The 122,131-nt window shown below is 40.7% G+C and overlaps 2 protein-coding genes across 8 annotated transcripts; both read right to left on the bottom strand.

Moving 5' to 3' along the window:
- Positions 1-553: 553 nt before the first annotated feature.
- guf1 (GTP binding elongation factor GUF1) lies at positions 554-19,633 on the bottom strand. Of its 5 annotated transcripts, none has more exons than XM_047354611.1 (18): positions 19,212-19,633; positions 18,973-19,084; positions 17,231-17,379; positions 14,510-14,590; positions 14,358-14,435; positions 14,195-14,278; positions 14,050-14,114; positions 13,758-13,961; positions 12,575-12,703; positions 12,181-12,320; positions 11,824-11,947; positions 7,735-7,867; positions 4,797-4,940; positions 3,743-3,876; positions 3,510-3,611; positions 989-1,108; positions 840-876; positions 554-754 (listed from the first exon to the last, which is right to left on the bottom strand). In XM_047354611.1, exons 1-18 carry the CDS (start codon positions 19,395-19,397, stop codon positions 620-622), a joined length of 2,157 nt encoding a protein of 718 aa, XP_047210567.1. In that variant the 5' UTR covers positions 19,398-19,633; the 3' UTR covers positions 554-619. The 5 variants fall into 5 exon arrangements, with proteins under 5 accessions (XP_047210567.1, XP_047210568.1, XP_047210569.1 ...); XM_047354612.1 differs by having other exon boundaries at positions 14,228-14,278; XM_047354613.1 differs by lacking the exon at positions 12,575-12,703.
- An 8,151-nt stretch (positions 19,634-27,784) lies between these two features.
- Positions 27,785-107,181, bottom strand: LOC124860933 (gamma-aminobutyric acid receptor subunit alpha-2-like). 3 transcript variants are annotated; one of them, XM_047354542.1, is made up of 10 exons: positions 105,982-107,181; positions 105,428-105,518; positions 91,429-91,544; positions 76,541-76,608; positions 70,175-70,395; positions 65,265-65,347; positions 64,471-64,614; positions 33,269-33,421; positions 32,639-32,841; positions 27,785-30,294 (listed from the first exon to the last, which is right to left on the bottom strand). In XM_047354542.1, the coding sequence occupies exons 2-10, from the start codon at positions 105,493-105,495 to the stop codon at positions 29,986-29,988; spliced, it is 1,365 nt and encodes a 454-aa protein (XP_047210498.1). In that variant the 5' UTR covers positions 105,496-105,518; positions 105,982-107,181; the 3' UTR covers positions 27,785-29,985. The 3 variants fall into 3 exon arrangements, with proteins under 3 accessions (XP_047210498.1, XP_047210497.1, XP_047210499.1); XM_047354541.1 differs by lacking the exon at positions 105,982-107,181 and adding an exon at positions 105,599-105,968; XM_047354543.1 differs by lacking the exons at positions 91,429-91,544; positions 105,428-105,518; positions 105,982-107,181 and adding an exon at positions 80,849-81,007.
- Positions 107,182-122,131: the final 14,950 nt, after the last annotated feature.

Raw genomic sequence — 122,131 nt, 5'->3', positions numbered from 1 at the left:
ATAGTGTTCAACGTGATGTGCATTGTTGGACTTCCACCACATAGCATTTTCATGTTGGCTAAAAAGTTGTGTTGGTCTTATCTGAATAGAGCACCCTTTTCCACATTTGCTGTGTCCCCTGTGGCCTGTGGTAAATCTTAACCTTACTTCCTTACACTTTCTTCTTCCTACTCTTCCATTAAGGCCATAATTGTCGAGTGCAAGTCAACATTTTCTCACCCCCAAGCTTTGGATCTCTGCAGTTCCCCGAGTTACAAAGGTCATCTCTCTAAATGTTTTAACAAGTGTTGACTGACTTTGATATTTTATTTTTTAATAATTTGCAAGGATATTTCATCCTTGTTTATCCTCATATGTATTAAAATCCCACATGATCGACAAATTAACTTTTTTTGCATTTTACTTCAATGCAAAGTAAAGTGTGGCACAAGTCATCCGTGTCAATGTTTGATCAGTGAAACATAAATAAAACATAAGCAATATTAACCATTATTATCAGAAAGAAAACAAATAATAATAATAATAAAAATAGAAAAAAAATGATTGCCAAACATTCCATCGAAGCATTTTTAATTACAGACATGTAAGATCGCCGTAAATATTGTATAATAATGGCTTTCTATTTTTCTTTCCTCTTCAGAATACTAATAAAGGCGTCTTTTGGAACTTCAATGTTGCCGATGCGCCTCATCTTCTTTTTACCGTCAGCTTGTTTCTTCAATAGCTTCATCTTCCGCGTTATGTCACCACCATACTGCAAACCATGAATTAGGATTAAAAGGACTTCCATGTCTTTGCAGAAAGTTACAAAATAGGAGAGGAGAAACTCCTTTACTTACACATTTGGCAAGAACATTTTTCCTATATGCCTTTATTCTGAAAGAGCAACACACAGCACCACATTTATTCTAAAGTGTTTACTGTGAGTGTACATGATTATTGCTCTACATCCCACACTTCTCCAGCTCAGAGCAGATGGTCTACTTACGTTTCTCTTGCTATGACTTTACTTCCAATGGCTGCCTGGACAGCAATCTCAAACATCTGCCTTGGGATGGATTCTTTCAGTCGCTCACACATGGCTTTCCCTGTACTGTATGCACGGTCCCTGTCATGAAATCCCACTTATAAGAAGCAAAAATGAAAAAAAAGCAACTGCTGCCTGAGTAATGGTCATATACAGCACCGTGATAAAGTTTTAAGCCACCTTACAGATTTGTTCTGTTTTTGCCTTTTAGTCCGATGGACATGTTTAAAGTGCAAGAAATTTCAAATTTGCTCCCAAAAAACCTGAGCACGTTCCAAAAGCAGTTTTCAAACTAAGTTTTCATTTATTAGGAGAAAATACTAACCACACCAACCTGGATCTACAGGAGAAAGGAACCGCACACTTTGGTAAACTGTAACTGTTATTGACCACACAATGGTTCAATTTGACAAGCCACACATAGGCCTGATTACTGCCTGGCCTGTAGAATCTAGAAAACACTTATATGTAATCTGTCTGACAGGGTGAAGTAGGCTAAAAGAGACCAGACTCCAGCGCAGATGGGAAACTTCACTGAAATCTATTAGGCAGAAAGGGCTGCGTTGGGGTTTGCTTTGGGACTCCAGCCAAACACAGCGAGAGCTCCACATGATTAACCTTTTCAGGATGACCAGCCAACCAGAATCACTCAAAGAGGTCATCTATGAGTCATCCAGGATATCACGAAAGAATCCAGAAGAACATCTATAGCCAGATAAGGTCAGTGTTCATAGTTTCACAATAAGAGAGAGACTAAAACAAATGGGGTCCATGGGAGCGATCCAAGGCCAAACATCACAGCGGGCCAAAAGGAGCAGAAAGTTCCATCAAACATTTTGAGAAAAAACATCCTGATGATCTCCAAGGCTTTTGGGCAAATATTATGTGGACTGACGAGACAAAAGTGGAAAAGTAGTTCTAAAAACATATGCTAAGATAAAAAAGGTTCATTAATATAAAGACAAAAACAGTAGAATCTTTCCACTTGTTTGTCCAGTTAAATCTGCTGTTAAAATAACAGCATTTCAGAAAATGAACATCATACTGATGGTCACACTAGGTGGCAGTAAACACTGGTGTGATGGTCTGGGTCTGCTTTGTTTCCTCAGGACCTATAGACGGATTGTTGTATTTGACGGAACCATGAATTCTGCTATCCAATCAGAAATCTTGAAGGAGAACATCCAATTATGACTTTGTCACCTTAGGCTCAAGAGCATTTGAGTTCTGCATTGGGGCAGTTATCCAAAAAGCACACCACCAATCCACCTCTGAATAGCTCATAAAATATAAATGAAGGTTTTGGAATGGCTCAGTCCAGACTTCAACTCTACTGAGTTCCTGTAGCGTGACCTGAACAGACCCTTTGTGCTTAAAAACCCTCCAATGTTGCTCAATTAAATCCTCAAAGAAGAGCGGTGCAAAATTCCTAAATTCCTGCTTGATGGCAGTTGTTGCTACCAGGGGTGGCACAACAATGTTTGGGGTTAAGAAAATAACTGTTTTCACTGAGGGCCAGGTTGGGTTGGTTTCCCTAAATGAAAACCGCATTTGTATTTACTCAGGTTATTTTAGTCTGATATAAAATATTTTTGATGATCTGAAAAAAGCAAAACCAGAAGACATCTGTGAAGGTAGAAATACTTTGTTTTTTTCCAGGACCGTTTGTTTTGGGCAGATGGGAAAGAAATGAGACAATTTTACTGCAGCCACACCTTATTAATAAAACCATTTAGAGTGAATGACGTAGTCTTTTCCACAATAAATAAAACAATGTTTTTGACCAGCACGTCACAAGTTGCATACATCCTGTTTCACTGTGATTATTAGTGCTGAAATATTAGTACATATTTCTAACATTTTTTGTTGTCTTCAGTGATTTGAGGTACCAAATATACCAATAAGGACTAGTGAACTTATTTTGCTAATATTTTCAACCAATTCATTAACTGATCATGTTTAAAGCAGTAAAGAAAGAGTACCGTTTATTTTTGGGAAAACTTGCATGTCAAACTTAGTGTTTTCATGTTAAACTGAGCCTATAAATATCAGTTCCAGCACAGTCCTTACAATAATCTTCCTATATCCTTGTTGTTGTTCAGCTTTGTGTTACAGGACCCCTGATCTAGCCTAAGTGGTTTGGAGACAATGTTGGAAAGACAAGGCTGGGATAGTTTGGACGTGTAGTAAGAAAGGACAGTTCATTTATTGGACAAATATGGAGCTACTAGGAGAAACTACGTGTGAGGCATAAGATCTTCCAAATAGGGATCTCTGCTTTTGCTCATATTCAACACCGATCGCTCGTCGTCTGGTGCATATTTAATACTCAGTAGGCACTATACGCACTATAAAATAGCATCAGTTACTTCAGGAAAGACAACAGATTTCTGAACCACACCCAGAATATTTAAACATCAAACCCACTAAGCTGAACTCCACCTGGTTTCAGTGATCTTATTTGAGTGTCTCTAAACTGTACCTGTGTACAATTGTGGTGAGTTCTTCCACTGGCCGCCCGTTCAGCAGAATATCCATCTTTATCAAATCAGCAGTCTGGTAACCTGCATTCTCATAATCAAAGCTGTGGAGATAGAGATGAAAGTGCTGAGCGGCTGAACACATGCTTACTTCAGTGAAACAAATGATCCAATCCATCCACCTTACGTCATATACTGTGACTATGTACACTTTGTCTGACTTGATTTGTTTTACCTGGCATACCCGGATGACAGTGATTTCAGGAGATCGTAGAAATCCACAACAATCTCATTGAGGGGAAAGAGATATTTCATCATGACACGCTGGTCATCAACGTACACCATATTCTTCTGCACCGCCCTGCGACTCTGAAAGAAACGGGATGCCTTTCTTTTTCTGAGGGTTTTACTTTTATTTCTGGCACGGAGTCAAGCTTAAAAGCTCAACGCACCAGATGAACCTGTCAATCTCTATTTTCTGACAGGTTTAAGTGTATAAACGCTGCCTCAGCATTTCTGAAAATAAGATTACATTGTAAAGAAGAATTCTACACAGACGACAGACACATTTGGCCGGCACCCTTAGGTAAATACTTAGTTTTCTGGTTCTTATTAACTATGGCTGTTAAAATAGACAGAACTGTAGAACCCAACCGACTGGATCTCATGAGCAGATTTCTCTGGAGAGGCGGCCACACCACAACCCATCAGCTGGATCAGTAATTCAGGGATCTACAATTGTTTAAACCTCTTGGAAAACAATGTAGCGGCTTTGATTGACACAATGTTACATCTCTAGAAGTTTTCTATTAAAATCTAGACTGTTAAATAAAATTTGTTGTTCCTGCTGTAGCCTTTAACACTTTGTACAAGCCTCCTCTTCACAAGGTAGGAGGACAAATACAAATGGCACAAGGTTTATTTTGGTGCTTGTGAACCATTTCTGTATTAATCTGTATTGGATCATTATCCGGTGGAAAGACACATTTTCACTTTACTGGTTGAGGTCACTGGGTTTTTATTACATTTTTCCTGGTATTTCAAAGCGTTCTTGATGCTATGCATAACTGGAAGAGAAAATCGCCCACATCACCATAGATCCTCCACCGTACTTGACAGTAGCTGTGAGGGGCTTTAATTTCCACCCGTTCGTCCTCTCTTTTACAGCAGACCCACCTGGAGTTTTTGGGGCTGAAAAGCTCCTTCTCAATCTCATCTGACCGACACATAATCACACCCAGATTCTGTTTTAATTCATCTCATTGGCATGTTTCCCCCATTCCTCTTACCAAGCACAGACTCATAATCTTGCCGGTGTGTGTTTCTGGAGCCAGAATAGTCCCCAACACCATGGGCTCCAAATATTCAGACACGACGGATCTGTCGGGGAACTGAGCCGGGTTCACTATGGTTAGCTCCTCACTGCCGTGTTCCTGTGAGGAGAAGAGCATGAGAACATGGAAGGATTTTAAAGGTCTTCATCTCATAAGGAGTCTTTAAGGAGGAAGACAGGAGGAAATAAACAGATGCAGGAAAATGTGCCGATACCCCTCATTAGTAAACAAAACAACACAGCTATCTCTCAAACAACTTTAAACTGGTAAAAGTTTGATTGAATCCATTATTGTTTCTCTAATATTTAATAGAAATAATATGATGATTTTGATCAAAGGTTCAGGTGAATATTTCATTTAATTAAAATAAATGACATTGGCATACACTAAACAAAAAAAAGGAAAAACCCTAAATTTAATATTTTGTGGCAGCCCCATTCTGCAGCAGTCACTACCCACTAGTGATCTCTGTTCTTCACGAGGAGATGTCTCCGGCTGCCAACGGCTATTTTGGCCCACTCTGTCTGAGGAAACTACTCAAGCTGCCACAGGTTGAAAGGAAGCGTCTCAGTTTAACCCCCAGATCTTTCCATAGGTGTTCAGCAGGATTAAGATCAGACTCGTGGACGACCATTTAACAATCATTCAGCCCTTCCTGTGTGTTTTTAGCTCTATATTTTCAGTCATTATCCCGTTGAAGGCTGAGGCTATGTCTTCTGATGCACTCCAGGATGTCCAGGTTGTTTTCAGACTTCATTTTGTGTAGCACAGCTTTAAGCTTCCCTGGAACAGATGCGGCCAAAACATGCAGTCGTTTACTCCACCACTTACTGCATGCTGCACATTCTGGTATACGCAAGACTGCTTATTTTTTAGTGAATCACTTTTCCGGAGCAATGATGCATTGTTTCAATGTCTGCGTCAGCGTTCAGGGCTTCCGCAAGTTTCGTTGAGGTAAATTTCAAACCATTATAATTTAAATTTAAGACCTACATAAATATCAAAAGATAACTGATTTAATAATTTAAGCCATTTATTAATAACTCTCTCAACTTATATTAGTAATTTTCAGTTTTGCTGTGTCAATTAATCTCAGGTTACCAAACTTCAACCCCTTTGCAGAGTATATAAGTACACTTCATAGCAGTTATTGATGATAGGCATTTCATTACACGGCTAAAACCTCTTTTAAAGCCAAACCTCCTTCCCATAATGTAGGAGCAGATTGTAGATAACAAAACAAGAATGATTTGATTTTAATTGCATAAATGTACAATCAGAAGCCAGCGAGACAGTTTTAAGAGCATAAGTCTTTCAGAACCAGAATCAGCTTCATTGGCTGAGTTGATGCACACAAACAAAGAACGGGTCTTTGGTTTAAATATAAATAGGTACACTTCAGAGGAGCTAAAAATAATAAAACAAACACATATTTACATTGATGTAGATGTATGCACACCCAATAATAAAAAAGAGAGATTAGAATAGTACAAATGATGTCAGAGATATGTGAGGAAAGTTGAAATCCTGATTATTCCCATTTATGCATCAATGTACATGTTTTTATTTGGTGAATATATTCACCAAAATGATGGTTGTTCTTACTTTTGAAGCATTTAATGAATAGAAATAAAAAATCCTATTGCTCGGCATTCAACCCACTGATAGCTGATTGGAACAGACTGATTCCAATCTCTGGCCGATTGAGCTTTGCATCTGTAATGATAGGTTTGTTGTTTCACCACAAAGTATTAGCCTCTGAATTCCTCAGGCAGTACTACAAATCCCAGAATGAACAAATACATCCAGCTCATTTAGCCCCCTCACCCCACATTATGAAAAGACTAGGACGTTTTAAGCATTTTATTTAAAAAATATTAAAATGCTTACAGCTGGTTAATTTAAACAGAATACCTTTGACCGACCTGCTGTTTATGCATAGGAGCACTCTGACTAATGATTTCCTATCGTGTACCAACATATCACTTTAAGGAGGAAGCAAGCCAGTGACATAAATAACGCCTGATCTATAATTAACTGAAATTTTATCAGTATAAACCAAACCCAGCAGCCATTCCCTAATGATGTGACCTCAATGAGCTGAAGCATTGCCGTCCATGAAGATGAAATTAGGCCTGTGTTGTTCATGCAGCACTACGACTGGATTAGTGATGCTTTTCATGGGCTTGTCACTGCACCATTCACAAAGTGTAGGGCAATTCTGTATTGTCCAGACACACCTGCTCACACTCTAATACCACCACCACCAAAGGAGTTGTCTACAACATCGTTGGCGGCCATCACTTCTGACCGCAGACCACGCTAATTTAAACAGTGTCGTCTGGTCCGACCTGACTTTGGTGCCTCTCACCTCCCTTAAATGTGAATGGAGTTGAGTGGCATCCATCATCCGGCTCCGCAGGGCACAGTTCACAATAAAGTAGTCATCAATCTGGGATGTGGCCAAAGGACGTCTACTTCTATGCCTTTCTGTGACTCTTCCAGTCTTTCTGTATCTCGTTACATCCTGCTGATGACACTCTGTGACTCTCTAAGCTCAGTGCCCACTTCCGTCTGAGATCATCTTGTTTGAAGCCTTGCAATGTATAGGTACTGTTGATAAATTGTCAGCTGTCGTTTTGGTGTAATGATGTCAAAATTCTAAGAGAACCGGGGAAATTATTGGACGATTCATGGATCAAACACCTGTTGTGAGTTAGGCTCCTTGTTGGAGAACAGCAAGTTGTTCACAAAGTACTGAAACATTGAACAGTTGGACATATGCATCCAAACGTTTAGAGAAGGTCACATTACATTCATCATGAAATTTCACCTGAAAGCTGAATATCCCTCATTTTATGTGAGTAGTGTATGTGCTAGAAGCAGCTTTCACCTTGATGAGTTTTGCCGAGGAGAGGACTGCCTTGTAGGGCACGGTGGGGACAGTTACTATAACAGAAGCGTTGTACTCCTGCTCCAGCCTCTGATTGAACACCTCCATGTGGAGAAGACCCAGAAAACCAAGTCTGTGGGAGGACAAGGGGGTGAACACAAGTTTTAGAGTATTGAAACTAGTGTTTTTCACTTCATACAGTGGGGAGAACTTGACAGCTGTATGTGATACACTGATACACTGATTTTGCAGGTTTTCCCACTTGCACAGCATGTAGAAGTCTTTCATTTTTATCATAGTTACTCTTCAACTGTGAGTGACGGAATCTAAAACAAAAATCCAGAAAATCACATCGTGTGATTTTTAAGTAATTAATTTGCAATTTATTGCAAGACATAAGTATTTGATCACCTAACAACCAGTAAGAATCCCGACTCTCACAGGCCTGTTAGTTCTTCTCTAAGAAGCTCTCCTGTTCTCCACTCATTACCTGTATTAACGCCACCTGTCCACACACTCAATCAAACAAACTCCAACCTCTCCACGATGGCAAAGACCAGAGAGTTGTGTAAGGACATCAGGGATAAAATAGTAGACCTGCACAAGGCTGGGATGGGCTACAGATGGTGATGGCGAGATGAAGCCTCTTGAAGCACTGAAGCTTTCCATCTAATTGCTCGACTCATGAGCCGAGGCATCAACATGCTTCATTTGTTCTACTGCGCCATCAAGTTGACAATAAATGTAAAATAGGGAGAATGATTATGACGTGAATTTCTTGTGTAAAGCTTTAAATTGACTAAATAAATGAATGGTGTTTGTGATGCCAATAAATTCCGAATATGGTGTCAATATGATCTTAATCTGTCTTGTTGATACAATGGATGGATCAAATGGAAAAGTGGAAACAAATATAAGAGAGGGTTGTGATGTGAATTGCTTATGTTACTTATACATATAATGCTTATATGTGAAATTCTCATCTTTCTCGCTGATTCCAAAGGAAAAAAAGACACTCAAATAGATTGCCAACACACACGCAATACGATCCGCTTCACAAAAAGTCTGCCTGGATTACTCGACACACGCTCCGAAGCATACTGGACATATCACTAGCTAGAGGAAAAAAAGCCAAGCTGCTTGGTGAGAAGGCAACAACTGTTGGTGCACTTACAGGTCCTTCTCAAAATATTAGCATATTGTGATAAAGTTCATTATTTTCCATAATGTCATGATGAAAATTTAACATTCATATATTTTAGATTCATTGCACACTAACTGAAATATTTCAGGTCTTTTATTGTCTTAATATGGATGATTTTGGCATACAGCTCATGAAAACCCAAAATTCCTATCTCACAAAATTAGCATATTTCATCTGACCAATAAAAGAAAAGTGTTTTTAATACAAAAAACGTCAACCTTCAAATAATCATGTACAGTTATGCACTCAATACTTGGTCGGGAATCATTTTGCAGAAATGACTGCTTCAATGCGGCGTGGCATGGAGGCAATCAGCCTGTGGCACTGCTGAGGTCTTATGGAGGCCCAGGATGCTTCGATAGCGGCCTTTAGCTCATCCAGAGTGTTGGGTCTTGAGTCTCTCAACGTTCTCTTCACAATATCCCACAGATTCTCTATGGGGTTCAGGTCAGGAGAGTTGGCAGGCCAATTGAGCACAGTGATACCATGGTCAGTAAACCATTTACCAGTGGTTTTGGCACTGTGAGCAGGTGCCAGGTCGTGCTGAAAAATGAAATCTTCATCTCCATAAAGCTTTTCAGCAGATGGAAGCATGAAGTGCTCCAAAATCTCCTGATAGCTAGCTGCGTTGACCCTGCCCTTGATAAAACACAGTGGACCAACACCAGCAGCTGACACGGCACCCCAGACCATCACTGACTGTGGGTACTTGACACTGGACTTCTGGCATTTTGGCATTTCCTTCTCCACAGTCTTCCTCCAGACTGTGGCACCTTGATTTCCGAATGACATGCAGAATTTGCTTTCATCCGAAAAAAGTACTTTGGACCACTGCAGTGCTGCTTCTCTGTAGCCCAGGTCAGGCGCTTCTGCCGCTGTTTCTGGTTCAAAAGTGGCTTGACCTGGGGAATGCGGCACCTGTAGCCCATTTCCTGCACACGCCTGTGCACGGTGGCTCTGGATGTTTCTACTCCAGACTCAGTCCACTGCTTCCGCAGGTCCCCCAAGGTCTGGAATCGGCCCTTCTCCACAAACTTCCTCAGGGTCCGGTCACCTCTTCTCGTTGTGCAGCGTTTTCTGACACACTTTTTCCTTCCCACAGACTTCCCACTGAGGTGCCTTGATACAGCACCCTGGGAACAGCCTATTCATTCAGAAATTTCTTTCTGTGTCTTACCCTCTTGCTTGAGGGTGTCAATAGTGGCCTTCTGGACAGCAGTCAGGTCGGCAGTCTTACCCATGATTGGGGTTTTGAGTGATGAACCAGGTTGGGAGTCTTAAAGGCCTCAGGAATCTTTTGCAGGTGTTTAGAGTTAACTCGTTGATTCAGATGATTAGGTTCATAGCTCGTTTAGAGACCCTTTTAATAATATGCTAATTTTGTGAGATAGGAATTTTGGGTTTTCATGAGCTGTATGCCAAAATCATCCGTATTAAGACAATAAAAGACCTGAAATATTTCAGTTAGTGTGCAATGAATCTAAAATATATGAATGTTAAATTTTCATCATGAAAATAATGAACTTTATCACAATATGCTAATATTTTGAGAAGGACCTGTATAACAAAATGGATGAAGTTCAAGATGACGGTCAATCTTCCTCGGTCTGGGGCTCGTGGGGCATCAATGATGATGAGGAAGGTGAGGGATCACCCCAGAACTACACGGCAGAACCTAGTCAATGACCTGAAGAGAGCTGGGACCACAGTCTCAAAGAAGACCATCAGTAACACACTACGCCTCCATGGATTAAAATCCTGCAGCACACGCAAGGTCCCTCTGCTCACGCCAGCGCATGTCAAGGCCCGTCTGAAGTTTGCCAGTGACCATCTGGATGATCCAGAGGAAGAATGGGAAAAAGTCATGTGGTCTGATGAGACAAAAATAGAGCTTTTTGGTCTAAACTCCTCTCACCATGTTTGGAGGAAGACGAAGGATGAGTACAACCCCAAGAACACCGTCCCTACCATGAAGCATGGAGGTGGAAACATCATTCATTGGGGATGCTTTTCTGCAAAGGGGACAGGATGACTTCACTGTATCGAGTGGAGGATGGATGGGGCCATGTATCAGGAGATCTTAGCCAACAATCTCCTTCCCTCAGTAAGGACATTGAAGATGGATCGTGGCTGGGTCTTCCAGCATGATAACGACCCGAAGCACACAGCCAGGGCAACTAAAGAGTGGCTCCGTAAGAAGCACTTCAAGGTCCTGGACTGGCCTAGCCAGTCTCCAGACTTGAACTCAATCGATAATCTTTAAGTGAGCTTAAAGTCCGTATTGCCCACCGACAGACCCGAAACCTGAAGGATCAAGAGAAGGTCTGTATGGAGGAGTGGTCCAAAATCCCTGCTGCAGTGTGTACAAACCTTGTCCAGAACTACAGGAAACATCTGATATCCGGAAATGCAAACAAAGGTTTCTGTACCAAGTATTAAGTTTTGTTTCTCTGATTTATCAAAGACTTGCAATAAAATGCAAATGAATTACTTAGAAATAACACAATGTGATTTTCTAGATTTTTGTTTTAGATTCCGTCACTCACAGTTGAAGAGTACCTATGATAAAGATTAAAGACTTCTACATGCTGTGCAATTGGGAAAACCTGCAATATCGGAAGTATGTCAAATACTTTTTCTCCCAGCTGTAGAAAAGGTCTGGATCTGGTTGGATCAAGAGAATGAGTGTTCAGTGGGACTCATTGTGATTCTAGCAAAACTGATGAGGAATAAATAAGCACCATCTCGACTGACAGCATGACTTGTGTAGACAGATTAAGCTTGACTTTTTGTTTTACTTCATGACAGTAGTATAAATCATGACCCTCCTTTGCTCGGGGATCCCAAAGACATGTTTTATTCCAATTCAAAGCATTGGTTCTGACCTCCAGCCAGCTCCCAGGGCCAGACTGCTGTCTCTCTGTACTGTGACACTTGAGTCATTCAGGGTCAGCCTCTCAATGGCACTGCGCAGGGTGGGGTATTCTGACTGGTCCGTTGGGTACATGCCTCGGGAGCAGAAAACAAGAAAGGGGGCCCATTAGCAGCAAAACAAGACTCCTCACTGAAAGCACCGACTGCATCAAGCTGACTGGAGATAAACAAAATGCACTTTAGGGGCCAAGAGCTGTGCACTATACGAGTAAAACAACATTTAGATGGTTGCACAGCTCCAATTTGAACCTGATGTATTTTTTAAAAAACAGAAATAAAACAGCAGATGAGAACGAGAAAGGTCTTACCAGCAAAAACCATGGCTTTGGCAGGCTTAAACCCAGGAAGAGCTTCGACTGGCTGCTCTTGGTGGTAAAGAGTGTCACCAATCTGGGCCTCTTTTACATCCTTCATCCCTGCAACTATATACCCCACCTGGCCTGCAAAGCTACAAAACACCCACATCAGACAGAGATGCTAACATAGGATGAACTGTCTAGATAAGTAAGTCCATATAAAGAAACTAAAACCTGCCATTTCTTAGTAAACACCATTTCTTATTCACTGAAGGTTACTTTATACATTATTGGGTCCATATTTCCTTAGGGCACGAGTTGCATTAAAAACTAACAAATGTTCTACAAATGAACAGACATGATTTTAGGGGTAAATACCTAAAAATAATTTATCAAACATGCGTACGGTAGAAATATACTTGTGTGGTTAGTGTCGTGCTCCTTTTGGATGTATCGATCTGGACTTGGGCGTAGAATATGCTCAAACATCCCGCCAGGCCTCAGATCATGTTCAGAGGTTTGTGTCTGTGTGGATCTGTGCTGCAGCAGAGGAAACGGGTTGTGTTGGAGAGTTTAGTCCACAATGGAGCAGCACCATATACAGCAGCAGTGAAATGTTTCTGATTAATGATTTTTCTTTAATGATTTTACTTTGAAGATCAGACAACCTGATGGCATAAATCCCCCATATGCTGTGCTAACTTTTGTCATCCCAGTAACCTAAATATTACTTTACCTAAAATTACTTATTTGACAGAGGAGAATGTGTAAGAGACAAGACAAGACTGCTGTGACTGAGCTCAGAGTAGATCACCATGTTGATGGCTGTTGTATGTTAAACTACATTACTGCAAGAATCTAGACTGTGTGTCTGATTGATTGCTGACTGGACAGAATATTAAACACCACAACACCATAACCAGCACGTAAGGAGATTCGGTGTTTTGGATTTCTAAGCATTTTCCGGTTTAAACACAGGTATTTTAAGACAATTTTCTCTTTCAAGGCATGTCACCATGGAGTTGTGCCAAATAGATCAACATTTAAGGTGGGAACAGCAAAGGAAGTGGCTGCATTTGAACCAGGGCCACGGTGGATCAGTTCTGTACAATATTGCACTGGACAGTTGTGTTTAATTTGGTGCTCTGCAGCAAGATGAACCGATACGGGTCTGCCAGACGGAGACAGAACCTCATCCAGCACTTCCACTATGTAACCTAAATACTTATATTTGGCAATAAAGACTTGCAATAATCTGGGGATTATTTGTGTGACAGTTCTCTGTGTCTTTTCTCATTTCTCCTCTTTTGTTTTGTCTTTTTTGCTGTTTTTTGATGATCCATGTCTCCAACCTTATGGGAGAGGCCATCAGCAGTAAGGATATAAACAGAGGTATGGTGTGTAAACAATGATTGTTTCCAGTTGCCATAGTTATGAAAACCTGTTCGTGGACATGCTGGAATTGGCCAGTTAACACATTGTTGTAATCCACCTGTTTTTCCTTAGTTTTACTAGTAGTAAGACGTTTGAGCTGCAAAGACGAAATGTTTCTGTAAAATAAAGACCAGCTGAGGACAATTGCAACGTACAGCTTCTGTGTGGGGTGCTCTTCTGGCCGCAGCAAGCCCAGCTCATTGACCTCGTAGGTTTTGCAGAGATATGCAGACACAATCTTGTCCCCCTTTTTCACTCGACCTCCAAACACTGCGATGTTGGCCACCACTCCTCTGTAGTGGTCAAAATTGGAGTCAAACACCAGAGCTTTGAACGGGTCATCGATGCTCCCTGCAGGACTGGGTAAAAAAGGAAAAACGTGATCTTTCTTCGGTCTAAACAAACCAATATAAAACACCCGAGATGTAGAAAACTAGCTTATCTTACGGAGGAATCCTTTCAACAACCGCTTGAAGAACTGTTTCAACGTTTGTTCCCAGTTTGGCTGAAATCTGATGCACAGGAAGAGACATTTCAGAGGCATGTGCAAGAGACGTATGTGGAAACAGTTACCATGCACTCCATCTTTTACCCTGATGCACTCCTCACGTGGAATATCAAACACCTTTTCAATCTGTGACTCCACCCGCTCTGGATCAGCATTTTTTAAATCAATCTGAGGAGAAAAATCACAATCACCTTCCTCCTGCAGATAACTGGGACAATGACAGTAACAATGGGAGGTCTGAAAGTACCTTATTGATCACCGGTATGATAGTCAGCTGGGCTTCAAAGGCCAGGTAGAAGTTGGCGACGGTTTGCGCCTGAATACCCTTTAAATGACAACAACAGGTCAGCAGCTTCACAACATACAGCAAATAAGAGTCATAAAATATAGATTTAATACCTGGTTGGCATCAATAATCAACAGGACACCCTGGCAAGCGGAAAGTGAACGGGACACTTCATAACTGAAGTCAACGTGGCCCTGGAGAGAAAGTAAACTTATAAACAAAAATGATTCATGATACAAGAACCTTTTATGTTTAGTCAACATGTGGTTTTTTTACGAGGCTTATACAGGTCCTTCTCAAAATATTAGCATATTGTGATAAAGTTCATTATTTTCCATAATGTCATGATGAAAATTTAACATTCATATATTTTAGATTCATTGCACACTAACTGAAATATTTCAGGTCTTTTATGGTCTTAATACAGATGATTTTGGCATACAGCTCATAAAAACCCAAAATTCCTATCTCACAAAATTAGCATATTTCATCCGACCAATAAAAGAAAAGTGTTTTTAATACAAAAAACGACAACCTTCAAATAATCATGTACAGTTATGCACTCAATACTTGGTCGGGAATCCTTTTGCAGAAATGACTGCTTCAATGCGGCGTGGCATGGAGGCAATCAGCCTGTGGCACTGCTGAGGTCTTATGGAGGCCCAGGATGCTTCGATAGCGGCCTTTAGCTCATCCAGAGTGTTGGGTCTTGAGTCTCTCAACGTTCTCTTCACAATATCCCACAGATTCTCTATGGGGTTCAGGTCAGGAGAGTTGGCAGGCCAATTGAGCACAGTGATACCATGGTCAGTAAACCATTTACCAGTGGTTTTGGCACTGTGAGCAGGTGCCAGGTCGTGCTGAAAAATGAAATCTTCATCTCCATAAAGCTTTTCAGCAGATGGAAGCATGAAGTGCTCCAAAATCTCCTGATAGCTAGCTGCATTGACCCTGCCCTTGATAAAACACAGTGGACCAACACCAGCAGCTGACACGGCACCCCAGACCATCACTGACTGTGGGTACTTGACACTGGACTTCTGGCATTTTGGCATTTCCTTCTCCACAGTCTTCCTCCAGACTCTGGTGCCTTGATTTCTGAATGACATGCAGAATTTGCTTTCATCCGAAAAAAGTACTTTGGACCACTGAGAAACAGTCCAGTGCTGCTTCTCTGTAGCCCAGGTCTGGTGCTTCTGCCGCTGTTTCTGGTTCAAAAGTGGCTTGACCTGGGGAATGCGGCACCTGTAGCCCATTTCCTGCACACGCCTGTGCACGGTGGCTCTGGATGTTTCTACTTGTTACTAGCACATACAGTACGATCTGAAGAATCGTACGGGACTAGGAACACGTTACACTGTGAGCTCAGCATCATCAGACGTTAAAGGTATCTCCTGGCACACCTCACAGTGGAAGATAACAGACCGCACGGCTTGTTGCTGCGGCAGAATGGCTTCGGACAGATCTAAACGAGATGCTCGTCCAACAATAAACAGATGCCGATTATGCGCAAAAATATTAGAATCAGTCACTCAGAAGACAGAGAAGAGAGACAGACATAAATAGACAGTTGTCCCAGAAATTATCTGACATGGCTGGATGTTTTTCATATGTCGTAGAGAGCTGAATCCCGGGTGGGCGCATCCGCCACACTGAATGATCACAGACCACATATTTAAGCTCTCGGCAGAGATTTTCACAGGATTCTTTCCCTACAAAGATAGCCGGTAATCACAGTGTCAACCTGGCTTAACACAAAGAAGTATAAAAGTGGAGTGGAAGGAAAATGTGATCTGCATTAGATTTCAGCCTCTTTTACTCTGATACCCCATTTTAATCTTCAATCTCAAGAGACAGTTTGCTTTCTTGCCTACTTTAACTAACAAGCTGAACTCTATGATTTAGTCAAAACAAACAATTATTCAAGCCAACATAAAGCATCTTTCCAAACTGATGACTCGTCTCTCAATCCAGGCTTTCTGGCTGCTTTCATGAAAGCATTGCTGTGAGACTGCTTTTTTCAGCAGGTGCAGGGACCAAAACTGTCAAGTTGAAGGTACTCTGGGACCAGAAAAACTAAACAAGCAAAACTGACATTTCTTAGTGATTTTTGGCGGGGGGATCTTTGTAGAATAGAGAGGTGTAAATCTCTGTATGGATAAAATAAAAAGGGTCTGGCATGTTTGCCGTATTAAAAGAAGACAAAACGGATTTGACTCCCGGCCCATACAAACTTTGCTGCATGTCTTCACCCTGTTTTAAAACTGTCTATCTGCATCAACTGCCTGTGCTGCCGGGCCAGATTTGAATCATTCTTCAATTGCAGTTGAGGGCCGCACAAAATCATTCAAAGCAAGGGTTGCACTTTGGACAACCCTGGCTTAGATCAAAGCAAATTCATGTGTTAGAGTGGTCCAAAGTCCAGACCTAAATCCAGTTGAGAATCCTGCAGCTGCACTTGCAGTAAAACGTAGTTTCACAGAGCATTCCTTAGGGCGACTGAATACAAATGCATGCCACACTTTTCAGATTCTTATTTGTAACAAAACAATTCAACGCTATTGATCATCTTCCATCCACTTCACAATTAAGCACCTCTTTGTGTTGGTCTGTCACATAAAATCCTAATAAAATCCACTGAACTTTGTGGTGGTAGTGTGACAAAATGTGAAATAAGGTAAAGGCATTTTATATAATTACCCGGCGCTGTATTTGGCAGTGCAGTTGGCTAAAATGTGAAGAACTTAACATAAAAGATGCACAAATTCCATAAAGTTCTGAATGTTAAACAATAGATCCCTATTCATGCTGCACCAATGCAGCTGGGAATTTACCGGCGTGTCGATGAGGTTCAGGAGGTACTCCTGTCTGTCATGACTGTAAAACAACGAGGCTGTCTGGGCCTTCACAGTGATCCCTCTCTCCCGCTCCACTTGAAGCTTGTCCAGAACCTGCTTGTTCTTCTCAGTCTTTGCGATGGCACCTGTTTTGCAACCGTATCAGAAGCATACAAAAAAAAAACAAGATGCTTAGAGATGAAATCAATGAGGAATAAAACATCTCTTGAGTGGTAAACAGGCACAGTAAGATGGGTGGAACCTGAAGACCTAACAGTGCAGTTGGGTGTGGTGAATGAGAATCATGGCCTTAATAGCAAGATGGAGAATTTTGTAAATAATATGAAATGTAACCTCTATGAGGTTATGGTTTCAGATTCATGTGAAATAATTATGATACATTGAATAAATATTTAGTTATTTATTAAGGAATTTCCACAGATTTATGGCTAATGTTTTTTATTTATCTCTGGAAAAGAAAGCGTAAACACGAGATATTAATGTTGTTTCCTTATAGTTTCCATGGCTAAGGAAAATGTTAGGACACCCCACCCCTAATAGCTATTGTTGTTCCCTCATTTGGTTAAAGTAGCATCAGTGAGATCCTTCTTGTAGCCATCTACAAGTTTCTGACATCACTCTGAGGAAAGTTTGCTTCACTCCTCACTTTCAGCTGTGATTGAGGGCTGTCTTGCATGCACAGCCCATTTCAAGTCACCAAAGCATTTTTTGAGCATTTTAATGAGATCAATATCTAGGCTTTGACTAGGCCCTGGACTTTCCATTTCTTAATTCTCTGCTAATTTCAGGGGATTTGCTGGTATTTTTTGAGTTATTGTCAAGTTGCAGGGTACAGTTCTAATTCAGCTTTAATTTTTTTTAAAGATGATCTGACATACTCCTTAAGCACCCTTTGACACATGGTTGAATTCATGGTGGACTCTATAATGGTAAGATGGCCAGGTCCTGCTGTAGTAAAGTGTCCCCAAACCATGAGACTTCCACCTCCATGCTTTACTGTTGGTTTAAGGTTCTTTTCCTGAAGTGCTGTATTTAGATTACGCCAAACATGTCATCTGTTCCTATGTCCTGAAAAATGCAACTTGAAAAGTTAAGTGTGTAAGAATCTCTTTCTGAATGTACTGGCATGCACTTTTACACCAAAACTAGCAACTGACTGCAGTAGGAGATGTTGTATAAGGTGTTTTAGGGAGGCTTCTTTTAGCATCTTGCGGTGTGCTTTTAGGGTGAATTTACTTAAATAGCCAGACATAGGCATGTTGGCAGTGATTTTCTACACTTGTAGATTATTTCCTGTGCAGTGGAATGGCTGAAATTAAGGTCACCACAAATGCGTGGGAAAATATGTGATTTGGATTAACTGAGTGCAGCCATAGGGAAATCAAACCAGATCAAGCATGTATTGTAATACCAGTAGCAGCTAATACGTCACTTAGGATGATAGCTGAAATTTTAGTTCACAATCAGTTGCAATGAGAAGATCACTAGCCTTTTCAAACATTGAATGCCCAGGCAGACATTTTTTTATAACAATTATTACTAGCCACATGAGACTAAGCTTGACAAGTCACTGTTTTATTCAGATTTCTTCAACAGAAACGTAATATTGAGAACAGGAAGCAAACTATTAAACTTAAGATCCACGTCCCAAGTGTTTGATACTGTGATGTAGATGTGTGAGACTCCATGGAGCTTTCAACACAGCAGATGTGGTTTACCTGTCATTTCCAACATCCTGTCAGCTAAAGTGCTTTTTCCATGGTCGATATGGGCAATGATGCAGAAATTCCTGATTTTGTCCACAGGGAACTTGGACAAGTCGACACCATCCTAAGGAACAACAAAGACCAGTTAACTGATTTTGTTAGCTGTAACAACAATGTATTAACATGTAATATATTCACTGTTAGTAATCCATGCATGGCTGCCTTAACAGGCTCTTAGGTGGGGTTGTTACCTTGGCTGGTTGTGTGCTCAAGCTCCTGAAGCTGCTGGATAATACAGGGAAACATTTCATCCAGCGGGGTCTCAGCACCCTGTAGCTCATGTTATAGCCCGGCATTTTCCTTCTACACACTTTAAACGGTAAAACCCGTCCTAATAGAGCAGTGTCGCAGAGGGGTTTGACCAGAGAATACGACATGTTTTCTTAAAGCTGGAAGCCTCACAGCATTATTATTAGGACGGGAGAAATGCTAACAGGTCCCTCAAAAGCTACCTGCGCAGCGTTAGCAAGATTAGCAACATGCTAAAATAACAGACAGGTGACTGAGACTACAGGGGACAGTTAGCTCCGCAAAAAACACAAGAATAACAATACAGCTACACCATAAACAATAGTAGACCTTGCATGAGCTCTCAGGGTGCTGACATTTTGGGTTACAGGTCAGCAGCACAGAACTATGGGAAATGTAGTTATTTCGGGGAAAAAATTGAATATAGCTACTTGAAATGAATTACGTCGTTATTTTACACGTTGAAAATCAAAATAAGGAGGCACAATAGTAGCAGATATTTTATTATCTATAGACAAATTAGAAACGTTTTGGGGCAAATTGGAAAGGTGCTTGATGAAGCTTTATGTACTTTTGTTTTTACTGGTTTCAATGGCGGCCATCGTGGCTGGGGCGCTCTTCCGACACCGATGCCTTTTTATATTTGTATTTGAGATGTTGTATTTCATTTCTAGATGAAAAATCTAAATTTGATTTTCATTTATGTTTTTATGTTAAAAAGGAGCAAGCAAAGCATTTCATTGCATTGCCTTTTGTTATTTTGGTGGAAATGTCAACACATTTCTTTATTTTTAACTCTTACTGGATGCCCTATACAAGGAAGGCTATTTATTGTTTTACGACAGGCTATTTATTAGCTTTCGACACGACTGACAGTCGTTAGTCCCGCCCACTCAGCCTGCCAGATGAAAGATAAAAATGGATATCAGTTGCTATGACGACGATGCTGCCTTGCACATGAATAGATCATTGCTTCTCTTCTTTGTGCAAGGTAATAATCTATTAGCTCCAGTTCGTGCCTGTCATGTTTTTTATTTATTTATGAATTTTTTTAACAATTAGAATTTAGTATCATTGCACCACTGAATGCATAATATTCTAAAAACGTTCCCTTGTCTGATGATAGTGCAACCCTCTTGAAAATCTTTGTTTTCTCTTTGCACCACACACAAATTGATGTCTGGAAATGTCTGCTGCAGGTCTATTAAATGTTCAGACCACTAGAAAATGATAAACCAAAGCAGGGCAAGCAGGTACTGGAGGACTAACAATAGAAATAGTATATTTAAAAACCAAGAATAATAGGGCTTAGCTTTAACCATTACTTTAACAATTACTACCTTCTCTTCAAATTTTGTATAGCTGGGAACTGTTTTGTTTCAGAGCTTTTCTAGTCATTGCAAACACAGAGTACACCTGTTACACAAACATCTGAATCATCCTTTTCACAGCTTTTTTCTGATATGGAGCAGTAACCTGGAAACCCAGGGTCCTGTTTAGTAATACTTTTCTAAAGCCTTATTTAGAAAGAAAGGATCAACCTTTTTGTTTCACCTGCAGTACACTCAGAGTAGGTTTACTAAAACACATTTTCAAATTAAGTTTCCTGCATTATAACAACTCCACGAACTTTTAAAATATTGTGCTGTTGTTCCTATAGTATTGCAGCTGTAAGCAGATACAGTGCCTTGCCAAAGTATTCACGTCTTGAACTTTCCTGCGTTATGTCACATTATAACCGCAAACTTCAATGTATTTAATTCCGATTTTATGAGAGACAAACACAAAAGTATTTAATTACATAGTGGGAGGTTACCAAAATTACCAAAAGTGTTGCTAGATTTGTTCTCAGCTCTCCTGAGTCAATAACTTGGAGGATTACATTTCCCTGCAAGTACAGCTGTGAGTGTTTTATTATGTATAATTTTCCTTCAGCTTCACAATTATACACTATGTCGTGTTATCACATAAAGTCCCATTAAAAAAAATTAAGTGTCTTGTTGTAACATGACAAAATGTGGAAAAGTTCAAGGGGTATGGACATTTTAGCAAAGGGTCTCCTAATAACAGAATTAATCATGAAGTATTACAAATGAAGAAAGTTATGACCAAAATGCTCTTTAAATGTCTCCAGAATGCTTTTTAGTTTGAATCCTCCGATCTGACATTTCCTAAAATCTAAAGGATCGTCAATTATGTGGATTTTGAGAGATGTAAGTAAGAAACTATGCAGCGCAGTCTAAGTGGCGAGATACTTCCCGTCCATCAACAACGATTTCTGTAAGGCCACAATCTCTGAGCGGACAAGTGGGGTCAGCTGTGGACTGAGGAGGCATAGCTCAAAAAAGAGGTCAGAAAACGAGCTTTGCATCACAGCTCAGTGCCACCGGGATTTTCTGGCTAAATAATAATAGTTCTTGGCAGCATGGGAGCACTGGTTGGCAGGAATCCTCTCCTGCAGGAGAACAGATGAGCTGCTCAACTCATATTCCAGCAGGATAACTAGCCAGTTACCAGCAACAAGCAAGTCCTGGACAAAAAGCTGCTACAAAACCAGGTGGGTGTTTGAAGAATTAGATAAGTGAACCTCTGTTGAACTGTCAAAATAGCCCAATATCATATTGTTAAACCTGATATGTTGATTTGTTTTCTTTCTCATCAGTAAATCTTTATAAGAATACAAGATGTAGTGGCGTAAAATAAAAAGTGGAGTTTCCCTAAATAAACAATTTATTTGTTTCTTACAACGATGGGGATTTTATGTATAAAACACAAGAATATTTTCTAAACTATTTATCTTACAGCTACAAAAAGCTACAGTTTATTTGTATGAGATTGTTACAGTAAGAACTGCCAGCGTCCCAAAAACGTCACAAAAATGAAGACCTGAAAGAATGTGTTTTATTAAAAACTGTGCACTAAATCAGTCATCCATCTTCTGAACAATCATTTTATCTGGAATGTTTTAAGTTTCTGTTTAGATGGCGGTGAAAAGTGGAGCTATAGCCCATGACATACAAAAATTCTGCATGCAAAGTTTGTTTGAATAAATAAATAGGGTTAAATTAAACATGTTTAAATCTAAAGTAAAAACATAACACTTGTTGAGAAAGATATTATCATATATGATCCCTTATATGGGGCTGGACATGATCTTTCATATACAGACAACAATCATCAACAAAACGGTTTATATAGTACATTTCTGTAATTCAGGAAATCTCAAATCATCCTAAAAATCTTTTAAGACATTAGACTTACTAGGTGACATCCTGATGAAATTAACTGAATACTTAGATGTTTTTCTTGCCAGATGTCCGTGAAGCAGAACAACTGGTTGTCCCTGTTCTTTTGATGCTATTGTAAATAAAAAAACATGACAGCTGCAAGTACCTTTTGATATTCATCTAGCTCCAAAGCTCCACAATGTCCTTTCACTTTAGGTCACATGTACAAAAGATTATCTAGATGTGCCACATGTGGGCCAATAAGAAAAACAAACCAAACCAAATAAAAACATCTGAGCATTGTTTACTGGATCTTACAGGAGTTACAATCGGGTCTATGCTTGCATGCATATTCACTGTTTCGCTCTCGAATTTGTAAGCTTTTCTTGATTGGGCTTAGTTGACCTTGGAATATGGCGGAAACAGTCACAGATAATGAGGAAACATTTCAATGATAGACATCCTGATTGAAGCAAGAGAGTTCTCATCAATATCAAATCTAAGGATTTTGAACATTTCTCCCATTGCAATATGCAGGAGAAAACAATTGTTACATTTCAAAGGTTAATGTAAAAACAACACATACTTTTTCTATTCTACGTTTCTTCTGCCTTTAATTGCATCCAGTACATTTTTCTACCTCCCATTCCCCCTGTTGTTTATTCTTTTCATGCTAATTTGTTTATTCATTTTCTATGAGTAGTTAATGCTTGATGCAAAACCACCCTGTCATCTCAAATCCACATTATAACTTGAATTGACAGCTCAAAAAATGTTTTAGCCTCTTTCAGCTTTTTGAGTCACTGACCACAGACTGTATATAAAATATTACCCTGACATATATTATATGTAAAAGTTCTTGTAATGTTGGAGGTGACCAGTAGGAGGCAACTCATCTGACTATAAAAAACACATACTGTTATCTTTCAAACATTTTTACCAAGGGGTTCTTCATCCCCGTTTGCTTGTTTTAGCTTCTCTTCAGTGTAGCATGACCATATTTTTTAATGTTTTTAATATTTTTTATTTTCTGTGGAGATGAGATTTTTTCGAGACTTCTGATGATTAATAAATGGTTGAAAAAAAACATGTGCCACTACATCGGTGAACTTCATCGACAACTTCAATATTTCTTGGGAAAAAAGACAACTCTTCGGGCACGGCGCTGATGGTGTAGGGGTTAAGCGTGCGACCATATACAGGGGCTACAGTCCTCAAAGCAACTGTTTGAGTCCCGGACCCGGCGACATTTGCCGAATGTCTCCCCCTCTCTCTTTCTTGTCTGCCTACTGTCAAAAAATAATGGCCACCAGTACTGAAAAAAATATCTTTAAAAAGACAACTCTTCAAGCAAGATGGTTTCTGTCTGAACAAGCCAGGAGTCGGACGTCTCACATCTAATCTCTTCTATTCAGTAAATAATCCGCCAGCAGCTTCGACCTTCAGCAGAAAACGTGGAGTATCAACAACAATGATAACGCTGCCTCCAACAGCTGCAGAAGAAACAATCAGCCAGTTGGCTGAGAAAGAGAGGTCATCACAAAAGGTTTCCCCGTCGAAATCCACAGGAGAGGTGGACCCCCACGTTATACTGATCCCCCCGTTAAACCCCCCTCACCCCAGAACCCAACCCAGACCACACAGAACTGTCCCATCCCCCCACTGAGCCCGCTTTTTGCTTTAATGGATTCTGATAACATGAAAGGTTGGGACCCAAATGGCTCTGACATCTTCTCCATTCAACACCTCCCGTGGCCGAGGACCTGCTACTGAACCAACATCTTCCAAATGCCACAGACCTCCACCACCTCCTAATCTATCTCCTCCTAATCAGGACCTTCAAATCACTTCTCTGTGATACAGTCTGGGCCCCAGTGGTAACTCTATCAGAAATGAGCATGTCCAGGAAAAACCTGGACCCCTAATAGGAGATAGTTGTAAAATCTCTGTGCTTCTACGTGACAGAAAGAGGAAAGCCAAAAGGATAATAATAAACAATCAACAAAAGCCATGAACTGTCAGATACAACCAGACACAGAGTTAATATAAACAACTAAGTCATATAAACTGGCTTTATTAAACATTAGATCTCTGTCAGGAAAATCATTTTTAATCAATGACTTCATTACTGACCACAATCTTGATGTTATGTTTTTAACAGAAACATGGTTACATGAATTTAATGAAGCTCCCATTCTGATAGAGGCGACGCCTCCGAACTACAATTTTCTTTGTGAGAGCAGACAGCAAAGAAAAGGTGGAGGGGTGGCCACTTTGTTTAAAGATTTACTAAAGTGTAAAAAAGTATTTCTGGGCAAATTGGACTCTTTTGAATATTTGGCTCTCCAGGTAAAGAGCCCGATCCGAACCATGTTCTTGAATATTTACAGGCCTCCTAAGTCCAAAACAAACTTTTTCAGTGATTTTAATGAGATTTTATCTGCGACATGTGTTGATTATGTGGGAGACTTCAACATTCACATGGACAATCCTGAAGACAGAAGTCCAATAGATCTATGTGACACTTAGAAATTTTGGTTTGACTCAACATGTTAAACAGCAAACGCACAAACAGGGAGATATTTTGGACTTGATCATCACTAAGGGTCTAAACATTTACAAGGTGTCTGTAACTGATGTTGCTCTATCTGACCACTTTTCTGTTATTTTTGAAAGCATCATCTCTAATGACTCAATTAGCTGCATCTTTAAGGACGGTGCCACTGAAACCTTTAACCAGATTTACTCTTCTACCTCCACTTTGCCCTGTAACACTGTAGATGAGCTGGTAGAAAACTTTCATTCTAAAATCTCAGACATCATTGATTCAATTTCTCCAATTAAAGTGAAAGTCGTTTCTGGGAAGAAAATGTCTCCATGGAAAAGTGGTCCACCAGTCAGAAGTGAAAAAAAGGAGTGTTGAAAAGCTGAACGCAGGTAGCGAAAGACTGGACTCCAGGTTCACTATATTATCTATAAAGAGAGACTATACATATAACCTACAACTGAAAAATGCAAGAGAATCTTACTTTTGTGAGATCATCAGCAAAAACATTAAAAATGCTCGTACATTATTTGCCACGGTCGACAGGTTAACAAACCCTCCTGTAACTGTAGCATCTGAACTCCACTCTACCAGGGCCTGCAATGAATTTGATAAATTCTTTACTGAAAAAACCCAAAATATCAGAGGGGCAGTCAGCACATCCACATCAACTCCAGTACCAATGTTGTCTCCAACTAGAACTGATTTTGACAAAATATCCCAATTTCACCAAATAAACTACAAAAACTTAGAAGAAATCATACAGCAACTAAGCTCTTCTTCCTGCTGTCTCGATCTTTTACCTACAGCTTTCCTTAAGAAAGCTTTGCCTGTAATAACATCTGATTTAACACAAATAATAAACACATCCCTTTTGTCAGGTGTTTTCCCCCAGGCCCTAAAAACAGCAATTATCAAACCTCTATTGAAAAAGAGCAACTTGGACAAGCTGCTACTACAGAACTACAGGCCTATATCAAACCTCCCCTTCATCAGAAAGATTATTGAAAAAGCTGTGTTTCAGCAGTTAAACAACTTCCTAACAATGACCAACCGCTTCGATGTCTTCCAGTCAGGCTTCCTCCTCACCACAGTACACAGACTGCTCTTGTCAAGGTGTTCAATGACATCCGTATAAATGCAGACTGTGGAAGAACCACAGTGCTGGTATAATTGGACCTTAGTGCAGCATTCAACACTGCTGATCACTTCATTTTATTAGAGCGCCTGGAAAACTGGGTCGGCCTTTCTGGTACAGCACTCAACTAGTTTAAATCCTACTTGAAGGACAGGGACTTTTTTGTGTCAGTAGGTAACTTTACATCAGAGACCACAAAAATCACATGTGGCGTTCCCCAAGGGTCCATCCTAGGGCTCCTCCTATTCAATATCTACATGCTCCCCCTAACTCAGATTTTAATACACAACAACGTAAGTTATCATAACTATGCAGACGACACACAGCTATACGTTACGACGTCACCAGGTGACTATGAACCCATTCAAGCGCTGGGTAAATGCTTAGAAGAAATCAATGCATGGATGGGCCAAAATTGTCTTCTGCTGAATCAAAACAAACTGAAGTAACAATCTTTGGACCAAAGGAAGAGCGTTTAAAAGTTAGCACACAGCTTCAGTTAATACAGCTAGAAACCACCAATCAGGCTTGAAGCCTGGGTGTAGTGATGGACACAGACCTGAACCTTCAGAAGCACATAAAGACAGTAACAAGGTCAGTCTTCTACCACCTTAAGAACATCTCCAGGATTAAAGGACTAATGTCTCAGCAGGACCTTGAAAAACTAATTCATGCGTTCATCTTTAGTAGAATTGATTACTGCAACGGTGTCTTCACAGGTCTCCCTAAAAAGTCGATCAGACAGCTGCAGTTGATCCAGAACGCTGCTGCCCACGTCCTCACTAGAACTAAGAAAGTGGAGCACATCACCCTGGTTCTAAAGTCCCTACACTGGCTCCCTGTAGCTCAGAGAATAGACTTTAAATTACTTCTGTTAGTCTTTAAATCACTGAATGGCTTAGCACCAAAATACATTACAGACTTGTTGTCAGTGTATCAACCACCCAGACCTCTCAGGTCTTCTGGCTCAAATCTACTCTGCATACCCAGAACCAGAACCAAACATGGAGAAGCAGCTTTTAGTTCTTATGCTCCACTAATCTGGATTTGCTTTATTTATTTAATTGCTTTAAATCAAGGTTAAAAACGTATTTGTTTAGAGTGACCTTTCAATGTGTTATCTAAACATTATTAAAGTTTTCAGTCCAATTTTCCTTTCATTTTCTTATCCATCATTCTATTCTCTTTATTTTTTTAAGTACCTCTGTTGTTTGATTTTCTGTATCATTGTAATGTTCTTCCTTATGTCCAGCGCCTTGAGTGCCTTGTTGCTGAAAAGCGCTATTTAAATAAACTTGACTTGAACTTGACTTGTCTGCACCATTTATACTAAAAGAGATGATACAACAGGAGATTTTACCGTTTTGGTCAAATTGTGACCGAACTGGGTGTACACAATGTTCAAGTCATCCCTTATTTAACAAGTTCACTTTTAAAAAGGGTCAGTTCAAGTTACACATCCATACCGCCTTTAACGTACCCATCCGTTGCTATTCCGTCCCAACCTTCTTCTATTTCGAACCCAGCTCAACCATCAGTTTATTTCTCTCGGTTAAGATTTTCAGTAATGAATATTAATAATGACAAAAAAATCTCGGAGGTATATGTCAGTTAAGCTGTATATTTCTTTCTGAAGATGTGAAAACACAACCTCATTGCATTGGTTTTTGTTGGTTCTGTGTTTTTGCTAGCTGACTAATGAAACATAATTGACAGCCCCTGATGACAACAATATAACTCTAAGCAACCTCCTTACTGAAATTTTTAAATTGAGCCAGACTATGAGAAGAGACAGTTACTAAAAATTTATAAAAAAGAACATTTTCAGAAAAGTTTTGAATGAAACCAGGAAAGCTCCAAGTATACAAAATTGCAAAGAAGCAAAATGACCGGCACTCATTAAAAAAAAAACCAACAAAATAAAACAAAAAACGTGGCGGCAGAGAAATAATGCTGTCTGAATTTAAAACAGCAGTCCACAAGTTGACATTTTTAGGTACGAAGTGGAGCCATCTACCGTGGGACGTTTCATACCAACCATGTATTAATTGGTACCTGCCAGAAGAAATGCTGCTATTAGATTCCTGTAAATATCTGTCAGCAGGAGGTTGCTTTGGGTTATTTTGATTAGATCATGTGTCACAATTTGTCAAATTTATTTTTAGACTCGACTGGATCAAATCAGGACAACCACAATCAATGGAGATAGGGTGTGACACAAACTCTTGTGGAAAAACAGTGACAAACATGAGATTTGTGATTCGAGTACCTTTCTACTTCCACCTGTAAAGAAACCATTTCATAGCTGTGCAATAATCGTCTCATGACCAGAATCATAAATAGGCCACCAACATTTCTTTTGTTTTTATGGCAGCAGAAGGTGCAAAAAAAAGGTACAATGAGTTTGTGTTTCTGAAACTTTTTCAAAGACAACTTTCAGCATCCTGCAGTTATAAAGTATTGAGTGTTTTTCAATGTGCCATAAGAAATTTAAATTCCAAAAATAAAATAAATCTCATCTGTGGTAAAGGTGAAGTAATGGGAGGGTTAAACAACGGCATAATCTTTCATTGCAGTATTTTTATAAATTATGGAGATACATTGTCATTAGAATTCCTAAATCACATGTATAATTTAATTTCTGTATGATTAGCAGAACATTTAGTTATACACATGTACTCATTTATCTTTGTACTGATCCTAGTTTGGAGCAGTTCAGACTTGTAGAATATGTCCAGATGAAACCAAAATAACTTGGAGCGACCTGCTGATAGACATTATTCACCATATTTCCTTACCATTGACTTTGAGTAGAACATAGAACATTACTTTGAACTGTAGGTAGTGAAAGCGAAAATGAACGGTCCCCCTGTCAGGTAAGAATTATAGCATGGTTGGTACAAATAATCTCACAGCACATGGCATCATTTTGTTTTCAGAAAAGTCAGTCGTGAATCGACCAAAAGTACCAAGGTTGAAAATTGGAAATGAGCAGCAAATACATGGATAGGAAATGGTTTGTTTACGGGTTCAAAGTGGAAGTAGGAAGGGAAGTAATGGTAATACATCTGCACAAAATGAATTGGCACACTGACACAAAGCTATTGTCTTAATCATTGCTGCAGATAAATGATAACTTGATGCTAATGTTAAAAAGTCAGCTGAGAGAATCATGTCTGTAATTATGTCATATTGTTCTTCTGCATCCTGGTGTTGTTCATACTTTCATTTCATTTTAATTTACTTGATTTTCATTAAGTGCGCCCTTGATTTTGATGAGGCCCCAACCTGCTGCCTCATAAAATAAAACAAGTTTAAAACAGTAACAGCATTAACATTAACAAAATAAATAAATGAATCATGTCACTCTAATAGGGCCAAAAATCAAAAAGGTTACTTTTAGTCAAAAAAACATATACTGTGTTACTAAGAAGGTGGATTTTACCAGCATATGTGAACACACTTAATATAACAGTAAATAAAATGTATGTGTTAATGTTCAGGTTTCTTTCTCCATTTGGTTTGTATGTACAGTAGCCACGTGAAGTGTCTGGAAACATACTTTCACGGAAATATGGACTTGATTCAAAGTAACTGCACAATTTATCACAATGAAACCTTAAATATATAAATATACATACACATATACAAAAGCCAGGCTTTTCAAAAGTGCTGCAGATGGTGTAGAAAACGGGCGGAGAAAGAGGATCACACTGCAATCCAGGACTGCATAAGTATGTGTGCACAGTTGCTGGAGGTATTTGGTTCATCTCTTCCCCAGACCAGAACCCGTCTAAAGCAGGGTTCTAATTAGATGGGACCATATCCTTTATAACCGGTTCTCTGTTTAGGTAAGTGGCCCAGTAGACAAGGTTGAACGTGCCAAAGAGAACTGGAAACATAATCCGTGACAACCTGTCAATCTTGCTGACGCTGTTAAACGTCTTCTTGGCTTCTGGGACTTTGCCGTCTGCTTTGGGCTTGCTGGGCTCCACGGTGCCACCTTTGGCGATGGTCGGAAGAGTGCCAGAATCCTTGCCGACATTAGGCGCATAGTTGGCCACTGCTACAGCGTAGGCATTATTCTTCTTCACCAAAGATGCTCTTTCTTTCTTCTGTTGACAGACCAGAAGCGATTAGTTAATAGAAACCTCACTAGTCATCACCTGTCCATGAATTTGAAATGCAAATTAAACACATTGTTGGCTCAAACATATTTTGCAAGGCCAAACAGGACTAGATCAGTCAACAGTGTGCCAAGTATCCACACTCACTGCACAATCTGGAACTTAAGCCTTATCTCATATTTACAAGGGAGCTTCAGTTAAACTATAAACTGTAATAATACATTTTTCTTCTTGTACTACAGGGGAAAAATGGAGCACAGGTGTTTCTATATGTCATCCTGTGAGTATATCAGTGCATCACTTATGCTGCTGTGAAAAAAGTATTTGCCCCCCTGGAAATTGATTAGTTATTTTGGTCAAACCAAAATATTTCAGATCTTCAAACTAATTTTAATATAAGAAAAAGACAACCTGATTGAATACAAAATACAGGTTTTTAAATGATGATTTAATTTATTAAGGGAAAAGGCTTTCCTAACCAACTCAAAGTAATTGCCCCCTAAACCTAATAATTGCCATCAAATGTTAACTAGCTCTTTTCAGCAGAATTGCTTTATTTTAGTCCCAACAGAGGGTTATTCAGCATGAAAGGCCTGTTTAAAGTCAAATCCCAATATCTTAATTGCATTTCCTTCTGGGTTTTCTGGTAGAGAGCAGAGGTTTTGCCTCCATCAATTACGAGAAGCCATGCAGGTCCTGGATTAGAAAAGCACCCCGACTATAAATCTACAAATTTGATTGATGATCAGAAAAATTTAAGCATTACAAAAAGAAAAAAAACTGAAGAAATTTGCAAGGGGATAAAGTGGTTGCTTAACTCCCCCAAATAATATGAGGGGCACAAAAATTTACTTGATGAACTGAAGGTGTGAAATACTGAACGTGGTTAAATTTGGTGCTCTAAAAACCGACACATGATTAATATTGCCTCTGTGAAAATTAGAATCCGTGAATTTGGAGGTCATTAAAATGATAAAATGGTAAATATTAGTTTTATAAATGTTATGGTTATCAAATTTAACGTTGACTGTTTTCATTCACTGCCTTGATTTTAGTGCCTCCATTTTTAACACTTCAGATTAATCATTCATCGCGTTCACAGTGTAATTTTTACTTCCAGTAGAGCGAAATACAGCAGCAGCCCCGGCGCGACAGCGGAGTTCTGTAGTGCGTGATCCACAATTTCCCATGATTCATTGTGGGTTGAAGCGGATTGGTCGCATGATGGTGGCAAAAATTGTGAATAAAAATGTAAATAATATGCTTTTTGTGACCCCAAATAAACTTTTAAGATGTATTTAGGCAAGAATGTAGGTTTGTTGAACTCAAACATTTACTTAAAATATTCACAGTTTATTAGATTCCACTTAATTTAAGAAAGAGGTTCGGTGTTTCTCGGCGCCGGCTCGCTTGGGCAGCTGTCAGCCGACCGAGCTGTTTTCCCTCCCTTTTCCGGAGAAGTTGCCTGATTCCTGTTGAACCTACTGCTGGGTTTAACTACTGAGTGGAAAGGTGGAACCCACATTCGTCATTGTCCTTTTCCTTGAAATAAACCTTTGAAAATATATACTCTTGTTTGTATATTGGACTCTTTTGAATAACAGGCTACTGTCTAAACCACAAACCCATGGTGCGCATCAGTGATTATTTGAGTTAAGTCCTTAGTTTGGTTGATTTGTTTCCTTTGACAAATAGTCACCACACACAGCCTGAAAATAATCTTACAAAATCCCACATATAATGGTAATTTTTGAGACCGCTGTATGCCGAGTTCTGGACCCTAAAGAACTTCCAGCAAATCACTGCTGTACTATTGAAAATGCATGTGAATCGCTATAGACTACAAGTACTCCGCTGTCGCGCCGTTGAGCGCGAAGAATGATAAAACTGAAGTGGTAAAAATGGAGGTGCTAATATCAAGGCAGTGAATGAAAATGGGCAACGTTAAATTTGATTACCTTAAAATTTATAACATTATGATTTACCATGTTATCATTTTAATGACCTCCAAATACACGGATTCTAATTTTCACAGAGGCGATATTCATCACAAGTTGGTTTTTATGTCACTCAATTTTACCATATTCACACCTTCAATTTCACACCTTCAATTCATTTCAATTTAATTTTGTTACTTTGACCCCTCATAAAAAAAAGGACAGTGGATGAAGAGAAAATAGAAGGAGTCAGTTATATTGTCCCATTTCAATAAAGTGCAGTCAATGTGCCAATTTAAAAAATGCCTCTGGAACCACAATCTGCCGCAGTACAATGCTAATGAATTCTCTCTGAAAATGGAGGATGTCAGAACACATGATTTCTTCTTCATTACCTTCTCACTCACAACACTCTTTCCATCCCAGGCCCAGCCGCGCTTTGTGAAGTAATTGACGGTGGCAAACTCAATCAGAGCAGAGAACACAAAGGCATAGCAGACAGCGATGAACCAGTCCATGGCAGTAGCATAGGCAACCTTAGGCAGGGAGTTCCTTGCACTGATACTCAGAGTAGTCATCGTGAGAACAGTGGTCACTCCTGGAAAAAGACAATACAATGTTCTATGAACCACCTTTGATCATTTTATAGGACTGCAGCCATGAACCAAGACAAATAGAGCACTAACATTTATTGCATTTATGTTCCTTTTCTCTTTATGCTCTTTACTGTATAAATGTTCATCATTACTGTTCCCTGCATTAATTTCTCTTCTGAAGATGGATTTTCTGACCCATCTTAGCCCACTAAGATGAGTTTAAGCTGTCTGATCAGTCCATTAGCAGCTCACTGAATCTAAAAGCTACAAGCTCACTTATATCCCATTTTCCTTAACGTCTAATGGCTTTCAGATTGAATCTTCTTACCACTGGTGTTAAATTACATTCATCCAACTAGAGGTTAGAACGTTCCAGTAAGGCCTGGGAGGCCAGAGAAAAAAATTAAATGAAGAAGTACATTAACTTACCAAACACAGTCCTAGCAGGCACTGATTCTCTGTTTAGCCAGAAAGACACCTGAGAAAGGATGACTGTCATGATGCATGGGAGGTACGTTTGAATGACAAAGTAGCCAATCTTCCTCTTTAGGTGGAAATGAGCTGTCATCACTGTGTATTCGCCTGCAAAAAAAGAAGAAAATACTAAATAAAAATAAGAAAAGCATCAGATTTTGCAGGTTTTACTATTTGCAAAGCATATAGAAGTCTTTCATTTTTATCAGGTACTCTTCAGCTGTGAGTGATGGAATCTAAAACAAATATCAGTGGAAGTCGATAAAAAAAGAGATGAAAAGTGATCAGAGTCTCGTTTTAATCAAATGTACTTCCATTTCCGGGTGGAAACAGATTCCAACGCTGCTACAACATGGAAATACTTGGTGCCATCAGTTATTATCCCACGGAGATGAAACTGGGCCTCTACATGCTGGAACCATCATGCTGCCAGAACTTGGAGAACATGGAGGTGGAAACATCATAGGATGGATGGGGCCATGTATCAGGAGATCTTAGCCAACAACTTCCTTCCCTCGGTAGATTGAAGATGGGTCGTGGCTGGGTCTTCCAGCATGACAACGACCCAAAGCACACAGCTAGGGCAACTAAGGAGTGGCTCCGTAAGAAGTACCACAAGGTCATGGAGTCGCCTAGGGAGTCTCCAGACCGGAACCCAATTGAAAATCTTTTTTTTTTTTTTTTTAAGATATGTTTTTCGGCACTAGTGGCCTTTATTTTGTATTTTTCGACAGTAGGTAGACAGGAAAGGGGTAGAGAGAGAGGGAGACATTCAGTTAATGTCACCAGGTCCGGGACTCGAACCCAGGCCAGCCACTTCGAGGACTATAGCCTCGGCATATGGTCATGTGCTTCGCCCCTACACCATCAGCACCGTGCCAAATTTGAAAATCTTTGAAGGAAGCTGAAAGTCCGTATTGCTCAGCGACAGCCCCGAAACCTGAAGGTTTGGGAGAAGATCTGTATGGAGGAGTGGTCCAATATTGCTGCTGCAGTGTGTGCAAACCTCGTCAAGAACTACAGGAAACGTCTGATATTTGCAATTGCAAACAAAGGTTACCAAATATTAAGTTTTGTTTTTCTGATGTATCAAATACTGATGTCATGCGTTAAAATGCAAACTAATTACTTCAACATCACACAATGTAATTTTCTGAATTTTTGTTTTAGATTCCGTCACTCACAGTTGAAGAGTACCTATGATAAAAATTAAAGACTTCTATATGCTTCACAAGTGGGAAAACCTGCAAAATCTGCAGTCTATTAAATTCTTGTTCTCCCCACTGTATATAGTTTCTCTCAGTCGTTTTGGGGTTGAGTTGCCCAATGATTGCTTCAGATAGGCACCAAGCTACAACCCTGCAATACGGATGGATGGATGGATGGATGGATGGATGGATGGATGGAAATCTGAATAAAAAAATGGGTATCAGGAGGGCAAAGCTATAAAAAAGTTGATATCAGAAATTGGCCACAAATGTCTGATCTGTGCATCTCTACAGTTAATTTCTTTTTAACCAATCTGATTAGTAGAGTTAATGGAGAAATGGTCTAAAAGATCAGGCTACAATTTTTTAGCATTTAATAAAGTCAGTTTAATTTGTATAGCATATTTGAAACCCCAAGTGTAAACTTAAAAGATGAAAACTATTTAACAACAATTCAATTCTGTTTAAATGTCATCTGAAAAAAACTGGTTCAATTTGTATCAAGTTATAAGAATCTAATTTTGTCTAAATTCAGTTCATATTAATACAAACCAATCATATTGTCACTCCTATAGGAACCTTAGGGAAACATAAATGTTTAAATAAATGTACAAATAAATATAATAAATAAAGTGTACAAAATTAGACAATTTGTGAAGTATTCGATGAATCTTTGGAATTTAGTTATCACAGTATATTCAAAGCGCAAGATTTTAACTACATTTAAAATCAAGAGGAGACTTTGACTAAATTTGGAAACCACAACTCTCAGTTGTGTACCTATGTGATGAATCTATAGCTTTAAAGGCAGGCAGAGTATTTTCCTAGCACCAGAGCTGAATATCTGACAGGAGCATGAAACCATGTCAGAGCTGGACTAACAGGCAGGCTTTCCATACAAAAGATCTCAAAGACAAGCCAAGATTAGGCATCAGAGGAAAAAGATGTGTTACCCATGGCAACAGAACAGAGAAAGATAGCTCATTTGCTGCGATTTTGAAATGAGGGCCTTGATACAGCCATCCATTTGGCATGAAGAAAGTCATTTTCAGCAATAGGAAAAATGGGAGGGGGTTTCAACTTCATGGACTAACCCTAGAAGATTTCACACCTCATTTTAACTAAGAAACAGTTGCATTGCCTGTGTTCTTAGCAGGTATGTTTGAGCTAATTCTCTCTCTGTTACCATTTCATAGCCACGCACAGGCTCAGAAACTTGCAGGACCCAATGGAGCTCCACATCTTGTGTAATTTAATTTGCATGCCAGTCCTCATGCCTCGGTTGTGGATGGGGGGACGCGTATGAACTATATACTGGATGAGGCTAAATTTTCTTCATAGAAGCCCATGATGATTTCACCCAGAGGAAAAATAAAGATATAATATACAGATAATAGTCACATCGGCATTCCTACAGCTGAAGAAAGCATGGATCCCTGATCAGTCATTGGAAGTACCTACTTTACTAATCACGTATCATTTTGGAGGATTTTATTGTGCTTTATGATACAAAACAGCACTGATTTTATGCCTTATAAACAATTCTGCTATCTAGACAAAAAAATATGGTTTTAAAAACAATAAAACATTTCTATCATAACATTTACACAGTTTAAAAGGCTTTTAATGAGATGCCAGAGCAAGAGCTGGAGTGACCAGATATTTTTCAGCTATATGGAGCAGATTACAGTGCTGCCCCTCCCCACTTCTTGCTACAAACCCCTTCAGAGAAAGACCAATTTGGCTATTTAGAAATATTTCCAGCTAATATCAACATATTCGCTCAATACCTCTAGTGTTACTCTATAATTATCAGAAAAGCAAAGGATAATATTGAGCAAAAACAGCACCAGAAAATGACTAAATCTAAATTTATGTTATATTTTCCTTCAATAAATAAAAGATCCAAAATCTCCAAGGCATTCTCTTCTTAATTTTTAAGTACTTTATTAAAATGACATTGTCTAAAACAGCGAAGGCCAGCAACCCACTGAAAACATGTCCCGGACCTGTTTTCAGTTGATTGCTGGCCTTTATCTGGGCAACAAATGCCATGAATTTATTTAAACACCTTATAATAAGTGACGATAATGTCCTCTCATCTGAGTTGACACCCTTCATTTCCCCCCTTAAAAGAAGGCAGTTTTGTTTACATATGCTCATTCAGCATGGTGAAATGCAGGTACAAGTCAGACTGTATAAAAAACCCTTTTCCTGAGAGACCAAGGAATGACCACTGGATGTCTGACCCCTCTGAATCAATACAAATTGTGTTTGTCAAGCAATGAGGAGAGTCTGCTGGTTGGGACTGTCAAGTGACTGCATGCTGAAATTCAAGGTAAGCCTCTCTGTCCTGCTGCTGCACTGTGATGAGCTAATGACAAAGCATTGAAACAAGCTGGACACTGATCATGACCTCAGAGTTGGTTTGTCTTCTTAAACTCCAGATTATTTTTTAGCTTTCATCAGGAGCAACATAAAACATGCTCAGGTCTCCCATTAACTCCAGCAAAGTTAGGTTTATGTTAGTGTTAACTCCCAAGGTTAAAATAAGTGCTGCTCAAGACCTGAATGCTTTTGAATTGCAGTTTGTCAATATATTGTTTTTATTTTGCATTGTTGGTTATAGTTTCAGTGAAAGGATTCCCATCTGAAACTACACAATTAGAGTTTTTAGAAAATACTTCTCAGTAGTGGCACTTTTTTAGTTCTTGTGTTTTGGATAAAAACAACAACAGCATTTTTAAAAAATGGTTTGTTGGATGGGTGCAAAAACTTGTTATCACTCATGTAAAAACCTTGTGTTGCAAGGCACCTGCACTATGCCTTCCTCCCTGTGTGTGTGAGATCATTGTTATCTCTGTGTGAACCAGCCTCCTTTCCGTCACACACACACACACCCTGTCTGAACTGTCTGTTGAACTGTGCATATAAATAAAGAGATAGGGTGTCAAAAACTTTGTAGTTTCACTGCAAAGTGGGCTACCCTTGTCACAAGTAACTCTGACTGTATCGTTCTTACCTCTGAGTTGACTAAATAATACCTAACATTTATTGGTCCTTCGAGCCGGATTAATTCAATAACCTTATTTCTCTTTGCTTTAACAGTGACTCTGGGATCCGTGGGGGAAGCCTGACGTCGAGCGAAGCACCGCTGCACAGCCTCCATTAGCCGGAGTGGCTGAAAGTCCAGGTGTGTGTGAATTCACACCTGGCCAGTGGGTTATTGCCTTCCTCTGCGCGGGGTGACTCTCACAGGGTCCAAAGAGTCACCAAGAAGTCAACTCCGAGGTGAGACAGTTTTAAAATACAGTTCATAGGAAAAGTACTTAACAGTCGTTGGTAGTGCGTCGCCGGTAAGGACGCTGCATTAGGATGGTTTTATTCCACCGTGAAAGGGATAGTGACAAATTTGGTACAATCCCGCCGTGAAGGGGATTAAAGAAAACGACTGAGGATTATTCCCCTGCGAGGGAATAGAGTAAGCGCTATATAAATAAAAGAAGAAAAGTACTTAAAAGTCGTTGGTAGTGCGTCGCCGGTAAGGACGCTGCATTGGGATGGTTTTATTCCACCGTGAAAGGAATAGTGACAAATTAAGGTAGGGCCCCGCCAAGAAGGGGGCCAAATAAAACGACTAAGGGTTATTCCCCTGCGAGGGAATAGCATAAGCGCTATAAAAGTAAAAAGAACGGAGTAAATTGAGCTCATAAAATAACACCAAGTTAACTTAGAAAAAATTACAAGGTACCTGAAACTAACTGTGTGACTGTGTTGTGTGTGTATGGAGGACTAAGCATTTTAATAGAATCAGCAGGATTCTGCTAGTCCTGTGTTTTCTTTTGCCCAGATTAAAACTACGTACTGGTGACTTTGGAGATTCAGGTCGGATTTCATTCCAGAAAATTAACACCGCTGCGAATTAGTTGCAGTAGAAGGGCGTGTTAATGTCCTCTCCTTAAAGTCTCATGCCAGTGACCTTTTATCTGGGACATTTATACTATAATTAAACTAACATAAAACATAATGGGGAAGAAACAAAGTAAACTAATTGACTTAGAAGGGGAGGTAAAGTTTATGGAGAACTATGTAAAAGGAGCAGGTATGATCTGTCATAGATGGAATAAAAAATAAAAAACATGGGTTTTTGGGCAAATTAGATACAAAGGATGTCTTAAAATTACAAGGGGATCTAAAATTAGCAATAATGAAAACTAAAAAGAGAAAAATAACAAAGAACAATGGGGGAAGAACAGAGAAAAAGCTCTGATTTAACAGAAATATGTGCACGATGGCATAAAAATACGGATTTTCAGGTAACTTAATTATCACTGAAATCCTAAAACTACACGGGGATCTTAAACTGGAGATTATGCATTCAAAAGATTCAAGAGACAATAAAAAACCTTGCCAGATTATAATTTCAAAGGGGACTTTTCAGTCCCTGAGTGCTCACAGTTGATAAACAGATTAAAACAAAAAGATGAATTAAAAAAACAACAATAAGAGCAGCTTTTAACTGACATAGCCATAATACTGAGGCCTTAAGAAAAGCACAGGAAAAAACTTTCAGCTTAACTGAAAACAAATAAAGGGGGGGCGGACTGCCACCCATCCCAGTTTAGAATACCAAGGTAGCCCCAAATTATAAAGACTAAGAGGTGGTTTTAGAGGACGTGGTAAAAGAAGTTAAAAGAGGAGGTGACAATGTGGACAACATGGAAACTGTCCAACTGGACAACCCAGTGAACAATGACTAGAGAAGAGAGAACAGAATGTTGTTAAAGAAGTAATCTGAGAGTAAAAGATTTTGTAGGCAAGCATTAGTGAGAAACAGGTGCTTTAAAAATCATTCTATGGTGTTATACTACCAACAATATCATGATAAAATGCAAAAGATTCATTTTACAGGGAAATAATTCCATATTTGGCTCAGATTGTGTGCATTCTTCATTTTTCCTCTTTGAGAGAAGTTAAATTTCAGCTCTGTGAAACGACCTTGACAAAGAGATGCAGCTGCCTGAAAACAAAGATAAAACTTCTGCAAACAGCAGAAGCCTGTCTCTGCTGAAAGGTCTGAAAAAAAATTGTAACTCTACCCTGCATGTGTCAAACTCAAGGTCCGCGGGCCAAAACCGGACCTCAGAAGTTTAGTGATTCTCTAGAAGTAGAGCCTTTTAATATGGTGATTGTGTGCTTGAATGTTATTTTGTCAATCAATAAGCAGTTTTGTCTACATTCTGCCACAATCTGCCTTTTGAAAATGTTTTGAATCTTGCTCTTTATGTATAAAAAAAAAAAAAAAAGAAAGAAAAGAAAAATTGGCTAAAGTCTGCAGACACAAAATGAACCTGGATTGACGCTCTAACTAAGTTTATTTAATCTGAGATCCTCTCCAAATGCAACAGTATATGTCAGTCTACATGAGATACTAACAACTTCACCTACTGGTATAATATAAAGATCTGATTGAATATGTGAAACAAACAATGATGAAAGTTTTTCAACAGGTGATGCTCATCCAGGAGGAAGACAGTGTTCCTAGGAAATGCAGCTCATTCATTAACAATCAATTTTTCTCCTATAGGTGGAAGTTTTGCTGACTAATCATAGGCTGAATCTATGAAACATTATGTGCACAGAACAAATGACCAAGGTTCTGACTGACTTATGAACCTCACTGACCTGACAATGATAACATGACACCCAACAGATAACACCTTTAAGGTGGACCCACTAAGAACACCTTATTGATTCTTGGTGAATAAAAAAAAAAGAATTGAAGCGTTCAAAACAGACCTTGTGGAAACAAAAGGGGTTATGAGGAAACAATGTGCATTTAAAGAATAATAGAAGTCAAATTATGTTCAAATTTTTGCAAAGAAAATGACTCTGACAAAGAAATAAGTAAGTAGTGTGTGAATGTGTGTGAATGGGAATGACTGATTTTATTGTAATGCATCTTTGAGGGACCTTAAAAGCGCTAATAAAGGTCTGATGTTCTGATGATCTTTGCCAAATTTATATCTTAATAAGGTTTCCAGAATCTTTTTCGAAAAATCATATAAAGATGGCAAAGGTTCTACCTGTATTGAAAATACTGATAACCATAAGAAAGTTCATAGATCTGTCTTCAATTTTTCACAATTCTTGTACAAACAGGTTATTTAAACTTTCATGTGGCCAAATGTCTGTGTTTGACTTTCTGTTTTTGTGAAATAAATGTCTGTTTCATGTTATGTAAAAATTAGAGTCCTCAACATACCATAATAATATTAGGTCAGTTCTCTATGGTAAAACAAAAAGATTTTAACAGATATTTAGACTTTTTCCAGCCAGGTTCAAAATGATTGAATTACACTCAAACTTAACATAAGATTAAATTAACCTTAACAGAATTACTGAACTGGGCTGAAATAGATAAAACTTTAGTTAATTGAAACAAACTTTAGTTACTTGAATTAAATACAAAGCTGACTGAAAGTGTATGTTGTATCTATAAAACTGGGTAAGACAAACTAAGATTATAAGATATAATATGCCCTTCATTTTTTGTGTTCATCAGTGAGTGAGTTTTTATTTTTTATTTTTAATAAGAACTAAACCAAGCATTATTTATAATAATAGCAACTACCAAAAATATTGATCTCATTTTTAAATGTAATAAGGACTTACTTTATAAAATATGATAAAAAAGAATAATAAGAATTTGGAAAAACAGAGGCTTTAAACCTCTGCAGGAACAGCACTGACACTGTCAAAAGTGGATCCTAATACAGGAATCTGGAAGCTCATTCTGGCGTGGACAGTCAAAGTCCATCCAAGGATACATTTAGATGAGGCAGAGGGACAAATACAGGGCTTAGCTGAGAGCAACATGCATCCTGCCCTATCTGCTGTCCCACCTGAACTGTGGTCCCAATCATCAACTGATGTAGGGCTTATAAAGGGATTTCCCACCATACAAGGTTAAACTAATATCTGAAAAAAGGCAATCAGTCCGTCAATACCCCTTAAAGCCAGAAGCTGAAGAAGGTACTAAGCCAGTAATACAAGATATGTTGAAGTCAGGAATATTAAGAGAAGCACCTGACGCTACATGCAAGACATATCACACTGACATCGCTATTATTATCACAGCCAAACATAACTCTAAAAAGATGTGCCCTTTAAATCCAAGTACTCTAATACCTACTGCAGAAGATGGAAAACCACATTCTTATAAAGCAAAAGTTGAAGAAGACACCAAACCCAGACAAGACATTTCTCAAACCCTTATACGAGATTCATGTGTTGTGTTTGTAGATGGCTCAGCATCTAAAGATGAATATGGAAAGAATAGAGTTGGTTATGCAGTAACAACCATCGATAGGATAATAGAAGCTAAATCTCTACCCAATACATGCTCAGCCCAAACAGCAGAATTATATGCTGTAGTAAGAGCATGTGAATTACATGAGGGACAAATACTTACTATATACACAGACAGCCAATACGTTTTCGGATCAGTACATCACCATGCTAAGATTTGGCAAAATAGAGGTTTTAAAACATCATCAGGGACAGAACTAACTCATTTCAACCTATTAAAGAGAAAATGTCAGATCTGCTATTTATAGACACAGACGTGCTGAAAGACGCCCAACAGTCAGCACCCAAGACAGAAATAAAGGCCTGGCTAAAGAAAGGAGCACAGAAAAAAGATGACATCTATCAGATAGAAGATAAACCAATCCTCCCAAAAAAGTTATACAACACAGCGGCTACAGTGACACATTGGGAAGACCCACGTGTCAAGGGGGGAATATGTCACATCTGGTAAAGCATTAATGCTACACTATAAATATTTCTGACTATGCAAATCATTTTTGCAGATCATGCATAATTTGTTGCAAACACGGGGGAAGAAATATTGCCTAGTTGTAATAGATGAACCTAGTGACACATTTCTTCCCCACATATGGTATCCCACAGATTATAAGGTCAGATAATGGAACTCATTTTGTAAATAAATTAATAGAACTAAGTTCTAATGCATTAGGGTTTCAGTTAAAGATTAAGGAAAACAATGGAAGAAACAGGGAGGCCATGGCCCGAATGCCTATCCCTGGTTAATTATGGATGAGAATAACTCCAAATCAAACCGGTCTTACTCCATTTGCCACCTGCTGTGCATCATTGTATAACTCCACCCACTGTGTTCTGAGTCTGAGATCACGTGACACCAAGTTGCTGATGTGAATTTGTATTCTCAAAGAAATAGTACATGGCAGACCGTTTTCTCTGCCCTCTGACATGAATGAAATAGAGAAAGCACAACAGGAACCTTCATTAGCTGAGTGGATGAATAAAATGTTGCAGACAAAAGAAGAACAAATGTCCAGTGGTCTGCCGATAATCTCTGCTCCTATCCCACAGAATGAGGCCTGGAGACCTGGTCCTGATTAAGACACTCCACCGGAAGGATTGGAGCACTCCTTGGTGGAAAGGGCCGTTTCAAATACTCCTGACAACGCCCACAGCTCTGAAAATAGCAGAGAGGCCTTCCTGGATCCATAAAAGCCACTGTAAGCCAGTTTTGCCGTTACAGGAGCCAAACCAACCGACGGGGTAGCAGAGGAAGTCCGGGTTCAAAGATGGCCCAGCGTCTCAAACCGGTGAAGAAAACAGCTGATCTGCGCCCAATTATAAAATGGCTCTCTGTAACATGTGGACAGGACTGATAAGCCTGAGCTTAATTCTGGTAGCAGGACTCTTTCTCTATCTAAAGCAGGATCCACAGGAGGTGATACCGAACCAGAAGAGATGGACATCAGACGGGACCCATCTCAGAACACTGACGGAAGAACATGACGCACATCCATTCCTACAGAATTTCTGGTATTGTTCATGGTGGCATATGCAACACTGAACTAGGTAGAAATGCACGAAAATGAAGGGGACGATTATGATGACATGTTGTAAATAAATCACATCAAAAGCCTGAGTGTACTCATACATTGTATTTCATAAAATGACCTTACAGCAGAAAATCGAAAGAAGTTGTTGCTTAAGTGAAATGAGAAAAAGTACAATGATGACATAAACAGGGCAGATTTTGAAATTCCTTTATTATGTTTCACTGTTTTCATTAATTAAGTATTATTCTTTTATTTTTATGATTTCAAGTATTATTATTATTCTTTTATTTTTATGATTTGAAGTATTATTCTTTTATTTTTATGATTTCAAATATTATTCTTATTCTTTTATTTTTATGATTTCAAGTATTATTCTTTTATTTTTATGATTTCAAGTATTATTCTTTTATTTTTATGATTTCAAGTATTAATCAACATTTAACTTTTAATGGTCGCCGAGGGCGGCGGGGCCGTATGAGTATTTCCCACAAAATATAATCTGTTTACCGTCCGTGGGTTTTCGCTCATACAAAGTATTTTTCTTACTCGTTTTTATATTAAATGTTTTTACTTGTGATAAAAGGAGGGACTGTTGGATGGGTGCAAAAACTTGTTATCACTCATGTAAAAACCTTGTGTTGCAAGGCACCTGCACTATGCCTTCCTCCCTGTGTGTGTGAGATCATTGTTATCTCTGTGTGAACCAGCCTCCTTTCCGTCACACACACATACACCCTGTCTGAACTGTCTGTTGAACTGTGCATATAAATAAAGAGATAGGGTGTCAAAAACTTTGTAGTTTCACTGCAAAGTGGGCTACCCTTGTCACAAGTAACTCTGACTGTATCGTTCTTACCTCTGAGTTGACTAAATAATACCTAACATGGTTGTAAGTGATTGCTCTGATTGTTTTGTCAGCCCTATAATTAATGCTTGAATAGGCGACTGAATGTTGAAAATTGGCTAAAAAAATCCTTGACTTGGCATTTCAATAAGGAATGATGATGGGTTCTGAACCCCGAATAGCTCAGAACCATTGGTATAAAACACCAATCAAGTTCTGTTGCATAAGCCTTCTTCAGAGAGTCAAACAGATTTGAATGAATCATCAGTAATTTTAAAGAATAAATCATTGGTGCGAGTACTCTAAAAGCAGTCCATCAACAAGATTCCACTCCTAAACATGTAACACCCGAGTACCTTACCAAAAAACTGCAGGTTTCCCTCATAGTCTACAGCTGTAGACAAAGTGAACACTGCAGCCAACACAGTAGTAAGACAAGAAAACACATTTACAAAAAAACTTGCAAGATGTACAGCACATAAAATAAGTATTGAACACATCAAAGTTTTTCTCATTAAATATATTTCAAATATTTCTATTGACATAAAACTTAAAGCAGATGTTGCTAGAGCATAAAGTCCCATCTCATATTTACAAAAAAACATTGTGATGATCCCTAAGACTTTTGGGAAAACTTGGGGAACCATGACTTCTGCTTACTAGCAAAACAAATCCTGAAAGAGAATGCCCGACCAACTGTTTGTGACCTCAAGGTCAACCGCACTTATGTTGTGCATCAGGGCAGTTAACTGAAAAACACCGGCAATGAAGGTTTTGGAGTGGCCTAGTCAAACTTTGGACTCAAATCCAATCCAGATGCTGTGGCAACCCAAAAACCCTCCAATATGGCTGAATTTCAACAGACCAATGGGCCCAAATTCCTCCACAGAGATGTAAAACACTCATTGTTTTCCCTTGATGGTAGATGTTGCCACCATGGGCGGCACAGTCAGTTATTAGGTTTAGGGGGAAATACTTTTTGCCAGATTGGTTTGAATAGGTGTAGTACACCATTACTACAGTTATCTTTTTCCAGTCAAAAATTTTTTTATGTGTTCAATTACAGAAAAAAAGGTTTTTAAGCACAAGCAGAAACAAGTGAGTTTACTGTAACAAATAAATGTACAGCTCAATGGTGCGGCTACAGATACTGTATGTTCACAGACTTTAGCAGGATGTCCGACCCTGTCAGGTCTCAGAGCAGCTTCGTTTGTGCCCATTGACCTAGTTTGTAAGTATGCTACATCATCACTGACACAAGAGTAATGAATGATTAATTTGAAGCCAGCCAATCAGATAATGTGGAGAGGCTAGTTAGACAAGAGAAACAGAAACTGGCAGGCATTTTGCCTTCTACTGACGCACCAAACACCACTTAATCCAGATAAGAGCATTGAGTGCATGAAAGCAAATTGTTGCTCAGTGAATCTGCAGCAGGGATTCCCCTGATAATGGATTTCACTCACTGGCGGAAAAATACATACTGGTAATTGATACCTACAGGGAATACTGGTGGAGCCCTTGGTTCAGAGACACAGTTATATGGAGACATTCTGTGAATTCTGTAGGTGCAGTTTAAATGGGGAACCTGCAGTCATAGCATAATTAAGTACAGCATATTTTAATAGAATAGTTTTAAATTTCAGGACATAATAAAATGGTCGGATCTTTAAGACGTTCTGAGGTTATTTAAATTTACCCTCAAGTGGACTACGTAACAGATTCAACTCTGTTGTTTTCTAAGAAGCCAGTATGAGGCTGAAATGGAAAAGATTTAACGATTTGATTCAAATATTAAAAACCTTTTCAAATTCATGGCAAGCAACAAGAGCTTATCCCTTAAAGGGGATATTGCTGATGTCTTTCTACTTTGGCATCGTATTCAAACACACCTGTATGTTCCAGATCATCAAACTGCCAAAAGACCTGTCTTTATATACAGGTCCTTCTCAAAATATTAGCATATTGTGATAAAGTTCATTATTTTCCATAATGTCATGATGAAAATTTAACATTCATATATTTTAGATTCATTGCACACTAACTGAAATATTTCAGGTCTTTTATTGTCTTAATACGGATGATTGTGGCATACAGCTCATGAAAACCCAAAATTCCTATCTCACAAAATTAGCATATCATTAAAAGGGTCTCTAAACGAGCTATGAACCTAATCATCTGAATCAACGAGTTAACTCTAAACACCTGCAAAAGATTCCTGAGGCCTTTAAAACTCCCAGCCTGGTTCATCACTCAAAACCCCAATCATGGGTAAGACTGCCGACCTGACTGCTGTCCAGAAGGCCACTATTGACACCCTCAAGCAAGAGGGTAAGACACAGAAAGAAATTTCTGAACGAATAGGCTGTTCCCAGAGTGCTGTATCAAGGCACCTCAGTGGGAAGTCTGTGGGAAGGAAAAAGTGTGGCAGAAAACGCTGCACAACGAGAAGAGGTGACCGGACCCTGAGGAAGATTGTGGAGAAGGGCCGATTCCAGACCTTGGGGGACCTGCGGAAGCAGTGGACTGAGTCTGGAGTAGAAACATCCAGAGCCACCGTGCACAGGCGTGTGCAGGAAATGGGCTACAGGTGCCGCATTCCCCAGGTCAAGCCACTTTTGAACCAGAAACAGCGGCAGAAGCGCCTGTCCTGGGCTACAGAGAAGCAGCACTGGACTGTTGCTCAGTGGTCCAAAGTACTTTTTTTGGATGAAAGCAAATTCTGCATGTCATTCGGAAATCAAGGTGCCAGAGTCTGGAGGAAGACTGGGGAGAAGGAAATGCCAAATGCCAGACGTCCAGTGTCAAGTACCCACAGTCAGTGATGGTCTGGGGTGCCGTGTCAGCTGCTGGTGTTGGTCCACTGTGTTTTATCAAGGGCAGGGTCAATGCAGCTAGCTATCAGGAGATTTTGGAGCACTTCATGCTTCCATCTGCTGAAAAGCTTTATGGAGATGAAGATTTCATTTTTCAGCACGACCTGGCACCTGCTCACAGTGCCAAAACCACTGGTAAATGGTTTACTGACCATGGTATCACTGTGCTCAATTGGCCTGCCAACTCTCCTGACCTGAACCCCATAGAGAATCTGTGGGATATTGTGAAGAGAACGTTGAGAGACTCAAGACCCAACACTCTGGATGAGCTAAAGGCCGCTATCGAAGCATCCTGGGCCTCCATAAGACCTCAGCAGTGCCACAGGCTGATTGCCTCCATGCCACGCCGCATTGAAGTAGTCATTTCTGCAAAAGGATTCCCGACCAAGTATTGAGTGCATAACTGTACATGATTATTTGAAGGTTGACGTTTTTTGTATTTTTTGTAACACTTTTCTTTTATTAGTCGGATGAAATATGCTAATTTTGTGAGATAGGAATTTTGGGTTTTCATGAGCTGTATGCCACAATCATCCGTATTAAGACAATAAAAGACCTGAAATATTTCAGTTAGTGTGCAATGAATCTAAAATATATGAATGTTAAATTTTCACCATGACATTATGGAAAATAATGAACTTTATCACAATATGCTAATATTTTGAGAAGGACCTGTAGATGGACACACTTTGTGTTGGTGAATTACAAGTGTTTTAGTTTGCCCCACCAAGATGCTACTTTCCTTCTTTAGACCTACGGCATAATAATGGGATTATTTAGTCTTCCAAGCACAGCTAGTCCGTTTTGGCTTTGTATTTATTTAATAACTAACGACTGTGTGGAAACTCTTATATGTTCTTCTACACCCAAGCTACGGTTTAACCTGGTAAAGACCAGATATTTTTTTTTACTGACTGAATGTTTTGCGTCCTGATATGTAAAGGCTAGAATAAAAAAAAATATATATTTTGTTTATTGTACAAATGAGGACAGATTAAAATTCAGGGTTCCAATGTATTTTTACTCTGTTTTTTTTTATTTAAAATACTAAACATCACTGTGAATTTATGTCAGATATTTTAACAGTGAGTAGGACTTAACTTTTTCATTTTTTCCCCTGTCTCCTACAAGGATAGAAAGAAGGAAGGTCTCAAGGAAGGAAAGATCAAAGGACAGAAGGAACGATGCAAGAAAAGAAGGGAGAGGTAGGATACAAGAAATTAAAAACACAGAAAAGGAAAGAAGGAATAACACAAGGAAGGAGGGAAGGAAGGAAGGACCCAAGGGTGGAGTATGGCTCAAGGGTGGAAAGAAGCTATGGCACCAGGAAAGAAGAAAACAAGAAATGACCAAAATAGGAAAAGACAGACAGAAAGGACACTAAAAGCAAAGGACAGAAAGAAGGGGAGTAGTACATAAGAATGAAAGGACAGAAATAAGGAGGATAAAAAGTAAGACCACAAAAAATAAAGAAAGGATATAAGGGAGGGAGGAAGGAAGGTAGTGGACAAGACAGGAAGGGCACAAGGACAGCACAGGAAGCAAAAGAAAAAAGGAAGGAAGGAAGGAAGGAACGAACCAATGAACAAACAAACAAACAAATGAACGAACAAACAAACAAATGAACGAACAGTGGGACTTTTAGACATTAGGAGAGGGAATAAAATCCGGAAATACAAATACTCATCCAGGCTGCATAGGAGCCCTGTAAACCTTTTTAGAACCTTACAAAGATCTGAACAGTTCCTGATCCATAAATCTCTGGAAGCGAAAGAAGATGTAACTATCTTTTCTTCATAACATCACAGTAGGTTATTAGTTAAATAATTGCCATGGATTTAAAATTCAAAATGACAAATGAATAAAATAATCATCTGAGGAAAACATTGTTTCATTAACCAGAATATATATCTGTTCTTAGATTATGTAAGGAGAAACGTTTACACAAAACAGTATTTCAAGACTTTCACCCACACTATCCTGAAATACATCAAAGCTTCACGATAAAAAGTCCAAAAATGTCAACTGGAGCATGTTGTAAGAACTGAAGGACTCGCTGTTCATGCTCAAGCACATATACAAAACATTTACTTCACAGCCAAGCTCTGCAAACCACCCACTATTTCCTGAAGTCTACAGCTTAAGTTTGGAGGCTATAAGTATTTCATGATAATCAGATATAAGTCTGCATTTATGCTTTTTTTTATCAATTCTTTTAGGATCTGATTTTCTTCAGAACATAATAATTTCCAGAGCTTTTAAAGTCTGTGCTGAGTGCTTAGCTAAAAAACAGCACATCCATTACTTGCACATCTAATACAAGCAACAGATATTCCAACTATGACATTTTTACAACAAATGTGTGTTAATGGAGGCTATGCAGAGCATCTTTGTCCTGCTGTAATCATGAAAATCTTTCCAAAACCAATGATTTCAATGAAACAATGTGCCATATGATAGGCAGTCTGGCAAACAGTCACAGAAATATGTGAACTAGAACAAGATTTTCATACGGCATTATGGAGTGCAGTTATGTCATTTGTGTATATTATATTCTGCTAAGGCAGAAAGCAAGAGAAGAATCTCAACTTTCATTCACAATGAGCGAAAAAGGTTGAAGATTCATTCATCTGGAGGAGCACAAAATGAAGTTCTGTACGATTCTGCGGGTTATGTTGGGCCACATACACAGAGTACTCAACATTGGTTGAGAAAATTTAAGACAATTTACTATATTTTAATCTTACATTTGAATAGCTAAAAAAGGAAACTAGAGCAGTACTGACTATATTTATGGTGGTAGACACGTTGAATGTGTTCATTATGTGTGACTCACTACAAACAGTCTACTTAAGAGCAGTCTTGGACTATTTTGAGATGACGTCCACCTGATTAAGACTATTTTTGTTTTTTGTGTTAGAAATAATTGTATTCGTCATTTTTAAAAGGGGAAAAAAGCCACATTATGATGATTTTCTTTTTTTTTTTAAAGCCACAGAATTCCAGGTTCTTCACTGGAGATACAGAAAAATGCCAAAAAGTATATATTTTCACAAGCCAATACAACTCATATATATATATATATATATATACATATATATATTAGTAGGAAAGTTTTGTGTTCAGAAGAGACACGAAGTATGATTAAAGCAGTCAAGGAGAGCTTTTTAAACCTCAGAACAATATTCCAGCTGTCGAGCATGGTGGTGGTAGCACAGTTACTGGCCGTGAGGGCACATGCGCAGTTCGACATGCGCAGCTCAGCAGGCGTCGCAGCGCTGATGTCACCCAGGATTATAAAACCAAACTTTCGTTGCCATTTCCAGCGTTTCTCTTGCGGGACGACGCAACGGAGGCGCATATCTGGAGCAACACAAACTCGCAGGCGAGTTACTTTTTTCCTCCACATTCCCAGAATACCTTGAAAGCAGGAATTCTGTCTGATAGAAGACGGTCAGAAGATTCATAACCAATCGAAGACCCCATCGACACTCCGGTGCAGGTGAAAAAACCGACACAGGTGTTTCCAAGGAGATGCGTTTTCCTCCTTGTGTTGTTCAGTCAACTACAGTGGTTCCTCATATTTTCACCATTCTGGACTGAGGAGAAGATGACCGTTTTTGGGTTTTTCTACAGACCTACAATCATCCTCAAGACGGAGAAGAGGAGAAATTAACCAAAATAATTTGTTCTTTTTCCCTATTAAATCGGATAGGTGCATTTAGAGGTTTGGGTCAGGGTAAGGCATAGTTAAGGTGGTTTAGAATCACCAGTAGTTAATCCAAGGTATCAACTTGTTGCATGCTGAGCTGTTTTTATTTGCTGTGCGGCTGAATCGTGGAGCGCGTATGCAATCAGCAAGGTCGTGTTCATATTTTTGTCAGGCTGATCCCAAATCAGCCAGAAGTTAGAAGTTGGATTTCTTTTTAAGTTTTCCATTCAAAGCAGCTGCAGTTTGGGCCTCGTGGCATGACTACTCCTTTGTCACAGCTTTATTACTGGAGTTTTGCCACAGAGTTCCCACTTCAGAGTTTTATGACCCTTTGTTCAAGATTTGGGGCGATCAACAGTTAGTGGCAAAGGGCGCAGCCCACCATTTACCAGCTGATCCCCGCCACCGAGACGCATCAGCACACCAGGTGGGCTTTTCTTTCCAAGTTAACCCAAATTGCACATTTTGTCCATAAAACTGCTGGTTTGATCTTCATAGACACTAAATGCACATATATTTTTATTTTATTATTATTGTTAAGTAGTCATTTTTATCCCCTTTATGTAGAATAGTGCTTGTTAGTTAGGTGAAGGTTTTTGGACCAGAGTAGTAATTATATCAGGGTTATATGGTTTCAATAAATGTTCACATTTATAAAGAGAAGCTTTTGTGTTTATTTTGTTCAAGACTGATTTATCTGTCAAAATAAGGTCAAAGTTCCCCCACCGTTCGGTGGAGCAGCTTATTAAACAGTGACCTTTAGCGTGGTTTTGGTTAATAATGATCAGTTATTAATGATAATTACCTAATTGTAATTATTATGTGCTTCTGAGCCCATAATCACAAAACCAGAGGTAATCTCTGATTTCTATTAATAAATAATGATTTAAAATTATTTTTCTGAATTATATATTTAATTATCATTTTTGATAAATATTAATCAATAATCATAATCCTTAAAACATACAAATTCCACGCAGAAAGACCTCCGACCAGGATTCAAACCCAAGACCCTCTTGTTGCAAGGCAATAGCGCCAACAGATCTGCAATAAAAAGTTGCCTGTGAAGCACAACTTTTGTTGAGCTTTGTTTTTTTTGGGAGTGCCTGAAGTCTCAGATCTGCATGAGGAACCAGAAGTAAACAACACCAGAAGTAGGCTGAGACTTTAGGGACATCTACAAATTACAGCATTTAGCTCTCACATCAAAATCCCAAAATTACCAAAGTCACAGCAGAAATGTCCAGCACTATTCAGCATTTTGTATCGTGTTTATGTGATTGGTGTGATTTGTTAAATGGTTAAATTAGAATTTTTTTAATATAACATTTATTTTTTAGATTTTTTTAGAAAGTCGAAAGTTATTAAGTCGGGTTATGTGGCAATCTCATCAGCTGTGAGTATTTTACTTGGAGCAGGCTTTTATCTGAATCTCAGTATTTAGAGTCATCTCAGAAAATGCCCAAGGAGAGCCAAACTAAAGGCTGGTCTGAGTGCAACCAGCGACAAAGAGAAGTTATGCCATTTTATCTAAATTACAATATCTACAGTATGCAGATACAATTATGTATAATATCTGTTTGTTAATATTTTCCAGTTATGCTTGAATACATAAGATGAAGAGAAATTCATTGTTACTTGCTTGTAGTGTTATTATTCGTTAGCACCACAATAATTAGCAAATCCCCCTGGTATTCCGGCTTGCAACTCAAATGTCTCTACTTGAGTGTGATGTTAATCCCAGAACGCAACACTAAACACCCCGAAGACCCCAAAATGAGTTGACCTTTGCTGAACCTATTCTGAACTTACTCTGAAATGACTCTGAGCATCATCTTCTACTTTAAAATTCTGACTGCTAATAATTACTCCACAGAACACCCTTCAGTAAATCCAAACCTTTTAAGTCTCTTGTCACCCATGAGACATATCTTCTGACCATTATGAATGGCTTCTGATGCCTTTGTGTTTCTGAAACTCCTCTGAAGCAGACTCATGTGAGAAAACTGTCTGCTGAGTGCTGTATAACAACTTTATAATTAGTTTATGCACATTTTTCCATGGCAACATGCACTGTTACCATGGCAACATATCATGTGTGTGTGCTGAATTTGGCTCATCTGTCAGGTGAATTTTGAGATCCTTCAGGCTTCACTTGCAAGTCCCTGTTCTTACTCCTCCCACTCCGGTTTTTGTTGTCACAAAGTAATGACATGACATTTCTGGTTTTGCAGTGACAAACACTGTTTGCATCGTTATGCTACCTCTCTGCAGCACAAGCTTCCCAACCTCACCCACAGCCATCACGTCTTGTGGCGGCCTATTTAACACGCATGTATTCCTACTGCTTTCCTCTGCTCAGCACAGCCTCTGCTCTGTTTATACGCACCCTGGAGGGCATTTGTTTCTAAGTTAATAACCACAGAGAGATTATTTTGTGTGGTGCCCTGTATGATATTTATCACTGTGCTGTGTGTGACCCCGTATTACCAGAGCAGAGAGCCCTATCAAGAGAATACGTATATTGCAGTCAATTCATATTAATGCTTTTTAAATAACACAAGATGAATCATAACTGTATCCCCTTAACTAAAGAGACCTCATGAAACTCAAATGCTGTGCCTTGCAAAGGTATTCATATGCCTTGCATTTCTTTCACATGTTATAACCAGAGTTCAATGCATTTCACTGGGATTTTAAGAGGCAGAACATATTACAGCATAATTGTAGAGTAGAAGTAAAGGGATATATGGTTTTAAATTATTTTTACAAACAAGATTCTGATCATTGTGGCATGCATTTGTATTCAGCCACCCTTTAGTCATACTGTATTGAAGCACCTTTTGCTGCAATTATAGCTGCAGGTTGTTTGGGGAATGTCTCCATCTGCTTTGCCAATTTAGACACATCACGTCTGAACTGGATCAAGGTCTGGACTTTGACTGAGCCATTTTATCAAATGATTGTGCTTTGATGTAAATCATTTCACTATAGCTCTGGCTGTATGTTTTCACTTGCTGACCTGCTGGAAGGTGAAGCTCTGCCCTAGTCTCAAATTTTCTGCCTCCACTAGCAGGTATTCCTCCAGGATTGCCCTGTACCAAGCTCTTCTCATTAGATCTTCTCATCCACTAATACCATCTTTCCTGCCCCAGCTGAAGAAAAGCATTCACACAGCATGATGTGTCCAACGCTATATTTCAAGGTTGAGATGGTAAATTCATGTTCTGCCACACATATCATTCTGCATGTAGGCTTTTTTATTTTTATTTTTAGTCATATCTGACCAGAGCACTTTCTTTCCCATGTTTGTTGTGTGCTCTACAGGGCTTTTAGCCAACTGCAAACTGGACTTCTTTTGATTTTCTGTAAACAATAGTTTTCATCTTGCCACTTTTCTGTAAACACCAGAGTTGAGGAATCCAGGACTAATACTTGTCATGTCTATAGATTCTGCACATTTAGATGCAGATCTCTGCAGGTCCTCCGGAGTTGCCATTGATTTTCTGAATAAGGCTCTCCTTGCCTAACTTGTCAGTTCATTTACTCATTATGTTTATTTGAGAGCAACTGGATGCACTGGGGGCCAAATATAGATGGGTTTTAGACTTTTATTTAGAAAAATGTGTTAATACCATGTGTGTTTTTCCTTCCATTTCACAATTATGTGCTACCTTTTGTTGGTCTATCACATAAAATCCCCCAAAATAAAATTAAGTGTGTGAATGAAATGCCTCCTACTAACTGTCAAGCACAGTGGTGGAGAGGACCCGTTTTTCAGGCTCAGGATCTGGACACAATGCTGTCATTAAGATGTCCATAAACTCCTATTTACACCAAAGTATAATGGGATCAAATATTGAGCAATTTCTCTCAAAACTAAAGCTTGTCCAAAGTTGTGTCATGAAACAGGGCAATGGTCCCAAACAGCATCAATCAACCAATCAGAAGTCTACACTTTAGTCTTCTTAAGTTAAAATGGGTTAGGGTTAGGGTTAGGGTCCGTTTTTAACTCATTACAAATGAGTTAAAAACGGACTTCATGGTCAGCCAAAATGAAAATGAACCACCTGGATTAGACAACACAATGAGCCAAGCGGTGATGAATATATTTGAAGCAGGCAACAGGCTCTTTGTTTAATCTGATGCTGTAAACACACTGATTAAACCAACTCACATTAGATGACAATGTCTATATTTATTCGCCTTGCTAGTAAAGAGTACTTCAGCCAATGAGACATCAAGGATGTCCAAGCTATAATCCAAAGTAGATTCATACAGGAGTCTGGCAACTTTCCAAACATCAAAACAATCTCTGTGAGATTAAAAAAAATTGAATCAATGTGACGATGCATAATGTCAGCTTAGCACAATAATGCATGCCCTAATTAAAGATTAAAATGGTCCAACATAATTTCAGAGTGAGTGCTCTGTGGTCACTGTACAGGTCCTTCTCAAAATATTAGCATATTGTGATAAAGTTCATTATTTTCCATAATGTCATGATGAAAATTTAACATTCGTATATTTTAGATTCATTGCACACTAACTGAAATATTTCAGGTCTTTTATTGTCTTAATACGGATGATTTTGGCATACAGCTCATGAAAACCCAAAGTTCCTATCTCACAAAATTAGCATATTTCATCTGACCAATAAAAGAAAAGTGTTTTTAATACAAAAAACATAAACCTTCAAATAATCATGTACAGTTATGCACTCAATACTTGGTCGGGAATCCTTTTGCAGAAATGACTGCTTTAATGCGGCGTGGCATGGAGGCAATCAGCCTGTGGCACTGCTGAGGTCTTATGGAGGCCCAGGATGCTTCGATAGCGGCCTTTAGCTCATCCAGAGTGTTGGGTCTTGAGTCTCTCAACGTTCTCTTCACAATATCCCACAGATTCTCTATGGGGTTCAGGTCAGGAGAGTTGGCAGGCCAATTGAGCACAGTGATACCATGGTCAGTAAACCATTTACCAGTGGTTTTGGCACTGTGAGCAGGTGCCAGGTCGTGCTGAAAAATGAAATCTTCATCTCCATAAAGCTTTTCAGCAGATGGAAGCATGAAGTGCTCCAAAATCTCCTGATAGCTAGCTGCATTGACCCTGCCCTTGATAAAACACAGTGGACCAACACCAGCAGCTGACACGGCACCCCAGACCATCACTGACTGTGGGTACTTGACACTGGACTTCTGGCATTTTGGCATTTTCTTCTCCCCAGTCTTCCTCCAGACTCTGGCACCTTGATTTCCGAATGACATGCAGAATTTGCTTTCATCCGAAAAAAGTACTTTGGACCACTGAGCAACAGTCCAGTGCTGCTTCTCTGTAGCCCAGGTCAGGCGCTTCTGCCGCTGTTTCTGGTTCAAAAGTGGCTTGACCTGGGGAATGCGGCACCTGTAGCCCATTTCCTGCACACGCCTGTGCACGGTGGCTCTGGATGTTTCTACTCCAGACTCAGTCCACTGCTTCCGCAGGTCCCCCAAGGTCTGGAATCGGCCCTTCTCCACAATCTTCCTCAGGGTCCGGTCACCTCTTCTTGTTGTGCAGCGTTTTCTGCCACACTTTTTCCTTCCCACAGACTTCCCACTGAGGTGCCTTGATACAGCACTCTGGGAACAGCCTATTCGTTCAGAAATTTCTTTCTGTGTCTTACCCTCTTGCTTGAGGGTGTCAATAGTGGCCTTCTGGACAGCAGTCAGGTCGGCAGTCTTACCCATGATTGGGGTTTTGAGTGATGAACCAGGCTGGGAGTTTTAAAGGCCTCAGGAATCTTTTGCAGGTGTTTAGAGTTAACTCGTTGATTCAGATGATTAGGTTCATAGCTCGTTTAGAGACCCATTTAATGATATGCTAATTTTGTGAGATAGGAATTTTGGGTTTTCATGAGCTGTATGCCACAATCATCCGTATTAAGACAATAAAAGACCTGAAATATTTCAGTTAGTGTGCAATGAATCTAAAATATATGAATGTTAAATTTTCGTCATGACATTATGGAAAATAATGAACTTTATCACAATATGCTAATATTTTGAGAAGGACCTGTATATAAAATCACAGCTACAGCAGCCTCATCTCATCTTTTCTGAAGAAGCCCACTAATCTCACTGTAGCTAAATCCACAACCATGTTTACTTATTTACGGCTCATAAACAGCATTTCATCAGATATTTCAGTTCTCTCTCTTTCTGTGATGCCTCCTTCTTGGACATAGCTGGTGTCACTTTCATCCTCTCACACCTATACACACACACACATGCACACAAGCACAGACACACAGCAACGTATAGACTCATGCATACTACCTTAAGCTCTGCCCCCATTTCTTGGCATCTGTGTTAGCATGCTTGCATGAAATGTTGCTTCTATTTTTAGCCCTCATTATCATTTTTGTTACGGTGTAGCCTATCTTCTGGAGCATTTGTGTTCTTGGTTTTCTATCTTCATTTTGCTGACAATATTCTAACTTTTTCTAAAGCTGGAAATTAACAAGTGATTTCCTTATGTTGTGTATTTTTCTATTTTCATTCAGGTCCTCAAAAGCAAAGGGATTGCTTCAGTTCAGCATAGCCAGATGTCTCTTGGATTTTACGTAACAGAACAGCTTACATGTGTGATGTAAAGTGAAATAGTGAGCAATTATATTCTGGGCCTTAGACTACTTCAATTGGCTTGTAGTGGAGTTGTAATTAACCCTAAATTAAATAAAGAGAAGGGCAAAGCAGTATTAGAGCACTTTTCTTTCCTAATTACACCACAAAACAACAGGGTGCAGGCCTCTGCTTCTGCATATTTTCATGTCTACTTGAAATATGAACTAATGCTTAATTAATTTCTCCCTGTTTAATTAAATAAATTGATGAATAAATAAAGCATTGAAACCAGCCCAGTCAGCTCCTCAGGCTTAATACAAAACCGTTCTGCACAAACCAAACCAGCATTCCTAAAATTTTATAAACTAATAAATCAGACAAAAAACATCAAGATGTCTACCAGAACAGATCTGTATTTTACTTGTTTTATTTTTACTTTCATATGTTGTTTTTGGGCTGGACATCCCTATATGAAGTATTGTCAGTAACTCCTGCATATATTGAATCTGATTTCATAAAGACTTGCAGTTTCAGGTTTCAAGTTTTGGTCAATGCCATCTCAAAGTTTCGTTAGGCATTGTGGTGTCCCTACCATCATGCGTCTGCTGTTGTTGCACAATAGCTCTTAGAACAGATATAGCAAAGAGTGAAATGAAACAACCCTGAAATGATTCATGATGCATGTTCTTCACTGAGAGGCTCCATTTTTAGAGAAATGCACATTATTAAATTTCTCAGAGCAAAACATAAATATCTAACTATTAATTTTCTGCTTCATCCATGCATGGTTGCAGGGGGCTGGATCCTTACTCCAGCGATCAAGCGGTGAGAGGCAGGTACACCTTGGACAGGTTGCCACTCCATCACAGAGGAACACAGAAACAAGCAATTATGCATACACATATGAATGCCAAAGGGCACTTTAGACAAAAAATAATCAAATGTGCATGTTTTTGAACTGTGGGAGAAAATCTGAGTACTTGGAGAGATCCATGCACGTACTGGGGGAACATGCAAACCCTTGGGAGAAAGGCCCCCAACAGGATTCAAATACAAGACGTTTTTGGTGCAAAGCAATACTGCTAACAGCTGTGTACTGCTACCCACCCATTACCCTATTAAGACAGTGTCTCGCCCACGGCCAAAATTGAATAGATTAAAAAATTATCTAAAACGAGGAAATCAGGAAAATCTAATAAAAATAAACACAACTCAGACTAAAAATAAAAATAAAACAATTAAATGTGGCTTACTGAACATAAGATCTCTCTCTTCAAAGACTTTGCTAGTTAGTGACCTGATTTGTGACAATCAGATTGATATATTTTGTCTCACAGAAACCTGGCTGCAGCAAGAGGATTATGTTACTATAAATGAGTCAACTCCTACTAATTATTTAAATTTTCACATTCCTCAAAAAACTGGGCGAGGAGGAGGAGTAGCAACCATCTTTCAGTCTGATTTATTGATTAGTCCCAAACCAATCAATAGCTACAACTCTTTTGAACATTTAATCCTTAGTTTTCCTCATCCAAATTGCAAAGCATTAAACCACTTCTGTTTGTTGTTTTGTACCGTCCACCAGGCCCTTACTCTCAATTTTAAATCAGTTTTCAGACATTCTATCTGATTTAGCGTTAAATACAGATAAGGTTAGTATAGTGGGGGATTTTAACATTCATGTTGACATTGAAAGTGATAGCCTAAATATAGCGTTTAATGCCGTCTTAGACTCAATTGGCTTTGCACAAAACATTAACAAACCTACCCACCTTTGTCTTAATTCTCTGGACCTTGTGCTGACATATGGCATTGAGTGTAAAGACATAACAATATTTTCTCATAACCCTGTCCTGTCTGACCATTTCTTAATAACCTTTGAGTTTAATTTAACCGAGTACTCCACACCTGAAAGAAAATTTCATTATAGTAGATCATTATGAGACAATGCTGTAACAACATTTAAAGAATCTGTTCCACTTTTAATTTCCTCATTATCACAGAAAAGCACAGTGGAGGGCAATAATTTTGTTTCTGCCCCTTCACAAATTGATTCTCTTGTTCATAGTGTTACTTTTTCATTGCGTGATGCATTAGACAATGCAGCCCACTTGAAAAAGAAGGTAATTATTCATAGGAGGCTAGCTCCCTGGTTTAATTCAGAGCTGCATACTTTACACAATGTTAGAAAATTGGAGAGAAAATGGCGCTCTACACACATAGAGGATTCCTACTTAATCTGGAAAAATAGCTTACTGTTGTATAAAAAAGACACTTCACCAAGCTAGAACAGCTTATCTCTCATCATTAACAGAAGAGAACAAGAATAATCCTATAGTACAGTCACTAAACTTACACAGAGTCATAGCTCTGTTGAGCCATCCATTCCATTAGCTCTTAGCAGTCATGACTTTATGGGATTCTTCCAAAATAAAATTGATTCTATTAAAAAGAAAATCTTTGACATACTCCTGAAAATGATTACTTCATCCTCAGCAAGTGAGACAACATTGGAAGTAACTGTAGAACCTGATCTGTGTTTGGACTGCTTTGATCCTGTGGAGCTTCCTGAGTTATCAGAAATATTAGCTTCATCTAAACCTTCAACTTGTATGTTAGACCCAGTCCCAACCAAATTATTTAAGGAAGTGTTCCCTCTGATTACCAGCCCCATTTTAGGTATGATTAATCTATCCTTAGTAAATGGATATGTACCACAGGTTTTTAAGGTAGCTGTAATTAAACCTTTACTTAAGAAACCTTCGCTTGATCGAGATGACTTGAAAAATTACAGACCTATATTAAATCTTCCATTCTTATCTAAAATTCTTGAGAAAATAGTTGCTAATCAAATGTGTTTCGCATTTACACAGCAATGACCTGTTTGAAGAGTTTCAGTCAGGCTTCAAAGCTCATCATAGCACTGAAACAGCTCTGCTGAAAGTCACTAATGATATTCTTATGGCCTTATGGAATATGCTGTAGGGATCAGGGGAACAGCGCTAGGCTGGTTTAAATCTTATTTGTCTGACAGATTCCAGTTTGTTCATGTAAATGATAAATCATCTTCAAACTCCAGGGTTAATTGTGGAGTACCAAAGGGTTCAGTACTTGTATATATATGCTTCCAATAGGTAAAATTATCAGGCAGCATAGAATAAAGTTTCATTGTTACGCTGATGACACTTAGCTTTACTTATCCATGAATCCTGATGAGCCCAACCAGTTAGACAGACTACAAGCATGTCTTGAAGACATAAAAACTTGGATGACTATAAATTTTCTGCTTCTAAATTCAGACAAGACAGAAGTTGTCATCTTTGGACCGGAGTCTTTAAAAAAGAAACTGCTTAGTCAATCACTTAACCTGGATGGCATTAAATTGACCTCCGGTAATAAAGTAAAAAACCATGGTGCTATTTTTGACCAGGACATTTAATTTAAATCCCATATTAAACAGGTTTCTAGGATTTCCTTCTTTCATCTCCGGAACATTGCCAAAATTAGAAATATCCTATCCAGGAGTGACGCTGAAAAACTAGTCCATGCATTTGTTACTTCAAGGCTGGACTATTGTAATTCTTTACTATCAGGATGTCCACAAAATGCAGTTAAAAGCCTTCAGATGATTCAAAATGCTGCAGCAAGAGTTCTGATGAAAATTAGAGAGACATCATATTTCCCCTACTTTAGCTTCCCTTCATTGGCTCCCTGTTAAATCCAGAATAGAATTTAAAATTATCCTCCTCACATATAAAGCCCTTAATGATCTAGCTCCATCATACATCAGAGATCTGATTGTTCCATATGTTCCTAACAGAGCACTTTGTTCTCAAACTGCAGGTTTACTGGTGGTTCCTAGAGTCTCTAGAAGTAGAATGGGAGGCAGATCCTGTAGTTATCAGGCTCCTCTCCTGTGGAACCAGCTCCCAGTTTTAGTCCATGAGGCAGACACCCTGTCTACTTTTAAGGCTAGGCTTAAAACTTTCCTTTTTGATAAAGCTTATAGTTAGAGTGGCTTAGTTTATCAGGGAGGGAGCCTTCCTCCCTCCCTGTTGGTTGGAGTAAGGGGGAGTCAGGTTTAGCCTAAACTGGCTCAGTTATGGTTGAGGTGCAAACACACCCTCCATTTCTGCTACATGTATGACCTCTTCTCTTTTCCAATGGTTATGGTCAATCTGACAGAGAGAGGTATCCCAGTCGTTGTGGTTTTTAGTATAACAATGGCCATCAGTGGGCTCTAGATGGACAAACTGTGTACTTTTAAGGCTAGGCTTAAAACTTTCCTTTTTGATAAAGCTTATAGTTAGAGTGGCTTAGGTTATCCTGAGCTATCTCTGTAGTTATGCTGCTATAGGCTTAGGCTGCTGGAGGACATACTGACCACTTTCACTCTCTTCGCTACATTCTCACACAACTCTCTAATTCTGTATTATTTGCTGTGTTTACCTGTGACACCTTTCTGGAGAGGGGCATCGTCCAAGCTTCAGCTGGCAACAACTAATGCTCACCCTCTACTGATGACCCACATGGCCCTGTCTTTTAGTGTTTAACCCTTTCTCTCTCCTAGACATCTCCTAGAATCTGACTCCACTGTTCAATGGTTAGGATAAATTGGAATGCATGTACCTGACTTTTTGTGAAGTGCCTTGAGACGACTTGTGTTGTGAATTGGCGCTATATACATAAACTGAATTGAAATAAAAGCTGTGCTACAGTACAGCCCCACTACATACTGTAGATATTATTAACTTCAACTTAATGATACTGATGTAAATGACTTGAAGTCAGGACATATGGACACAGCAGTCCTTTTTTTCGACTGGAAACTCCTTTGTCCACATCTTTGATGGCCATGTCCTTCATGTTTGAGCTTGGGCTCCTGAGGTATTCGATAAAAACCCGACATGCCGTTCTCCCCAAAGACTAGAGCAATGAAGAGTTGAAATGCAGTCGCCAATACAATATCAATGTAAAAATATAAAAACCACAAAGGTCTGGTTTGATGCAAAATCATGTGGGGAAAAACAGTCTGCATGCCTAATATCCAGTCAGTCGGGTTGACTGCACATGTCCTTAATGTTCTGACATGGTGTAGAATTTATTGACCAAGATGCTTTGAGGAAAGTGGTGGGGACATCATGACAACAAATAAGAATGAGAAGAGTGAAGAATATGACACGTTTTTTCTCTGCCAATGACACACTCCAACTTTTAATAGAGATCTTGAGAATTTCCCTAATCAGAAGAAACATAAAAAGAGCTCTGAACCTGCCATGCAGTCTCCTGTCAATGGGTCTCGCCTAGAAAACCTTCAAAGGGATCCTGATATCTGAACCAAATCAGCTGACTCATTTAGCGTGGATGCCTAGCAGATTTAAGCCCTAAACCCTAACCATCTATGTCTAAGCATTACCAGGAAACGTTAAATCTGTCTATCTCCAACAATATCTCTCTTTGAAGAAAACTTGCATTTGATCTACAACAACATTTAATTTCCCTTTGGGATTAATAAAGTATTTCAGATTTTAAATTAAACTGAATTGAATATATTTGACTTCACTCTCGACACAAAGGCATTTAACCTTTTTTCAGTCATTAGAGGAGCTGCATACATTCAAAGTCCCAGGACCCACATGTTCGCTTCACTCAGTACTTAGGCTTCTCCTTTGCCAAGAAAGCAGCGAGGAGCATGGCAAACAAAGGATTGCATCTTAGTTCAAGTCACCTCAGGCTCTATCATCATTACTTACTCCAATGGAATGAAAAATGCATTGGGCACTTGGCATGCATTGTTAACCTGCATCCAATTCACAGAATGTTGACGAGAATTTGCAAATGCATGAAAGTAGCACAGATTATAAACAAATAAAAAATGATAATAAAAAGGTTCACACACCATTCAAGACACTAAACATCTGCAATGCCTTGACATGGAAAGAACTTTTTTATAGTTTAACAAGCAGATAAAAATAAACAGGAGACGGCAGAGAGGCAAAACTCTCTGCCCTCTGGTGCTTGTCTACAGCAGGACGTTAGCTAAAACTTGCCTAGCAACTAGCAACTCTACAGGTGTAAAGACCAGGGACCATATTCACAAAGATTCTCAGAGTCCTCTCAGACAGCTTCTATCCTAGTCTGTCTCATCCTTACTCTTAAAACCAAGGTTTATTTTTCTTTAGGATCTTCAACTCATAAAAAGTAATTCTACAAGTACAAATAGTAAAATCATGGTTCTGTTATAATGGACTGCACTTTTTCACAGTTGGTAGCACTGTTGCCTTGTAGCAAGAGTTTGTATGTTCTCCCCATGCATGCATGTGTTCTCTCTGGATACTCCGGCTTCCTCCCACAGTCCAAAAATGCGTCTGGTGAACTGGTTCCTCTGAATTGCTCTTGGGTGTGAGTGTGTTTGTGGATGGTTGTTTATCCTGTGTGTCTCTGTGTTGCCCTGTGATGGACTGGTGACCTTTCAAGGGTGTATCTCGCCTCTTGCCCACTAACTGCTGGAGACAGGCACCAGCTCCCCTATGACCTTGTACGGACAAGCCAGTATAAACAAGAGATGGATGGATGGTTCTGTTATAATGCAAAGCAAGCAGTTCTCTGTTATCTTCAAACAAAATAAGTGAATACGGACAAGCTAAAACTAGCATGTGTTTCACAGAAAACTCACAACCGCCTCCTGCAACATGTAGGAGGTTGAGCTCGGCATCCACCCAAAGAAGAAAAACTGGTTTTCACACACTGCAACACAACTGAGAAAAAGATTTGAAGGTGCTGAGTCCAAAGGAATAAAAAGCTAAAGGCATTATTGCAACTTTCAGATCAGACATTACTTTTGTTGTTGTGGTTCATGTTAGAAATCTTAATTTGCCTGCATGCTCACAGGTGCAGCTCTGACAAAATTTGGATACTGGCATTTTCCAAGCTGAAAGATGCAAAAAAATGGGGTGGAATGAGTAATGATCAGAATTCACCTCTAGAATTCCACTGGAGTCCCATAAGATCTTACCTGTGCTCGATTTGATAGTTTCCTGTCCAACAGTTTGACCAAGCAGGTCGTACTGGTTCAGGCGAGAGCTCTCCTCTTCCACCACGACCGAGTCTGAAGCATTTCGCATCCAAGCATACGTCACCTCTGAGATTGTGTAGGCATCTAAAAAAAAGGAAGAGGATAAACCCAAATGGGAATAATTCTGGGGTGATTACAGCTATTCTTCAGTGACCTAAATTAAATGTCTTCACTACATGTGCTCGATGCTAAGTTTTGAAACAAAACCCTGATGACTTTTCCTGTTTTTGTTTGAATGCATTAAACAAATAATAAAAGCACTAGGCTGAAGACTGTAAATCACCACTTGAATGCACCGAATGCTAATGAGACGTTTTTATTTACTCAGGATGTCAAGGCATTTCAGACATGACCTACTAAGTTCTGATGCCTGAAAATAGCTGATTATTAATCTATTTTTGTCTGAAACCAACTGCACAGCTTAAAGCAAAAAAAAAAAAAAAAAAATCAGTCATCCAAATTTAAAGAAGCCATAACAATAAAAATCTAGCATAAATATTTGGATGATTTAAAAAAAATGCAATTCAGCTGTTTCTGTTAAAACTATGTATAAAGGCTGGTTTATTTTTGTTAATATTTGCAGGGTCAGGGTCACTGCCAGCTATGCTGTGCATTTCAGCTTCAATTAGTACTTAGGCTGCTCCTTGCCAAGGAACCAGTGAGGAGCATGGCAAACAAAGGATTGCATCTTAGTTCAAGTCGCCTCAGGTTCTATCATCATCAGTGTTACTCACAGCTGCCAAATTTTAGTGGACAGGAATGAAAGTCCATGGGGAAATCCTCCAGATGCATTGGGCACTCGGCATGCACTGTTAACCTGCATCCAATTCACAGAACGTTAACGAGAATTTTAAAATCCATGAAAAGTAAACAGCACAGATTATAAACAAACCAATAAAAAACAAAATAAAAAGCTTCATGCACCATTAAAGACGTTTAACATCTGCAATGCCTTGAAATGGACAGAACCTGTCTGGATTTTAACCAGCAGAGCAAAGTAAGCAGGTTGCTGCATAGAGGCAAAACTCTGCTCTGTTCTTTGTCTGCAGCAAGACTTTAACCTACATAAATGAGAGGAAACCTTAATATATGTACATTTTAAACATGACAACATACAGTTGAAACCAGATATTTACATTCACTGAAAAAAAACCAGTAACATTTTACTCAATATCTGACTAAACTTGTCCTGTTTTAGGTCAGTTAGATTACCAAGAATTACTTAATTGCTTCATCTTATGCAGTACTTTCAGTTATTTGACTATTGCTTATAGAGCTAACCAGTGATTAGTCCTAAATTTAAATTTTGTAAATTTTTGATTATGCACATAGATAAAAAAGACATATTTGTGGTTTGCATGCAGGACTGCCAGCAGCTTTTCTTTTGACTTTACTAGGGAAAAGGTTTATTCTTTTATTTTCCTACCAGCTCCGGGCTAAACCTGTTCTAATGGTTTCTTATTAACCAGTCCTCCACTCTCAGGTCTTTTCAGGTTTGTGTACGGGCTGAATGCACTAAATTACAGCTTTGATTTTCTTTCTTTGAACAAAAGTGAACCGAAAGAGACTTTGGACTGCCGGAGCTAAGAGTGACCATCATGTGTTCGTGTTGATATTATTGCTTTGCTGGGCCTGTCAAAAGAACCCTTTCCTCTGGGTTTAAATGAATACCAACAAGCAGTCGAAATGTTTAAAACTCACATGTTAAAACTCACATTTGCATTCATTTTATTTGTTTGTGCATTTACTGCTTAAATATCAACTCTTTTTTTGGAGAAATGAGCTGACGGCATTGATATGTTCAGGGTGTTGTAATTCAGGCTGGAGAATCTGGATGAAGATCAGGCTTTATAGGGAGGAGCCTGTTTCCAGAAATTCAAGCTTCTCCACCGGTGAAAAGACTCTGCTCCTGACGCTGGCTTATTGTTGGTAAAATCAAAACATTCTTGGTATATTATCCACTATTAGTTCTTTCATCATTGTTATTAGTTGACAAAACTATATTTACCTTGATTAAGTTATCAAAAAAGTCTAATTTATTATTTATTACTACATTAACTTAGCTTTAAAATGCAAATAATAGTTTTCTTGTAAAAGGTTTTAAAAAGTCCTACATTTATTTAACTTAAATTGAACCTTCTATTGGATAATTACTGCATGGGGAATTGTTTTTCAGCTGGTAACCAGTTATTTAAGCCCAGCTAATGCAATAAATAGCTCCTTATTTCTTAAACCATGTTGAAAAACACAACCTGTGTACGTGGAACAGATGTCAGTCTGTTTAAGAAGGGGCAAATCATTGGCATGGTTTAAGCAGAGAAAACACATAAGCAGAAACTACTAAAATTGGGTTAAGAACTGTCCAACACATCATTAAAAACTGGAAGGATAGTGGGGACCCATCATCTTCAAGGAATAAATGTGATCAGAAAAATATCATGAATGATCGTGATTGCTGATCTCGTAAACGTTTGGATAAATCAAATTGAACTAAAACAACAGTAGAACTCCGGGCTATGTTTAATAAGTAAGTAAGTAAGTAAGTAAAAGTTTATTTATATAGCGCCTTTCACAGACATTAAATATCACAAGGTGCTTTACAGAAGTGCACAATTATACATTAATAGTGAAAGCAAGAGTATTTCCACATGCACAATGCGAAGGGAACTCAAGGGATTGGGACTTAACAGCACTTTAACCGTAAGAAAACCACTAGCGAGACTAACCAGAAAAAAAAGGCTTCAATTTGCTAGGGAGAGTAAAGATTAGACTCTGGAGCAATGGAAGAAGGTCATATGGTCTGATGTGTCCAGATTTATCCTGTTTCAGAATGATGGGAGCATCAGGGTAGGAAGAGAGGCAGTTGAAGTGATGCACCCATCATGCTTAGTGTCTACTGTACAAGCCTTTGGGGGCAGTGCTATGATCTGGGGTTGCTGCAATTGGTCAGGTCAGGGTTCAGCAACAGTATGTGCTCAAAGAATGAGGTCAGATGACTACCTGAATATACTGAATGACCAGGTTATTCATCAATGGATTTCTTTTTCCCTGATGGCACGGGCATATTCCAAGATGACAATGCCAGGATTCATTGGGCTCAAATTGTGAAAGAGTGGTTCAGGGAGCATGAGAGAACATTCTCACACATGGATTGGCCACCACAGAGTCCAGACCTTAACCCCATTGAGAATCTTTGGGATGTGCTGGAGAAAGCTTCGCTCAGTGGTCAGACTCTTCCATCATCAATGCAAGATCTTGGTGAAAAATAAATGCAACACTGGGTGGAAATAAATCTTGTGACACTGCAGAAACTTATCGAAACAATGCCACAGCGAATGCATGCCGTAATCACAGATAAAGGCGGTTCAACGAAATATTACAGTGTGTGACCTTTTTTTTTTGGTAGTGACTTTTTTTTGGCTAGGCAGTGTACAGGTCCTTCTCAAAATATTAGCATATTGTGATAAAGTTCATTATTTTCCATAATGTCATGATGAAAATTTAACATTCATATATTTTAGATTCATTGCACACTAACTGAAATATTTCAGGTCTTTTATTGTCTTAATACGGATGATTTTGGCATACAGCTCATGAAAACCCAAAATTCCTATCTCACAGAATTAGCATATTTCATCCGACCAATAAAAGAAAAGTGTTTTTAATACAAAAAACGTCAACCTTCAAATAATCATGTACAGTTATGCACTCAATACTTGGTCGGGAATCCTTTGGCAGAAATGACTGCTTCAATGCGGCGTGGCATGGAGGCAATCAGCCTGTGGCACTGCTGAGGTCTTATGGAGGCCCAGGATGCTTCGATAGCGGCCTTTAGCTCATCCAGAGTGTTGGGTCTTGAGTCTCTCAACGTTCTCTTCACAATATCCCACAGATTCTCTATGGGGTTCAGGTCAGGAGAGTTGGCAGGCCAATTGAGCACAGTGATACCATGGTCAGTAAACCATTTACCAGTGGTTTTGGCACTGTGAGCAGGTGCCAGGTCATGCTGAAAAATGAAATCTTCATCTCCATAAAGCTTTTCAGCAGATGGAAGCATGAAGTGCTCCAAAATCTCCTGATAGCTAGCTGCATTGACCCTGCCCTTGATAAAACACAGTGGACCAACACCAGCAGCTGACACGGCACCCCAGACCATCACTGACTGTGGATACTTGACACTGGACTTCTGGCATTTTGGCATTTCCTTCTCCCCAGTCTTCCTCCAGACTCTGGCACCTTGATTTCCGAATGACATGCAGAATTTGCTTTCATCCGAAAAAAGTACTTTGGACCACTGAGCAACAGTCCAGTGCTGCTTCTCTGTAGCCCAGGTCAGGCGCTTCTGCCGCTGTTTCTGGTTCAAAAGTGGCTTGACCTGGGGAATGCGGCACCTGTAGCCCGTTTCCTGCACATGCCTGTGCACGGTGGCTCTGGATGTTTCTACTCCAGACTCAGTCCACTGCTTCCGCAGGTCTCCCAAGGTCTGGAATCGGCCCTTCTCCACAATCTTCCTCAGGGTCCGGTTACCTCTTCTCGTTGTGCAGCGTTTTCTGCCACACTTTTTCCTTCCCACAGACTTCCCACTGAGGTGCCTTGATACAGCACTCTGGGAACAGCCTATTCGTTCAGAAATTTCTTTTTGTGTCTTACCCTCTTGCTTGAGGGTGTCAATAGTGGCCTTCTGGACAGCAGTCAGGTCGGCAGTCTTACCCATGATTGGGGTTTTGAGTGATGAACCAGGCTGGGAGTTTTAAAGGCCTCAGGAATCTTTTGCAGGTGTTTAGAGTTAACTCGTTGATTCAGATGATTAGGTTCATAGCTCGTTTAGAGACCCTTTTAATGATATGCTAATTTTGTGAGATAGGAATTTTGGGTTTTCATGAGCTGTATGCCAAAATCATCCGTATTAAGACAATAAAAGACCTGAAATATTTCAGTTAGTGTGCAATGAATCTAAAATATATGAATGTTAAATTTCCATCATGACATTATGGAAAATAATGAACTTTATCACAATATGCTAATATTTTGAGAAGGACCTGTATGTTTAGGTCAAATTAAGACTATAATAATGCCAACTTATTGTATCTGTTCCTCCTGCTGTTGCCTAAAATATTGCTCTTTATAAAGCGAATGTAAGTCAATGAACTGCATTAACCTTCGCTATTTTCACATGAATTTAACAATGATTTTACCTGTTAGTGTTATTAAATGCTAGGATTTCATAAATACTGAGAGGATGGCTGGCATTGTAAAGATTGTTTTACAAACATTATCTGTTTTAGTTAAATTAAACATTTGTAAAATTAAGCTAATCATATTGAGAACTGCTTGCAGGGATGCACGAGATGAATAGTGGGATTTCCGTGGATAAATTGTCTTTCTGCACAGTGGTCCTGTGCAGAAACTCAGAACCGAACAGAAGGATCACTAATTACTAAAAGAGACATCTTTAGTGATGCAATGATGTGGCACAGAGCTAACAGATTATTTGCTATGTTTTTACAGAACCAGTTCAGAACCAGAACCAGGCCTGGTTTAGCACTGAAATCATTCCATCAAAAACCCTGAAAGTGGTATCTAAAAGCTATTTGTAGCCTGAAAACGTGAAATTTTCTTAGGACATAAAGGTGTAATTGTTTACCTCATGGTGTACAGCAGAGTCCCATCATCTTTGATCCGTAACAGTTTATTGGGCATGGTCATATTATGCGCCACAGACTTTTTCCCATTGTGAAAGAAGGTATCTGGAGTCCATATCTTACTCGCCATTAGGTTGTTCAAGGGCAAAATGTTCATCGGTCCATGAAACGTCAACCTCTCGTCCCTCCAGCTTTGCCGGAAGAAAACATCTATGGTGTACTCCTGAGAATAGGGAAAGTGAATTAGTGAAAAAGTGATATACCTGTTTCTCCTTTTTTTCCTGTATGCAAACATAACCCTGTCCAGACAAATATAGCAAAATAAAACGATGCACAATTCCACCCATGATTTATGGATGTCTACAAGCAGCATCTTCACAAATGACTTCATCTGCCACTTTAAAACCGGCCCCTGTTTGATAAAGCTCCATTAAGGGGAGGCTTGTGCTCTCCGTTTTCTTCCCTGGGTTGGTGTTTCCCGGCTTGTGAGGCCACCTCAACCCCCTGACCTAAAATCCGCTGCTGTCAGGAAGAACCACACACAAACACAAGAGAGGATTTCGGGCAGACAGTACGGCACTGTGAAATGCGAGTATGTGTGAGATTCACACGCAGCGGCTGAGGGTGGGAGTGGGAGTGAGAGATGCAGAGTTGTTTGTATGTTTTTTTCTTTTGACGTCACAGTTGAAAAGCCTCTGACATTTAGATCTCTGGACACTGAAACTGCAACTGAACCAACATATATAACTCAGTTAACCAAAGCAGCTTCTAGTAACCGGAGGATTACGCTCTACCAGATGCTTTTACATCTTTGGTCATCTAAGGTAATCTCTAAAGAATGCTAAGACGATTCAAAGAGGTGTAAAGAGGTATAGATATAGGCAAACAATTTCAACTTAGTTTTTCTATTCCATGAATAAGTCTTAATTTATAACACGGAGAAGCTCATAGGCCTCCTTGGATCTGAGATTCTTTTTGTCTGCTGATGTTTACAACACTAAATGGAAGTAAAGTTAACTGTCTTCAGTTTTTTTCCCCTTCTGCAGGTCTGCTTCCCATTTCAGTCCTTTTATTTAATTTTTCACAGCATTATATGGATTGATATGAGGTTCCTATACCTATGAAATAGCATAGAATGAGCACAAATAATGACAACAAACAGAAGTTTGAGAAATCATGGCTAATTGGGTTGTCCTTTTTACTGAGGACCACCCTCACATGGCTGAATTTGTGAAATGATTCTTCTATAGTAGTGGAGGAATGAAGATTTGGGCTTGTTTTTCTGCTTTCAGTTACTGAGTTGAATATGAACTCTTTATGCAATATGATTTCTTTAGCAAATGTGAGATCATCTGACCATCTGGGAAACTCAGATGATGATTACTCTCAGTTATAGCTGCTAAAGGTGACTCTACAAGAATCTACAGGGGTTGGACAATGAAACTGAAACACCTGTCATTTTAGTGTGGGAGGTTTCATGGCTAAATTGGACCAGCCTGGTAACCAGTCTTCATTGATTGCACATTGCACCAGTAAGAGCAGAGTGTGAAGGTTCAATTAGCAGGGTAAGAGCACAGTTTTGCTCAAAATATTGAAATACACACAACATTATGGGTGACATACCAGAGTTCAAAAGAGGACCAATTGTTGGTGCACGTCTTGCTGGCGCATCTGTGACCAAGACAGCAATTCTTTGTGATGTATCAAGAGCCACGGTATCCAGGGTAATGTCAGCATACCACCAAGAAGGACGAACCACAACCAACAGGATTAACTGTGGACGCAAGAGGAAGCTGTCTGAAAGGGATGTTCGGGTGCTAACCCGGATTGTATCCAAAAAACATAAAACCACGGCTGCCCAAATCATAGCAGAATTAGATGTGCACCTCAACTCTCCTGTTTCCACCAGAACTGTCCGTCGGGAGCTCCACAGGGTCAATATTCACGGCTGGGCTGCTATAGCCAAACCTTTGGTCACTCACGCCAATGCCAAACGTCGGTTTCAATGGTGCAAGGAGCGCAAATCTTGGGCTGTGGACAATGTGAAACATGTAATGTTCTCTGGTGAGTCCACCTTTACTGTTTTCCCCACATCCGGGAGAGTTATGGTGTGGAGAAGCCCCAAAGAAGCGTACCACCCAGACTGTTCCATGCCCAGAGTGAAGCATGGGGGTGGATCAGTGATGGTTTGGGCTGCCATATCATGGCATTCCCTTGGCCCAATACTTGTGCTAGATGGGCGCGTCACTGCCAAGGACTACCGAACCATTCTTGAGGACCATGTGCATCCAATGGTTCAAACATTGTATCCTGAAGGCGGTGCTGTGTATCAGGATCACAATGCACCAATACACACAGCAAGACTGGTGAAAGATTGGTTTGATGAACATGAAAGTGAAGTTGAACATCTCCCATGGCCTGCACAGTCACCAGATCTAAGTATTATTGAGCCACTTTGGTGTCACGGTTTACTTGATGTTGGACCCCAGAATTTAGACGAGCAGGCAGCGTGATGGTAAGTAATAAAAGGTTTAATTATGAAAACTCACACTCAGCAGGAGGCAGGAACAAAACAAACGGGCAGGCAAGACAGGCAAGGCATGATCAAAAAGACAAGACTTGGTTTGAGAACAAGACATGAGCATGAGAAATGTCTCCGCGACGACTAACAGAACAGGTGTGAATATATGGCGTGAAAACCAGGTGGAGCAAGGAGAATTAACTTGAAGCAGGTGAACCGAATAAACTTAATTAACAGAGCAAAACGTGACTGGAGCAAAACAGAGACTCTTGAACACAAACTAGAAAAACAAGAAGCAAAAGCATAACCAGATCCGAAAACCAAACTTGACAAAACATGAACAAGACGACAAAACAAAAGTATGAACAGGAAAATAAACAGAAACATGATTCAAAATTTGAACAGTGAAAAACATAAGGAAAAAACCTGAAACCACAAACCAAACAACCCCAAATCATGACACTTTGGGGTGTTTTGGAGGAGCGAGTCAGGAAACGTTTTCCTCCACCAGTATCACGTAGTGACCTGGCCACTATCCTGCAAGAAGAATGGCTTAAAATCCCTCTGACCACTGTGCAGGACTTGTATATGTCATTCCCAAGACAAATTGATGCTGTATTGGCCGCAAAAGGAGGCCCTACACCATACTAATAAATTATTGTGGTCTAAAACCAGGTGTTTCAGTTTCATTGTCCAGCCCCTGTATATCATTACTGTAATTACTTTTCATTCTGTTTTTACATTTAGGCTCACTTTGTGCTTACCAGTTAGTAACATGGCTTATTATGTCATGTTATGTCAGGTTCAAATCACCTTATTTTCATATCCATTGCCTCTACACTAACTGCCGCAACTGGTAAACATTTATGAAAACCTTAAAATAAATTAATTTGTTATTGCATTAGTGTAACCTTACAGTGACATACTTTAATCAAATTTAAGAACATTTATGCAAGAATATAAAATATCATGTTAGATATTTTTTCATAAGGTGGCATGTTTTGGATCGTCATCCTGCTAAAAAACCCAGCAATGACCCATTTTCACTTTAACAGGCAGGAACACCCCGATTTGTATTTAAAATGCCCCAGTATATCAAAGGGTTCATGAAACAGGTCCACAGCACCACAGATCCTACCAGTAGCCACGGGGAGCTTTTCCACATGTTCATCCATAGTTTGGAGCCAAACAAACCGGAACTATTAGTTGTTGAAAAGCTCATTCTTAGTCTTATCAGACCAAATCACAGCTAAAGTCCCAGAAGATAATGGCAATCTCCTCACATTTACATTTGTGATGGTAGGACAGAAATGGCTTTTTTTCCCAGACAGGCCTCCTCTCCAGCAGTTATAACAGACTGGTGTCAGGATCACACTCTTTGTTGCAGTTCCCAGAAAGTAAGCTTCGGAAATATTTGTTTAACCCTGCTTATGATCTTTCTCACTGTGCATTGTGGCAATATACAGGGGTTGGACAATGAAACGGAAACACCTGGTTTTAGAACACAATCATTTATTAGTATGGTGTAGGGCCTCCTTTTTCGGCCAATACAGCGTCAATTTGTCTTGGGAATGACATATACAAGTCCTGCACAGTGGTCAGAGGGATTTTAAGCCATTCTTCTTGCAGGATAGTGGCCAGGTCACTACGTGATACTGGTGGAGGAAAACGTTTCCTGACTCGCTCCTCCAAAACAACCCAGAGTGGCTCAATAATATTTAGATCTGGTGACTGTGCAGGCCATGGGAGATGTTCAACTTCACTTTCATGTTCATCAAACCAATCTTTCACCAGTCTTGCTGTGTGTATTGGTGCATTGTCATCCTGATACACGGCACCGCCTTCAGGATACAATGTTTGAACCATTGGATGCACATGGTCCTCAAGAATGGTTCGGTAGTCCTTGGCAGTGACGCGCCCATCTAGCACAAGTATTGGGCAAAGGGAATGCCACAATATGGCAGCCCAAACCATCACTGATCCACCCCCATGCTTCACTCTGGGCATGCAATAGTCTGGGTGGTACGCTTCTTTGGGGCTTCTCCACACCGTAACTCTCCCGGATGTGGGGAAAACAGTAAAGGTGGACTCATCAGAGAACAATACATGTTTCACATTGTCCACAGCCCAAGATTTGCGCTCCTTGCACCATTAAAACCGACGTTTGGCATTGGCATGAGTGACCTAAGGTTTGGCTATAGCAGCCCGGCCGTGTATATTGACCCTGTGGAGCTCCTGACGGACAGTTCTGGTGGAAACAGGAGAGTTGAGGTGCACATTTAATTCTGCTGTGATTTGGGCAGCCGTGGTTTTATGTTTTTTGGATACAATCCGGGTTAGCACCTGAACATCCCTTTCAGACAGCTTCCTCTTGCGTCCACAGTTAATCCTGTTGGATGTGGTTCGTCCTTCTTGGTGGTATGCTGACATTACCCTGGATACCGTGGCTCTTACCGGTGCAATGTGCAATCAATGAAGACTGGCTACCAGGCTGGTCCAATTTAGCCATGAAACCTCCCACACTAAAATGACAGGTGTTTCAGTTTCATTGTCCAACCCCTGTAAATATGAGTTATCATACAGACGTGTTAATCAGATTTCCAGCTGTTTCAAGCTCTTTAATTGTCGCTCAGATACAGAATGTGGGCAAGTTCAGATGAGTAGCTCCATTTCCTGCTGCCATTTTCTCAATTCTGAACATCAACACACATCTGCCCTACTTGAATTGGATGTTGTCCTATCTTTCCCATGTTGAAAAGTGACAAAGAAAAATTGGTTTCTCATATCATATTTATACCCTAGAGACACCGTAAGTAAAAAAATTCCAATAAATGATAGAAAAATCTTGTGTAACATTTATTCATAGCAACTGATTAGGATGTGCCCATTAAGTAAATGTACCCAAAATACATCTATCAGTGTGAGATTATTGTGTTGCAATATACAAGTTTCTTTTTTTTTTTTTACATATCTTTACCGAGGTGCCAAAAGGTATGGAAGAGTGCTGCCATAGGGATCCGCTTATTTCTTATTAGGCCCCTATGGTCTTATTAAAATTTACCATACCTAGAAATGAATTTTTGACACATTAGGGCTTTGGTTGGACTGCGCAGTGAAATCTTCCTCCAGTGAAATTAAATGACTGAATGTTTTCCTGTCAGATGTTTGCCTGTCTGTCCATCTGTTCATGTGCAATATATTTGAAAAAATAGACACCAGGGGTGCAATTAGGAAGACTGAGCATTCCACTTAGACAATTAGTCACAGTACATCACATGTGGGTGGTGATTTTGGAACTGGGATCTTCGCCACGCTCCAACAAATATTTTCTACTGTTACAGATTTAATATGCATTTCAGCCAATAAAGGAGATGTTTTGTTTTGGGCCAGGAGAACTATGGTGTAAAAACGTTTCAGGGGCAGAAGCATCACACATCCAGGTTCCTGATTGCTTAATCGACTGATCAATCACCTGAAAAATGGGAGCAGATCAATAGATGTGGATCTGAAGACGTGATGTAGAGGTGGCCACCTGTTTCAGAATAATAAACAGGAGGGCACAGGATAAAAAAAAGCAGTGACTTGAATACCAAGAAGATGTTGAATAATGTATGAGATGAAAATTTAAAGATGAATAGACATCGTGCTACAGTGGTGAGTATGGCTTCTGTATCGCAGCATCTGTGCCCTTACGCGTGTGTGAGTGGACAGAAAAAACAGACTGATGTAACAACAAATGGATAAAAGGCACAGCGTAACTAAAATAAAGCAAACAGAAGCACTCTCTGTTCCTTTTAGCCTTTGCTCCAACAATAACATGAGCATCACAATAAATATCAGCACTTACCATGTCTGTGTCTGATACCGGTCCAAAGCTGGTGACGAAGATGTTTGTCTTCACCTCGGTTACCCTGTCTGGATGAGAGAAAAACCAAAGAAGAATTAAAAGAAATGCAGCAAACAATAAGATCAGGGTTTTAGGAGCTACCTACTAACTTTAATCAGAGCTATCCTTTTCTTTTGATGATTTTCACAAAGCCTAGAAAAGATGACCAAAGATGTTACATTAAAAGCCTTGTCTATTCAACTGTTCCATTTAGCTTAGGATGAAGAGTGATTTCTCTGTATTTTCTTGTCATCTATTTGTAGTATTAGCAGTTCCATGTAGGCAAACTCAGTAACTACTGCAGGTTCATCCTGTCCCGGCCTGCTGGAAAGTTTCGCCTACTGTTTGTAATTTGATAATTGATATCGTTGTTATTCTTTAGCAGTATCAGTGCAAAATTAGGTTTGTTTAACTGGAAACATGTCATCAACCACAATGTCTTTCGGGTTGAGATACCCTCTGGCTCTCTCAGTGTGTCCTATGTCAGGACAATGGCAGCAGGGTTGTTATACCTCTAAGCTGCCAAGCAAGGTAGTCACAGAGAGCCACGAAGGCAAGCAGGTGTGAGGTGAGGAAGAAGAGCTGCAACTGTCACATTTTTTTAATTTTGAGTTGAATTTCAGCTCCACAATTGCAAAAACAATGTATATAAAAAAGATTTTTTTTTAAAGTTACTTTTCAACATTCTGCAACCCAATGACTTCCACAATGTGGAAAACAATTCATCCATCCATCCATCAATCCTCTTCTGCTTGTTCCGGTGTCAGGAAGTAAGAAAGCCCAGACATCTACAGGTCCTTCTCAAAAAATTAGCATATTGTGATAAAGTTCATTATTTTCCATAATGTCATGATGAAAATTTAACATTCATATATTTTAGATTCATTGCACACTAACTGAAATATTTCAGGTCTTTTATTGTCTTAATACGGATGATTTTGGCATACAGCTCATGAAAACCCAAAATTCTTATCTCACAAAATTAGCATATCATTAAAAGGGTCTCTAAACGAGCTATGAACCTAATCATTTGAATCAACAAGTTAACTCTAAACACCTGCAAAAGATTCCTGAGGCCTTTAAAACTCCCAGCCTGGTTCATCACTCAAAACCCCAATCATGGGTAAGACTGCCGACCTGACTGCTGTCCAGAAGACCACTATTGACACCCTCAAGCAAGAGGGTAAGACACAGAAAGAAATTTCTGAACGAATAGGCTGTTCCCAGAGTGCTGTATCAAGGCACCTCAGTGGGAAGTCTGTGGGAAGGAAAAAGTGTGGCAGAAAACGCTGCACAACGAGAAGAGGTAACCGGACCCTGAGGAAGATTGTGGAGAAGGGCCGATTCCAGACCTTGGGAGACCTGCGGAAGCAGTGAACTGAGTCTGGAGTAGAAACATCCAGAGCCACCGTGCACAGGCGTGTGCAGGAAATGGGCTACAGGTGCCGCATTCCCCAGGTCAAGCCACTTTTGAACCAGAAACAGCGGCAGAAGCGCCTGACCTGGGCTACAGAGAAGCAGCACTGGACTGTTGCTCAGTGGTCCAAAGTACTTTTTTCGGATGAAAGCAAATTCTGCATGTCATTCGGAAATCAAGGTGCCAGAGTCTGGAGGAAGACTGGGGAGAAGGAAATGCCAAAATGCCAGAAGTCAAGTGTCAAGTACCCACAGTCAGTGATGGTCTGGGGTGCCGTGTCAGCTGCTGGTGTTGGTCCACTGTGTTTTATCAAGGGCAGGGTCAATGCAGCTAGCTATCAGGAGATTTTGGAGCACTTCATGCTTCCATCTGCTGAAAAGCTTTATGGAGATGAAGATTTCATTTTTCAGCACGACCTGGCACCTGCTCACAGTGCCAAAACCACTGGTAAATGGTTTACTGACCATGGTATCACTGTGCTCAATTGGCCTGCCAACTCTCCTGACCTGAACCCCATAGAGAATCTGTGGGATATTGTGAAGAGAACGTTGAGAGACTCAAGACCCAACACTCTGGATGAGCTAAAGGCCGCTATCGAAGCATCCTGGGCCTCCATAAGACCTCAGCAGTGCCACAGGCTGATTGCCTCCATGCCACGCCACATTGAAGCAGTCATTTCTGCAAAAGGATTCCCGACCAAGTATTGAGTGCATAACTGTACATGATTATTTGAAGGTTGACGTGTTTTGTATTAAAAACACTTTTCTTTTATTGGTCGGATGAAATATGCTAATTTTGTGTGATAGGAATTTTGGGTTTTCATGAGCTGTATGCCAAAATCATCTGTATTAAGACAATAAAAGACCTGAAATATTTCAGTTAGTGTGCAATGAATCTAAAATATATGAATGTTAAATTTTCATCATGACATTATGGAAAATAATGAACTTTATCACAATATGCAAATTTTTTGAGAAGGACCTGTATTTCCACAGCCACCTCTTCCAGCTGTTCTGGGAGAAACCCAAGGCATTCCCAGGCCAGCTGAGAGACGTGGTCTCTCTAGCATGTCCTGGTCTCATCCTCAGGGTCTTCTCCCAAAGGACATGCCTGGAACACCACCCTACATAGGTGTCCGGAGAGCATCCTTACTAGATGCCTGAACCCCCTCAACTGGCTCCTCTAGTTGCGGAGGAGCAGTGGCTCTACTCTGAGTTTTTCCCAGATAGCTGGACGTCTCACGCTATCTCTGAGGGAGAGCCCAGCTAACTTACTAAGAAAACTCATTTACATCTGTGATGTAATTCTTTCAGTCACATGCTTACTGAAGCAAGTGGCAAACAAAGGTGCTGAAATACAATTTAAAAGGCAAGATGAGGACTTTGTTAATATGTTGAAAGTAAACTTTTTGTTGGATTTCCCTAAAAATATAGTGATTTAAAACATTTATGAAAGACTACAAAACAAAATAATTTTTAGATAACTCAGGTAGATTTTGAAGCACGAAAGCATTTAATGTTTTGTTGTACTGAAAAGGTTTTTGCCATGTTTCCATTTGGAGTTATTGATAACTAATAAATAGGGCTTATTTTTGGCATCACATTTCTTTACTAAAAATAAATATAAACTACATATATTATATATTATATATAATAATATTAAAATATCAATTGTTAAATGTGGAATTCAGAAAAATACAAACAATAGAAAAAGACAAACCACATTTTAATGTGCTGTGCTCTTAATTTGCTCTTATTTTTAACATTTGCTCTTATTTTTATATAACCTGATTAATTGTTTAAACAAAACAAAAAATCACAATTTCAATATTGACCAAAATTATAACATTCGCAGTGTTTGCTTTGTTTGTGTGAGCCCACATCGTCATGGGATGCTTGTGAAAAGCTAAGATTACCTAAACAGGAGCTCGTCTTTGCAGCCAAAACATGGAATAAATTTGTTGAAAACACTCTATGCATGACTTTATTACTCCACAACAGCATTCTCCTTAGCAACAGACAGCGAGTCAATGTTATATCATTGATTGAAATACCGTAAACATAACCTATGAATAGAAAGCAAAGTGATATTTCTCTGAAATTTCGAAAGTATAGTCATTATATCATATTTTCAATATGCACCTGTGCAGCAATCACATGTCTCTACACTGGAATACACCAAGAAATTGGCTGGAGACCACAATCAGTCCAACCTTTTTTCAAATCAGTGAATGTACTATTCCAAGCCCTACCAGGTCGACAACGGCTTTTGTGGTAAAAATGTGCTTAATATGAAGTCAAAGGAAGCGGAAGGAACATCTGTTATTCATTCAATCTGTGAGAGAGAGCAAGACTTTCAACAGAAAACAGGAAGGTTTAGAGGCAAAGTTGTTCTGTTTTATCCCTTTTAGCTTTTAACCTCTGTCTGTTATGGAACATTGTGAAATGTTTTCAGCCTTTAGGGAAATTCGGAGTTAAGGTATGGTGTTAATTTTGTAGAGAAAGCTCACAGGGGCAGCTGTTTTTGTAGAGATAGCTGCATTAGCTTTGCTTATTGCTAATATAGAATGCTGAACACATTTTACAAGGTCAACTCTATAATAATTTTGCCTTTGCTTATATTATTACCGATGCCCGGTTATACAGTGACTCCTCTTTGACACATACATGGTCTGATGTCACCTCTGCACTTAATAAAAATAATAAATGACCACTCCAGGAAGGCTTGAAAAAACATTTTGAATGTGTCTGTCACAGTCTGAGGTTGTTTTGGACCAAAACGCAAACAGTCGCTTGGGCTCAGCATATTGAAAACAGATCTTCTTTAATTAAGGCTTGGAGATCAGCACTTACAAGGGCGTAGGAGGTTCACAGGAGAGAATTCACAGGAGTATAATCCAAAGAGTTCGGGGAAAGACGTGACAAACACGGTCTACATGAAATGAGGAACCAGCAAAGAATAATTAGAGGAACCGAGTATATAATCAGGGAGAGAAGGAGAGTGGACCAATGAGGGAGAAGCTAGGTTAATCAGAAGAGAAGTGGAAGCAGGTGCGGGAACTGGCTGTGTAGGGAAAAATGGTTGCTATGGCGACAATAGCTAGGAAACACAGGGACAGAAGGGAACTAAACTATAAGAAAACCAAAGGGAAACTATAATCTAAGGGTAACATTATCTGATAAGGAAGAGCAGGGAAGCTAAGACCTAGAATTACTATAAACTAAAAGGTAAACAATAAGTGGAACTAAGCCTAGTGAGGAAACAAATAACTATAAACTATAACCTGTTGGAAGGAACTTAAACAGTAGAGACTAATATAGAGAACTATACTAGAAATAAGGCGGGGGAGAACTACTAATATAAAAGGGAAATGAACACTGAGTAAATAATAACTGAAGGGGATCTAAGGAGAAGAGGAGGAACTACTAGGGGAACAGCAAAGAGGAAAGGCAGAACAAAGTAAACAGAAGGAATCAATAAACACAGCTATTAAACCAATAGAAACATTAAACATAAGCTAAACATAAATAGTAACTCTAGAAAGAACTAAATCTAAGAACATGTAAACAAGCACAAGAATCTAAGCAAATATTAACTAAACCAAATAAACTACTAATCAAAGGAATAGGGAAAACCTTTAATGGCAAAGTAAACAAAAACAAAGAACAAAATGGTAGATCCTGACAGTGTCGTGTTTCGGGTTGATGATGGACCCAAACATTGCAGAGACAACTGAAGTGAAACTGAAGTGAGTACTTCAATAATAATAGTAAATGACACATACTTAAAATATGGTCCTTTACGTAGTGAACGGACATGAAGCACAAAACGTTGAATGAGCATGGAACAAGCAGACAACAGGCAGGCAAACAAGAATCCAGCAGAGAACAATGACAACCAGTGTTCTTACATACAGAGGCAGGGTGGAGAAATGACAGGCAAACCAGATGAGCTAATCAGAGGAAATGAGTTGCAGCTGAGGCAGAGAGAAACGCAGAGCAGCTGAAGAAGGGAGACTAATTAACCAGAGATTAGTAGAAAGACACAAGGAAATTGAGGAAAGTATCTAATACGAAACTTTAGATGTAGAAAGGACACAAAACAAAAAAGAATAAACTAATAAGGAAAATCACCTAATGGTGAAGACCACAGGATAATGAATAATGATAATGAATAATGATAATGATAATAAATTACAGAAAGCAAGACCTAAAGAACATACATTTTAAAGCTGCACAAAAAACAGTGACCAGCAACAGAATGTTGATCTGTAATAATTTACTTATGCCATAAAACACCTACATGAATTTATCTTTAGTGCCAACACAGCACACCCTTAAATGACCTTAACAATGACTAATTTAATTATTAATTCCTGAGCTCAAACGCTTAGTGAGTGAAACAATATGCAGGCAAAAGTCTTGAATATGTAATACCTGTCATTTAATACTAACACCTATGTCACTAATAGTGCCCCGTGTTTTCTGGCTATACTGTAACCACTGCTGCATTAGGCGTGTTTGTTTTTTTCACACGTTCCATAGTAATTATTGAAGCTCAGGCAATCACCCCACAATAAAAAAAAAAGCTTTACATGGGACCTGAATGCTTTAAAATGGAGCCAACTGTTTTTGTATTTTCTTTTTTTTTTTTTACCCTTTTTAAACCTTTCCTGGTTTCTAAAAAATTTCTAAGAACAGTGAAAAATGCGGATGTGCAATTCAGGTCCATGCGGCCCAGGAGGAAGTTGTGAGACTGAGCGTTCAGACCACAGCAGGTGATCTGTTCATATTTTAGGTGCAATCGTTTAATTTCATTGTTTATATGTTGTTACTGGGACCACATTCAGTGGTTTTTGTCACTACGGAGAAAAAGTTACATGTATTCAACTGGTTGATGTTGACTGTGTTCGGACGTTCAGTTTGTTCAGACTGAATATTAATTCAAATGAATGAAAATAAATGCTATTGAACGTTTAATTATTATCTAATAAATAAATTGACGTGCAAAAAGTCTAGCGCAACCTCTGCTTTTGATCATCTTCGCTCAAAGATCTTGCACAGAGCGTCAGCTATCAATGCATCAACAGTTTTATTCTTCTTACCTAACTTCTAGTTGCTTTGTAGTACATTTCAGCCTTGTGGAGATCTACTATCATGTTCCTGACATCCTTGTATAGCTCTTAGGTCTTTCCCATTGTTGGTACCCAGCCATGAGTTACAACATTAAAGGCCAGTAAGAACTTTTTTGGAACTTTCAAAATAAATTGCATTAACCTACTTCCAGCACAGCCAGGAACAGGAACAAGAGGAGTAAGAGCAGAGTTCCCGCTCTTCCACGCAGGTCCCCAGCGGAACTGGACGGAGGGACACATTGCGCTAATGTCTCTTTGCTGGCAAACAGACATAACTCTTCAAACTGGATCCAAGAGTGTCATACAATCACACGATCATATACACTTAGGTTCAGTAGGAATGAATTGATGTTTGTGTATTCGGTATTCATTCATGAACAGGTTGATTAAGGTGCGAGCGTGGCTTGACTTTCTCTCTGAGGTCTACAGAAGCAAACTGTGTTCCAGAGAGTTCCCAGCAGAGACCCTCTCTCTACAACGCCAAGTGGAGCGGTTTTCCCGCCCGGTCTGAAGGAAGGACAAAGGTACCGCAACACAGCAAGCCGCTATGTGTGCAGTTCAGCCCGGGCAGACAGAATGAGCCGCCCCATTTCCAACAGCTACGGAGGTTAGCTGCAAGCTAACCCTTTGTTTACCGTGGATGCTTTCCTCAACTTCGTCACCCTGGACAGCTTCTCCTTAGCACAGTTCACGTAAGAGGTTGTGTTTGGGCAGAGAAGTTTAGTTTAGAGGTAAATGATCTAAATAATGTTCGTTTAATGACGTTTGTTTTTGTTTGTGTTGACAAAACTCAGCTACAGTAAGTGCTAGCAGACTAGCACTCAGCTAAGGTTGTGTTCTGTGTTGTGTTTTTTTTTATTTTATTTTTTAAAGTTAAGACAAAATGTATTGAAAGTGGTGGTTTTTAAACAGAGGTCGGCCATAACGCGCCGTCCTCGTTTTTGCATTTCAACTTTTTTATTAGTGGTATTTTAAAGGTATGTATTTGATTCTGGTAACCAGCTATAAACTTCTTTTGTTAGCTCCAACCGCTGACGGCTAAGAACACTTTATGAGTCAGCTGAAGATCATTTACCCAGAAAGGTTCTTAGTTTCCAGTCTAGGAAGTAATATTTCCTTAAATATTATTTTACTAAACATGATAACTAATTAAACATCATTAAGACCCATTTATCCAGAAAGGTTTGGTTCTTATTCAAAATATTTCCTTAAATAATATTTTAATATTTCCTTAAGATATATTTTTTAAATATTATCTTAATAAATAAAGGCAACTAATTAAACACCGTTGGCTTTGTTCAGCAAATCATTCTTTAAAATGTTGTTTTATCAAAATGTTTTATCTGATCTTGCATTGTGAATGGTTGTTTAAAGGTATAACAATTATTGCCTAAGTTAGTTCCAAGACTAACTTAACTTCATTTCCAGATTCTTCAAGATAATCCTTGGTTCTCAAAAATAAATAACATTGCATGGTAATGTTGCATCACTCTTTTGGTCATGGTTTTAACCATCTTTGATTCACTTGTTTATATTGTACATAGCTCATTAGTCTTCCTTATTATTTAATTTGCTTAGTACTTTAGTTGGGTTGTTTAAGCATAGTAAAGAGTTTGTTGATTGAAATATGTTTGACTTTGAGTTGACTTATTTTTGTTAATAAATTTGTGGATTTTAAGAAATTGTGTGAATTTATTCTGTGTGTGTACAGAGTTTTGCTGTTCAATAATGCCAGAGCTTGGCTCAACCTTTTCAATTTTGTCCTAATACCACCACCTTACTGGGCTGATATTCACAGGACAACCCTTAACAGACCAAAATATTATTTGATAAAATATTAATATTAAATATTAAATAATATTCTCAGATTAATAATCCTAACAGACTGTTTACACCAGATGTTGGTAACACCTCTAATAATCCACTCAAGCAAAGAAATCAACATTAATTAGCCAATAGGTCATGCTAAATGAAGGAGACAGGTAATAAGTGTAAATACATTGAGAAGAAGATGCTGTAAATAGGCATGGAAAGCATCTCATGCTAGATAAAAGCAATGTGCTATCTCAAGACCTTCACAACCTTATTGTTGCAAAACATACTGATGGCTCTGGTTACAGACATATTTTGAAACCTCTAAATGTTCTGATAAGCGCCGCTGGAGGCATAGGAATTGGACAGAACATAATTTCACCATAAACCAGCCTCGTTGCAAACTTTGTAACAGAGAAGCCTAAAGAATATGCAGAAAATGACCACTCATTGAGAGCTTTAGAAAGACCTGGAATTAGCAGATTTTTCAAAGAATGTTTCAAAGAAATCAAAAAGTAATGTACTCAACCATCACAGCCTCTATGTGCAAGACTCCACAGCTGAAGAAAAAACTGAATGTGAATGTCATTGCACATAACATGTTAGGAGGAGAAAGTTGCCGACTCATAGCACTTCCACTTAGCTGAAGCACTTCATATCAGTGGAAAAGGTGACTGTGCAATATTATCCAACAAAACAGGAGTCAACGACTAGTTACACAAGAGGTTATGCCCTAGCCTTGAGCCTGAATCTTTACATACAAAACTAGAAAGTCATCTCAACATAAGGTCATGGCCAAGTGTAGCTGCATGAAATAAATCACATTAGCAATAATATAAAATAACAAAATCACCCATTAATGCAATGTTTGTTTGAAAGGTAGAATTTCTCAGGAAATGTCCCAATAATACATTCAGTCTTGAGGCTTTTTTGTATTTGTTCCAAAAAAAAAGTTGGCTTAGTTAGCAACAGCAATTACCAATAATTACACCTAAGTGTTCAGATTTCATAGCAGATGATTCTGGAGATGTTGGAACATGAAGAAATCACAACCTCGTTATAATGTCACAGTTCTCCTACTGTTTATCATGCTGGTCACAAGCTAACAAGACAACCTTAAAATCTCCAATCCTTGTGTAATCAAGCTCTCACAATCATGGACAAAATGACATGACTGTATCACCATTGTCACATATTGAAAAAAATATGAGATGTTAGGTATTGAAAACAATTACTTTTGCTTATGTGCCTTAAGTATTTAAAATCCTTCATGATCTCTCAAAGTAACAAGGTCGACCACCAGATGGGAACGTAGCATCCCTAAATGTAAAACTGCCTTTGGAAAATCTGCTTTTTCTTACAAATTCATAAATAAATGGAACAAACTCCTTACCCACTTAAAAACTACTACTGACTAGTACCAGAGAAAGGTTGTATAAGTATAGTAAGTTAAGTCAGTACAGGTACTGACTATACAACCTTTCTCTGGGAAGCAAAAACACATGATCATTAATTGTTCTTAAGATGTATTTTTATTTGGATGAATGTTTGTGTATTTTATCCTAAACATTGTCTCTATGTTTTGTAATACTGGATTGAATAACATGATATTTTATCTTATCTAACCTTGTTTAACTATTACCTTGCTACCTTGTCTGTACTAAACATATTTATCTTTCTCTCTGCCAAAGTTTATATTTTTTCTGTGCATTGTCCTTGGTTAAATAAATAAATTCAAAACAAAACCCCACAACAACCAATAACAATAATAAGCCACCGATTCGCCAAATGAACCACCAAAAGGCAGCTCAGGTGAAACTTCATTGCACGAGAGGAGCAAATTTTAAAACACAACTGCCTTTCCTCAGGGGAAGTATGTGTTTACTGTTTTAAGAGTGCATTTAATGCCAAGGGACTTCAGGATGTGTGGGAACAAGGACAATAGTCCTTTTTCATTTATTCAGCAACAACAGTCCTAGACATGTGCTTTTCATGCAGTCTGAATCATTTGGTACAGATGGGTCTACTGAACCATGTTTAATTGGTAAGACACAACCTGCATGTGTTAGGAACTGTGCAATCCTCTGTGCAAAAATCCAAATGTCAGCTTAACTCCTGCCAGTATGGACGGAAAGGTAGGACAGCATTTGCAAAAAACAAATGTTGACTATTAGGCAGAATGACAGCAGTTCAGAGGGATGAACCTTTTGGCCAAACACACTGGGAACACACTGTGCTCTGATTCAATAGCAGGACATTATGGAAGCACTGATGATTAGTCAGAGATTACAGAAAAATAATGAAAGCTTTTCAGTTAAAAACATTTATTACATGATGTACATTAATGAGCCATATTTTCCATATTTTTACAGTCTTTCTAAAATGTTTCAGGTCCCAACATTTGTCAGATTTGACAGTGATTCAATCACATTCAAACCAAGACAACACCCACATGGAAGTGAGGATCTGAGTTTTTCATCAAGCAGTAGAAATGACAAATAAATTATCAGTAGAAAGAAGTGCAATCATGATGTAAATCTAAAACAGTTAGGCCCTCTAAAGGAGAGTGTCTATAGGCCAGATGCTGTGGTTTAAAAGAAAAAGATTTTTCCAACTATTGCTAAGTAGGATTACAGATGTACAGTTTGAAATGCTTTATGCCTTCGGTTTAAATCAGGCCTTTAAAATTTACAGTCAATCATGCTGAAAAGATAGTACAGCCTTGCTTAAGTATTCATACTTATCACAATTTGCCATGTCATAACTGCAAACTTCAATATTTTAATTAGGATTTTATGTGACAGACCAACACAATGTAGAGTATCTTTGTGAAGTGGATGAAAAATGCTACATGGTTTCCAACATTTTCTACAAATACAAATCCTAAAAGTGGGGTGTAAACATGTGTGATATTAATTGTTTTCAATAATATAAAAATTCTTATATTAACGATGAGGTGAGGAAATAATAGCAGAGGTAAAAGGCAGTTTGCTTGTTCAGTAAACCAGGCTAACACGATGCCAGGATGGAAAGACATCAGCAATGATCTCACAGAAATAATTATCATTGAAATTGTTAAAAGGTCTTTTTCGCACTTAGAAAGTTTATTTACAAGTAGAAAATAGCCAGTGCAAACAGCAAAAGACATCTTAGATTCTGCTGATTTACTGACATATTTTAGACTTGATTTTTTTAAGGCACTAGTGGCCTTCATTTTCTAATTTTTTTTTTAAGTAAGCAGACAGGGAAAAGGGTGGAGAGAGTGGGAAGACATGTGGCAAACGTCAACGGGACAGCCGTCAAAATCATGACAGCTGTGTCGAGGACCAAGGCCTCCGTCAATGGGTTGCGTGCTTAACTCCTTCGCCACCGCCACACCCACTTTTTCTGAATTGATTTTGAGAATTATCAGATTTGCATTAATCAAGTGATCCTGATGCTTTGTCTACCCCCCAGCTGCTGTTAGGAGCAGTTTTACATAGAGGGAACTGGAAAACATGTTTGAACTGAAGAAAATGAAAGCACTGTGGGGAGAAATTGTTTTTGCAATAGAATCACTGTGTGTGCAAATGTGTAATGGCTCTAAATAAATACCTGAATGTTTCCTGATTTGCACTAAAACAACAGTACATTGCATATCTTCATTTTTTATCTCTTTCTTTCTCTCATGTTACTTGAAATATGAAAAACAATCTCAAATCCCATCTACCTTGCATGTGTCAGTGAGCACATGATTGCAGCTGTGTTTGGCCTCTTTTCCTGGCATTGCAAACCGAAGTTCGGTGGAGCGTTAACATGTTTTCCCCACAGATGCGACAAACAGATCTAATGTGTTTACAGCGTGGAAAACTACATCTGATGTCATGTTGTGTTTCTTTTCTAAACTCAGTTTGTAAAAGCTGCATTTTCGTTGTACTGCCTATGTACGTTAATGCGTACAGTATAGTGGTACATGTACATGCTGAGTGATGCACAATTTGGTTTCCTCTGGGACTTATTGAAATGCATCTGATATAAGTTTTGATGTTTTATACGATGTGTTGGATTTCAGATGATCGCTTGGTCAGAGCTGAAGTTGCAACCACATGTTTACATGTACTGTATAAAAGGACACACTCCTTTTTTCTCTTACTGTCTGAGGATAAATCAGACTAAACTTTGTTTTAGAAAACACCTTCCTGTTTGCTAAATGGCAAAAAAATGAGAAAAATAATTTTTTTATGATTTCTTCAAAATCTGAAGTTTACTAATATTACTATGGCTTTATGTAATGATGTCATGTATTTTTAAGCTTCTGATAGATACATTTGCAAGAACTGTCGACTTTCTCAAGTGTGGTTCATCCTTGGATACAATTTCCAGATGCCTAAAGTGATTGATTGCAGTGTAAAACGCTTTGGGGTCTCTGGGGACTTGATAAAGCGCTATACAAGAGCAGGCCATTTACCATTTAAAGGTCCCACGTTCATCTTTTCAAAGAGTTATATGAAAGTATAAACACCATGAGAACGTCCAGCCATCATATTGTTGAGGATTTATAGTGCTCTGTGTCCCAGAGATTTACGTATTTGGTGAGAAATGTGCCAATCAGCCTCGGAGCAAAACCCCAAAACCCTGTGGATATTCTGGCTGAAGCTGGTGAGATAAATGAACTAACGAAACCTAGAAATATTGAAGCATCTCTAGACATCAGCCAGACAGTTTCAGTGGCCACAGAGTAAATGTTGTGGAGTGACCATCACTAATTCCTGCATTCAAAAGGTGTGTGTGAGCAAGGTTCCCTACAAATCTGACTCAGTTACACCAGATCTATCAAGAGAAATGGGCCAAAATCCCAGCAAACTAATGTGAGAAGCTTGTATGAGGGTACCCAACACATTTGACCCAAACAGTTAAATTCAACTTAATACTAAGGAAATATGTGTACATTTCTGAAATTGAATATTTTTTTATCCTAATGGATCCAATCCCATAAAACAAAATAAATAAGTAAATATTAACAAGCAGAGCAGATTTTTGGTCATAAAATGCAATTCTCATGGTCTTTAGAATGAGATGCGGATATGCTTAAAAGCTTACATAAATTAATAACTGACACTTTCCTGTTGGCCTTCCAGTTATTATTATTTTTTTATATTATTCTGTTTTATGACTGTGAAGCACAATATACAACAGAAAAAGTAAAATAAAAATTTAGGAAGGTTGATTTTCAGAATTCAATAAATAGTATAAAGTGTTAATATTGCCCTGCCAGTGTTGATTCAGTGTTAATTCCTGAAAATCCTCAACAACTGTGTTTCTTTTCCAGAAATCCTTCAAACAGAAAGGTAAAAAATATATAATTAGACAGAATATTACCATAGTGTTTCATGAAAACCAGCGTGAGCTTTAAGGTTGTAAAAAGACAAGCATTTCTGCTTTTCCTGTACAATAAATAATCTGGCAGCAGCATTACTGTATAGCCAGCTAAACAGGCTGAGCCCCCCTCAAGCTAAAAGAGGGCTCTTTCCCATATGGCAGCTCCTAGGATTGACTGATTGTCCCAGGAATTTTAAATTCAAAATGCACTAAAACATGCGGGAGGAGCTCAGCTTTGGGAGTGACAGGGGCAAGCTGAAAATGAGATGCCAAGTATGCAGAACGTGAAAGTGATGAGAAGAGACAGGGAAAACAATGATCTACAATAGATGATGCAAATCGGAGATGCTACAATCTGCAGAAGCTGAAAAATGACATATGTTCAAGTGTATTGTGCTTAATAACTTACAGTGTTACATGTATCTTAGAAGTTGGGAAACCTAAAAACTACAAAACAGTGCCTTGGAAAAGTCTGTTTGAACTTTTTCACATTTTGTTACATTACATGCACATTACATTTTATTAGGATTTTATGTTATAGACCAACACTGTTGGTGCATCATTGTAAAGTGGAAGGAAAAGGATAGATGGTTTTATAATTTCTTACTGACCAAAATCTGAAAAGTGTGGCGTGCATTTGTATTCAGCAAAAGTCTGGAGAAGTTTGAACACTGTATACCTAAAGGAATCCATGGCATGTTTTGTTCTTCATTACTAATGTAGTAATATTTAAGTGTTTTTTTAATTCAAATACTACATGAGTTTGCCTATTTTAAAACACTGCATACATAAAAAAAAAAAAAAAAACTAGATGACACATTTGCCATTTATTTATCGATTTTAGAAAACTGAAGAAATAATTTAGCCATTAATGGGAAGTGGACCTGGTGTTATATAATCTGAATGCTTTGGACACAGAGTGTGTTTATCCGTCTGTTCTTGAGGGGACTGCAGCCAAAGTTTATTGGCACTATGATGACTGATGTTAAATGAAGTGTTCTCAGTGCAAATAATCTCTCTTAAACACGAGACACGTGCGGTTGCATAACAGCAACTACACATAGTATACAACCGTACAGAGAACACCTGGCTCTGTGCACCCCCAGCAGTTGTACTTTATTTCCTCACCTCCGAGACCAGGCCGGAGACGGTTGTCATATCCATCCAGAAGTCTGTCCAGGATGCGTGTGAACAGGGTGATGTTTTCCTTTGGGTCATAAGGTCCTTGGTCGGCATTCACCAATCTAGTGAGCAGACACATAACATGAGCATGAGCAGCTGAGACACACACACTTTAGCAACCTTATTACATTTCAAAACTTTTTAGATTCAGTCTTCCTCTGAGTTTTGAGCTCCTTGTTATCTGGCAGTGACTCCATACATGCCTACACAAGCACACAAATAGACATTGTTTCCCTACATGGCTGACCCAGTTCACGACGCTGTAGAGCCATCTGATCTTGGAGCCAAAACACAGCAGAGTATGCAAATGTAATCAGAGCAGAGATTCATGGTAAATGACTTCAGATAGGGTCCCACATTAAATCTCAGCTTAATAACCAGCATCGCTAATGCTCTGCTGTAGCAGCCTTGGGTTATTGGTAACTGTGAAAGTATGCAATATTAATAACTGTTTACATCTGGACTTTTATCTATGTGGCCCATACAACTTTAATTGGCTGCCTTCACTGTGAGTTTAGTCTCAGAGTAGAAATGTTTCTTCTGTTCTCGCTTTGAAATATTTATTTCTTTATCTTAAAGGTAAAGTTAAGTGGTTTTTGTCTTTGCGTATGTGTGTATTTATACTTTGAAATCACAATCAATAGTACAAGTTTTTTATACCTACTAAAATGAGTTATTTGGCCCTGAATAAAAAACTAACAAAAATAATACTACTATTACTACTACTACTACAGTTCATTTGTCCATAATCTCTACAAAATTCATACCCATCTTTTTGTTTTGATACTGTTTAAAAAAAAAAGTAACAGCCCCTCCTTGAACCACCACCTTAACGTGGTGGAGGGGTTTGAGTGCTCAAATGATCCTAGAGGCTATGTTGTCTGGGGCCTAAATGCCCCTGGTAGGGTCTCCCATGGCAAACAGGCTCTAGGTGATGGGTCAGACAAAGAGTGGTTCAAGAATCCCTCATGAAGAACAAAATATCGAGGCACGTGACGTCGCCCGGTACGGCGGAGCCGGGGTCCCACCCTGGAGCCAGGCCTGGGGTCGGGACTCGTCGGAGAGCGCCTGGTGGCCGGGTTGCTCCTCGCGGGACCCGGCCGGGCCAAGCCCGAACGAGAGACACGAGGCCATTCCCCAGTGGGCCCACCACCTGCAGGGGGAACCGTGAGGGACCGGTGCAAAGAGGATTGGGTGGCGGACGAAGGTGGCGGACGAAGGTGGCGGACGAAGGTGGCGGACGAAGGTGGCGGACGAAGGTGGAGACCTCAGCGGCCCAATCCCCGGATGCTTAGGCTGGCTCTAGGGACGTGGAATGTCACCTCACTGGGGGGGAAGGAGCCTGAGCTTGTGCGGGAGGTCGAGAGATATCGACTAGAAATAGTTGGGCTCGCCTCCACGCACAGCGTGGGCTCTGGAACCCAACTCCTTGAGAGGGGTTGGACTCTGTTCTACTCTGGAGTGGCCCACGGGGAGAGGCGGCGGGCTGGTGTGGGTTTTCTTGTTGCCCCCCCAGCTCAGCCATCTCGTGTTGGGGATTACCCCAGTGGATGAGAGGGTCGTATCCCTGCGCCTTCGGGTTGGGGAGAGGTCTCTGACTATCATTTCAGCCTACGCGCCGAGTGGCAGTGCAGAGTACCCGGCCTTCTTGGCGTCCCTGTCGGGGGTGCTGGATAGTGCCCCTCCTGGGGACTCCATTATTCTGCTGGGGGACTTCAACGCCCACGTGGGGAACGACAGTGACACCTGGAGAGGCGTGATCAGGAGGAATGGCCTCCCCGATCTGAATCCGAGTGGTGTTTTGTTATTGGACTTCTGTGCTAGTCACGGATTGTCCATAACGAACACCATGTTCAAACATAAGGGTGTCCATCAGTGGACTTGGCACCAGGACACCCTAGGCAGGAGGTCGATGATCGACTTTGTTGTCGTATCATCAGACCTTCGGCCGCATGTTTTGGACACTCGGGTGAAGAGAGGGGCTGAGCTGTCCACTGATCATCACCTGGTGGTGAGTTGGATCCGCTGGAGGAGGAGAAAGCCGGACAGACTTGGCAGGCCTAAGCGCATAGTGAGGGTCTGCTGGGAACGCCTGGCAGAGCCCTCGGCCAGGGATGTATTCAACTCCCACCTCCGGGAGAGCTTCGACCAGATCCCGGGGGATGTTGGAGACATAGAGTCCGAGTGGACCATGTTCTCCGCATCTATTGTCGATGCTGCTGCCCGTAGCTGTGGCCGTAAGGTCTGCGGTGCCTGTCGCGGCGGCAATCCCAAAACCCGGTGGTGGACACCGGCAGTAAGGGATGTTGTTAAGCTGAAGAAGGAGTCCTATCGGCTGTGGTTGGCTTGTGGGACTCCTGAGGTGGCTGACGGGTACCGTGAGGCCAAGCGTGCTGCGGCCCGGGCTGTGGCAGAGGCAAAAACTCGGGCCTAGGAAGAGTTCGGTGAGGCCATGGAGAAGGACTACCGGTTGGCCTCAAAGCGATTCTGGCAAACCGTCTGGCGCCACAGGAGGGGGAAGCAGTGCTTCGCCAACACTGTTTATAGTGGGGGCGGGAGACTGCTGACCTCGACTGAGGACATTATCGGGCGGTGGAAGGAGTACTTCGAGGATCTCCTCAATCCTGCCATCATGCATTCCGTGGTGGAAACAGAGGCTGGGGACTCGGGGTTGGACTCTTTCATCACCCAGGCTGAAGTCACCGAGGTGGTTAAAAAGCTCCGCGGTGGCAGGGCTTCGGGGGTGGATGAGATCCGCCCTGAGTACCTCAAGTCTCTGGATGTTGTAGGGCTGTCATGGTTGACACGTCTCTTCAACATTGCGTGGCGGTCGGGGACAGTACCTCTGGACTGGCAGACTGGGGTGGTGGTCCCCCTTCATAAGAAGGGTGACCGGAGGGTGTGTTCCAACTACAGGGGGATCACACTCCTCAGCCTCCCTGGTAAGGCCTACGCCAGGGTATTGGAGAGGAGAGTCCGACCGATAGTCGAACCTCGGCTTCAGGAGGAGCAGTGTTGTTTTCGTCCCGGCCGTGGAACACTGGACCAGCTCTATACCCTCTACAGGGTGCTCGAGGGTTCATGGGAGTTTGCCCAACCGGTTCACATGTGTTTTGTGGACCTGGAGAAGGCATTCGACTGTGACCCTCGTGATGCCCTGTGGGGGGTGCTCCAGGAGTATGGAATCAGGGGCCCTTTACTAGGGGCCATCCGGTCCCTGTACGAGCGGAGCAGGAGTTTGGTCCGCATTGCCGGCACTAAGTCGGACCTGTTCCCAGTGCATGTTGGACTCCGGCAGGGCTGCCCTTTGTCACCGGTCCTGTTCATTACTTTTATGGACAGGATTTCTAGACGCAGCCAAGGGCCGGAGGGGGTCGGGTTTGGGGACCAGTGGATTTCGTCTCTTCTTTTTGCAGATGACGTGGTCCTTCTGGCCCCCTCTGGCCAAGACCTACAGCATGCGCTGTAAGTCTTGTGGCTTGTCCTCTTCAGGTTGGAGGGGAGTTCCTGCCTCAAGTGGAGGAATTTAAGTATCTCGGGGTCTTGTTCACGAATGAGGGAAGAATGGAGCGGGAGATCGACAGACGGATCGGTGCAGCTGCCACAGTAATGGGGGCGCTGTGCCGGTCCGTTGTGGTGAAGAGAGAGCTGAGCCGAAAAGCGAAGCTCTCGATTTATCGGTCGGTCTACGTTCCTACCCTCACCTATGGCCATGAACTTTGGGTCATGACCGAAAGAACGAGATCCCGGATACAAGCGGCGGAAATGAGCTTCCTCCGTAGGGTGGCCGGGCACTCCCTTAGAGGTAGGGTGAGGAGCTCGGCCATCCGGGAGGGGCTCGGAGTAGAGCCGCTGCTCCTCCACATCGAGAGGAGCCAGTTGAGGTGTCTCGGGCATCTACACCTTCCTCAGGAGGTGTTCCAGGCACGTCCCACCGGGAGGAGGCCCAGAGGACGGCCCAGGACACGCTGGAGGGACTATGTCTCTCGGCTGGCCTGGGAACGCCTTGGGCTCCCCCTGGAGGAACTGGAGGAGGTGTCTGGAGAGAGGGATGTCTGGGCGTCTCTGTTGAGTCTGCTGCCCCCGCGACCCGGTCCCGGATAAGCGGAAGACGACGAGTACGAGTACGAGTAAAAAGTAACAGTAGCCCAGCATAGAGATAAGAAATAAACCAATGTTTTCTGAATGCTGTAACCTTATGTCTTACGTGTCAAAGCTGTATTGTATACAGTATATTGTCATTGTTAGGATTTAAGATACCTCATGTTTCCAATGCAAGGACAATATCTAATCTGTGATTGTATTTTTGTTTACTTGTTAGACCTGTCTTTTAGATGCCTTATATTAATCCACTAATGCCAACAGGATTTCCAGTGGGGCCCAATGGTATTGAGAGGTTGTCACTACAGACTGCCTGTGAAGTTCTATGTGGTCACCAGGTAACAGAAACAAATTTAAAAGCCCTTTAGAGTGATATACCACAGATTTATGTTGGCCTTTATGTTACATTATATAGTTTTCCATTGATTTTCCTTTAGAGTTTCTATGACAGAATAAATACACCTTTGACATATCAAATTTTATTCATTTGAATTTTTTGGTCGCATGTCCAGCAGTCTGTTGTTACTGTCATGATCGTGTGATTGAGTCTAATTTAGATTTTTTTTCCTATGATACGTTCCCTTATTGAACTGCATGGTGGTGCTGCAGGCTTGCACTGTTGCCTGCTGTGTTGAACTTGCATATTATCACTCATAGTCGTCAAGGCAGATGGTTGTTTGTCTCCCTTCCCCCGTAATGATCCTGCAATGGAGTGCTGATATGTGATTATATGACTGTGTGATTATTTTGTGCTTTTGTACCTGACCTTTAGGATACAAAAAGGTGCCATTTGGCCCAAAGAACTTGGTACCGTCCATGTCAAGTCTACCCATTTTGGGGGCGATTTGTTCCTAATAATTTAAAGCAGTGGTCTCCAAGGTTTCTGTCACGCTGCCACAATCGGCAAGTTGAAAATACTCACAAGCCAAAAAATATTACTTCTGTTATTAAAAAAAATTTGACATTTTTTTTCATGCTCAACAATAAACTAAAGATGCAATATATATGAATTAATCCAACAAAGCCGTTAGATTTTAATTTTGTTGAAACAGGGATCTGTACGTATTTTAAAACCGAAATATAAAAAAAAAGATCTTACATGTTTGCCTGAATAAAAGAAAAGCATACCAATTCTCAGATTTTTGAGGTAGATTGTTTTCTTGGTCTAGAAATGGGAAATGACCCAAAGTTAATGAATAAGTGCACCCAAGTCTTTTTCTTAGTAAAGGTCGCTGTTCACTAGGAAATTAAAATGACAGCAAAAATCATGGTTAATAAACGACAAATGTTTCATGTGTAACCTGAAATTTTTCATTTTGAGATTTTAATTTGTAAGTAAATAATTGCCCTAAAATATCCTTAAAAGTGTCCATCTGTGGCCTGTGGTGGCAGGAAAATTCTGCAATTTGGACCCTCAAGATTTAAAACAAAATGTATAATCCACTCTAGCAAAATGGGGTGAATCTAGTAACTCTTACCAGTTGCTCATAGTTATTTTACTTTGTTCAGTGGTCATAAAGGGCCATTTTTCATGAGAATCATGAATAATAAAATTCAGGTATAATATAAAATCTGATGAAAATATAAAATTAGATTTAATACTACCTGAAGTTAAAACATTACTTATCACTATAATTTACCCAAATATTTAACTACCAAGAGAATTAAACTGAAACACAATTATAATGGAATAATTTATTTACAGGTAAGAAATGGCAGTAGCTTGGGCAGAACGTTTGGGGCCAAAATGGGGTACTGTCAGGAAATGGGGTTGTTGGCTCTGTTCTCTGTTCTGTTGGTTCTAGTTCTGCAGATTCTCCACCAGAGGGCTTTCTGTAGTCATCTGCTGGGCTGGGCGTGTCATCTCCTGCTGCACCTTCTCGCAGGTGCACCTCATTGAGTGCAATCAGCCTCATTCTACTGGCAGCATTAAGGAGCAGGAACCCAGTCACTCTTTGCCTGAGTGTTAACCATCACTGGTAATGTCAAGCCTCCTTCTGAGCATTTCCCTGAGCATTATTCTGAGCCTTTTTTGTGAACCAACCTGAGCATCTTACTAGAATCTTCTGATCTTTCACCTGAAGAATCAACAGTCATCCTTGTATCTCTCCTCTCCTGAAGGTATAACCCTAGTTCCAGTTCCTACGTGCAGTTTCTCCTGTGAACTTACCTCCGCCATTACAAGGACCTCCGTTGTTACCTGGATCACATTCCCACAACTGGCTTCCATCCCACTGACCAACCTATCCATCTTCGACCTCGTCTTCTGAACTACTTGTTCCTACCCAGCACCACTGCAATCTTCAGTACCTTCTGAATTTCACCAACGCTGTGGAACAAACATACCAATAATCTATTCATCAGACTCTCCGCTGTTAACAACCCCATCAACCACTCATCTTCCCCCTGGCGGACCATCAAACATCATCCAGCAAGCTCCTTTCTTCTTCCCTTCTCCATTTTCTGGATTCCCCTACTCACCAGTGTCTCTCTTTCAGAGCTCCCGGTTCTCCACGTCACCGTTTCCTCCCGGACCAGACTTTCTGCTGCACATTTACCCATTGTATTCAATAAATATCATTTAACTGATTCTGATTCTCCTGAAAGTTTTCCTACATGTGGGTCAGAAGCCTTAACAAAACAATGACAGAACACTCAGTCCAATCTGACCCAGCGGGAGCTCTCAGGAGTACCATCTCTGAACAGACGCCATCATCCAATCCCATGAATCCGTCCTCCGTTCCCTTTCTGAGCAGCAAACCGCCACAAACAAGGTACTCGAGCATTTAACTTCTGTTTTACAGTCCCTTTCTCCATCCAACAATCAGAACCCACAATGACCTCAAGAGGGAGCCACTGCTACGGTTACCAGATACAACTCTTCTTTCCCAACATCCCCTAACCTCGGAAAAATATTCAGGTGACATAGGCCTTTGCGGGGGTTTCCTTCTTCAGTGCACACAAATTTTCAGCTACTCTGCCCAGTCCTTCCCTTCTGATGATACTAAGATTTCCTATGTGATTTGATTACTTTGTGGAAGAGCTTTAAAATCTGCTGAAGCACGTTTCCAGAGCTATCCAAGTTCTGGTGTTACTTTTCAAGTATTTATACAGGAATTCAAGTTGACTTTTGAGAGCTTTAGAAACTAAGACAGGGTCACAGGACAGTAGCTGATTTTGCCATTGAGTTCTGTACATACGCTGCTGGCTTGACTTGGAACTCTGGTGCTCTCAAAAGTGAAGTGCATTTTTTCATGCTCTCAGTGACAGTATTAAAGATAACTGGCCCTAGTGGATGAACCTTGATGCTCTCATCGCCTTTGCTATTCGGATAGACAGAAGACTGAAGGAAAGGACTAGGGAGAGAAGTACCCGCAGACCTGTTCCCTCGCTCAGTACTAATCCATCATCATCTCCTTCCTCCACAGTGCAGCCACCAAGGACTGCATCCTCACCAGAACCAGAACAAATGCAGGTCGATCGGACCCGTCTGACACCCGAGGAACGGCAAAGGAGGATACAGTCACACCCATAGGCGTAATTTGCGGGGGGATAGGGTGGTTTTGACCCCCCAATAAAATCACATCATTTCGATTTACAAAAAACATCTTACATTAATAACATGTCAATTTTCTTTATTCATGATAAATTTTGGGTACCACAGTAGCATGTTTAATCATCTGGTAATGTAACCCGCTCTCTCCCTGCAAAAACTTGGTATTGCCCAACCTGCTTTCTCTACCAAGCAGCGGCGTTGACCGTTTACTAGTGGAAGCAGCTGCTGGGCGGTGAGTGATTTAGGACACTGTGATTCTGGCTATTTGGGGATTACATATTGTTTTAAATAAGATCTGACTGTAATGAAGAGGTGGCAGAAATATTAGAAACCGTTTTGAACCCCCTCCCACACCCAATAAAGCACTTGGAAACATTTATTTATCGTTTACCGATTTATTGAACGATGGGTTAATAGTGGGTTTACATATTTAAACAGCAGCACATAGGCATTCAATGCGATAGTCCGTCCAACTGTGTTCAGCATCAAATACAAACAAATACATTATATTTTCTCCGTCAATGCAACCGAAATAATATTCTGTGAAGTTTACAATCTCTCATGTATCAGTGCTTGCGCAGTTTACATAAATACTCTTCTTCTCGCTGGTCTTCAAGACGTACATGCAGAGGAATGTACGCAATCGCCCCCTGCGGTCGCAGAATATGATGGGTCGCAGAATTTGGTGTTGCACCGCCACTTATTTTTTGCACTTAAAGCACTGCTTAGAGGTACAAAATACATCTATATACTGTCACACCTTCTACTTTTGAGTAGGGTTGTACACTTGAAAATAAGTGCCTAATCCCCCCAATGTTGGACCCAAAGTTACGCCTTTGGTCACACCAGTGGACTGCATATGGAAGTTTGGATCATTTCATCGCCACCTGCCCTACTCACAGCAAGAAACAACTCCCCAATAGGGTCCACCTGTGAAGACAGGGACACAGGTGGACCAACCTCACAATGATAACCATTGAACCACCATGAAGCCCGAGTATTTTCAAAGCTGGACCACCCCAATGCCTATCACCTTGTTCGCATTGGCCAGTGGGATGAATGGAAAACTCCCATAGGACACTTTGAATACCTAGTCATGCCATTTGGAGTCTGTAATGCCCCATCAGTTTTCCAAGCACTCATAAATGATGTACTCCGTGATTTTCTGAATATGTTTGTTTTTGTTTATCTTGATGACATACTAATCTTCTCTAGGGACTCCAAGAACCTGTCCGAACACAAGCGCCATGTCTCTCATTCTCCAACGCCTCCTCCAGAATCGATTACATGTCAAAGCAGAAAAATGTGAGTTCCACCAGTCAGCAGTCACCTTCCTGGGCTACATTTTCAAGTGTGGACAGGTACATGCAGACCCCATCAAAATCAAATCAGTCACTGAATGGAGTCCCCCTAAATCAAGAAAACAGTTACGATTCCTGGGTTTTGCCAATTTCTATAGAAGATTCATTCGCAACTACAGTCAGATCGCAGCACCTCATACATCACTCACCTCAACTAAGACACCTTTCACTTGGACACCAGAAGCCGAACAAGCCTTTCAGCAAGTCAAATATATTTTCTCTAAAGCATCCCTTTTAGTACAGCCCAACACCCAGAAGCAATTCATCCTGGAGGTTAATGCTTCAGATACGGGGGTCGGTGCTGTACTTTTCCAGCGATCAGATTCATATAAGCTTCATCCATGCGCCTTTTTCTCCCTTTGTCTCACCCTCCAGAACAGAACTACAACGTGGGGGACCAGGAGCTCCTCACCATCAAACTTGCACAAGAGGAGTGGCGGCATTGGCTGGACTGGTTTGGACTGACCACAAAAATCTGACCTACTTGCAATCTGCCAAATGTTTGAATCCCAGACAGTCACGATGGTCCCTTTTCTTCTCCTGGTTCAACCTGTCCATCTCCTACCGTCCCGGATCCAAGAATATCAAAACTAATGCCCTTTCTCAACAGTTTTCCCCAGATGATGACACCGCTGAACCTTCAACCATTCTACCCCCCAGTTGTGTCATTGGCTCGGTAACCTGGGAAATTGAGGACATCGTTACCCGTGGTCTCCACAGGCTACCCACTATGTCCCATCTTCTGCCCGTTCCCAAGTTATTCACTGGTTTCATACCCCCAGATTCACCTGCCATTCTGGTTCCAGTTGGACCATCGCTCTCATCTCCTGTAAGTTCTGGTGGCCATCCATTCACAAAGATGTCAAAGAATACATCCAAGCCTGTTCCATCTGTGCTTGCCACAAGACCCATAATCAACCACAAGCCGGATTGCTCCAACCCCTCACCATACCCAAATGCCCCTGGTCTCATATCGCCCTCGACTTCATCACAGGATTGCCTACATCTAGAGGTATGACCACCATTCTTGCTATAATTGACCGTTTCTCCAAAGCCTGCCATCTAATCTCTTTAGGAAAATTACCTTCAGCTCTCCAGACAGCAAAGCTCCTCATGAAACATGTCTTCCGCCTCCATGGAATCCCTGTAGATGTTCTGTCTGACCGTGGTCCTCAGTTCTCTTCTCAGGTTTGGAAACATTTTTGCTCGGCTCTAGGTTCAAAGGTCAGTCTCACCTCTGGTTATCAGTCAAACAGTCAGACAGAGCATCTAAACCAAGAAATAGAAGCCACTCTCCATTGCCTGACTTCATCCTACCCATCTGACTGGAATCAGTATCTCCCATGGATTGAATACGCCCACAACTCACAGGTATCTACCACCACCGGTTACTCTCCTTTTGAAGTCTCCCTAGGATACCAGCTGCCCCTCTTTCCATCTGATGAAAAGGAGATCTCAGTCACATCTGTCAATCATCACATCCGTCGCTGTTGTAACATCTGGACCAACACCATCACAGCCCTCAACCGCACTGGTGCTCAGAATAAGATTTGCCGACCGCAAACGCACACCAGCACCTGAATACCGACCAGGACAACAGGTCTGGCATTCTTCACGAGACATACCACTAAAATCTATGTCAAAGAAACTTTCCCGCAGATACATCGGCCCTTTTAAAATCCAATCCATCATCAGTCCCACCACAGTCCATCTTCAGCTGCCTCCCAGTTTCAAGATTCATCCATGTCTCCCAGGTTCTGTGGCTCTGTGTTCTGTTGTTTCCAGTTCTGCAGATTCTCCACCAGAGGGCTTTCTGTAGTCATCTGTTGGGCTGGGCGTGTCATCTCCTGCTGCACCTCCACGCAAGTGCAGCTCATGAAGTGCAATCAGCCTCATTATACTGGCAGCATAAAGGAGCAGGTAGCCAGAAACTCTTTGCCTAGTGTTAACCATCACCGCTAACGTCAAGCCTCCTTCTGAGCATTTTTCTGAGCATTTCCCTGAGCATTATTCTGAGCCTTTTTTGTGAACCAACCTGAGCATCTTACTAGAATCTTCTGATCTTTCACCTGAAGAATCAACAGTTATCCTTGTGTCTCTCCTCTCCTGAAGGTATAACCCAAGTTCCAGTTCCTATGTGGAGTTACTCCAGTGAACTTACCTCCGCCATTACAAGGACCTCCGTTGTCGCCTGGATCACATTCCCACTACTGGCCTCCATCCCACTGACCAACCTATCCATCTTCAACCTCGTCTTCTGAACTACCTGTTCACCCAGCACCACTGCAATCTTCAGTACCCTCTGGATTACACCAACGCTGTGGAACAAACTGACCAATAATCTATTCACCGGACTGTCCGCTGATAACAACCCCATCGATCACTCACCTTCCCCCTGACGGACCATCACACATCATCCAGTAAGCTTCTTTCTTCTTCCCCTCTCCATGGTCTAGATTCCCCAACTCACCAGTATACTTCACGTTGCTGTCTCCTCCCGGACTTGACTCTCTGCTGCACATTTACCCATTGTGTTCAATAAATATCATTTAACTGATTCTGATTCTCCTGAGAGTTTTCCTGCATGTGGGTCAATGACAATGACAGGTACAAATTGGCATTGATAAGAAAAACTGCTGATTTTTTATTTTTATTTAAGTGTATGTTGTGTTTGATTTTGTGTTAAGCTGCATACCAAAACTCTGTTCCAAAACTATTCATTAGTGTCAAAGTGGGCACATACTATCAAGTGTTCTTGATTGACAGTGAGATGTTTGCAGAAACAACATGTTACCATGTTAAGGAGCAGGTTGTTAGTATGGCTTATTGAACGATCCAGAAGGCCGTGACAGTAACAAAATGAACTTTTAGACCCTTCTACACTTATTGCCACCCCTTGTAAACATACAGTAAGTGTTAGGGTAAGTACATCAACAGTTAAGCAGAGGCAACTTAAGGTGACAAATATGTTGTTTCCTACTTTTTTGTTTTATCTTCAATCTATCCTTTAACATGTTAAAAGTGCCAAAATGAGCTACTCAATCAGAAGGAAAGGAATGAGTTCTCAGGAACTTTGGGCTTAGTGCCTTTGTCAGTAGTGTCCTGGAGGCTCAAGTGCTTCTGACATTTTCTGTTACACTGTGTTTGTATCAGTCCCTGAGTGTGTAAAGCAGTGACCTGACATGCCACTTTAATCAATATCATGAGAAAAATGAGAAACATTGACTCCTAATGTAATAATCTGAGACACCACATAGTAGTAACGCATTTTCCAACATTTGAATTTAACACTACAAGCTTTAAATATATACAAAGATACATGTATACACACACACATACATACATACACACATATATATATATATATATATATATATATATATAAAGATTCAGAAAAACGTTATGTGAGAAGACTGCACAGATTTCAGAAAAATGTCACAATAAGACACATGGAGGCGGTTTGTGGATACAATGAGGGCTGGACTGGAATGGGCAAATAAACCAGAGGGAACAAGTACGAAAGAAATCTAACATGGCAGTCAGAAAGAGAGTTGCTCAAATTAGCAAAAGTAGTTTGAGATAAGATTGGATGCAAAGGTTCTGTCAAACTGCTTAACTATTTAGTAAGATAAAATCAGAACGTATTTATTATGTTTATGATAAAGTCGATTTTCACAACAAATATAATCTTCAGGCACTTTACAAGATAAACAGGTCAGAATCCCCTCCAGTTATATAGACATATATTAGCAAATCAATACAGTAAAATCTATTCATAGTCAGATTTAAATTCTACGACATAGATTCTAATTTGATCCTAGTTAAAACACAGTGCACTTATCAAAAGTCATTGAATTTGCAGCAATCCCTTCTGTTAAGATGCCAGTGGAAAGAAATGGCTTTATTTTCACAAGGAGGAACCTTTAGTTTATTCAGACTTCAAACAGGACTACAAACACATTCAGTGTACTGTTAAGGCTGCTTCTGCTCATCCACATTTTTTAAATCTTGTTTTTTTCTGGAACCCTGCTGTGGAAATCCATACTTCATGATCCAGCTGAGATTTTGGGTTCAGGGTATATTCAGTTGTATCTTTAATAATATTTACATAGTGCCAATGCACAACAAATGTTGTCACAAGGCAGAAAACAAAATAAACCATTTAATTTAAATACAGAACAACAAATGGTCAATTTAAGTTGCCCCTAATAACGGATGTTTTTTAACTGTTGGGAATTTATTTGTCATATTTGAGATGTGCTGCTTGTGATGAATTCAACATAAACATAAAAGAACAAGTTTTGAATGTATCATACATAAACTTCCACTGCCTTATTTCTTTTTAACCTTGCTAAATAGCTAATTCTTTCCTCTGGGAACTCTTGTGTCTCTTTTGATGTCATCAACCCAAATACACATAAAGGAGAGTCAGCTGGGGTTTTTTCCCCTTCAGCATGCTTTTAAAATTTTAGTATCCAGAAGTGGAAATGTTCATTACCTATTGTTATTATTATGTCATTGAAAAAAACAACAACACTGAATAGTGTCTTTAAGACAAGGATATGGATAAGAAACATGTTACTCTCTTTGAAAGAGGTCACTTGGCTGCAACAACCTGATCTATGGGAATGTTTTTCATAAAAAGGACCAATTAGGGCCCGTTAAACAGAGAACTGCTCATGACAGCAGAGTAGGAAAACCCCAGCTGCCTTTTATTTAATTTCCCACCTGCCCTTCAGTTCAGTTTTATGGCCAGACTGAAACGGTCCTCATTATCGTTTGTCACAGGAGGGGGGAGCCCATGTGTCCAATGATAGAGTCCACCTGGACAAATAAACAGAGCTCCCCAGAGACAACGTGTGTGTCTGTGTATGAGTATGTATGATCCAAGCCTGCAAAGGCGACTCCCGGGCTAAAACACACTCACCTGCTTTCCCAGAAAGCTGTGAGCACCAGCAGGCAGATGAGTGAAGAAGCGCTCTCCCTGCTCCACATCGCTGCTTCTACACCTACAGCCTCTGGAATGAACAGAGCGGCTGGTTAATGAGACTGACGACAAGCCGGTGCAGTTATATAGAGGAAGGCCGGGTTATAGTACCCGATTTCTGGGGGAATCCCTCTTCAGCGGGCATCAAATAAATAAATAAATAAACAAACAAAAAGGGGGGGGGGGAGACAGAGACCGCATCTGGCTGCAATTAATATTCACTGGCACGTCCCACGCTTTCGTCGCCCATTTACCACAAATACAGGATCACTCCGCGTCACTGATTACACGGCGTCCCTAATTAGGTCGATAAAAACCATTACATGAAGACTTTACAAGAAGGAAACGGGGAGAAATACATTCAACATGGGCGACGATAAATGGAGCGTCTCACCTACGCTCCTTGCGTTTCCAGCGGTGATAAAATCGAAATAATTCAAATAAACGCGTCTGCCTGAAACATGCATGGGGCGAGGAGAGGGTCGGGGACTCACCTCAAGTGCAAGAAGTACCTGATCCAGCTGGAAACGTCAAAGATGCGCAGGAAAGTTAATAAGAATTCACCACTCTCCTCTGTTTGCAGGAGACTGTCCAAACGCACGCTTGTCACAGGAACAAAGCTGCGAGCATTGATAATTCATGGTCCCAGCCAACAAAAGGAATACTCCTCAGATGGTATTGTGCCTTTCATACTCTCCTAGGATTGAACCAAATAAATAGGCTTTCTATTAATTAAGAAAGCGTATAGCGGAGAACGAATGAAGAGCAATTACAAACAGAAGAAGGAAGGAGACGCAGGTGCTGGAGCGGGTCCTGGCATTAAATTGCGCTGCTCAGCATCCTCCTCAGCTCAGCTCGTTCAGCCGAGATGTGAATCGCGATAGACAAGAAGCAATCTCGGTCTCCCCTCATCGCCTCAAAAAACTACAAAGGAGACACACTGGGTCCTAAAGGTAGTCTGATTGGGTCACCTTCCTGCAGCCATCACAGAGAAATGTTGCGTGCCTGAATGCACGCACATGTCATACAAAATGTAGAGGCATGAACGTTGATTACCTTATGGCTAAATAGAAAAACTGCATACAAATAGACACGCTTCAGTGTATTCTTCGGTGTGTTTTATGTGATAGAACAACACAAAATTTAAGTTTATGTGGAATGATACAAGGTTTTCAACGTTTTTGCAAATAAAAAGTTCGAAAAGTGTTGCCTCCATTTGTATCTAGGCCGCTTTACTCTGAGACCCAAAGATGATAACACTGCAAACCTATACCAAGACATAGCTGTCCACCAAAAATGGCTAACAACAATTAGAGAGAAATTGGGAGGCTCATGGTAACGCTGGTGGAACTGCAGGTATACACAGCTCAGGAGGGAAAATCAGTTGATAGGACAACTGTTAGTCCGATACTCATTTAATCTGTCCTTAATGGAAGAGTGGCATGAGCAAAGTCATTGTCCTAAAGGGAGCCAATGGAAGTCCTGTTTAAAGTTTGCCACATGCCATTTATTGTAATGTCCAACTCTGCAAGTAGTGTTTTAACAGTTGTGTATCTTGTTCTGTTTTCCTTTTGCACTTCCTGTTTTGTTTTGTGCACCAATTTTCTGTCTTGTTTTCCAACCACTTCACTTCCTGAGATTCCCACCTGTAATCAGCTTCTTCCACACCACAATGTTGTCCACCTGTGTCTCACTGTCTTCCTTTGTTTGTTTGTCTTTTATTACCTCACCCTGTGCAGCTTCCCCTTGCCAGTTCATCTGGATACCTTGCTTGGATTGAATTTTTTGTGTACTGACCTTGGACTGTATTAAAAGATTACTGATTATAAGCCACTGTATTGGGTCTTGACGTTGAGTCCTCTATTCCTAGGGTACATACCAAACATGTGGATAAAGGTGCTCCAGCCTGACCAAATTGAACTTAGGTCCACGCAAAACACTATGGAAGAAAACCAGCACTGCACATGGCCCTTAACACGCCATCCCTACATGCCGGTGGCAACAACATACTGTGGGAATGTACTTGTGCACTTGTGGTTGTGCTGCTAGGAAATGTGGAAAAAGTTCAAGTATAAATATTTTTGCAGAGCATTGAGAGTGGATTATTGGATTTAATCTTGATCCCAAAAGTAAAACTGTAACTTGTAAAAGTGTAGGTTATTTTGGTTAACAAGCATGTGTGTGTGACATAAAATGTAAACTCAACAATAGAGCTAGTAGAGGTTCTATGAGGCACTAAGTGGACTCTTAATATAGGGACTCACCTTCAGTGCATGAGATTAGAATGGTCCTTAAATGTTTTGACTACAGTGAATAAACAGGAAGTTGTTTCTCTCATTAACTAATTTCCTCTTTGGCAGTCATGTCCAGTGAGCAGGCTTATGTTACAAATGTCATGCAGGAAGTTTAATTCAGTTCAATTTAGTTAACAAAAAATACTTTTATTCACAAATTTAAAGACATTCTCATTCTCACAGTTTGCCTGAAATGTTTTCCCAGTTAAGATGCACCCAGTATAAATGATAAGATTAGCTCTCATTAATCTATAGCTTTAAAAGATTTTAATTAGCATGAGTACAACTTGAGCATTAGTCCAGGCCAGCAGGGTACACTAAGCAGCCACAAGGTTCCCCTATTCCTCAGGCCATTTTCATTTTTTATCTCCTCAAGAAAAAAAAAAACATTATTTCATTATGCCCAAGGTGAAATGATAAAAAAAAATACAGATCTGTCTTTTTTAAACCACCGAATTATGGAAATTAGTCTTTCACTTGATTTTCTCAATTATTTGTCAGTCTTTATGCTGAAAATATTACCAGCAAATAGTGATTCTATGGACAGCTTTATTTAAACTTAAAGCCAACATTGTATTGTATTTTTGCATCTGTGTTTGTTATGATTCTGGCACGTCTGCTCTACCCTGTCTCCCTGGCTGCAATCAGCAGATTAGATGCACCTGGTGGCTGCTGCTGTGTAGTGCAATCTTTGGAATGCCAAGCACCTGTGTCTTCCCTGATATATACTGACTCTGACAAGCAGACGGTGCCGGATTTTTGAAAGCCATTGTGTGAGTAGATATCCAGCGTTCCTTCCTGTCTGATCATTGTTCTTGACCTTGCGTTGCTTTTTGGATTTATGCCTCTGCCTGTTCCCTGTAGAGGGTGACACGGGAGTGGATTTTCTCTCCTGTCCCATCCCGCTCCCACAGAAAAATGTCTTGTCCCATCCCAATCCCAGGCCGGCATAATGAAAAAAATCCTGTCCCGTCCCACTCCTGGTAAATTGACTCCCACTCCCATTCAGAACGACTCCCACTCCTGTGCAACTCCCATTTTTGTTTTCTTCATTTAGTCTTTTGGCAATTTCTTTCTTTGAAGGACCAGTTAGGTCCCTGTTTTTAGCTGTAGTAAAGGCCAGTTAAAGTAAAAAGAATAATAATGAAGAAATAATAAAATATTAAACAAGGAAACAGACCATGTCTATCTTAGTTGAATAAACAAAATGTACATAGTTGTATTTTACTCATTTATTAAGTGACTTTTTCCTTTGAACAATGACATTACTTTTATGTTTCAAGTTGCTGAAACGAAAGAAAAAGTCACCTAGTAAGAGAACTGTACTTGTTGAACAAAAGGCCAAAAAGGCATTACCTTCATAATTTAGAAACTGTACCTCAATGGTTCACAGCCCTGGTCCTCAGGGACCCCTTCCCTGCAAGTTTTAGACGTGTGTCTGATCCAGAACACCTGATTCATATTCTGACATGACCTCATATACAGGCATCAAGAATGGAGGGTCAAACTGGACAAAATTAATACAATAAAATCATCATTAAATAAATAAATGTTGTGAATGTCCCATAAGTGAAGTAAACGTAACATGAAAGAAATGTAACATTAAATGTGCCATTAAATTAAAGGTACCATTTATTTATTTAATACATCATTAGAAACAATAAATGTACCATTATATCATGAAATGGACTATTATGTAATTAAATATGCCACTGAATAATTAAGTATAATTTTAAAGACGACATGACGTAATTAGTGGTACACTTAATATTTAATGATGTATTAAATAAATTGTACATTTAATGGTACATTAAATTTTTTTCTATTTCACAACATATTTATTTAATATCTTCCTCGTCTTTCTACGAGGTCCACGATGGGACAAGGGGGAATTGTTTTCTCTTTTGTGTCCCCATGCAATAGTCTTTGCGTTATTTCGCAATACTTTGTGGGATAGTTTCCAAACCAGATAACTGCAAAATTGAAACAAACACTACACCTGTTTTGAGATTTATTGAGTTTTATTTTGAAATCAGCCTTAAATAAAATTATCTTCAAATGAGACTAAAAGACAGTTTATATCCACAAGCTGTCAAACAAACTACTGAACTCTGGACCATAAAACTGCACGAAACCACATCTGAGACACTTTATTTCCTTATTACTGCTGCATTTTGCACACCATTAGCGTTTTTGTTTTTATCGTGATTTGAACAGTTCTTCTTATCCTAAGCATTTTATCGCATTGTTTACTGCGTGTTAACCTGCATATGACAAATAAACCATATCAATGACATATCAGTGCTGTTTGTTTTATGAGCAGTTTGTCATCTGTGCTGTTGCTCCAAAATGCCGAACGCAAAAGTATTGCGTGGAGACGCAAAAGTAATAAATTTCCCCATGTCCCCTCACGGGCTTCCGTACCTTACCTCTTAAATCTTTAGAGCACATGCAGCAATTTTGTTGGTCAGATGAGACTTGACACATGATGGTACTTTTGGTTTGATGAATGAAGAGATGCAGGGCTGATTTAATCCAGAATATGTTTTACAAGTGTCCTTTAATCACTGGTGAACTTGATTACAACTAAACACGTTTTACAAGCAGCAGACTGCGTGTTAACACCGCTACATTCAACTCTCCTGAAGTTCGGTAATATTTGCGACTTTCCTGTCAGCTCTATGAGTTTAATAGATAAGTCCTTACTTCTGACTTTACGTTACAAATCCAATTTTACCACGTCCAGTTCTCCACCTGCGTTTGTTCCCTCCATCCTGAACGCAGGTGGAAAACATCGAGCAGAAGCACTGTTGGCTTGTGGGTCGTGTAGTTCGTTTGACTCACATTATAGTATAGGCTTCTTGGAAAAAAACTACACAATGGCGGCGTCGATCCAAGTTTTTTTTTTCTTAAAGTTTATAACAAAGTCTCAGTTTACATTTCCAAGGACAATTGATCCTAGTTTATTTTCCCTCCTATTAGTTAGCTCCCGCTCCCGTCTGCTCCCGTTCATTTTTTATCCTGTACCGTCCCAATCACGGGATCTTTACTGATGCTGTCTCCCGTCCCGCGGGTTTCCCGTGGGAATCCCGTGACCCGTGGGACTCCCGAAAAAATGTCAGCCTCTAGTTCCCTGTCGGACTATTTGGATTTTGGTTGTCGACCTTGTTTCCTGCATCTGGTTTATGCCTCTGCCTGCCTCTTGCCTGACGCCTCTTGTTCCGATCGTTGACCCTGTTTCTGTCCTCGGATTATTGAGCCAGCCTAGCCCTCGGATTATTCAGCCTGGAGTCACTTCTTACCTGTGCTGTGGAGATCACTTCCTGCCCTGCCGCCCACTGAGGTTTCCCCTCTGGGTTTCAAGTTCCACTCAAGACAAAAGCAGGTTAGTGACTTTTCTGATCCCTGCAAAATCTGGAGAGACTACAAGTCACTAATCCCTCTTTTTGCCTCAGTGATTCCTGAAAGCTGTGAGGAGTGTTACCTGTGTGATGTTTTCCTGTGGCTGAATAAACCTTTTAAACTTTCAGTACTGTGTCTGGCTGAATCTTGGGTCCGCCTTTTTCTGATTCATAGCAGAAAAATCTGGCCAAAAATGGACCCATCGCCAGCACAACAGTGGCGTACCCACGTTGATGAGGCCCTTTCCTGGTTGGGTTCCGGCTTGGAGGAAATCATTTCCACATTACGTTCTGGCAATCTTGTCTCCGAGCCGCCACCGTCACAAAAGGAGCCACGCCTATCTCTGCCTGAGATGTTCAGGGGAGACCCAGACCAGTGTCGAGCTTTCCTAACTCAGTGTGAAATTGATTTTGAGCTTCAGCCGTCATCCTTTCCCACTGAACGTTCCAAGGTGGCGTTTGTTATATCTCTGCTGGCAGGAAGGGCGAAGCAGTGGGGGACTGCTGAATGGCAGAACAGGTCTGCATCTTGTACCTTCTATGAAACTTTTTCCAAGGAACTCATTCGAGTTTTTAACCCTGTTCTTCCAAGTCATGAAGCCGCAAGAGGCTTACTGTCCCTCAAACAGGGTGATCAGTCTGTCTCGTCTTATATAATTGACTTTCATTTGTTGGCCGCAGATAGCCGTTGGAATGAGGCAGCACAGATGGATGCATTTATGCAAGGACTAAACGCAGACATCAAGGATGAGTTAGCGACCCGTGACTACCCCTCTTCCCTGAAACAACTCGAGGACCTGGCTGCTCACATTGACATTCGGCTGGCAGAGAGAGGGAGGGGGAAGCGACATGAGGAGGGTCGCTCCTCATTAACTCAGGGTCCTACACTCTGGCATGAGTGAAGGAGTCGGTCACTTCTCACTGAGGAAAATGAGGATTGTGAGCCCATGCAGTTGGGCAGAACCAAGATTACCCCTGAAGAGAAGGATCGTCGGAGAAGATTCAAGCTCTGTTTTTATTGTGGAGAGAAGGGACATTTAGCACTCAGGTGTCCACTAAAAGGACAGGCTCAGCAGAGGAAGGGAGTTTTCTACTGAGCCGAAGTCAGCTAACTGCCTCCTCCTTCTTGTTTCCTGCTCATTTTCGAACCTCTTCCATCTCTCTCCAGGGGGCCGTGTTTATTGATTCAGGGGGAGATATTGAATTCATGGATGAAGCATTCACCATTAAGAACAACATAAAGCTCATTCTGTCAGCTGACACATGTAAAGTGCTAGCATTGGATGGTCACAGCATGAACAATTCACACCTCAGGACGGAAGAGATTACCTTAACAGTTGGAGGTAATCATCAAGACAATGTAACCTTCATGATCATAAATTCACCTGAACTTCCTGCTGTCCTAGGGGACTCCTGGTTGCAGAAACACAACCCTCACATTGACTGGAAGAGAAAAGAAGTTCTGGGTTGGTCTGAGTCATGTTCTGCTGACTGCCTTTTGTCTGCTGCTACAGAGGTCATTGTGGAGAATGAGGTTGAGGAGACCTATCCGGATTTATTCAAGGTACCTCAAGAATACCATGATCTAAAGGAAGTATTTAATAAGATTAACGCCAAGAACGCTCTGGCTCATGCTGTTCATTTGGCTCGTCATGACTGTGATCTGCTCAGAGAGCAGTACGAGGAGGAGCAGGAGGCCAAAGCTGAGCTGCAGCGTGCTATGTCCAAGGCTAACAGCGAGGTGGCTCAGTGGAGAACCATGTATGAAACTGATGCCATTCAGCACATTGAGGAGCTTGAGGAGGCCAAGAAAAAGCTTGCCCAGCGTCTTCAGGATGCGGAAGAGTCCATCGAGGCCGTGAATGTGAAATGTGCCTCTCTGGAGAAGACCAAACAGAGGCTACAGGGTGAAGTGGAGGTCTTGATGATTGACGTGGAGAGAGCTACTGCTCTGGCTGCAAACCTGGACAAGAAGCAGAGGAACTTTGACAAGGTTCTTACAGAGTGGAAGCAGAAGTATGAAGAGAGTCAGGTCGAGCTGGAAGGAGCTCTGAAGGAGGCGAGTGCTTTGAACACAGAGATGTTCAAAATGAAAAATTCCTATGAAGAAGCTCTGGGCCACCTGCAGACCCTGAAGAGGGAGAACAAGAACCTGCAACAGGAAATAAGTGATTTGACTGAGCATAATGAACTGGAGAAGGGTAAGAAAACTGCAGAGAATGAGGTCAGGAGCAGGAACGATGCCCTAAGGTGCCAAAGAATATGGAGAAAGGCCAGGAGGTTGATGATCAGAATGTCACTGATTCAGTCAAGAACGGCCAATCGGAGACGGCCCCCTGCCCCTAAGTACCAGGTGGGGCAGAAAGTTTGGGATCTCCGCCAAAGACCTCCCATTAAGGGTAGAATCCCGGAAATTAGCACACCGATTTGTTGGACCTTTCCCAATCTCTAAGATCATCAACCCTGTCGCTGTACGACTGAGATTACCCAACTCCATGAGGATTCACCCCACGTTCCACGTTTCCCAGGTCAAGGCCTCCGTGGAGCCCCAAACTTTCAGTACTGTGTCTGGCTGAATCTTGGGTCCGCCTTTTTCTGATTCATAGCAGTGTTTGTGTGTGTGTGGGAGAAAGAGGATGGCCTTCTTGACACTGTGTTGCTAGGACTGTAAATTGCGATAGAAACAACGAGTCTTCCCCTCCTTGAACCGCCACCTTAACGTGGTGGAGGAGTTTGAGTGCTCAAATGATCCTAGAGGCTATGTTGTCTGGGGCTAAAATGCCCCTGGTAGGGTCTCCCATGGCAAACAGGCTCTAGGTGACGGGTCAGACAAAGAGCGGTTCGAGAATCCCTCATGATGACTACAGAATTGAGGCACGTGACGTCGCCCGGTACGGCGGAGCCGGGGTCCCACCCTGGAGCCAGGCCTGGGATCGGGACTCGTCGGAGAGCGCCTGGTGGCCGGGTTGCTCCTCGCAGGACCCGGCCGGGCCAAGCCCGAACGAGAGACGCAAGACCATCCCCCAGTGGGCTCACCACCTGCAGGGGGAACAGTGAGGGACCGGTGCAAAGAGGATTGGGCGGCGGACGAAGGTGGAGGCCTCGGCGGCCCGATCCCCGGATGCTTAGGCTGGCTCTAGGGACGTGGAATGTCACCTCGCTGGGGGGGAAGGAGCCTGAGCTGGTGCGGGAGGTCGAGAGATATCGACAAGAAATAGTCGGGCTCGCCTCCACGCACAGCGTGGGCTCTGGAACCCATCTCCTTGAGAGGGGCTGGACTCTCTTCTACAGGTCCTTCTCAAAATATTAGCATATTGTGATAAAGTTTATTATTTTCCATAATGTCATGATGAAAATTTAACATTCATATATTTTAGATTCATTGCACACTAACTGAAATATTTCAGGTCTTTTATTGTCTTAATACGGATGATTTTGGCATACAGCTCATGAAAACCCAAAATTCCCATCTCACAAAATTAGCATATTTCATCCGACCAATAAAAGAAAAGTGTTTTTAATACAAAACACGTCAACCTTCAAATAATCATGTACAGTTATGCACTCAATACTTGGCCGGGAATCCTTTGGCAGAAATGACTGCTTCAATGCGGCGTGGCATGGAGGCAATCAGCCTGTGGCACTGCTGAGGTCTTATGGAGGCCCAGGATGCTTCAATTGTAGCCTTTAGCTCATCCAGAGTGTTGGGTCTTGAGTCTCTCAACGTTCTCTTCACAATATCCCACAGATTCTCTATGGGGTTCAGGTCAGGAGAGTTGGCAGGCCAATTGAGCACAGTGATACCATGGTCAGTAAACTATTTACCAGTGGTTTTGGCACTGTGAGCAGGTGCCAGGTCGTGCTGAAAAATGAAATCTTCATCTCCATAAAGCTTTTCAGCAGATGGAAGCATGAAGTGCTCCAAAATCTCCTGATAGCTAGCTGCATTGACCCTGCCATTGATAAAACACAGTGGACCAACACCAGCAGCTGACACGGCACCCCAGACCATCACTGACTGTGGGTACTTGACACTGGACCTCTGGCATTTTGGCATTTCCTTCTCCCCAGTCTTCCTCCAGACTCTGGCACCTTAATTTCTGAATGACATGCAGAATTTGCTTTCATCCGAAAAAAGTACTTTGGACCACTGAGCAACAGTCCAGTGCTGCTTCTCTGTAGCCCAGGTCAGGCGCTTCTTCCGCTGTTTCTGGTTCAAAAGTGGCTTGACCTGGGGAATGCGGCACCTGTAGCCCATTTCCTGCACACGCCTGTGCACGGTGGCTCTGGATGTTTCTACTCCAGACTCAGTCCACTGCTTCCGCAGGTCCCCCAAGATCTGGAATCAGCCCTTCTCCACAATCTTCCTCAGTGTCCGGTCACCTCTTCTCATTGTGCAGCGTTTTCTGCCACACTTTTTCCTTCCCACAGACTTCCCACTGAGGTGCCTTGATACAGCACTCTGGGAACAGCCTATTCGTTCAGAAATTTCTTTCTGTGTCTTACCCTCTTGCTTGAGGGTGTCAATAGTGGCCTTCTGGACAGCAGTCAGGTCAGCAGTCTTACCCATGATTGGGGTTTTGAGTGATGAACCAGGCTGGGAGCTTTAAAGGCCTCAGGAATTTTTTGCAGGTGTTTAGAGTTAACTCGTTGATTCAGATGATTAGGTTCATAGCTCGTTTAGAGACCCTTTTAATGATATGCTAATTTTGTGAGATAGGAATTTTGGGTTTTCATGAGCTGTATGCCAAAATCATCCGTATTAAGACAATAAAAGACCTGAAATATTTCAGTTAGTGTGCAATGAATCTAAAATATATGAATGTTAAATTTTCATCTTTACATTATGGAAAATAATGAACTTTATCACATTATGCTAATATTTTGAGAAGGACCTGTACTCTGGAGTGGCCCGCGGGGAGAGGCGGCGGGCTGGTGTGGGTTTGCTTGTTGCCCCCCTGCTCAGCTGTCTCGTGTTGGGGTTTACCCCAGTGGATGAGAGGGTTGCATCCCTGCGCCTTCGGGTGTGGGAGAGGTCTCTGACTATACGGGCCGAGTGGCCTTCTTGGCGTCCCTGTCGGGGGTGCTGGATAGTGCCCCTCCTGGGGACTCCATTATTCTGCTGGGGGACTTCAACGCCCACGTGGGAAACGACAGTGACACCTGGAGAGGCGTGATTGGGAGGAATGGCCTCCCCGATCTGAATCCAAGCGGTGTTTTGTTATTGGACTTCAGTGCTAGTCACGGATTGTCCATAATGAACACCATGTTCAAACATAAGGGTGTCCATCAGTGCACTTGGCACTAGGATACCCTAGGCAGGAGGTTAATGATCGACTTTGTTGTCGTATCATCAGACCTTCGGCAGCATGTTTTGGACCACTTGGGTGAAGAGAGGGACTGAGCTGTCCACTGATCACCACCTGGTGGTGAGTTGGATCCGCTGGAGGAGGAGAAAGCCGGACATACTTGACAGGCACAAGCGCATAGTGAGGGTCTGCTGGGAGCATCTGGCGGACCCCTTGGCCAGGGATGTATTCAACTCTCACCTCCGGGAGAGCTTTGACCAGATTCCGAGGGATGTTGGAGACATAGAGTCCGAATGGACCATGTTCTCCACATCTATTGTCGATGCTGCTGCCCGTAGCTGCGGCCGTAAGGTCTGCGGTTCCTGTTGCAGCGGCAATCCCCGAACTCGGTGGTGGACACCGGCAGTAAGGGACGCTGTCAAGCTGAAGAAGGAGTCCTATCGGCTGTGGTTGGCTTGTGGGACTCCTGAGGCGGCTGACGGGTACCAAGCGTGCCGCGGCCCGGGCGGTGGCAGAGGCAAAAACTTGGACCTGGGAGGAGTTCGGTCAAGCCATGGAGAAGGACTACCGGTTGGCCCTGAAGCCTCAGGAGGGGGAAGCAGTGCTTCGCCAACACTGTTTACAGTGGGGGTGAGGAGCTGCTGACCTCGACTGGGGACATTATTGGCCAGTGGAAGGAGTACTTTGAGGATCTCCTCAATCCTGCCATCACGCATTCCCTGGTGGAAACAGAGGCTGGGGACTCGGGGTTGGACTCTTTCATCATCCAGGCTGAAGTCACCGAGGTGGTTAAAAAGCTCCACGGTGGCAAGGCTTCGGGGGTGGATGAGATCCGCCGTGAGTACCTCAAGTCTTTGGATGTTGAGGGGCTGTCATGGTTGACACGCCTCTTCAACATTGTGTGGCGGACGGGCACAGTGCCTTTGGATTGGCAGACTGGGGTGGTGGTCCCCCTTCATAAGAAGGGTGACCGGAGGGTGTGTTCCAACTACAGGGGGATCACACTCCTGAGCCTCCCTGGTAAGGCCTACGCCAGGTTATTGGAGAGGAGAGTCCGGCCGGCCGTGGGACACTGGACCAGCTCTATACCCTCTACAGGGTACTCGAGGGTTCATGGGAGTTTGCCCAACCGGTCCACATGTGTTTTGTGGTCCTGGAGAAAGCATTCGACTGTGTCCCTCGTGATGCCCTGTGGGGGGTGCTCCAGTAGTATGGAATCGGTGGCTCTTTACTAGGGGCCATCCGGTCTCTGTACAAGCGGAGCTGAAGTTTGGTTCGCATTGCCGGCACTAAGTCGGACCTGTTCCCGGTGCATGTTGGACTCCGGCAGGGCTGGCCTTTGTCACCGGTCCTGTTCATAACTTTTATGGACAGGATTTCTAGGCGCAGCCAAGGGCCAGAGGGGGTCTGGTTTGGGGACCAGTGGATTTCGTCTCTTCTTTTTGCAGATGACGTGGTCCTGCTGGCCCCATCTAGCCAAGACCTACAGCATGCACTGGGGCGGTTCGCAGCCGAGTGTGAAGCGGCTGGGATGAAGATCAGCTCCTCCAAGTCCGAGGCCATGTTTCTCGACCGGAAAAGGGTGGCTTGTCCTCTTCAGGTTGGAGCGGAGTTCCTGCCTCAAGTGGAGGAATTTAAGTATCTCGGGGTCTTGTTCACGAGTGAGGGAAGAATGGAGCTTGAGATTGACAGACGGATCGGTGCGGCTGCCACAGTAATGGGGGCGCCGTGCCGGTCCGTTGTGGTGAAGAGAGAGCTGAGCCGAAAAGCGAAGCTCTCGATTTACCGGTCGGTCTACGTTCCTACCCTCACCTATGGCCATGAACTTTGGGTCATGACCGAAAGAACGAGATCCCGGATACAAGCGGCTGAAATGAGCTTCCTCCGTAGGGTGGCCGGGCACTCCCTTAGAGATAGGGTGAGGAGCTCGGCCATCAGGGAGGGGCTCGGAGTAGAGCCGCTGCACCTCCACATCGAAAGGAGCCAGTTGAGGTGGCTCGGGCATCTATACCGGATGCCTCCTGGACGCCTTCCTCGGGAGGTGTTCCAGGCACGTCCCACCGGGAGGAGACCCCGGGGAAGACCCAGGACACGCTGGAGGGACTATGTCTCTCGGCTGGCCTGGGAACGCCTCGGGATCCCCCCAGGAGAGCTGGGAGAAGTGGCCGGGGAGAGGGACGTCTGGGTGTCCCTGCTTAGGCTGCTGCCCCCGCGACCCGACCCCGGATAAAGCGGAAGACGACGAATACGAGTACGAGTACGAGTACGAGTACGAGTACGAGTACAATCAGTCTTTTTTGAGACCTATTATAGTGGCAGTGTTTACAGCTTCGCCATGTATTTTTCTGGCTCCCCTCAGTTATGAAACACAAAAAAGACAAAAAACACTGAAAACAAAATGTCCTGATTATGTTTGGAAATAGCACGCTTATTACTGTTTTTTGGCTGATTTCTGACATCTTATTCCAGGATTTGGAAGCTCTTCTTTCAGGAACACATCGTACCATAATCAGCATGCCTTCATGCATTCTTCTGACGCATACCGTCACTTTGCATCTCTTACATAATACAAGTTTAAATTAATTATTCACAGAGTTTCTTTTGTACAACACAAATTACTCATCTTGATATGTGTTTACCTCTTTCCATCTTACCTGCAGTTCACAATTCTATTAGCATCTTAATTTATCATAAATCCAGATTAGTTGGACCCAGAAATTAAAGCTAAAAGATGGTTAAAAGAGGGGCCCAGACAAACACTATTTTATAAATTTTTTAGCTGTCACAATGTTTGCAGTGAATTACAAAGAAGCAGAAGGATTATTTGAGCAGGAGATGAAGGTAGCAGACAATGCGCCACAAAAGATCTTCCTGTGTGAAACCTATCTGTAGAACAGAATTTGGTTTTTTTGGACAGAGTAACTGTATGATGAAAAATGAAAGTGTAAGAGTAGCAATCAATAAAATAACCATCACTAAAACCACTTTAATGTTTTTACTTTTTTACACCACTTTATTTTTGTAACAGGCAGTTACTCTGACTGGAAACTGTTCACAGGCTGCGTTTGCTGTATGTTTCCCACAGAAGGATCGCTCTTTCTGCTACATCCATCTCCTGTAAAAAATAATCATCAGCTTCACTGTAAATAACCACTTAAAGCCAATATGCCTGCCAACAGCCATAGCAGTTTATATTTTTGGCCAATAAATAGTTTCAACACTAACATTATAGCCATATTTAATATAAAATCTTGCATTAAGAATTATTCAGTATGTTTCTAAACTTGCCATTTGGTGGCATGTCTTAAAACACGATTTGGATGTAAATATGAAGAAATTAAGGCGTGTTTTGTGGAACATCAATTTTTAAAATTAAGTTGGTGTCCCGCTGCATCAAAACAAGGTACCTTCTTTTTGTGGCGACGTGACCATTGCACATCATTTCTTTGTTTCCTTTCTTAACAATGTGGGGATAAAAGTTCAAAGCCATGTGCACAGGCTGTAAACACCACCAAGGGATCAAATTACTATTAGAGGAATTAATCAGAAAGTACATCAGAAAGTGTTTGTTTTGCTGGATGGACAGAATCTTGATTGATGCAAACACAGCTTCTGCATTGTGTAGTGTGAGATTAAGTAAAATTACTGTGTCCTTGAATGGATATTTGCATAGCACTTGCATCAGTTTTGTTGCAGTTTCGCAGAAGTGGTGTACATGTAATACAGGTCCTTCTCAAAATATTAGCATATTGTGATAAAGTTCATTATTTTCCATAATGTAATGATGAAAATTTAACATTCATATATTTTAGATTCATTGCACACTAACTGAAATATTTCAGGTCTTTTATTGTCTTAATACGGATGATTTTGGCATACAGCTCATGAAAACCCAAAATTCCTATCTCACAAAATTAGCATATTTCATCCGACCAATAAAAGATAAGTGTTTTTTAATACAAAAAACATCCACCTTCAAATAATCATGTACAGTTATGCACTCAATACTTGGTCGGGAATCCTTTTGCAGAAGTGACTGCTTCAATGCGGCGTGGCATGGAGGCAATCAGCCTGTGGCACTGCTGAGGTCTTATGGAGGCCCAGGATGCTTCGATAGCGGCCTTTAGCTCATCCAGAGTGTTGGGTCTTGAGTCTCTCAATGTTCTCTTCACAATGTCCCACAGATTCTCTATGGGGTTCAGGTCAGGAGAGTTGGCAGGCCAATTGAGCACAGTGATACCACGGTCAGTAAACCATTTACCAGTGGTTTTGGCACTGTGAGCAGGTGCCAGGTTGTGCTGAAAAATGAAATCTTCATCTCCATAAAGCTTTTCAGCAGATGGAAGCATGAAGTGCTCCAAAATCTCCTGATAGCTAGCTGCATTGACCCTGCCCTTGATAAAACACAGTGGGCCAACACCAGCAGCTGACACGGCACCCCAGACCATCACTGACTGTGGGTACTTGACACTGGACTTCTGGCATTTTGGCATTTCCTTCTCCCCAGTCTTCCTCCAGACTCTGGCACCTTGATTTCTGAATGACATGCAGAATTTGCTTTCATCCGAAAAAAGTACTTTGGACCACTGAGCAACAGTCCAGTGCTGCTTCTCTGTAGCCCAGGTCAGGCGCTTCTGCCGCTGGTTTTGGTTCAAAAGTGGCTTGACCTGGGGAATGCGGCACCTGTAGCCCATTTCCTGCACACGCCTGTGCACGGTGGCTCTGGATGTTTCTACTCCAGACTCAGTCCACTGCTTCCGCAGGTCCCCCAAGGTCTGGAATCGGCCCTTCTCCACAATCTTCCTTAGGGTCCGGTCACCTCTTCTTGTTGTGCAGCGTTTTCTGCCACACTTTTTCCTTGCTACAGACTTCCCACTGAGGTGCCTTGATACAGCACTCTGGGAACAGCCTATTCGTTCAGAAATTTATTTCTGTGTCTTACCCTCTTGCTTGAGGGTGTCAATAGTGGCCTTCTGGACAGCAGTCAGGTCGGCAGTCTTACCCATGATTGGGGTTTTGAGTGATGAACCAGGCTGGGAGTTTTAAAGGCCTCAGGAATCTTTTGCAGGTGTTTAGAGTTAACTTGTTGATTCAGATGATTAGGTTCATAGCTCGATTAGAGACCCTTTTAATGATATGCTAATTTTGTGACAGGAATTTTGGGTTTTCATGAGCTGTATGCCAAAATCTTCCGTATTAAGACAATAAAAGACCTGAAATATTTCAGTTAGTGTGCAATGAATCTAAAATATATGAATGTTAAATGTTCATCATGACATTATGGAAAATAATGAACTTCATCACAATATGCTAATATTTTGAGAAGGACCTGTATATCAGAAGTTGCAAAGATCGTGCAACTACATTTTTTGCCATGGCCAAAACATGTGAGGCAGCTGGTAGCAGGTAGCTTGTGATCAAATTGTTGCTACAGTGCTAAAAATCCATGTAAAATAATTATCTGTCAAATTGATCATACAGTAGGTCAGCAAACATCAGATATAGCCACTCCCCTGTTGTCCCCCTTCAGCACCTCAGGGGAACTAATCTTCATTAGCACAGACAGAATGACTGCATACTGTAACATGAGTATAGTTAAAGTTATTTTTAAGTAGTACTTGATGATTTTGTAGCAGTGGT

Source organism: Girardinichthys multiradiatus, chromosome 23 (genome assembly GCF_021462225.1).
Source record: "Girardinichthys multiradiatus isolate DD_20200921_A chromosome 23, DD_fGirMul_XY1, whole genome shotgun sequence".
Lineage (NCBI taxonomy): Eukaryota > Metazoa > Chordata > Actinopteri > Cyprinodontiformes > Goodeidae > Girardinichthys > Girardinichthys multiradiatus.
The sequence above is the reverse complement of the archived record's forward strand: the minus strand, read 5'-3'. Positions and strand labels throughout refer to the sequence as shown.

Bases quoted from the DNA above. Each gene is read 5' to 3' on its own strand.
- guf1 (XM_047354611.1), bottom strand. From the start codon at position 19,397: ATGTCGTATTCTCTGGTCAAACCCCTCTGCGACACTGCTCTATTAGGA. The intron at 14,591-17,230 runs GTAAATTCCCAG...CTTTCTCTCCAG, and splicing joins TGAACCTCATCGACACGCCG to GGCCACGTTGACTTCAGTTA. The intron at 14,115-14,194 runs GTAAAAGATGGA...CCTGTGCATCAG, and splicing joins CACGTGAGGAGTGCATCAGG to ATTTCAGCCAAACTGGGAAC.
- LOC124860933 (XM_047354541.1), bottom strand. From the start codon at position 105,632: ATGCCCGCTGAAGAGGGATTCCCCCAGAAATCGG. The intron at 70,396-76,540 runs GTAAGTGCTGAT...CCCTATTCTCAG, and splicing joins CGGTATCAGACACAGACATG to GAGTACACCATAGATGTTTT. The intron at 33,422-64,470 runs GTAAGATCTTAT...CTTTTTTTGCAG, and splicing joins AACTATCAAATCGAGCACAG to GCGAATACACAGTGATGACA.